The 144,179-nt window shown below is 38.8% G+C and overlaps 7 protein-coding genes, 1 non-coding gene and 1 pseudogene across 16 annotated transcripts; 3 read left to right on the forward strand and 6 right to left on the reverse strand.

Annotated features, from left to right (window-relative positions):
* Positions 1 to 14,711: 14,711 nt before the first annotated feature.
* Positions 14,712 to 30,498, reverse strand: LOC127248900 (uncharacterized). Of its 9 annotated transcripts, none has more exons than XM_051271518.1 (6): positions 22,156 to 30,498; positions 16,502 to 16,636; positions 16,170 to 16,432; positions 15,869 to 16,102; positions 15,661 to 15,795; positions 14,712 to 15,589 (listed from the first exon to the last, which is right to left on the reverse strand). In XM_051271518.1, the coding sequence occupies exon 1, from the start codon at positions 28,115 to 28,117 to the stop codon at positions 27,044 to 27,046; it is 1,074 nt and encodes a 357-aa protein (XP_051127475.1). In that variant the 5' UTR covers positions 28,118 to 30,498; the 3' UTR covers positions 14,712 to 15,589; positions 15,661 to 15,795; positions 15,869 to 16,102; positions 16,170 to 16,432; positions 16,502 to 16,636; positions 22,156 to 27,043. The 9 variants fall into 9 exon arrangements, with proteins under 9 accessions (XP_051127475.1, XP_051127468.1, XP_051127442.1 ...); XM_051271511.1 differs by having other exon boundaries at positions 16,502 to 16,644; XM_051271485.1 differs by having other exon boundaries at positions 16,502 to 22,064.
* Positions 30,499 to 43,582: 13,084 nt separating this feature from the next.
* Positions 43,583 to 43,689, forward strand: LOC127251255 (small nucleolar RNA R71). The gene has a single exon (XR_007838861.1). It is a non-coding gene; the product is annotated as a small nucleolar RNA R71 (small nucleolar RNA).
* Positions 43,690 to 45,969: 2,280 nt separating this feature from the next.
* Positions 45,970 to 47,550, forward strand: LOC127249292 (uncharacterized). The gene has a single exon (XM_051272035.1). The coding sequence runs from the start codon at positions 45,970 to 45,972 to the stop codon at positions 47,548 to 47,550; it is 1,581 nt and encodes a 526-aa protein (XP_051127992.1).
* Positions 47,551 to 61,377: 13,827 nt separating this feature from the next.
* Positions 61,378 to 64,723, reverse strand: LOC127247669 (uncharacterized). Its single transcript, XM_051269631.1, has 11 exons — positions 64,537 to 64,723; positions 64,213 to 64,450; positions 63,871 to 64,112; positions 63,554 to 63,760; positions 63,381 to 63,470; positions 63,173 to 63,271; positions 62,767 to 63,063; positions 62,610 to 62,672; positions 62,415 to 62,499; positions 61,807 to 61,946; positions 61,378 to 61,716 (listed from the first exon to the last, which is right to left on the reverse strand). Exons 1-11 carry the CDS (start codon positions 64,594 to 64,596, stop codon positions 61,699 to 61,701), a joined length of 1,539 nt encoding a protein of 512 aa, XP_051125588.1. The 5' UTR covers positions 64,597 to 64,723; the 3' UTR covers positions 61,378 to 61,698.
* A 13-nt stretch (positions 64,724 to 64,736) lies between these two features.
* On the reverse strand, positions 64,737 to 66,289 carry LOC127247677 (uncharacterized). Its single transcript, XM_051269643.1, has 3 exons — positions 66,198 to 66,289; positions 65,154 to 65,394; positions 64,737 to 64,854 (listed from the first exon to the last, which is right to left on the reverse strand). Exons 1-3 carry the CDS (start codon positions 66,211 to 66,213, stop codon positions 64,752 to 64,754), a joined length of 360 nt encoding a protein of 119 aa, XP_051125600.1. The 5' UTR covers positions 66,214 to 66,289; the 3' UTR covers positions 64,737 to 64,751.
* LOC127249300 (uncharacterized) lies at positions 66,268 to 68,117 on the reverse strand. Its single transcript, XM_051272046.1, has 2 exons — positions 66,931 to 68,117; positions 66,268 to 66,841 (listed from the first exon to the last, which is right to left on the reverse strand). The coding sequence occupies exons 1-2, from the start codon at positions 68,115 to 68,117 to the stop codon at positions 66,268 to 66,270; spliced, it is 1,761 nt and encodes a 586-aa protein (XP_051128003.1).
* A 33-nt stretch (positions 68,118 to 68,150) lies between these two features.
* Positions 68,151 to 70,430, reverse strand: LOC127249308 (uncharacterized). The gene is made up of 3 exons (XM_051272056.1): positions 70,343 to 70,430; positions 70,165 to 70,253; positions 68,151 to 68,939 (listed from the first exon to the last, which is right to left on the reverse strand). The coding sequence occupies exon 3, from the start codon at positions 68,937 to 68,939 to the stop codon at positions 68,151 to 68,153; it is 789 nt and encodes a 262-aa protein (XP_051128013.1). The 5' UTR covers positions 70,165 to 70,253; positions 70,343 to 70,430.
* A 7,429-nt stretch (positions 70,431 to 77,859) lies between these two features.
* Positions 77,860 to 81,255, reverse strand: LOC127249318 (protein NO VEIN-like). Its single transcript, XM_051272065.1, has 4 exons — positions 81,222 to 81,255; positions 79,265 to 79,641; positions 78,853 to 78,951; positions 77,860 to 78,036 (listed from the first exon to the last, which is right to left on the reverse strand). The coding sequence occupies exons 1-4, from the start codon at positions 81,253 to 81,255 to the stop codon at positions 77,860 to 77,862; spliced, it is 687 nt and encodes a 228-aa protein (XP_051128022.1).
* A 35,122-nt stretch (positions 81,256 to 116,377) lies between these two features.
* LOC127248785 (transcription factor GTE6-like) lies at positions 116,378 to 131,298 on the forward strand (annotated as a pseudogene).
* The last annotated feature ends 12,881 nt before the right edge of the window (positions 131,299 to 144,179 follow it).

A 144,179-nucleotide genomic window follows, 5' to 3' on the forward strand; every position in this document is an offset into this window, starting at 1 on the left:
AAGCCTTTTCTTTTTCTTTTTCTTTTCACTTAAATATTTGTCATATTTGTGTCTCTAATTCCCCAAAGATATTGGTAGGTTCCATTTAAATTGTTAGGAAATGATGTCCTTTAATTGATTTTGATTGAATTTCAACGTTGAATTGAAATCATATATTGTAAAATATAATATTGATAACATTTTATGGCAAGAATAATTGTGAATTATGCATGTTTGTATACCAAACTAGAGAGATTATTTATGACAAAATCATTGAGTGCTCAATTTTATATCAACTATACACTTTTCGTATGGGGAAGATAAATCTAGTGAGAATTATTTTTCTAATTTTGATAAAATTATTATGTCGTTAAAGAATGTTGATGTAAATATTGATGACGAGGATTAGGCATTGATATCATTACATTCTTTACGTTGATGTTTGAACACTTTGTTGATACAATATGATATGGTCATAATATTAAAGCTGTTGATGTATTTTTTCAACAATAAAAAGTAAAATCCGAAAATAGGAAATTATCTTCGAATTTGATATAATTAGTGCCTGAGATTAGAAATCTATAAACACTGTAGGATACATAAATAAAATAGGAAAATAAAACTACATACTGAAAAAGAAAGTGGTGATCCCCAAAAGCAATTCTTGTGAATTTGATGTCGATTGAAGATGATTTCTTAGGTCAGGAACAAACCTATTTAAAACCTTTAAAGAAAAGGTTTGAACCGCCGTCTGGTCGGTTACAACAACCGCTGTCAACCGCCCAGAAAGTTCTCTTCTGACAACACGTATGTTAACCGACTCACCAACCGCTCCCGCTAGTTACAACATTCAACTGACTCGGCCGACTGCCTCTGAAAACCTCACCGTCTTGAATGAGCGGCTGGTCCGACCGGCTACTCAGCCGTCAAAATAACCCCTGACTCCTTAGACGGACTGCAGGCCAACCGACCAATCCAGATACTAACTGGTCGCTAGACCAAACGACTCCTTGGTCGCCCCACCAAGCGACCACCATCTAGTCTCTTGTCCGACCTCGTATCGTCCGTCTTATTCTTCTTCGCCCGACCTCACTTGGTCCGACCTGCGTATCAGTCGTCCTTCGCCCGAGTTCCTCTTTTGACCGACCGCCGTATTAGCTGTCCTTCTTTGCCCGACTTCTTCTTTCGACCGACCGCCGTATTAGCCGTCCTCCGTCCGACCTCAGTTGGTCTGACTGCGGGTCAACCGACTACGGACCATCCGACAGCGAACCAACCGACCGGCTCTATTTGCCTTATCTCCTTAGATGGACAACTGGTTTAACAGACTGTCCTCTTGACAGACCTCCGCGTCTGTCCATACTTCTTCCTTGCCCGACCTTCGTCTTGACAGACTTCCGCGTCCGCTGATACTTCTTCTTAACGCCCGACCTTGTCACGCCCGAGCTCCGCACCCGACTTTATCATTCCTGAGCTCCGCACCCAACCATATCATACCTGGGCTTCGCACACGACCTTATTACACCCGATCTTTGTGCCCGACCTTGTCCTATCTGACCTCTGTATTGGCCGATCATCCTTCCTTGTCCGACTTTCTTTTGCCCGACTTCTGGGCCGTTTGGCTTATATTCAGACACATCCAGAATCCTACTGCAATTATTTATTATTATTTTTTTGTGCTCAACAACTTGCCTCATCCCGCCCAACTCCTAAACGTCACTTCTCAAGACGTTTAGGAGTTTGCAGGCCAGCATCCGAGGCCACGTCAGCCTCAGATCCGACCTGCATCATCCGAGGTCACGTCAGCCTCTGATTCGACGTCCATCTATCGCATACTGGTGGTGGCCTGCGCGTTGGCCGATCTCGCATTATAATTTCAGCCACCATTTCTTTAGCACTTCCCCCTTGTTCGTCGTCTGGTGGATGCATCTCTCTAAAAAAGGATTCTAACCTCCCCGCCTTGGATGCTAAACTGGCCAGATCTTAAACGTCGTGGGCCGTTAAAGCCTCCCGCAGTCGTGTATGCATATTCTTGACCACCAGGTTGGTCATTTCGCTCTCCTCAATGACTGTCGGGCAACGCCCCTTAATTAGACGTGTCCTTTCAATAAACTGTGAGGCTGTCTCTTCTGGATATTGTTTCATTTCCAACAAATCGGAAAGAAAGACGGCTGGTAAAGGGTTGAAGAATCTAGCATGGAACGCCATCTCTAAACCTTCCCAGGTTTGTATTTGTCCAGGTGGCATATTTACAAACCATGAAAAAGCTGTCCTGGTAAGAGACAAACCAAATAGTTGTAGTTTATAAAAAGGATTATTACTGACTTCTCCTAACTGTGCTGTGAACCGACCCACATGCTCTATGGTGGAGGATCCGTCTTCTCCAAAGAAAGCATGAAAGTCTGGCGGTCGATAATTCCTTGGGAGAGGAAAATCGTTAATGATCCTTTCTGGAAAAGGTCTTTGATATGCCGGCCTATTCACCGTTTACGGATTTATTCCGAAATGCACCCGCAGAACTTGAGCGATGTCTTCCGGATCTACTCTGGGTGGAACAGGGTCGAATACAGGAATAGGATTATGAGCCTGTCCCCCCAACCTCTCTTCTCTGGGGACGGTTGGCTCAGCTGGGATGGGATTGTGAGCCTGTCCTCCCAATCTTTCTTCTCTGGTGACGATTGGCTCGGCTGGGATGGGATTATGAGTATGTTCCCCAAACCTCTCTTCCCTAGAGAAGGCTGGTTCGACTCTGACATCCAATGGAACATTATTTGGGTATGTTAGAGGAGTTTTCCCCCTATCAACCCTGGTAGTGGCACTTGAAAATGTGCTGTCTACATATGAAGGCCCCGCCAAATTTGCTTGAAATCTGGATGGTGATTATTCCGGCGGTGTCTGGGTGGGTTGCAGAGTAACCCTTGATAACGCCTGATACAACATATTTTGCATAAGGTTTTGTTGCTCATGCAACATTTTTTGTTCACGCAACATGTTTTGCATAGCCAGATTATGCTGATTGCTTAATAGTTGAACATAAGACAACTAATCGGTAGGTGGTTGGGGAATCTCCCCTGGATTTGGCATGACATGTGGTGAAATATTTTCTCCCACCGGTGCTGATGATGATTGAGGTTGTGAGCCTGCCATATTGATCTTTCTGATGATTCGGCCAGACCTCAGTCGTATGAAATTCTCTGTTGATGTAGAATCAGCAATCTTGCCTTTCTCCCACTGTGGTCGCCAATTTGCTGATGCAATTTTTCAACAATAAAAAGTAAAATCCGAAAATAGGAAATTATCTTTGAATTTGATATAATTAGCGTCTGAGCTTAGGAATCTCTAAACACTGTAGGACACATAAATAAAATAGGAAAAATAAAAATAAAGACTGGAAAATAAAGTGGTGATCCCCAAAAGGAATTCTCTTGAATTTGATGTCGATTGAAGATGGTTTCTTAGGTCAGGAACAGACCTATTTAAAACCCTTTAAAGAAACGGTTAGAACCACCGTCTGGTCGGTTACAGCAACCGCTGTCAACCGCCCAGAAAGTTCTCTTCTGACGACACGTGTGTTAACCGACTCACCAACCACTCCCGCCAATTACAACATTCAACTGACTCGGCCGACGGCCTCTGAGAACCTCACCGCCTTGAATGAGCAGCTGGTCTGACCGGCTACTCAGCCGCCAAAATAACCCCTGACTCCTTAGACGGACTGCAGGCCAACCTACCAATCCAGATACTAACTGGTCGCTAGACCAAACGACTCCTTGGTCGCCCCACCAAACGACCACCATCTGGTCTCTTGTCCGACCTCGTATCGTCCGTCTTATTCTTCTTCACCCGACCTCACTTGGTCCGACCTACGTATCAGCCGTCCTTCTTCGCCCGACTTCCTCTTTCGACCGACCGCCGTATTAGCCGTCCTTCTTCGCCCAACTTCCTCTTTCGACCGACCACCGTATTAGCCGTCCTCCGTCCGACCTCAGTTGGTCCGACCACGGGTCAACCGACTATGGACCATCCGACAGCGAACCAACCGACCGGCTCTATTTGCCTTATCTCCTTAGATGGACAACTGGTTCAACAGACTGTCCTCTTGACAGACCTCCGCGTCTGTCCATACTTCTTCCTTGCCCGACCTTCGTCTTGACAGACTTCCGCGTCCGCCGATACTTCTTCTTAACGCCCGACCTTGTCATGCCCGAGCTCCGCACCCGACCTTATCATTCCTGAGCTCCGCACCCAACCATATCATACCTGGGCTTCGCACACGACTTTATTACACCCGATCTCTGTGCCCGACCTTGTCCTATCCGACCACCGTATCGGGAGATCATCCTTCCTTGTCCGACTTTCTTTTGCCCGACTTCTGGGCCGTTTGGCTTATATTTAGACCCATCCAGAATTCTACTGCCATTATTTATTTTTTTTTTGTGCTCAACAGATGTATTTTTTCAACAATAAAAAAGTAAAATCCGAAAATAGGAAATTATCTTCGAATTTGATATAATTAGTGCCTGAGATTAGGAATCTCTAAACACTGTAAGATACATAAATAAAATAGAAAAATAAAACTACAGAATGAAAAATAAAGTGGTGATCCCCAAAAGCAATTCTCTTGAATTTGATGTCGATTGAAGATGATTGAAGATAAAAAATCCATATCCTTAAATATTCCTTCAAGAAAACATTTCAGAACCGTCGCCTGGTTGGTTACAGCAACCGTCCACTAATTCCTTCTTTATTGACACGTGTCTTTAACCGTCTCGCCAAACGCTGCCACCAGTTCCAAAACTCAACTGGCCCGACCGACCATTCCAAAGCTAACTGGTCGCTAGACCAAACGATTTATTGGTCGCCCCATCAAGCGACCAGCATTTGATCTCTCCAGACAATTCAATGGTCGCCCCAACAAGCGCCCAACATCTGATCTCTCCAGACGATTCAGTGGTCTCCCCAACCAAGCAACTGAAATACTGTTCACTTAATTGGGCGACTGATTAACAGACATTTGCTTGGTCCAAACTCCGTATTGGCCGACTTAACCGATCGCGGACCAATCGACTGCGAACCAACCAAGTGCAAACCATCCCATCCGACTACAGACCTTCCGACCTGCCTATCTGACCGCGGACCTTCCGACCTGCCTATCCAACCACGGACCAACCGACCTGCCTATCCGACCGAGGACCAACCGACCTGCTCATCCAACCGAGGACCAACCGACCGGACCAACCGACCGTGGACCAACCGACCTGCTTATCCGACTGCGGACCAACCGACCTGAGCGCAAAATTTTTTCCACCCGACTTCGTGTCTAACTTTCTTTAAGATCCTGCTATCTTTATTTTTATTATTATTAGTATTTTTTATATATAACAACTTGCCTCCTCCGCAAGACTCCTAAGCTTCATTTCTGATGATGTTTAGGAGTTAGCAGGCCGTCATCCGAGGCCACGTCAGCCTCAGATCCGACCTCCATCTTTCGAGGCTACGTTGGACCCGACCTCTATTTATCGCGGACTGGTGCTGGCCTCCACGTTGGTCGATCTTGCACTACCATTTCTTCAGCACCTCCCCCCTGACAGAAGTCGTGATCGTGTTCTCTGAAAAAAGATTCTAACCTCTCTGCCTTGGATGCTAAACTGGCCAGATCTTGAACGTCGTGGGCCGTTAAAGCCTCCCGCAGTTGTGTATGCATATTTCGGACCACCAAATTGGTCATCTCACTTTCCTCAATGATTGTCGGGCAACGTTCCTTTATTAATCGCATCCGCTCTATGAATTGGTAGGCGGTCTCCTCCGACATTTGCCTGATCTCCAGAAGGTCTGTGAGTGAGACTGTTGGAAGAGGAATAAAGAACCTTGCATGAAAGCCCGCTTCCAAACCTTCCCAGGTTTGTATTTGTCCAGGTGGTAGATTGACAAAACACGAAAAAGTTGTTCTGGTAAGAGACAAACCAAATAGTTGCAGTTTATAAAAAGGGTTGTGACCGACCTCTCCTAACTATGCTGTGAATCGACCAACATGCTCTATGGTGGAGGATCCATCTTCTCCTGAGAAAACATGAAAGTTTGGCGGTCGATAATTCCTCGGGAGAGGATACTCATTGACGATTCTTTCTGGAAATGGCCTTTGATACGCCGGTCGGTTCACCGTTTGCGGGTTCATTCCGAAATGCACCCGCAAAACTTGAGCGATATCCGTTAGATCTATCCTGGATGGAACAGAATCTTCCTTAGAGAAGGCTGGCTCGGCTGGGATGGGATTATGAATCTGATCTCCCAATCTTTCTTCTCTGGCTCGGCTGGGATGGGACAATTTTTGGCTGAGTATTATCAACTCTTGGTCCCAAAGGAACATTATCTGGGAAAGTTATAGGAGTCTTCCCCATATCTGTTCGGTTGAAAGTTGTGACGCTTGGAAACGTACTATCAACGTACGATGGCCCTGCAAACATTGATCCTGGAAAAGTCGCCTGAAAACGAGAAGGTGACAAGGCTAGAGGCATGTTTGAATGTAGGGTGAATCTGGAGAACACCTGATCCAACATGTTCTGCATTAGATTTTGTTGTTCATGCAGAATGTTCTGCATAACCAAAATTTGCTGATTGTTCAATTGTTGAACATAAGACAACCAATCGGTAGGTGGTTGGGGAATCTCCCTTGGATTTGGCATGACAGGTGGTGAAATATTTTCTCCCACCGGTGCTGATGATGATTGAGGTTGTTAGTCTGCCATATTGATCTTTCTGATGATTCGGCTAGACCTCAATCGTATGAAATTCTCTGTTGATGTAGGATCAGCAATCTTGCCTTTCTCCCACTGTGCTCGCCAATTTGTTGATGTATTTTTTTCAACAATAAAAAAGTAAAATCCGAAAATAGTAAATTATCTTCGAATTTGATATAATTAGTGCCTGATATTAGGAATCTCTAAACACTGTAGGATACATAAATAAATTAGAAAAATAAAACTACAGACTGGAAAATAAATTGGTGATCCCCAAAAGCAATTCTCTTGAATTTGATGTCGATTGAAGATGATTGAAGATAAAAAATCACATCCTTAAATATTCCTTCAAGAAAACGTTTCAGAACCGTCGCCTGGTTGGTTACAGCAACCGCCCACTAATTCCTCCTTTATTGACACGTGTCTTTAACCGTCTCGCCAAACGCTGCCACTAGTTCCAGAACTCAACTGGCCCGACCGACCATTCCAGAGACTAACTGGTCGCTAAACCAAACGATTTATTGGTCGCCCCATCAAGCGACCAGCATTTGATCTCTCCGGACAATTCAATGGTCGCCCCAACAAGCGCCCAACATCTGATCTCTCCAGACGATTCAGTGGTCTCCCCAACCAAGCGACTGAAATATTGTTCACTTAATTGAGCGACTGATTAACAGACCTTTGCTTGGTCCAAACTCCGTATTGGCCGACTTAACCGATGGTGGACCAACCGACTGCGAACCAACCAACTGCAAACCATCCCATCCGACTGCAGACCTTCCGACCTGCTTATCCGACCGCCGACCTTCCGACCGTAGACCAACCGACCTGCCTATCCGACTGAGGACCAACCGACCTACTTATCCGACCGAGGACCAACCGACAGTGGACCAACCAACCTGCTTATCCGACTGCGGACCAACCGACCTGAGCGCAAAATTTTTTTCCTTTTCCACCCGACTTCGTGTCTAACTTCCTTTAAGATCCTGCTATCCTTATTTTTATTATTATTATTATTTTTTGTGTATAACAAAATCCAAATCCTTAAATATTGCTTCAAGAAAACGTTTCAGAACCGTCGCCAGCAACCGCCGTCAACCGCCCACAACGAAACGTTTTGAAACGTCGTCTGCACGGTTATGGCAACCGTCCACAAGGTCCTCCTATGTCGACACGTGTCTTACACCGTCTCGCCATACGCTTCTACCAATTCCAGAACTCAACTGGCCCGACCGACCATTCCAGAGACTAACTGGTCGCTAGACCAAACGACTTATTGGTCGCCCCATCAAGCGACCAACATCTGATCTCTCCAGAAGATTCAATGGTCGCCCCAACCAAGCGACTGAACTACTGTTCACTTAATTAGGCGACTAATTAACAGACCTTCGCTTGGTCCAAACTCCGTATTGCCCAACTCAACCGATGGCGGACCAACCGACTGCAAACCATCCCATCCGACTGCAGACTTTCCGACTTGCCTATCCGACCGAGGACCAACCGACCTGCCTGTCCGACCGCGGACCTTCCGACCTGCTTATCCGACTGCGGACCAGTCGACCGGATCAATCGACCGCGGACCAACCGACCTGAGTGCATATTTTCTTCTTTTCCGCCCAACTTCATGTCCTAACTTCCTTTAAGATCCTACTATCATTATTATTATTATTATTATTATTTGTGCGTAACATATATATATACTGAATTGGTTGGATGACAAAGAGGAGGAGAACCATCCAGTAAGTAGTCGGTTGCGTTAGAAAAATGAGAGGAAAAATTTTTATAAATTATATTAATATATGTTTTTTATATCTATAATAATGTATATACTGAATTGGTCAAATGAGAAGGAGAACCGTCTAGTAGATTGTCGGTTCGGATAGATAAATGAGATAAAGAAATATAATAAATTATATATTTTTTTTTATTTCTGTGCAACCAAGAAAATTTTTAAAAATTATTAAATTTTTGGTAATTGTTACGTACAAAATAATAATAATAATAATAATAATGGTAGCAGGATCTTAAAGAAGGATGATCGGCCGATACGGAGATCGGATAGGACAAGGTCGGGCACGGTAGATCGGACGTGATAAGGTCGGGCAAAGAAGAAGTAGGCCAGACGTGGAGGTCTGTCAAGACGAAAGTCGGGCAAAGAAGAAGTATCGGCAGACACGGAGGTCTGTCAAGAGGATAGTCTGTTGAACCAATTGTCCATCTAAGGCGATAAGGCAAACAGAGCCTGTCGGTTGGTTCGCTGCCGGATGATTCGTTGTCGGTTGGATTGAGGTCGGACCAAATGAGGTCGGACGGAGGAGGGCTGATACGGAGGTCGGTCGAAAGAGGAAGTCGGGCGAAGAAGGACGGTTATTACGCAGGTTGAACCAAGTGAGGTCGGACGAAGAAGAATAAGACGGACGATACGAGGTCGGACAAGAGACCAGATGGTGGTCGCTTGGTAGGGCGGCCAAGGATTCGTTTGGTCTAGCGATCAGTTAATCTCTGGATTGGTCGGTTGGGTTATGCGGTTGGCGAGACGGTTAAAGACGGTTCTGAAACGTTTTTTTGAAAGAATATTTAAGGATTTGGATTAATTCTGGAAAGACATCTTCAATCATCTTCAAACAACAGCAAAGTGATTCGGGGATCATCCTTTAATTTTCAGTCTGTAGCATTTATTTTCCAGTTTACTTATGTATCGTACAGTGTTTAGAGATTCCTAATCTCAGACACTAATTATATCAAATTCGAAGATAATTTCCTATTTTCGGATTTTACTTTTTATTGTTGAAAAATTGCATCAACGGTAATGATTTTTAAATTTTTTAATTTATATTTTGAATTTGAGGGAATTGGTCGGTTACCATTTGAGACTGCCGAAAATTGGATCTCTTCTATTTCTGTAAGATTAGCCGTCCAGTCGGACGAATTTTTTTTTTGTTTTGCATGCCCAACAAATTCAAAAACCCCTGCATTACTTTCAAATGCATTTTTTTATATATCGTAGCATTAGAATATTGTAACTAAATTATTGTATTAGAGAAAAGGTTACGATCTACAAAATGATATCCATATCAATATATTTTGTACAACTAAATTACTACAAAATAGCAAATGGAATTGAAAAAACAAACTCTCAAGAACATCCAATATCAATAATCAAAAGTATAAAATATAAGCAAAATGACACTTTAGGACTTCGAAGACTTGCATTTTTACAACCCAACACAACAAAGCTAAACAATAAATAAATGAAAAAAAGGGTAGAAAAGTCATATCATGTAGGCATTCGTACAACTGCTCATATGTATGTCTTTGATATATATTAATTTATAGTATTGTAGTTGGTTGTGGCTCTGTTCACATTGGCAAGATTTGGAGGATCCATTTTCATTTGGAATATGGCCAAGCTAATTTGCTGCCCTACCCTTGTTCTCTCTTTTTTGAATATGTTTATATATGATTTTTGGAGATTTTGAAATTTTAAACACTTATAAAATAATAAAAAAAAATTAAATATTCAATATAATATTTTATAGAAAATAATTATTTAAAAATGTCAGTAGGGACGAAATAATTTATAAGCGCAAGTAACCGGAGCTACAATTTATAGATGCAATTTTAGAGAAAAAAAAAATTATTGATATAAAATTTTGAATTAAAAATAATTATTTAATTTGATATTTTGAATATAAAAATAATTTTTGATATAATATAATAAATATTATTTCATTTGTTATTTGCTTAAAAAAATAATAATAATAAAATCATGATGAAGATATCACAAGTAGTGAACACACATAAAAACTTAGGTGTCAATTAAATAAGACACAATATTCTCGTGAATATAGTTGTATTCATTTTATTGAAAGTGACACGTAAGCTTCTTGGATTATACGCACTTCAAAGAGACGTCCGAATAACTAATTTGATACTAACTTTTACATAAATAGAAGGCTCATTTATCCAATATTTTTTTGTGGCATATATTTATATTAATATAGTATATAATACTCCCTTCCTCCGGACAGTATACATTTACTTTTGGCGCGGTGTTTAAGAAATAATAATATTTTAATTATAATAGGTAGTAAAAAATAGTGTAATGACATTTTTGTCTTTGCTTTTTAGTATAAAAGTAATGATGTGATGTAAAATTAAGGTATTTGTAGAAAAAAATGAGGTATTTAATGAAATGTTTACTTTGTAATTGGACATTCCAAAATAGAAACATGTGTACTTTTTAGCTGCACGGAGGGAGTATATATTTTATTAAAAATTATTAATTTTTATATTAACGATATAATGTTTTATATTTAATATAAAAAAAATTTAACAAATTCAAGAGTTGTCGCTATATGGTGATTGTTTATATAAGAAGTTTTTGGAGGTTTTTCGAAATTTGGAAGTTTGAAAAAAATAAAAAATTAGTATTTGATTTGATGTTTTGTGAGAAAAAATAGTCTATTTGATATGATACTTTTTTAAAAATTAATAGTATCGAATAAGTGAAAGTGTATTGTATAAACATGGCCTATTAATGTTGGCAGGATTTGTTGGAATATGTACAGTGCCAAAAGCCTACTCAGTCTACTCGCCTCACTTTATTTCATTCGGTAATACTTCTAATTTACCCTTTCTATTTTTTTAGTCTTTTACTTGTATTTTTATTTATTATGTTTTTAAAAAAATATATATTTATATAATCAAATTAAAAATACTTTGTTTGATATAATACGTTTTAAAAATTAATAGTAGCAATAATAAAAGAAAACACGTGTACAAAAAAACAATCTTTTAAAAGAAAAAATAGTCACTCCATTTTAAAATCCTTAATTATCTCTCATTCGTATTTTTATATGATCACTGGGATAATATTAAATAAAGAATATATATATTTATTTCATTGTAAATTATAGAGTTCAAAAACAAAATGAAAACCAGGCACACCCCAATATCAAAGGTAAATTAATATTGGGCTTAAATTATTTTTGGGTTTATTTATTATGGGCCTTAAATATACACATACCAACTTTATTTTATTTGTTATATATATATATATATACACACAACAAAACGTTGCTAACAAAAATGTGTTGGGTTTGGTTTGGGTTTCAAACTTAAATCAATATTACTATTCACTCACACGGTTTTATGTAATTTATTTATTTTTATAAAATATTACAGCATAATACTCCTCCCGTCATCCAATTGTGTGTTCGTTTAATCGGGCACGGATTTTAAAAAAATATATATAATAATAGAAATTTTTATTTTTTTTTTTGTAAAGAAAAGTATTTTTTTTTTACTAAAAAAAGGAAACGGGAATAAATTTGGATGACAACCAAAAAAGAAAAGTGAGAATAGATTTGAATGACGGGGGAGGGAGTACTATCTAAATTAAAACTCAAATCAAATATACAATTTCAAATCAAAAGCAAACAAACTTATACTCCTATTCATATAAGAGTATATTTACTAAATGTCCTATAAAGTAGTATATATCGTAAAATGAAATAGTATCATATTAGTAATTTTAGTGAAGCGTAGGTATATTTTATTTTTGTGGGAAGACTATATCAACTAAATTAAGAATTTGATATATTGGTTAAGGATAGAAAAAAAGTAATATAGATACAGTGAAGACGACGATGTATAATTTTTGTTTATTTCAATTTATTTGTAAGGTATATATTGGGTCAAAAAAATCGTAGATGTTTGGAAGTCATGTCGTCACAAGAAAGCCATTGGAGTCTTGGCATTGAGTGTTATTTGGAATGTATGCTCCACCATTGTTCAATTAGGACATTGTTCGTATTATTCGTTGCATTCAAATGTTATCAACGGTCTTTCTTCTCAAAATCTACATAATATAAGTGTTGGTTGTACATTGTTGGATCAATGAGAATGTACATAACAATATTTCAATTTGGTTGAAAATATTTGTGTGAATATTTATGTGAAAATTACAATTTTAAATTTTTAATTTTTTTTTCTTGGGGTTAGTTTAATCTGATTAGATGTGTTATTTTACACATATAAGAATTAGAAATTGTTAGTTATTGTTATGAAATAGGTGTGTGTTATAAATGTAATTTTTTTTAGGATTTATTGAGAATTTGTATGGTACTATTTTATAGATTTTTATGAATTTGTTTTTTTTAGAATATTCTTTTTTTATTTTTTTTAATATATAAAATATATTATTTCATTTTATAAAATATAAAATCCAACCCACTAAAATAAATAAAATTGTTGATGTAATTTTTCAACAAAAATAAAGTAAAATTCAAAGATATAGAAAATATCCTTAAACTTGATTAATTAGTGCCTGAGATTAGGAATCTCTAAACACTGTATGGTACAGAAAATAAACTGGAAAATAAAAGACTGAAATTTAAAGTGGTGATCCCCAAATCTGACTTTGCTTTGTTGAAGTTGATTGAAGATACCTTGCCAAATGATGATCCAAACCCTTAAATATTCCCTAGGAAACTGTACTGAAAACCGTCGCCCGAACGGTTACAACGTCTCCTTTCCAACCGTCTTCCAACCCTTCTCCTGCTGACACGTGTCCTCAGCGGACCAAAGTTGTCACTATATTTCACTCTTTGAGCCGACCACAGACCTTCCGCCCTTTTGGCCCGACTGCCACTCTACAACCGTATTGGTCCGACTGCCAATCCTCCCGACTTGCAAACCATCTGACTTGTTTAGTTCAGCTACAGACCTCCCGACTAACAGACCATCCGACTTGTTGGTCCTGCCGCAGAGTTCCGACCTGAGGACCTCCCGACCTGTCCGACCTGAGGACTTTCCGTCCTGAGGACTTTTCGACCTGCGGACTTTCCGACCTGAGGACCTCCCGACCTGCAGACTTCCCGTCCTGATGACTTTCCGTCTTGAGGACCTCCCGACCTGGGGACCTTCCGACCTGAGGTCTTTCCGTCCGACTAACAGACCATCCGACTTGTTGGTCCCGCCGCAGAGTTCGGACCTGAGGACCTCCCGACCTGTCCGACCTGAGGACTTTCCGTCCTGAGGACCTCCCGACCTACAGACTTCCCGTCCTGATGACTTTCCGTCTTGAGGACCTCCCGACCTGGGGACCTTCCGACCTGAGGTCTTTCCGTCCTGTATTTTCCTTAGAAATAAACCTATTTTCCTTAGAAATAAACCTATTTTCCTTGAGTTCCCCACGGTGTCCTTCAGCCAGTTCAATCAACTCTATTGCCAGGCCCATTTTTCTTTCACCTTGGGCTTTTTAACCTAATTCTAAATTTCATACGTAACAAAAATAAAATCACCAAATAAATGTACTCAAAAATTTCAATTAATTGACCATTTATATGTAATTCAATGGGTATATTCATATAAGATTTAGAGCATACTTTGAGATGATTAAAAAGATCATTTATTTTATATAAACAATGGTTCATGTGCTGATAAATCTCAATCATCAAAAGTTGTATACATATTTATATATTAGATAGATCATAGATGGAGAAAATAAGATAGAATAATTTAAATAAATTTGATTGTGAAAAATTTGACGTCTTTAATTATTATCTCATTATATAAAATTATATTTGAAAAATTGCATCAACAGTAATGATTTTTAAATTTTTTAATTTATATTTTGAATTTGAGAGACTGGTCGATTACCATTTGAGACTGCCCAAAATCGGATCTCTTCTATTTTTGTAAGATTAGCCGTCCAACAAATTCAAAAACCCATGCATTACTTTCATATGCATTTTTTTATATATCGTAGCATTAGAATATTGTAACTAAGTTATTGTATTAGAGAAAATGTTACGATCTACAAAATGATATCCATATCAATATATTTTGTACAACTAAATTACTACGTAATAGCAAATGGAATTGAAAAAACACTCTCTCAAGAACATTCAATATCAATAACCAAAAGTACAAAATATAAGCAAAATGACACTCTAGGACTTCGAAGACTTGCATTTTTACAACCCAACACAACAAAACTAAACAATAAATAAATGAAAAAAAGGTAGAAAAGTCATATCATGTAGGCATTCGTACAACTGCTCATATGTATGTCTTTGATATATATTAATTTATAATATTGCAGTTGGTTGTGGCTCTGTTCATATTGGCAAGATTTGGAGGATCCATTTCCATTTGGAATATGGCCAAGCTAGGTTTGTTGTGATTCGTTAATGTAATGTTTGCATTTGTTACATAAAAATGCGACACATGTTACATAAGGAGCGCTTTCAGGGCGGTTACTAGGTCCACCCATTTCTGTTCAGTTCGGGCCATTCTTCTTTGATGGACAGCACTTTGGTGCTCCTGCATCAGCCTTGACCGAGTACTGGCTTGGAGTTGGTCATGGAGGCTGGCGCAAGTCTGGCGCTGATCCTCCACCAGGCGACTTTCCTCCTGAATGCAGTCGTCTAATAACTCCAGCTCTTTCTGAAGGTTCTCGAATTCCTTCATTTTCTGAGAGATTTCGATGGCCAAATGATGGCGCGCTTGCTGGAGTTCACTTAACCTATTAGAACCTTTATTGAGTATCGCTGCCGCCTTTGACAGGACGCCTCAATGGTTGCAGTGTCAGGGATGGGCTGAGACGGTGCAGAGTCGGATGTTGAGGGTCGAATCAAAGGTAGGTCGGTTTGAAGTTCAATGATCCTCTCCATCATCCGACTGAGGATTGGTGCCACGACAGACTCAATAGGAGTCTGCACCAATAAATCCATGACCAACTGAACTAGAGAGTTTAGATCTGCAGAGCTCAGGTCGGCCAATGAAAGATTGGCGCAGCGCATTACTACTGGTCGGGCAGATCCCAGTAATGGCACTTTGCTGAGGAAAGTAAGCTCACGAATTGCCTGTTTAATTACGTTAGAGTGATTAAAGATTCGTAAGTAAAAATAATCTAATGCAGTAATATGGAGGTTACCTGGTGGAGGACGGCCGTAGCTTCGGAAGGACTTAGCAGAACCGGAGTTAGTGGGGGACGGCCAGATGGGATCCTCGTCCAAGCAACCGATTCGGCGGCTGCGGACTGAGGACCTATGAAGCCTGGCTCAAAACCCTGAAATGTAAGACGTCAAGTCAAAGAGAGTTGGGATTAGCATACGGGGATGAAGACAAGGAAAAATACTAACCACAGCTTCGCTGTTCTGATTAACAAATGGGTCGCCCGACTCTGAAGAAGAGACGTCGACTGGTTCAAAGTGTTGGATTGGTTCACGGTCTGCTTGGACTGGTTGAGGGTCTGCTTGGACTGATGCAAGGGCAAGCGGATCTGGTTCTGCGGTCGGTTGAACCAGATCAGGGACCACCTGCGGTTGGTGTTTAGTGATCGTTGGTTCGACCACCAGGTCGGCTGCCGCAAGCCCCTGAGATAAGGGATATAAGTTAGACTCTAGATAGGAAACATAATTTCACAACTTGCTATATACTCACCGGGAGCACGGCTGGTTGAGGAGGGGTAAAAGTCGATGAGGATATCTGCCTCACCGTCGGGTCCTCCTCCCGACGAATCACTGACGGTCCTGCCAAGGAATGGCGGACCTTTGGCCGACCGGGACGTCCAGTCGGGAAGAGGTGGAGGTTGATGAAGAAATCTACCTCAATGTCGGGTCCTTCTCCAGATGCATCACGGGCAGCTCTATCGGTGTAACGGCCGATTATTGGCCGGTCGGGGCAACATGCGGTGAAGTAGTAGTCTGCGCCCAGGTAAAGAGGTAAAGTTAGAAACCATAATTATGAAAAATGGAAGACTTTGGGGGGATTACCTCGGGGACGATTGGCGAATCGGCTGGCAAAGCAGCTGGTTGCGCTGATGGCAAGGTAATTGGTCGGGTGCTTGGTTGATCGGTAAGCTAGACGCCTGGTGGATTAACCGACTGGTCGGTTGGATGATCGGCAGGCTGGTCGACTGGTTTCTTAGCAAACGACGGTGAGGAAAAAACTTGTCAAGAATATATTGAAGGAAAAACAGAGTTAAGGTTATGGCTTATCCTTACCCAAGTGTCGGCGCCCATTAGCAGGCAACCAAATGGGGTCCACAGGTAGGGACACCAAATAATCCTCTACCGTCTGACGATCATATACCGGTCTTGTTGTAGCCTTTGGTCGGGCGGCTGTTTTCCTCTTTGGAGCGCTGGGGCCTTCGGCGGGAGCCGCCCATTTGCTCCTGAGGACCGTGGCGAGAGTTGGCGAGCCCAAAGCAAGGGCTGGAGGAGGGGTTAATTTTGCCAACAATTGGTCAGTAGAAGAGGACACCACCGCCAAAGTATCCAACCACCAAAAGAGGAAGGTTTCCACCGCCTTGGGGTCACGGCGGAAGGGAAGGTAGGAGTTGGAGGTGATGTAGGAAATCAGTTAGGAAAGATAAAGTGAAATCAAAGAAAGGTGAAATCAAAGAAGGGATCACTCGCCCATCGGGGCTCTGAGTTATTAGGTGTGGTCGGGCGAGTGGACCTGGGAAACCTTGACAGCAGCCGAACTGTTGAGACAAAAATTGCGGCTGATAGTTGAAAGTATAAAAAGACTTACGGTTTCTCTTGTCAAACTTGGGACTAGAAAAAAAAATACCGTGGTTTAAGGGCTGAGTCCCAGGAATGAGGATAGGTCGGGTGAGGCAAAAGGTCTGGATAAGAAAGGGGGTAATTGGTTTCCGAATAAGTGAACGTAAGTCTCATAGACAAAAATTTGAGTTACTGCGGTCGCCTGAGAGAATAACCGTAATTACACGGTCAGAAGGGTGAAGACCGGAAGAGTTTGGGGTTAGATGAACAAGGGCCAACCCAAGAGATCTACGGGCGTTCGGGGTTATGGGCAGCCGACTACTAGACGGATGGAAAGAGGAGATAAAGTACCAACTCGGTCGGATGGAAAGAGGAGATAACGTGGCAGATCGGATGAAAAAGAAGAGAACCGTGTTAGTTGGCTGGGATTGAATTGGTCAGATGAGCAGGAGGAGGACCGTCAAGTCGGTTGGAATAGAAAGAGGTGAAAAAGAAATATAATCAATTATATAAATAGATATTTTTATATCTGTGCAAAAAATCAATTTTAAAAAATATATATTTTTTTGGATAATTTTTTCCTAATTTATAAAAAAATTATTCTCTACAACACCATAAATATACTGAATTGATCGGATGACAAAGAGGAGAACCGTCCCGTAGGTAGTCGGTTGGGATAGAAATAGGAGAGAAAGAAATATAATTGTTGAGTAAAAAAATTAATAATAATGATAATGGTGGCAAGGTCTTCACGGAGGTCGGTTGAAAGAGGAGTTCGGGCGAAGAAGGATGAGACGGCCGAGACGGAAGTGGGGCGAAGAAAGGTCTGTGAAATGGGCGCCGATTTAAGTGAACAGTAGGTCAGTCACCTGACTGGGGCGACGTATGAGTCCTCTAAACGAATGGTTGTTCAGCCATTTGAAGGAACCGTACGGTGATCGCTTGATTGGGCGGGCGACAAATGAATCAAGTTTATTGACAGGTCAATTAACCTACCAACCGAATAACAGGCGTTTCTCTTAAATGGGCCCCCTAAAAGCCCACGTTCCTCTTGTAGGTTTCATTTGTAGGCCCCACTCGTTAGATTCCAACCAGAAGCCCAAAAAAATTCCAAAATATTTAACAATTAAATATTATGCTGTCACTTCTCGATCAATGTGAGATGTGATGTGATCAGGCAGTTTGTTCATCATTACGCTGTCTAATCAGGGATTTTTGCAGAAAAACCCTACTTAAAACCCCTTCGTCTTCATCTTCTTCCTTACGCTTTTTAATTACTTTCCTCCTTTTGCGAACCAATACTTTCTCTACTCCCTTTCGCGCTTTGCTCCTTTCAACCATGGCTAACCAGTACGTCCCAGCTCTATCTTTGGATAGTTCCAATCCAGAAATCCCTTTTGTTTCTTCTGCTGTTCTTACTCCCACTCTTCGTCCCTATTGTACCTCTTCTGAGGATGCTTTTCGAATGAAGAGTATCATCTCTTCTGTAACCCCCTTAGCTATTATCAACCCTGATTTCAAACCTGAACGCATTAATGATCATATCAGAACACATCTTACCGATCCCAAAGATGCCTTACGTTCCTGGTATTCGAGGCTATGTCCTGTTTTTTATGAACAATGACGACGACAAGGGATTGATAAGGCCATTTTCCTCGCCACTCAACCGTTGTACCTTCACGACAAAGTCCTTTTAGCTATGGCGGCCTTTTGGAATGCCCAACTTGGCCTTTTCCTTCTCCCAACTGGCCCCATTGGCCCAACCCTGATGGATGTGGCTATGATTGCCCACCTCCCCATGGTTGGTGACGACCCTATCTTTCGGTCGTTGGATGGGCAAGAACTAGCGTCCGACCATGAAGGCTGGTCACTTGCTCGCACACCTGAGAAGGAATGCGGCTGGACCAACTTTGTCCTTCGCTTCCAGGGTACAGAGGGTTCTCCAGTAACTGCCTTGGAGCACACCGTCTTTCTGCTGTTTTGGCTATGCAGGTATATTATTTCCTCCATCTAATCCATTTTGTATATTTTTTTGTATTTTGAATCATCTTTTGTACCCCTTTCTTCAGATATATAATTCTTTCCCCCTCCAAATCAATTTTGACCTCGTAAGTAGACTTAGCCATCCACTTAGCCAGTGGTCGCTTCTTTTCTTTAGGGACACTCTTTTTGGCCAACTTGTATGAGGACTTATCCAGAGTCAGCGACCGCCTTGTAGACACCAAGAGGGCGGACACAGCTGCCTCTGGCCCTTTTTGGTTTTTTGAGCTTTGGCTGATTTTACTTTCCGAACGCATTTTCTGGTCGGCTGCCCATAACCCCGAATGCCCGTAAATCTCTTGGGTTGGCCCTTGCTCAGCTAACCCCAAACTCTTCGAGTCTTCACCCTTTTGACCATGTAATTGCTGCTATTCTCTCAGGCGACCGCAATAACTCAAAATATTTTGTCCATGAGACTTACGTTCAGTATCTTACTGAACTTTTTTGGCCTTATTCGGAAACCAATTACCCCTTTTCTTATCCAGACCCTTTGCCTCACCCGACCTATCCACATTCTTGGGACTCAGCCCTTAAACCACGGTCTCTTTTTTCTAGTCCCAGGTTTGACAAGAGAAACCGTAAGTCTTTTTATACTTTCAACTACCAGCCGCAATTTTTGTCTCGACAGTTCGGCTGCTGTCAAGGTTTACCAGGTCCACTCGCCCGACCACACCTAATAACTCAGAGCCCCGACGGGCGAGTGATCCCTTCTTTGATTTCACCTTATCTTTCCCAACTGATTTCTTACATCACCTCCAACTCCTACCTTCCCTTCCGCCGTGACCCCAAGGCGGTGGAAACCTTTCCCTCTTGGTGGTCGGATACTTGGGCGGTGGTGGCCCCTCCTACTGACCAATTGCTGGCGAAATTAACCCCTCCTCCAACCCTTGCTTTGGGCTCGCCAACTCTCGCCACGGTCCTCAGGAGCAAATGGGCGGCTCCCGACGAAGGCCCCAGCGCTCCAAAGAGGAAAACAGCCGTCCGACCAAAGGCCACAACAAGACCGGTATATGATCGGCAGGCGGTAGAGGATTATTTGGTGTCCCTACCTGTGGACCCCATCTGGTTGCCTGGCAATGTGCGCCGACACTTAGGTAAGGATAAACCATAACCTTAACTCTGTTTTTCCTTCAATATATTCTTGACAAGTTTTTTCCTCAGTGTCGCTTGCTGAGAAACCAGTTGACCAGCCTGCCGATCATCCAACCGACCAGTTGGTTGATCCACCAGGCGCCAAGCTTACCGATCAACTAAGCACCCGACCAACTACCTTGCCATCAGCACAACCAGCTGCTTTGCCAGCCGATTCGCCAAACGTCCCCGAGGTAATCCCCCCAAAGTCTTTCATTTATCATAATTATGGTTTCTAACTTAACCTCTTTACCTGGGCGCAGACTTCTTCTTCACCGCATGTTGCCCCGACTGGCCAACAATCGGCCGCTACACCGATAGAGCTGTTCGTGATGCGTCTGGAGAAGGATCCGACGTTGAGGCAGATTTCTTCATCAACCTCCATCCCTTCCCGACCGGACATCCCGGTCGGCCAAAGGTCCATCATTCCATCGGCAGGACCGCCAATGATTCGTCAGGAAAAGGACCCGATGGTGAGGCAGATTTTCTCATCGACTTCTACCCCTCCTCAGCCAGCCGTGCTCCCGGTGAGTATATAGCAAGTTGTGAAATTATGTTTCCTATCTAGAGTCAAACTTATATTCCTTATCTCAAGGGCTTGTGGCAGCCGACCCGGTGGTCGAACCAACGATCACTGAACACCAACCGCCGGTTGTCCCTGATCTGGTTCAACCGACCGCAGAACCAGATCCGCTGGTCCTTGCATCAGTCCAAGCAAACCCTGAACCAGTCCAACACTTTGAACCAGTCGACGTCTCTTCTTCAGAGTCGGGCGACCCATCTGTTAATCAGAACAACGAAGTCGTGGATAGGATTTTTCCTTGTCTTCATACCCGTATGCTAATCCCAACTCTCTTTGACTTGACGTCTTACATTTTCAGGGTTCTGAGCCAAGCTTCATAGGTCCTCAGTCCGCAACCGCCAAATCGGTTGCTCGGACGAGGATCCCATCTGGCCGTTCCCCACTAACTCCGGTTATGCTAAATCCTTCCGAAGCTACGGCCGTCCTCCACCAGGTAACCTCCATATTACTGCATTAGATTATTTTTACTTACGAATCTTTAATCACTCTAACGTACTTAAACAGACAACTCGTGACCTTACTTTCCTCAGCAAAGTGCCATTACTGGGATCTGCCCTACCAATAGTAATGCGCCGCGCCGATGTTTCATTGGCCGACCTAAGCTGCAGATCTAAACTCTCTAGTTCAGGTGTCATGGATTTATTGGTGCAGACTCCTGCTGAGTCTGTCGTGGCACCAATCCTCAGTCGGATGATGGAGAGGATCATTGAACTTCAAACCGACCTACCTTTTATTCGACCCCAACATCCGACTTTGCACCGTGACAGCCCATCCCTGACACTGCAACCATTGAGGCATCCCTGTCAGCGATACTCAATGAAGGTTCTAATAGGTTGAGTGAACTCCAGCAAGCGCGCCATCATTTGGCCACCGAAATCTCTCAGAAAATGAAGGAACTCGAGAACCTTCAGAAAGAGCTGGAGTCATTAGACAGCTGCATTCAGGAGGAAAGTCGCCTGGTGGAGGATCAGCGCTAGACTTGCGCCAGCCTCCATGACCAACTCCAAGCCAGTACTCGATCAAGGCTGATGCAGGAGCACCAAAGTGTTGTCCATCAAAGAAGAATGGCCCGAACTGAACAGAAATGAGTGGACCTAGTAACCGCCCTGAAAGCGCTCCTTATGTAACATGTGTCGCATTTTTATGTAACAAATGAAAACATTACCTTAACGAATCACAGCAAACCTAGCTTGGCCATATTCCAAATGGAAATGGATTCTCCAAATCTTGCCAATATGAACGGAGCCACAACCAACTGCAATACTATAAATTAATATCGTCAAGATGGCCCATGGGCCGTGGGGCTTATGGATTAAGCCCAATTATAATAAAAAAATTCAATTTTGCATTTTATTGCAATTGAATTGCAACGTGTAATTTTAAAACTTCACAAACAATCTTTCAAAATAAATTAACTATTTTTTTTTCTTCTGATATATATATACAATTTCACTTTCTCAAAAACTTTTTTTACTCCAAAAAATTTCCTCTAAAAAATTTATACCCCTAATTCGATTAGCAAAATCCGTTATTTCGTTAATTCATTCTATTTTCGAAGGCGATCGGTGGGGGGTCGAATTCGCTTCAAGAAAATTGCATCTACGCAAAGCTCGGATATTATTTAAATATGATACTCTTTTCCGTCCGCTTCTAAGGGTCACATTTACCTTTTTTGTCATTGTATTTAACATTAAAAATATCCTTATATTTGTATAATTGTTTGTACAAATGTCCTTCTATTACTATTATAAGACATTAATAGAAGTATTTTTGTAATTTTTTCTTAATTTGTACTACGTTTTGATATAATAATTACTATTCAAAGTTCAACACCCCAAAAATAAATGAAACCCTTAGACCCGAACATAAATAGTATTTAATTTCATTAAAGTGGTGATCCCAAAAGCAATTATCTTGAATTTTTGTCGATTGAAGATACCGTTTCCGAACACCGGATCTTTAAATAACCCCTTAGAGAAATGGTTCGAACTGTTGTCTGGTCGGTTCCGGATCTTTAAATAACCCCTTAGAGAAACGGTTCGAACCGTTGTCTGGTCGGTTATAATAACTGCTGTCAACCGCCTAGAAAATTCTCTGACGTTGACACGTGTGTTAACCGACCCACCAAATCGTGCCTTCAAAATCGCTCACCAGTTGAAACTTCCTTTTACTGTCTAAAAACTGCTCTTTTCAACTGACCTGCACATCTATTACTTCCTCGCCCGACCTGGTCATGTTCAATCTTAGTACCCGACCCTTTCACGCCCGACCTTATCCTGCCTCGTCTCCGTACCAGACCTTATCGCCCGTCTTCATCGCACCCGACCTTCAATCCCGACCTCATACTGTCTTAATTTTGCGTCCGACCTTGTTACGCCCGACCTTTGGAATTGATCCAATTAAGTCCGACTTTAATGCCCGACCTTATTACACCTAACCTTTGAGATTGACCCGACTAGATCCGACTTCAGTGCCCGACCTTCTTACATCCGACCTTTGGGATTTGCCCCGACCAGGTCCGACTTCAATGCCCGACCTTATTAGATCCCGACCAGGTCCGACTTCAATGCCCGACCTTCTTACGCCCGACCTTTGGGATTAGTCCCGATCAGGTCCGACCTCAGTGCCCGACCTGACCACCTGATCATTGCAACTATATTTGGACTTACAAAAGCCCATTAAACTTTGAATAAATCTTAACCTAATTTGGTAGGCCCATTCTCAAAACCCTATCTACCATTTTTTTTTATGCTCAACAACTTGCCTCCTCCCGCCTAACGCCGAAACGTCACCCCTTGAACTTCGGGAAACGTGACATTTAGGGGTTTACAAAGTGTAATCATCACACTGAGCCGTGTCAAATCAAAGGGGTTTATGTAAAACCCTTCCATCATCTTCACATTCACGCATTCTGAAAATCCTTCCCTGTATCTTCTCCTAACTGCCTCCTCTGAAACATTTCCTCTTTGTCTTCTTCACCTCTGCTTACAATGGCTAACCAATATGTTCCCGCTTTACCTTTCAACGGGGCCAATCCCTCAGTACCCTCCGTGGTTTCGAAAATTTTTACCCCTACCATACGCCCTTATTGCACAACCACCGCAGATGCCGAACGTATGAGATCTGTTATTGCCCCCAAGTCTCCCCAATCATTGTCAACAATCCTGCGTTCAAGCCAGAACGCCTTCTGGGCAATATTAAAACTCACCTCACCGATCCAAAGAACGCCTATCGTACATGGTATGCGAGGCTTCTCCCCCACTTCGAAGATCAGTGGAAAAACCAGGGAATTGATAAAGCTATCCTCCTCTCAACGCAACCTCTCTATCTCCACTACAAGGCCCTATTGGCAATGGCGGCCTTTTGGCATTCTCAAATGGGTGCTTTCCTCCTTCCTGCGGGTCCTATCGGGCCAACTTTGATGGACGTGGCTGTTATCGCGCACTTACCTATAGTAGGCGACGATCCTATTCTAGTTTCTTTCAGGGGTCGAGAACCGTCAACCAACCACGCGGGCTGGGCCTTGGCCAAGCTACCTAAGAAAGAAAGGAGTTGGTACCAGGGTAAGGAAAGCACCCCTATTTCTGAACTAGAACACACGGCCTTCCTCCTTTTCCGGCTTTGCAGGTATGTCTTTTCCCTTGTAATTTCTTTCGTATTCTCGATGTTGAATATTCAGGTAGAATTCTTTTCTTTTATTTACAGGTACATCATTCTCTCTCCTTCTAAACTCGTTCTTTCTACTCAAGTTGATCTGGCCATTCAACTGGCCTGCGGCCATTTTTTCTCATTGGGAACCCTGTTTTTAGCTACCCTTTTTTAAGGTTTAACTCGAGTAAGTACTCGTCTAACATATACCAAAAAAGCAGACACTGTAGCTTCGGGACCATTCTGGTTCCTAGAACTGTGGCTCCGTCTGTACTTTTCCTCTGCATTCTTTGGCCGACTCCTTATTGATCCAAATCCATACAAATCTATTGGTTATGCCCTCGCCAGATTGACCCATAATTCTTCTTATCTTTATCCATCTGACCCTATCATCGCCCAAATTCTAATCTAGGATCGTAGCAATTCCCACTTCTACGTATAAGAAACTCTCATACAATATTCGACTGATCTCTTTTTAATTCATCCTGACCCATCTCATCCTCAAACTCGTCCCGATCATCTCTCTCATCCGACCTATTCTTAAATCATGAATCATTTTTGTGGCCAGAAGAATGTTTTCATATATCGATCTTCCCTTAACAAAACCACTCTGGTGGGGGGAGATAATTCTAGGAAGGATTCTGGAAATCCGAAGGTTGAGCAGCTTGGATATAATCTTGTTGGAGACGTTGCAAAGGCTGATAGGCCTGAACTCACTCCAAGACCCAGGGTTCTCGACTTTTGGAATAAGCACAATGGTGGTAGCTTTAAAACTTCTTGGCATAGGGGTGCCTTCAAAGAATTCAGTCACCGCTTTATACACATCCTCCTTAACAATATCCCAGCTGTGTTGGTAGAAAAGGGCGGAGAAACCATCGGGCCCAGCAGCACTATCACCATTCATTGAAAAAATAACATCATGGATTTCCTGCAAAGTAGGAAGCTTGTTATCAATGCTGTGTTGTTGTTTAGTGAGGAGGGAGCTGAAGTATCTTATAGCCGAAGCTGAGATTTCAGATTGGGTAGAGAGGGTTTGTTCACCATCCTTAATCTCAAGGATGTGGGATTTGGTTCGTTTTCTTTTCACCATGGCATGGAAGAATTTTGAGTTTTTCTCCCCGTCCACCAACCATATACATGCTGCTTTTTGTTTCCAAAAGGCCTCCTCCATACTTATAGCTCTAGTAAGCTCAGCCAGACATCTATTTTTCTCTTGCAGGTTAGCTTGGGAGGGGTCTCTGTTATATTCTGTTTCACTAAGCTTCACCTTACATTCAGCTTGATCAAGGATAACAAAAACATTGCCAAACACATTCTTGTTCCACCATTTAAGCTGATGCTTCAGTCTCAACAGTTTAAGGTGAAGATTAAGGGTGTGTTTGTTTGGAGGATTGGATTTTAATTTTACTATTCATCCCATTTTTTCCCCCAAAAAATATCATATCAAACACCAATTTTTCATTTTTTATATTATACTAAAAATTAATTTTACATTTAAAACATCACATCAACACCTATTTACATCACATCATACAACTATTCAAATTCAAAATTTTTACTACTCAAATCCCAACTCAAAATCCAAACCTCCAAACAAACACACCCTAAGCTGACCCTGATGACCAGTCGGAATTTCCCAGTTAGATTTGACAGTCTCCAAGAAGAGGTGATGCTTAACCCACATGTTTTGAAACCTGAAGGTAGAACGGTTGAGGAAATTATTGTGATTGATCGATATGAGAAGAATAGCGTGATCTGAGGGTCCCCTTGGGAAGTGAAGAACCTTCGTGAGGGCGGTAGCATCCAACCATGCAGAGTTATAGAAGGTTCTATCCAACCTTTCCCAAACACGATGATTTGTCCAAGTGAACAGAGCTCCTGTGAAACCAGCGTCAAGAAGGTTGGCGTCCAAAATCATATCATTAAAGTCTCTAATAGATCGTAATTCTGGCCTCCCCGGACCATCCCGTTCAAAAATATCAGCAATAGCATTAAAGTCTCCACTTAAGATCCAAGGAATGTCAGAAGCAATATTAGCAATGTCTCTGATTGTCTTCCAAAGATCTTTTCTTTGTAGACAACTGCACTTAGCATAAATACCAGAAAGGAGGAAAGGTTTAGCAGAGTGAGGGGAGGTGATTCTCAAATGGAGAGAAGCTGATCATGATCCTGCAAAACATTACTCTGGAAATCAACTGTAGAAAAGATCCAAATTTTGTTAGAGCAATTGTTCCACATATTCGAGAAACCCAGTCTACGACAAAAATAGGACGACTGGGCAACTACCATCGGCTCGGCGATGATAAGGATTTGAACTTTCTCTCTCTTGCAAATATGATGCAGATGTTTTTGGGTGAGTTTATTACCAATGCCACGGACATTCCAAAAAAAAATCTGAAAATCTATTAAGGGAAATTATGTTGGGGTGATAAATCCAACTTCAGATTGGCAGCTGCAAGCAAATTCATCTTCCTAGCAAAACTCCTTGTAAATGGCCTCAAGGAAAGAGGGGTCTCCTCATTCAGAGGATTGTCTCTGTGAAATTCGACTGCTTCTGACGAAACCTTAGTCGGTTCATCCCTTTCCTGCGAACTGCTGGGAAGGACCTTCATCTCAGTGTTGAGGACACAGTTAGGGGCCTGTATTCTGTCCTTATACTGCTGCCGACGCCCATCAGTTTGTGGACTGATGTAACCTTCCAGATTTTTATTTATGCACACCTTTGGATGCCTCGTGTGGCTGCGATTCTCCATAATATCTCCATACGAAACATATTGTCGAGGATCCTGGAATCTTTCTTGATCGAGGCCATCTGAGAGATATTTATGGTCAAGTGTGTTGTCTTGTAGGATGATATCTTCCAAACTCTTATTATTGACCAAATTAATTCCCAAGGGGTTTGGTTGTCTCTGTGTGACATTAAGGTGCAAGTATAATGGGTTTTCCAGCTCCATGCTCACCTCTTTGATAAAAGGAGTGTAGTCACCGTCATTATCATACTGGGAATCCTCATCAACTCCCTCAACATCCTCTAATCTATCATTGGTCGAGAAGTCCAGGTGAGGAGTATCCCCAAAGGAGCTATCCAAACTTTTACCAGAAACCAATCCAAATTGTTCTTCGTCTGACCCATCATCAGCACTGTTCTCGACCAGCTCCTGACATACATTGACAATTCTAGTTTGTTTCCCCTTATTCCTGACCTTACAGCCGTTAGCCATTCCAGTTCCTTCCATAGTGGAGTTATGTTCCCCAACACTAGCACATATGATATTGCCCAGAGAATAGTTCTTAGCACCCGAAGGGGATTCCTCACAGTTCATTCCAGCAACTCTAACAGAGTTTTCCTCAGTGTCAGTACCAGACGAGTTTGTTTCATTTCCAGAATCTTCTTCAGAGTTGTTGCCAGCTTCGTCCATCTCCCCCACGCCATTACCTGCACAGCCTAAATTTCCATGAAGCAAGGGAGAATCATTCATGTGATCAAGGGCAACACCTCTGGATTAGACAAGAGGACTGTCCTCGGGTTCTTGAGGTACATCAGGATGTTCTCCACCATCATCATCAGCCTTTTTTCGCTTACGCCCTTCATAATCCGGTGTATCAACTTCAGCAAGAGGAGCAAACGAGTTTGAGGTTCCTTCAGCTTTAATCCAATAAGGAAAGCTCGAAGAGGAAAGATCTCTCACATGACGGGGATTGGAGCTATGATTAAGGTCTCATTTCTCCTTTTAGTATTAAGGAAGCCTTTGAGATCAACACCATGAGCAATCTGTTTCCCTTTATTCTTAAAGGGGTCGTAGTTGATTATTAAAGGACACTCCTCCATGTTTCTGAGTCCTAGAATCCTTCATCAAGCCATTCAAATTCTCTTGACCTGAAGATTGTGTCTTGCCAAGACCTATGCAAGAGTTCTCAGTGTGGCCAATGTGATTGCAATGGTTACAATACTCCGGGAAGTTCTCATAAACAACTTTCTGAGAAAGAGCCTTGCCCTTAAATTCTAGCTTAAGAGACTCCTTAGATGGCTTGGATATATCAACTTCGATGCAAACTCTTGCATTTGACACCCTGCCAAGAGAAGCTGTGGGAGCGTCCACCTTAAGAGGAGTTCCAATGGAAAGAGCAATCGTGTAAAAAGCATCTCGATGATACAACTGCACTGGGAGCAAAGGAAGGGAAATCCAAACTGGAACAAGAAGAGGCTCAATATTTGGTGAGAAATCTGGAGACCATTTTAAGACTCTCATCGGAAAGCCCTTAAAGAACCATATGCCTTTTAACCAAATTCGAGTGAAATCTTGTTCATTAGACAGCCGAATCAAAATGCGTTTAAAGTTCAACCTCATGGATGCTGAATTTTCCGGACAACTTGAGGGAATCGAAAGCATTGCTGAGATCAATCCAGGAGGAGAACCCATGGGAGAATTTACCCACAAAAGTATATCTAAAGGCTTCTGATAGGTTGTCGATCACCTCAATCTTCAAACAAAACAGACATATCACCCTCAATTTCCTCAATAATACCGATTCTCTTTGGTTTTGGATCAACGAGAAAAGAGAATTCCTTTGGGGCATTTTTCCGAACACTTGGTGAACAGTCATTGGGAGCTACTGCTTCGGCATAGGAGGTAGGGGGAGGGGCACTTGACGGGGTCATTGAACCAGAACGCTCCCAGAGATTTGAGAGGGGGACACAACCAACCGAATCAACAAGATAATTAATTAACTCCATCACCAGGAGTCCTCCACCGCAAGAAGGAACAAAGCATACACCTAAGGGGAGAGGGGCGGGGACTCCGACCTAGGGCGCGACCAGGGAAAGGGGATAAGGATTCAAGCGCCAGCGAGGAGGACAAGAAAAATACCTGAAGGCAGCACTGAGAAGCCGACCTATACTCCAGAGAAGGAAGACACGAACAGAAGACCCGCAACAGGCCGAGAACGAACACCAACTTCAGGCGAAGCAAAGCACTGAAGCAGAGAGAGCCAGACTCGGGGAGGAGGAGACTTCCAGAGAACGCCGAGGCGTCGATGACCGGGACGCAATCACCAGGAGGAAGCGCGGGGTCGGTTGATGACGGCGGGCGGCCAGTCGGTTGAAGAAGCGCGCCCGGGAAGGGTGAGAGCGACCAGTCGGCTGAAGGCACCGCCAAGGCAGAGGGCGCCTGAGGCGGGTGGCGGCTGGGCGGCTACGGGGGAACTGGAGGACAGCCGACACAGCGGTGGGGAGCGCCTAGGCAGAGGACGCCTTGGGCGCAAAGGAGCGGGCGGGGGCTAAGGGTCGGCTACTGTTCGAACCCGTCGATTCTTCGAGCTCGAACGCGAACAGTGGCTGGGGCGGAATCCGGCGACGAGGTTTGGGGTAGGGGGGTTTTCGGGGAAGGCGAGGACGGTGGAGGGTGAGCGCCGGCCGGAAAACGCCGGGAACGGCGAGTTCGCCGGAGGCGACGCGTCTGGCTCGAACGCGACCGGCGGCTGGAGGCGGAATCCGGCGACGGGGCTTGGGGTACGGGGGGGTTTTCGGGGGTGGCGAGGGCGGTGGGGGTGGAGCGCCGGCCGGAAAACGCCGGGAACGGCGAGTTCGCTGGAGGCGGCGCTTCTGGCTCAAACGCGGACGGCGGCTGTGGATGGTTATCGGCGACGGGGCTTAGGTTAGGGGGGGTTTTCGGGGGTGGCGAGTCGCGTGGCGGTGGCAGAATAACCGTCCGGCGTCTGGTTCCGCCGGAACGGGGCTGGCGGCGGCAGGGGAGACCTTCTCTCTCTAATCGTAGAGAGAAGGGAGAGAATCCGGGGGTTTTTGGTTTTAGGGTTTTGGTTTAAAAATGTTAGAGGACCAGTAAATCACCAATATTTGTACTTCAATCTCCCAATATTTGAATATATATATATACCTTAGCTAAATTGCAAATATTTATTTCTCATTTAACCATATGTAAATTTTGTTCAATTTAATCATATATCTTTTAATTCTTTATTTTTTAAAAAAAATATTACTTTCAATAATTATTTTATTTTAAAAATAATAAAATCTAATATTAATGTTATTATAATGATTTGGCATGTACAACTCTGACCTAATTGATCTTAATTATGGATTACCTAATAGCATAACGGTTTGTTCATTTGTTTTTGGATAGATATATTTTAAATAATATTTTATATTGAATTATTAATTTTTTATTAATAAATAAAATATATATTATGTGATATATTATATTTTTTAGGGAAAAAATCAATTTTGGTTTTAATATAATCAAAATTAATCAATTTTGGTTCTAATATAAAAAATTCATCAATTTTAGTCCCAATATAATCAAAATTTATCAATTTTGGTCCCAATATAAACAATTTCAATCAATTTTGGTCCCATTATAAACAATTTTTATTAATTTTGGTCCTACTGTTAAAAAACTAACGGAAATTGCTAACGTGGACACGACGGAGGTGACGTGGCAGTTGACCTGTAAAGTACACGGCCATATACAATTATACACGGCCGTATTGTTACATGGTCATGTATATTTCAGTGTATAATTATACATGGCCATGTTGTTACACGGCCATGTACAATTATACACGGCCTTGTTGCTATAGGGCCATGTATATTTCAGTGTATAATTATACATGGTCATGTTGTTACACGGCCATATATTATACACGGCCGTGTATCTTTCTGTTTCGGTCTAAAATTTTAATTTTTTGTTATATTTTTAATTTTTTTTTTGAATTTAGAATAGTTGATATAGTTAATATGGAAAAAAAAATAATCATAATATAATTAAAATATATCAATTTTAGTTCAAATATAAGTATTTATCGAGTATGTTCTTTTGGAAGATTTTGTCTAAAATTATACTATTTAGCAAAAATTTCAATACATTAATTGGATGTTTGTAAGAGAAATTTTTTTGTAGTAGAATTTTAGACAAAATCTTCCAAAAGAACATACTCGATAAATACTTATATTTGAACTAAAATTGATATATTTTAATTATATTATGATTATTATTATTTTTTTCATTTTAATTATATCAACTATCTAAATTTTTTAAAAAAATTAAAAATATAACAAAAAATTAAAATTTTAGACCGAAACAGAAAGATACACGGCCGTGTAGAATTATACATGACCGTGTAACAATATGGTCATGTATAATTATACACTTGTTGAATTCGGTTCCTGCACCGCCAGAAATGTCATGCCCCCAAACGGACAACGCCATTCCTGAGCATATACCCAGTCAGACAGACTGGAGACAGGACCAAACAGGAGGACAGGTCCGACCAGGGACGACCGAATGGACGGAGACAAGTCGGCAGGATCACGACGCCTGGACGGACCATGGTCGGGAAGACCACACCGACTGGACGGACCATGGTCGGGAGGACCACACCGAATGGACGGACCGTAGTCGGGACCACCACACCGACTGGATGGACAAAGGTCGGGAGGACCACGCCGACTGGACGAATACAGATCGGGAAGACCACGTCGACTGGACGGACAAAAATCGGGAGGACTACGTAACCTGGACGGATACAGGTCAGGAGGACCCCGCCGAATGGACGAATACAGGTCAGGAGGACCCCGCCGAATGGACGGACACGGGTCAGGTCGCCGACCATAACTTTTCAGACGAGCAAAAGAATGACAGAACAACAGTGGCCGAAAGGAGGAATAAGTCGGACGGGAGTCTGAATACAATGGTAGTGCAAGATCGACCAACGTCCAGGCCAGCACCAGTCCGCGATAAATGGAGGTCGGGTCCAACGTAGCCTCAAAGGATGGAGGTCGGATCTGAGGCTGACGTAGCCTCGGATGCTAACCTACTAACTCCTAAAACATCATAAGAAATGATGCTTAGGAGTCTTGAGGAGGAGGCATGTTGTTACGCACAAAAAATAATAATAATAATAATAATAATAATAATAAGGTATCCAGAGTCAGTCGGTGGGTTATGCTGTTGGCGAGGCGGTTAAAGACATGTGTCAATGAAAGAGGCAGTTCTGAGTTCTGTAACGGGTGGGAACGGTTGGTGAAACAGTGCGACGGTTCTGAACGTTTTCTTCAAAGAATATTTAAGGATTTGGATCATCATTTGGCAAGGCATCTTCAATCAACTTCAACAAAGCAAAGTCAGATTTGGGGATCACCACTTTAAATTTCAGTCTTTTATTTTCCAGTTTATTTTCTGTACGTTACAGTGTTTAGAGATTCCTAATCTCAGGCATTAATTAATCAAGTTTAAGGATATTTTTAATATCTTTGAATTTTACTTTATTTTTGTTGAAAAAATACATCAACAACACTGAAATATACATAGTCATGTAACAAAATGGCCGTGTATAATTGTACATGGCCGTGTAACAACATGGTCATGTATAATTATACATTGAAATATACATGGCCATGTAACAACATGGCCGTGTAGACCAAAATTGATAAAAATTGTTTATAATTGAACCAAAATTGATTAAAATTGTTTATATTGAGACCAAAATTGATAAATTTTGGTTATGTTGTGATCAAAATTGATGAATTTTTTATATTAGAACTAAAATTAATTAATTTAGATTATATTACGACCAAAATTGATTTTTTCCCTATTTTTTAATATTGGAAACGGTTGGGAGATACCTGTTGGGAAGTTGCATTTCATTTCGTTTTATATCATTCTTTGCATGCCCACTTATTAATTTTTAAATTATTTTATATATTAATTAATTAAATAATTAAGTGTAATAAATGGGCATGCTTTACACGCATTCCATTCCATCACATTATTGTTCATTTAATTATTGTGACAAATAACTTTCGGGGCGGTTGCTCATTACCCCTAAATAATTGGAATTATTTATGACTGTTATCTTTAATATTTATTTAATTAAAATAATATTCTCTCTTTTGCACTTCTAATTTCTATGTGAAATTTAATGGATTTTTTTTATTTTTTTTAATGTGGGAATTCGCAGCCAACTACTTAAAAGTGTGCACTGGATAATATTTTGTATTTTAATTCAATGATAGTTAATAATACTTTTGTAAATACAAATTATTTTACTCATATGATATGCAAATTTAATATGGGGATATTAATGTAAATAAGTATAAATATATATATAATACTCCATGACTCCGTCTCTAAGGTCACATTTATTTTTTACGGCATTGTAATTTAAAATATCCCCGTAATTGTATAATTTTTTGTAAATAAATATATATAGATAATCACATTATTAACATTCAGTCGGCACACATTGATAAAATAACTAAAACATTTTATGTAAACAACACGTGCCCATATACTTACACTATATTATTAACATCCAACCAATACATTTTGATAAAAATAACTTGAAATAATTAGAAAACAAATATACGTATAATATATTACAAAATACATATATATTATCTCCGTCCGGCTTTAAGGGTCTTATTTACTTTTTGCATGTTATTTTTTAATATTAATTATAATATCAAAATACAATATAAATTAAAAAAAATTACAAAAGTATTCAATTAGTGTCTTATAATACTAATAGAAGGATATTTATACAAAAATTATAAAAATATAAATATATTTTTAATGTTAAGTACAATGACATAAAAGGTAAATATGACCCTTAGAGGCGGACGGATGAAGTGTTATATATTAGGATGTATTTTTTTTTTCAAAATTCTTCAAATTTTACTATTTGAATTTATAATTTTTTTTCAAAAATATTTATTTTTTTCTTTCAAAATATTTAATAAAATATTATTTTTATATCAAATTCAAATCAATTTTATTTAAATTCATCCAAAAAATGTAAGTGTTTTTAGGTGGAACAATTTTTTATAAATATGATTTAAAAAAATATAATATATTATTCATTAATAAAAAATTAAGAATTCAATAAAATAGATTTTTCAATGTTACCAAGACAATTTCTCATATTTAACATAAAAATAAAAATAATAAAAACCATTCAGGAAGAATAATGAACAATATCAATATTGAAATGTATAAATTAAAGAATGCAAAAATATTATATATAAATATAAAGTATATATTTATTTTAGACAAATATATATATGCATAAATTTGATAGACGGATAAAATATTTTAAAAAATAATAAAAGTTACTTCACTCAAATAATATAACAATTCCTAAAATACTTTTATAATTTTTAATAAATAAATCTAATTATTTTTAAAATTATAAAAGAAAGCAACCATTGACTAATTTTTGTATCATGAAATATTATATTTCCAATTAATACTTCTAACTATTATTTCAATCACTACAAAGAAAAAGGTTATGTGAAGCGAAATCTTAGTCGCTACAATTTTCTTACTACAAAAAATATTTTTTATTCCAGATATTACCGTAACAAATGATATTTTTGGTATGGTCAACACCTATTCTTTTGTTGCGGTATATTTCCGTTACAACTACAATAATTTTATTTTAAATTTCAAAATAAATCTAAAATAATATATCATATTTACATATATATGTATGTCATCTATAATACATACATAATACTTACATATTAATATATACAAATTAAATACTTATATATTAAAATATACAAAATAAAATTAAGGTAATTATTTATTTAAAAATAATAAAATTTCAAAATAAATCTAAAATAACATATATATATATGTAAATATATCATATTTACATATATATGATATATGTATGTCATATATAATACATACATAATACTTATATATTAATATATACAAATTAAATACTTATACATTAAAATATACAAATTAAAATAAAAATAATTATTTATTTTAAAATAATAAAATTTCAAAATAAATCTAAAATAATCTAGAATAATATATCATATTAATTTATAGATATATGTATGTCATATATAATACATACATAACACTTATATATTAAAATATACAAATTAAAATTAAAATAATTATTTATTTTAAAATAAAAGTATTATAAAAATAATAAAAATCTACCATAACCCTAATTAGCAGCAATCGCGCGCCGCAGCCCCCTCCGTTCGTCTTCTTTCTTCTTCGTCTTCTTTCTTCTTCTTCGTCTTCTTTCTTCTTCTTCCTTTGTCGATCTCCTGGTTCGTCTTCTTCCTCTTCGTCGTCGTCTTCTTCTTTGTGTTCTTCTTCACCGACTCGCTGTCCTCCTACCTACACCCCTGAACCTCGCACCTCCTCACTGTCTTCGGCCGTCGACCGCGCTTCACCGCTGCCCGCGGACGTCCTCAAACGCGAACCATAGTTTTTCCTGTAAGTTTGGATATGGGGTTAATTCTGTTTTTTTTTTCCTGCCTAGTTAGGCTTTTCTGATTTTTAATTTTTGTTCGTAATGTTAGATTTAGGGCTTAATTTGTTACATAGATGATGAGAGATTTTGTAATTATATGATTCGTCTTGACACTACTTGATAATTAGATTCATTCCTTTTGTGCCTTACTTTATGGATGACAAATAGCCTTTTCCAGAAAGAAATTATTCCTGCATTTTTACAAGTCAGAGGTTTAACTCATTACTGGGCAGCTAGATATAATATTTTTAGTTCTAATGGAATTTTTAAGTGGAAAGTTTGTTCATGGCATGTAAGTTGTTCCTGAAGCACGTGATTAGCATAAACTTTATTTTTACAGGTAAAATTTACTATATAGTTGGTGGAGGCAGAGCATATATATATAAGTTTATATATATGTCTGTGTATTGTTTGTATGAATGAATATTGCAATCAGAAAAAGGGAGGGTTGGGTACATCAACCAGAAGAATTACTTGGATTATAAGTTTTGGGGACCACCTCCAAATTTAATTCTAACGGGGACCACATCAATTGGTTGCTTCTCCAAACCTTCTAGAAGCTGTTGTATATATGTATATATATATATATGTGTGTGTAAGAAGATAGTGGTGCATTCTGCTGTAGTTCATGTTCCATGCTGATTTAATAGTTAGAAATTGCATGCGTTTTATATTCATATCATATGCGATATTTGGGTAATTTTGATTGGATTCTACCTAATTTATATGCGAATTGTTTATTTTCTGTGTGCATAGGGCAAATATTAAATTTGGCATATTTGACAGAAAAAGGAAATAAAATTAATTAAAGGCCCAAAAGCCCATCTACAAAATAATTAGGGCAAAAATCAAATAAGAAGGAAAAAGACACGCCTATTTGGCAAGAGAGGACGGCTAGGGCAAAAACGCACAGGAGCAGGAGACTGACAGATTCATAGATTGCGCTGGAGCAAATCGACAGAGAAGATTTCCCGCTCCCACTATGACTTCATCTTTCTCTTTTGTTCTTTATTATTTGATTATGGAGTAGATACTTTTCTGGTTTGAAGGGTGATAATGTTTTGGTTCTTTTGTTTTGGAGATTCTTGATTTTCTTTATAAAAGTTCTTTTTTATTATCAATATGTCTAATTATGAGAATAGCGTTTGTGATTGTTAGATTGATTGAATATTTTGATACCGATATTTAAATTAGTATGATAATCTAAAGTCAATTTAGGTAGGATATTCGTAATTGTATTCGCACTTGAATATGTGACAACCGGATTGAATAGTTCATTCCTGGGGGTTAGACAATCAAATCTAATTGCTCCTCCTAGGTAGTAATTGTTTTGAATTGGGTTTTTCTAGATTGGAATGTGGTTAGACAATATTCTTATGGGCGCACCTAGGTTTATTAGCTTAATTAGGGGTAGTTAATGGTCGTACCTTAATTACCTACACTGTAAGGAAAAATTGGTTGTCAGAGCTTGTTGATAACTATAACCAACTTATTGATACTTTAATAAGAATTAACTTTATTGAATTAATGACAAAACACAAGTGTCATAATTGCAACATCCCTTGAGCCAGACATTCCCTTTGATAGTCAGTTCCCTTTTAATTTAATTGTTTTGTTATTTTATTTTCATTAAATAATAAAAGAAAAATCACCCTTTATTTACTGCATTAGAATACGAAAGAATAAATCACACAATCCCTGTGGAGACGATCTCTTCCCCTGTATTACATTAAATTGTGATCACGGATTAAGTGAAATATTTGATTGATCGCGCGACAGGTCAAAAGCACAACAACTGCCAAAAGCCAGTCTAAATATACTATCATCATTGACTTGTCGCGCGGTCAATCAAATACTTCACCTACTCCGTGATCACAATTTAATGTAATATAGGGGAAGGGATCGTCTCCACAGGGATTGTGTGATTCACTCTTTCGTATTCTAATGCAATAAATAGATGGGGATTTTTCTTTTATTATCTAATGAAAATAAAATAACAAAGCAATTAAATTAAGGAGGGAACTGACTATCAAGGGGATGCCTGGCTCAAGGGATGATGCAGTTATGGCACTTGTGTTTTATCATTGATTCAATAAAATTAATTCTTATTAAAGTATCAATAAATTGCTTATAGTTATCAACAAGCTCTGACAACCAATTTTTCCTTACAGTGTAGGTAATTAAGGTACGACCGTTAACTACCCCTAATTAAGCAAATAAACCTAGGTGTGTCCATAAGAATATTGCCTAACCGCATTGTAATCTAGAAAAACCCAATTCAAAACAATTACTACCTAGGAGGAGCAATTAGATTTGATTGTCTAACCCCCGGGAAGGAACTATTCTACCCGGTTATCACCTATTCAAGTACGAATACAATTACGGATATCCTACCTGAATTGACTTTAGATTATCAGACTAATTTAAATATCGGTACCAAAATATTCAATTAATCTAACAATCACAAACACTATTATCAGAATTAGACAAATATTGATAATAAAAAAGAACTTTTATAAAGAAAATCAAGAATCTCCAAAACAAAAGAACCAAAACATTATCACCCCTCAAACCAGAAAAGTATCTACTCCATAATCAAATAACAGAGAATAAAAGAGAAAGATGAAGTCATAGTGGGAGGGAGAAATCTTCTCTGTCGATTTGCTCCTGCGCGATCTATGAATATATCAGTCTTCTGCTCTTGTGCGTTTCTGCCCTAGCCGTTCTCTCCTTGGCAATAGGCGTGTGTTTTTTTTTCGTATTTGATTTTTGCCCTAATTATTTTGTAGATGGGCTTTTGGGTCTTTAATTAATTTTATTTCTTTTTTCTGCCAATTATGCCAAATTTAATATTTGTCCACTGCACACAGGAAATAAACAATTCGTATATAGATTAGGTAGAATCCAATCAAAATACCCAAATATCGCATATGATATGAATATAAAACACATGCGATTTCTAACTATCAATTCTCCCCACACCTAGATCTTGCTTGCCCTCAAGCATAAATTCGAAATAAGCCAAAGAAATCGCAGACAACTCGATATGACAAGAGGATCCAACACAACCAATTCAATCCGAATTTTAACACATCAAGCCAAGTCAACCTCACAAGATAAAATGCATTCTCACATGCTCTCTGAAAGAATTGAGTGTATAATTGGCTCAACACTCAAGTAATGTAACAAAAGATTATCCTATAGGCTTGAGTAAAAATCAAATCTCCCTTGCTTAAAATATTCGAATCTAGCATAGAGAATCAAAGGGACTTTCAATAAGGTGTTAACGGGGCTTGCGGTCAGGGTAGGAAAAAGGATATACAAGGGCTAAAATATGTCAGAAAAGAATACAATAAGAACACGATGCTAGCATATGAAAAACAAATCGGCATAAACAATGAAATCCTTACTCTATTCACTACCCAAACTTTAATAATGAAATTAAATGAAAATACTTTATTAAGATAATTATTTATTTATTTATTTATTTATTTTTGTATTATTTTTTTGTTTTTTTTTCATTTTTTTATATATATTTTTATTTCTTGTTTTTTCTTTGATTTTTGATTTGATTTGATTTTTTTTTGCTTTTGTCTTTATATACATATAAATATACTTTTACTACCCATAATTATTCCTTCATACTGTGACTTATTCGTACCTAAAGTTCGTTTCTAACTAGTGCCGAAGAAATAAAATGCATCACAACATGGACTTAAAGTAATTCTTTCTAACATAGGGTTCAAATCGGAGAAGACTCAATCGAAAGAAGGGTATGAGGCTAAAAAATAGTTTGTTATAAAAGAAAAAATAGGCTAAGAAGGCTCAAATGGGCTAACTAGGGAAATTGTGCTGGGTAATAAAGAAAGGCTTAATGGGTTACCTAATGCCCTTATCATTTTCAAAACGCAAGACTCGATAGTTGCAAGTTCAACATGCATAATCACTCAAGTTCTAGGTCATCTAATTGAGCACTACAAATCTCACATGAAAGAAATTTCCAAAAGCTTGAGTATATGCAATTTATTTTCTAATATGACTTTTGGAACATAGGCTCAAATTCTCACAGGGTTCAAACGTCGACTTGACTCAACATATCACCAATCAAATGTCATTAGTCATGCCAAACTAACCTATCACACAAATCACCTTTGACTCACTTCAAACTAATTTAAAAAACATGCGAAAAGACAGCAAATCAGGCATAAGAATAGCACAAAATGAAAATTTTGCCCAAAAATTTGCATAACTCTCCCCACACCTAAAGTATGCAATGTCCTCAATGTAAAGAAAGCAATAGAAGAAAAGAGGGACTTCCTGGAGTCCGTAGGAGGGTGGAGTAGATAGGGCTTTGCCAACGCCTCTTTATTTGATTGTGATTTTTAGGGAGGCTTGAAGATCTCTTGAGTCCTGCAAAAACAACTAACCAACGCAAGCTACTCCAAAAAGTGGGTGATTCATAATCCAACTAAAGGTTCAACTCAAGAATGTAATTTTCAATCATGCTAACTCGCGATGCCAAACCACGCCAAATTGAAACAAAATACCCCACGCGTGAACTATAATCAAAGCAATGCCTAATGATCCAAAAATCTGAGTCTCGATACCAATTCGAGAATATCAATGTCTCCAACATACTCAATGAGTAACACATCTATGTAAGCAATCAATCAACCTTATTAACTCAAGCCAAATAATCCATGATCATCGCAGATAAACATTATAAAACACTTAACATGGGCAGTGATTTCAATCTCGACTCCAAATTAACAATCGCATAGCTTCAATAAATCCATCTCCAAAAATTGAAAGAATTAGAACAAAGGGATGAATAGATATTACCCATCCACGATTACTTACATAACGCAAACATGGCCGGCGGTGAAGGAGAGAAAGGTGGGCGTCGGCTGGGGCAGGCTTGGCTGTTCGGCGAGAATGAAAGAAGAGGAAGATCGCGGCGGAGTCGAGACGGCAACTGGTCTGGAACTCAGGCGCAGGGGCGAACTGGGCATCGGACTGGCGGAGATCGTCGGGAGGAGGCGGCGGTGTGCGGCTGATGGAATCGGCGGTGTTTTGGCGGCGTCTGGTGGAGGAAGGTGACGGCGCTTGGTTTGGACTGGTGGGCTGCTGGAGGAGAAAGAAGAAGGTCTGGGCAGAAGAGAACGACGCGCAGGGAGGGGGGGATCGGCGAAAGGGCTCGGCGTCTGGCGGAGAAAAAACCGGTGACGTCTCAGCTTCTGGTGGAGGGAGACGGCGGAGGGGGGGCTGGCAGAGAGAGAGGGTGAGGGAGTGAAAAGGTTTTTATTTATTTATTTATTTTATTTGGGGATTTAGGGTTAAAAGTGGGTAGAGGGAAGGAAGAGGCAGTGTGATAAGTGGTTTTTAGTCATGGTCATGACTAAAGACTACCTTGCATGCTGGAAATTGGAGGGATTAAGCAGTGTTATAGGTGCTATTTAGTCATGATCATGACTAAATGGCACCTTGTGATCTGATTTTTTTTTAAGCGCCGCGCCTTCGTTAAGAATCATTAAGTATTTTCCCAAAGACCTGCATCAAATCAAACAAAACAATCAACAGTATTATTAGCAATTAAACAAAAAGCAATTAAACGGTTTGGATTGTCTCCCAAAAAGCGCTTTTCTTTATAGTCTTTGAGCTAGACTTCGCCTCACATCAATTCTGAACATCGAAATCGGCAACGGGTGCCGACTTTATAGGATCAAGTGAGGGTCCCTCGTGGTATAATTTGAAGCGATGTCTATTGGGCACACACTTTTTCTTCGGCTTAGAATTTTTATTCTCCTTATGACATTTTTTCGCTGCCAGCAATGGTGATCCCTTGGGAATCCATCTCCACTTTGTGACAATCTTTTTTCCTTTTTTACTCTCTCCAATGGGTCTTTTCTCTAACTGTTTTGTCAACACAGTTCTTCGTTTATTCTCATTACCAACTTCACAAGTTTCCTGCACCACAAAATTAATAACATTAATTGCATATAACGATTTAGATTTAACAGGACATTTGACGGGATTGAAAATATTGAAATGAAATTCTTCTCCATCAAACTCCAAGCTGAGTGTGCCCTTTTTAACATCTATCTTTGTTCCTGCAGTGCACATAAAAGGTCTTCCTAACAAAAGAGGCGGTGGATTAGAGCAGTGCGCATCATGCATATCCAGAATATAAAAATCAACAGGAAAAATCAATTCATTCACTTGAACTAGTACATCTTCTATCATACCATCGGGATAAGCATTGGTTCGATCAACAAGTTGAATAATAATTCCTGTTTCTTTTAGAGGCCCTAGATTTAAAGAGTCGTATATTGATCGAGGCATGACATTAATAGCAGCTCCTAGATCTAGCATAGCCTTAGTTATCTCAGTTTTTCCAATCTTACAAGGGATAGAAAACATACCTGGATCACCTGTTTTAGGTGGTACCTTTCTTTTGATAACAGCAGAAACGTTCTCACCCGCTATAATATGCTCGTCCCCTCGTAATTTTCTTTTGTTGGTGCACAGTTCTTTTAAAAACTTTGTGTACTTGGGGATTTGGTTGATAGCTTCCAGGAGCGGGATATTAAGTTCCACCTTCTTGAATATTTCCATCATCTCTTTTCGTTTGTTGTCTTTGTGGTTTCTTCAACCTGTCAGGAAAAGGAGCTGATTTAGCTTCAGTAGGAGGAACAGAATTAGGATGTTCCTTTTCGTGAATTTCGGCCTCTTTTTCAATCTCCATCTCAATCTTATCCTTATTCTGTTCCTTTGAGATAGGAGGTGGACCTTCCAATTCCTTTCCGCTACGAAGGGTTATAGCACTCGTATTCCTTGGATTAGGCCGGGAGGAACATTCAATCATCGTATCACTGCAGATAGTGATGGCGCTGACATTTGTTGGATTTGGCTCAGGCTGAGCAGGCCACTTTCCTCTTTCACGTAGCTGTTTCACCTCCTCTGACACTTGATTGATCTGACCTTGTAATTTGTCTACAGTTGACTTCATCTCTTGCTGGAATTGTAGGGTACTGGTAGCCATAGACTTCACCAAGTCTTCCAAAGATGGACTGGAGTTGCTTGTGGGTGCTTGGGGCGGCTGTTTCTCATAAAAACGAGGTTGTTGCATCTGCTGCATAGCTCCGAATGGTTGATGAGCATTACCCTGCTGTGCATTTCCATAACGCAGGTTCGGATGATTTCTCCAGCCTGGATTGTAAGTGTTGGAGTATGGATTGTACACTGGAGGTCTATTCATACCGTAGTTTGCAATGTTCACATCCACTGTACATTCTTCTTGGAGGGTCGGACATGCATCTGTAGGGTGTCTTGCACTCGTGCATATTCCACACGCCTTGACCTGGACACTCGGGTTGGATTTTTCCACGACCATCTCGCGAACGAAGCTCGTCAACTCAGAAAGTTGTTGCTGCATCGATTGGATGGCATGGTCGTTGTTGTTTCCGCTCATATGTCCAACATCTCTTGAACCAAATTGCTGCGTGTTTTTAGCCATCCTCGCAATAAGATCCCAAGTTTGTGCCGGCGTCTTATTTACTAAAGCTTCACTACTTGCAGCATCGATAATGTTCCTGTCCATCAACGACAAACCATCATAAAAGTATTGAATCAATAATTGAGGGGGAATTTGATGTTGTGGACATTTAATGATAAGCTTATTGAATCGCTCCCAATATTCATGGAGCGTTTCACCTGATTGTTGTTTGATGCCACATATTTCCTTCCTCAGGATCGCAGCTCTGGAAGCTGGAAAGTACTTCTCCAAAAATTTCTTCATCATGTCGTTCCACGTGTCGATGCTTCCAGGTGGGATATAGTAGAGCCAATCCTTTGCAGCATCTTTGAGTGAGAATGGGAAGGCTCTGAGTTTGATCTGTTCGTCAGTAACACCTGGTGGTTTCATGTTGGAGCACACCACGTCGAACTCTTGCAAGTGTTTGTGAGGTTCTTCACTTGCAAGTCCATGAAAAGAAGGCAGTAAATGGATTAAGCCAGATTTCAGTTCAAAAGCAATAGTGTTATTCAGAGTTGGAAAGTTAATGCATAAGGGCTACTGCGCCAAGTTGGGAGCAGCCAACTCCCTTAGAGTGCGGGTATCCTCAGCCATGACAGTCTCTTGATCACTTTCAGAGTCGCTAGAGCTAGAGATTTTGAGGTGGTTTAAAGATTCTGCCAGCTTCGCAACCTGAGCAGCTTTTCGTTGCTTGGCTTCCTTTCGTAGCTTTCGCTCAACCTTCTCGATCTCAAGATTAAATATAACCTGTACGAGAAGAACGGAGCATAAACAAGAGGATGAATTAAAATAACACAAAAGAGTAAAACAAAGCGCCAATCCCCGGCAACGGCGCGAAAAATTGACCTGTCGCGCGGTCAATCAAATATTTCACCTACTCCGTGATCACAATTTAATGTAATATAGGGGAAGGGATCGTCTCCACAGGGATTGTGTGATTCACTCTTTCGTATTCTAATGTAGTAAATAGATGGGGATTTTTCTTTTATAATCTAATGAAAATAAAATAACAAAGCAATTAAATTAAGGAGGGAACTGACTATCAAGGGGATGCCTGGCTCAAGGGATGATGTAGTTATGGCACTTGTGTTTTATCATTGATTCAATAAAATTAATTCTTATTAAAGTATCAATAAATTGCTTATAGTTATCAACAAGCTCTGACAACCAATTTTTCCTTACAGTGTAGGTAATTAAGGTACGACCGTTAACTACCCCTAATTAAGCAAATAAACCTAGGTGTGCCCATAAGAATATTGCCTAACCACATTGTAATTTAGAAAAACCCAATTCAAAATAATTACTACCTAGGAGGAGCAATTAGATTTGATTGTCTAACCCCCGGGAATGAACTATTCAACCCGGTTATCACCTATTCAAGTGCGAATACAATTACGGATATCCTACCTGAATTGACTTTAGATTATCAGACTAATTTAAATATCGGTACCAAAATATTCAATCAATCTAACAATCACAAACACTATTATCAGAATTAGACAAATATTGATAATCAAAAAGAACTTTTATAAAGAAAATCAAGAATCTCCAAAACAAAAGAACCAAAACATTATCACCCCTCAAACCAGAAAAGTATCTACTTCATAATCAAATAACAGAGAATAAAAAAGAAAGATGAAGTCATAGTGGGAGGGGAAATCTTCTCTGTCGATTTGCTCCTGCGCGATCTATGAATCTGTCAGTCTCCTACTCTTGTGCGTTTCTGCCCTAGCCGTTCTCTCATTGGCAATAGGCGTGTGTTTTTTTTCTTATTTGATTTTTGCCCTAATTATTTTGTAGATGGGCTTTTGGGTCTTTAATGAATTTTATTTCTTTTTTCTGCCAATTATGCCAAATTTAATATTTGTCCATTGCACACAGCAAATAAAAAATTCGCATATAAATTAGGTAGAATCCAATCAAAATCACCCAAATATCGCATATGATATGAATATAAAACGCATGCGATTTCTAACTATCAATCACTCATTTGTATAATATTGTTTGTGTTTTCTCTGTTACCCGTTATTGCTTTTATAAAGTGTTCTGCTGATTCTTCGATCTACTCATGTGCATTATGGATGACACGAGGCGTCTTTGAAATTGAATAGGTGTGTCATACCCACCATTGAGGGACAACGTACTTTCGGGCAGAAGTCTAAGCGTCGATCCAAGCTTGCTGCATTGTAGTAAGTTATTCATGCATCAATAGTATATCACATTACTTGTATAGTTTTTATGATATGAACATTCGAATTATAATGTTGATATTCATATTTTTAGTTCAATACTATTATTTTCGGTGGTTATATAAGCCGAGGCAGGTTAGTATTAAGAACCAACCTGAAATAAGTTATCTTAGGGTCTGAAAATTATTTACATGACATGCTATTAAAGTGGTACTTATATCTTGATCCACATTACAACATGTGTTTAATTAAGTGCATACAATATATGTTAATGGGATTATGAAAAATCTTCAAAGTTTTTCTTTCTTAGATGGACAAGAGTTGGATTGACGAATCGAACCATACTTCGTCTACTTATTTGGATGGTGTGATACAACTCTTAAACTATGCTTTTCGTGGGAGAGACATAGACTCGGTTGTATATTGCTCATGTTGGACTTGTTTAAACCGTGCCATTAATACTCGTAGGGAGATATTGCTTCATTGCATTAGGTATGGGTTTGACCCGTCTTATAGGGTGTGGACTAGCCATGGTGAAGTTATGGGTGAAACATCAACTAGCACGGAAGACAGGCAAAGGTCAGCACTGTGGGAAGATGACCTAGATATGCTAATGCGCGATTGTGCTATGCCTGACCACTTGGGTGAAGGGATCAATGAAGGCAACACTGCGAATGATGTAGGTGACGACCATAGAGATGACAACAATCGTGGGTGGAGGCAAATGCTTGAAGACATGCAAAATTATCTTATCTCAGGGTGTAAGAAGATTAGCAGGCTTTCATTCATTGCACGTCTCTTGCATTTGAAGGTTCTATGTCAGTGGTCAAACCACTTGGTCGACCTACTATTAGAGCTATTGCGGGATGCCCTACCAGATGCTGTGATCTTGCCGAAGAATTACTACAAAGCAAAAAAAATAACAAAGAAGTTGGGTTTCAATTATAAGAGTATAGATGCATGCATTAATAACTGTATGTTGTTCACAGGAGATGATGTAAAACTTAAATCTTGTGCGATTTGTAGGGCTAGTAGGTTCGTTGACGGCAGCCCCACTAAGGCAGCAAAAAAGATGAGGTACTTTCCCTTAGTGCACCGTTTACAGAGATGGTTTTTATCTTCGAAAAATGCAGCTTCCATGTGCTGGCATGCTGAAGGCCGTGTCAACGATGGACTGTTACACCATCCTGCTGATAGTGCAGCATGGAAGAACTTTAATCGTCGTCACCCGTCATTTGCCAGTGACATACGCAATGTACGTCTAGGGTTGGCCACTGATGGGTTTAATCCTTTCGGAAACATGAGTGTGAGCTACAACATTTGGCCAGTAGTTCTTGTCATTTACAATCTACCACCATGGTTATGTATGAAACAACCATCATTCATCTTATCTACAATTATTGATGGTCCAAAGGGACCCGGGGAACGCATTGATGCTTTTCTTCAGCCTCTGGTTGCTGAGTTGAAAGAATTATGGAGTACGGGGGTTCGAACATATGATGCAGTAAGTAAGGAAAATTTTCAAATGCGGGCCGCTTTAATGTGGACCATTAGTGACTTCCTAGAGTATGCCATGTTATCTGGCTGGCCAACAAGGGGGGCAAACGCATGCCCTAATTGCGGTATGAGAACACATTCGGCATACTTGAAAAAGGGTCATAAATTATGCTATTGTGGACACCGGCGATACCTGCCCGACGGTCTGCGTCTGGATCGACAGTCCTTCGATGGAACGATGGACTTCGCAGCACCTACGACACGCATAACTTGTACAGAACTGGTAGAACAAATACGCGATGTGCCAACTACATATGTGAATGATGATTTGATTACACAACACTTGGCACATCAATCTAGAAAACGGCGTCGCCACGAGCATGAAGAAGTTTAGGGTAGAAAAAGAAGAGCATATTCTTTGAATTACCATACCGGGCTGAGAATGATATACGACACAACCTTGATGTGATGCACATTGAAAAAAATATTTGTGAGAATGTCCTTCACACTTTGCTAGGCACGAAGGGCAAAACAAAGGACAACCTTAATACAAGAAAGGATTTACAGTTGTTGAATATAAGAACTTCTTTGCATCCTATTCCGAGACCGAATGGTGGTTTTTATTTACCTGCAGCCCCTTACACCATGAGTTCCTCTGAAAAGAAAATATTTCTATCGGTCTTGAAAAATCTAAGACCCCCCGATGGTTTCAGTAGCAATTTATCCCGTAGGGTGAGAGTGGAGTAACTAAGCATTTGGGGATTGAAGAGCCACGATTGTCATGTTCTAATGCAGAAGATTCTTGCTATTTCCGTCCGCCAGTACACATTGTATTTTTGTTATCATTTCTCGAATATGATCATTGTGTGCTTGTACAACTTCAGATCTGTTACGTACGAAAGAAGTGATAGACTTCGTTTTGAACCAAATTATTTACAGATATGGTATTCCTCAGTCTATAACAACCGACCAAGGCCTGGTTTTCACAGGGGAAAAGTTCTCTAGTTTCTTGGCAGAATTCGGGGTTCGATTACATCATTCTTCACCTTATTATCCCCAAGCCAATGGACAAGCGGAAGCAGCAAATAAGATTATTATTGGGATTATAAAGAAGATGGTTGAAGGGAACCCAAGAAAGTGGCATTTGTTATTGTCTCAGGCTTTGTGGGCACATAGGAATACTAGAAATACGGCAACAGGGTTCTCACCTTACCAACTCACGTTTGGCCAAGATGCTGTTTTACCAGCCGAAATCCGAGTGTCATCTGGCCGAACAGAATTTACTGATGGTGGTCTTACAGAAGAATACCAACAACTTATGTTGCAACAGTTGGAGGATTTGGATGTCAACCGTCTCCATGCAATAGATCGAAGTGTGAAACAGAGTGAAATCAGAGCAAGGAGTTACGGAAAGAAAGTTCTTCATAGGACATTCCAAAAAGGAGACCTAGTCTGGAAGACCATTCTTCCTACATATAAGAAAACGGACCAATTGGGAAAATGGTCACCGAATTGGGAAGGACCATACATTGTTCAAAAAAATATTGGAAATGGCGCGTTCATTATTGTAAATCATGAAGGTAGAAGAGTGCATGATTGTATTAATGCTAAATATCTGAAGAGGTATTATCCTGCCTTTTCAGATAACAAAACTGCCTGAAATAAAATATTATTCAGAACCCATTTGTAGGGTTCGAACCTATTTAAAGGTTCATTTCAGTTAGTCATCATGTATTGGTGAGAAATTTTCTGCCTCTGAATCAGACTTTTCATCCCAATGAGTGGATATTAGTTCTGGTTCTTCTTCAATAAGATCTTCCAAATCTGGTCGGTATCTTTCCCATTGGCTTTGCATTTCATCTAAATCTTGATGGGTACGTGCTTGCATGTCTGTTATGGCTTGATGTTCACGATCAACAATGGTCCGTAATCTTGAGAAGACTTTTCGTTGATTGGAAAAGATGTTATCCCAACCAAGATCTGGAAGTATAGTTGCTGCGTGATTTTCTATCATTTCCATGTGGTGATGGAGATCAGGAATGCGGCTAAGGATGTCACGAAGAGGTTCATACCCCTCAATGACTTTTTCCATCAGGCGGATGACGCGATGAATGGTTCTTCTTCCTCGTTGGGAGAATCGGAATTTGAAGTCTAGTTGCTTGAGTATATGTAACAAGTCTTCTGCATGGCCTCCAATAGGGTGATTACCCACAAAGAAGGGTTGAAGAACACCCTGCCAGTTGTTTGATGGAACATAAGGTCGGTCATTCGCCATATTTGTTAACACTTTAAGTGTTTTGATTTTCAAATTATGCCTCGGAATGTGTTTCTTAAAATGTGAGAAACAGTGTTCTTTTAAAGAAGGAGTTTGTTTCGATTCCTACAAAATTGGGAATTGAAAGGTGATCCTTGTTTTGAGAAGAAAGAAAAAATGGATTACTAAGTCAAGTATTGTTACAAAGGGGAAAGTATTACAACAATGCCCCTAGGGCAGTTTTTATATGGGTCCATTTGATTTCATCCCTGGATAGCCTTCTGGTATTGGCAGCCGTCTGATATCTTATGATGAATTGGGATCGGGCTTGGGCTTTCAGCTCTTGATCCAACTCAGCCTCATTCTTTGTATATTTCTCAAGCAGACGTTGTTCATTGATAATTTGCTTATCCAGGGTAGACTGTTCTTTCCTCAGCTCCCGCAATTCTGCCTCCTTTTTCTGAATAGCTTCATCGACTTGAGCTTTCGTGCTAAGGAGACCACCCAGCCTTCCAGTAGTCTGCTGAAGGGATTCTCGGGTTTTAGCCAAAGAATTCTCCAGCGTTGTTTGATCGAAGTCAGGCTGGGGGGTTTCGGCTGACAGGAGTCCAATGACTAGCACTTCAGTCTTGAGCTCTGTAAGTCTTTCCATCAGCCGATGCAGAATGGGGACGGCTGGCGATTCCGTTGGAGTGTAAAAAAGAAGGCCACCAACCGTCTGAATGAGTTTATCCAGTAAGTCGGATCTCAATTCTGACAGGGGATGGTTAATGGCCTCAGTGAATATAGTTTGGGCCTCCGCCGGAACCGGAACAGTCGATAGGACAGCTAAGTCCGAAGGCCCCTGCAAGTCCTACAATGTCAATCAGTATTCCAAGGGAGGTGCAAATTTATTCAGATAAGATATGTGTTACCTCTGGGCGGACTGCTGTCAGTGAGGGGGGCAGCAGTGAGGTCGGTCGAGTAGGGCAGACAGCTGGTATAATAGCAGCCGACTCGTCGGCTGCTGCAAATGGTCGCTGAGGTGCCGACCTGGGTCCCTATTGAAAGTAGTATGTAAAACAGTTAGTGTTTTCTGAAAGAGACATTGTGGCATGGATTGGTGTAATCTTACCAAATTTACAGAAGTCTCCGAATCGGATGAAGACACTTCTTCCATTTCTGGAGGTTGGGCTGCCGCAGGTGGTTCTTCTGCCTGCCACTCGATTGCTAGAGGAAGTGCCGCTGCTGGCTGGGCGGCTGCAGGTTGGGCGGCTGCTTCTAGAGCCGCTGCAGCCGGGATCTCTGGGGCACCTTCGATTTCGGGATCAGCAACATCAAGGATGTCGTTTTGAGGGTCAGCTTCGGCGAGGGCGGCTGGTTCTTCTTTTGACATGGATGAGTCTGATGCTATGTATGGCGGTCGACCCATCTGAGAAGTAGTTCCCTCGCTGTCAGAAGAGACCCCTGCTGCTGATCCGATGGGTGAAGGTGTCTGTGAAAAAATCATGGAAATGTTGGTTGTTAAATATATCAGGGTTGATCATTAGAATCCTAAGTATTGCTGATGAGAGAACTTACTGGTTCTCTAGGCACTACTGGTAAAGATTGCCTCCTGGTCGGGTGCCTGGCCCGACCGCTCCTCGGTGCGGGAGGAAGAGTTTGCCTCCTCGTCGGGTCCTCCGCCCGACTGCTCATTGGCAGATTGGTCTGGACCAAAGGCCCGGTTGAATGGTCGGCTGGGGCTGGCGTCGGTTGTGTGGTCGGTGCTGCTAAGGTCGGTTCTGGTGAATGATATGTGAAATCAAAGTTAAGATGTAGTGAATTGGCTCACGGTTTTAAGAAAAATTACCTATTCGGGGTCGGATCCTTGCTGATGTTTTAGTAGTTCCAAGGTCCGCTGGAGCTTGCTGGTCGGTCCTAGAGGTCGGGGGTGTTGGCAGCTGGGACGCTTTCCTTTTTCGCGTTGGAGCACTAGACCCGATCCCCGGGGCGGCTGTTTGTTGTTGAGTGCTAGTATGTCTAGCCGCCCCTAGAACCAATCCTTGGGGGGGAAGGAGTATGTTCAGCAACCGACCCTCATCAGGGGAAATCAGGGGCCATACAACCGACCACCATTCATTGAATGTTTCTACAGTCTCAGGGTTGGAGCGGAAAGGAATATAAGAATTGGAAGTTATATACGTGGTGAGCTGGGAGATATAAGAAGGGATTGAATTCGGTAGGACTCGTCGGTCAGGGCTTTGAAAAATTATATGTGGACACGCGACGGGTCCAGGGATACCTTGGCAGCAGCCGAACTGGCGCGCCAGGAATTGAGGTTCATAATTAAAGGTGTGAAAAGTTTTCTGCCCTTTTTTATCAAGTTTTTTGCTGCTAAAAAGAGACCTGGGTTTGAGGGCAACGTCCCAGGCAAAAGAATAGGTGGGATGAGGACAAGGCTCAGGAGTCGGAAGAGGATTTGGTGCCGGAAAGGGCCAAAAATGGTCGGGAGCATAACCCGCGTACTTTTTATACATAGAAAATCGAGAGTTACTGCGGGTATCTGTTAAAATTGCGGTTATTATTGGATCGGAAGATTGGAGTTTATTGCGTCCTGAGCAGAGTCGGTTGAGGGCTAATCCCAAATGTTTTTCAGCTATTGGCATAGTGGGCGGAGATCCTAAGTTAAACGCGTTGGGGAAGTAAAGACGGAACCAAAGTTCTAAAAACCAAAAAGGACCCGACGCGGCAGTGTCTAATTTTCTACTATCATTATCTGTTAGACGAAGGCTAACTCTAGTAAGTCCTTCAAACAGATTGGCTAAAAACAGGGTGCCAAGGGAGAAGAACCGACCTGACGCGATATGAATTGCCAGATCGAGATGAGAAGGAAGAACACATTTGGAAGGGGAAACAATGACGTACCTACAAAGCCAAAAAAGGATAAAGGCAGTATGCTCCCGGTCGGTCACAGGGGTCCCTGGAGCCCCTTGCTGGTCGGTTGCGAACTTTGTCCAACCCCATTCCTTCACACCTTGTAAAGACCACCCTGGATGGTCTTCTGATGGCTCCTGCCCATCTAGGGCTCCCATTACAGGGTCTTCACCCACGACTGGGAGATGCGCGATCATTGCCACGTCCATAAGAGTTGGACCAAAGGGGCCAGATGGTAGGAGGAAAGTCCCATTTTCCGCATTCCAGAAGGCAGACATGGCCAACAGCACCTTCTCATGCAGGTTGATAGGCATGGTGGACAGTAGTATGGCTTGGTCGATTTTTTGAGATCGCCATTGGGCCTGGAAGTGTTCTGCTACCCGTCGATACCAAGCGCGGTAAGGATCTTTTGGGTCTGTGAGATGGGTTTTGATGCTGTCTCGAATGCGAACTGCTTGGTAGTTAGGATTGTTGATCGCCAAGGAATTTCGGGATTCCAAAACTTCCCTCATCCGATTTGAGTCTTCAGGAGTAGTGCAGTATGGACGGATCGTCGGAGTTAGTACTTTCGAGGCTGAAAATGGGCCCTCCGGGAGGGTTCCGTCGAAAGGAAGGGCAGGAATGTATTGATTCGCCATAGTTAGAGTGTTTTGGGGTTGTGACTCACAAAGGCTTGTATTGCGGAGAAGGAAGTTAACCAGGAGTATTGCAGTAACTGGTGCAGTTGATGAGGGAATTTTTCAAGAAGGTAGTGATTTACGAACTTCCAAACATTGATTGTTAAATGGCGTTTGAAAGTCCCTTGGCGGCGGGCAAGTTGTTACGTACGAAATTTAGAATTAGGTTAAAAGCCCAAGGTAAAAAGAGGAATGGGCCTGGCAATAGGGTTGATTGAACTGGCTAAAGGATACCGTGAGGAAATCAAAGAAAATAGATTTATTTCTAAGGAAAATACAAGACGGAAGGTCCTCAGGACGGAAAGTCCTCAGGTCGGTAGGTCCTCAGGTCGGAAGGTCCTCAGGTCGGTAGGTCCTCAAGACGGAAGGTCCTCAAAACGGAAGGTCCTCAAGACGGAAGGTCCTCAGAGCGGAAAGACCTCAGGTCGGAAGGTCTTCAAGTCGGTAGGTCCTCAAGACGGAAAGACCTCAGGTCGGAAGGTCTTCAGGTCGGGAGGTCCTCAAGATGGAAAGACCTCAGGTCGGAAGGATCTCAGGTCGGTAGGTCCTCAAGACGGAAAGACCTCAGGTCGGAAGGTCTTCAGGTCGGGAGGTCCTCAAGATGGAAAGACCTCAGGTCGGAAGGATCTCAGGTCGGTAGGTCCTTAAGACGGAAAGTCGTCAGGACGGGAAGTCCGCAGGTCGGGAGGCTTTAAGGTCGGGAAAAGGAAGAAAGTTAAGATCTCAAGAATTGATCCAAATCCAGACCGAAGTCGGGCAGACGCAGAGGTCTGTTTTAAGGAAGGTCGGGCAAGGAAGAGGTACGGACAGACGCGGAGGTCTTCGGTCGAAGACGGAGGGCGGCTGATGCGGAGGTCGGCCCAAGTGAGGTCGGGCGAAGAAGCAGGTCGGGCGAAGGACGAAGTCGGGCCAAAAGAGCGGAAGGTCTGTGGTTGGCTCAAAGAGCGAAATATAAGGATAATTTTGGTCTGTTGAGGACACGTGTCAGCATGAAAAGGGTTGGAAGACGGTTGGGGAAGGAGACGTTGTAACCGTTCGGGTGACGGTTTTCAGTACGGTTTCCCAGAGAATATTTAAGGATTTGGATCATCATTTGGCAAGGCATCTTCAATCAACTTCAACAAAGCAAAGTCAGATTTGGGGATCACCACTTTAAATTTCAGTCTTTTATTTTCCAGTTTAGTTTCTGTACCGTACAGTGTTTAGAGATTCCTAATCTCAGGCACTAATTAATCAAGTTTAAGGATATTTTCTATATCTTTGAATTTTACTTTATTTTTGTTGAAAAAATACATCAACAAGATCAAATGTTGTATTCGTTCTCCTTCTTTAGGGCACTACCGAGAGAAGTAGTTCTTGTATTGATAGAATTGTGTGGCTTCTTCAATTCGATGTGCTCACCCAACAACTCAGTTCGTCAGTTGGAGAAGTTACAGAAAAGGTTAGCTTTGACTCTCTGTCATCTAGAGAAGTTATTTCCTCCGTCATTTTTTGACGTGATGGAGCATCTCCCAATTCACTTGGCGGAAGAGGCAATGATTGCAGGATCTGTGCATTATAGGTGGATGTATCCTATTGAACGGTATTTAGCTACTCTTAAGAGGTATGTACGCAACCGTGCACAACCAGAGGGGTCCATTGCATGCGGATACCTCTCGGAGGAGTGTATGTCAGTTTGTTCAAGGTATCTTGGTAATGTCGAGACAAAAGAGAACCGAGGCTCGCGACATGATGACCAGGGGTGCACAACTGGCTGTGGTGTTGGTGGGATGTGTTGTAACCTCGATTTTATCTCCTTGCAACAAATTCACGGGTACATATTAGACAATTCGGAAGCTATTGAGCCAGCAAGAATGTACTTTTATTTACTCTACGAAAATATTCCTACTGTCCCCATAGTGAGTACTTAGATTAACTTCAACCATCTACTACTAGGACTCACCTTGAAAGCATAAGAAGAACACGGCCACGTGCAAGTCCCCGGGAAGTGCAACGAATTCATACAGAAAAATTTCCAGGCTGGTTTCAAAATTATGTCCGTGTACATTTTCACTCCAATCTCACTTTAAGAAATAAAACCTATCAATGATGCATAAACATAACTTTTTTGTGCGCTTAGGTAGAAGAACCAACACACATTATCGAGGGGACGGTTACTGATTATATGAAGACATTGGCATGCGGACCCAACCATCATGCAACAAGGTACACTTCGTGCATAGTTGGAGGTTTGCGCTTTAGAGTCAAGTCAATAGACGATGGGAAAAAGACTCGGTGTGCCGGAGTGATGCTCGATGCGGATACTATGAGTTTTGCTAGTGCAAGAGACGTTAACCCATGTTCAGGCACCATTGCATATTACGGTATGGTGACCGACATTGTAGAGGTGCAGTACAACAACGAGAATAAACACCTTATATTCAAATGCGATTGGGTGGACCTAGAGAGGGGCGTGAAAGAAGACGAATTTAGGTACAAGTTAGTAAACTTCTGGCATTTGATGTACACAAAAAATCTTCCCACGGATGGACCATTCTGTCTAGCTACACAAGCAAGACAAGTTTGGTACATCGATGATCCAATTGATGGAGCATGGAGAGTCGTTGTGCCAATGGTAAAGAGAGATAACTACAATGTTTATACGATGATTGATGACAGATTCAGTAATAGGTTCCCCTTAGATGATGGGTATTGTTCTCGGGAATCTCGTGACTATTGGGTGAGAGAGGGCGTAGAAGGTACGATAATAGAAGGAGAGCAGCTAGGGAATGTATCCGTTGGTATACAAAGCCACCTTGGCGAGTCCTCGGACAAGGACACCGATGGGGCTCCAATTTAGCGGAGATGAGTCAGTGTAGTAACTGGCTTCACTTTTGGGTTCTTATATACTTTTTGACTTTTGGAAAAGATGAACGGACTTGGCAAGTGGAAACATTCCTATAGTAGTCTTTACTTACGGCAGACGATTTTGAATTAAATAAGATAAATAGAATCATTCACACTTAATATATTCTCGGCCTAGTAACTGTAGTTCCTACGAAATAGTTATCTTATCATCCTACATTTGTCATTGAAAGAATGATGTTCCTAATTTATTTATACATTCTTGCATATATGTTGCTAACAGAAAATTTGAATTCTTTCCTTTTAGGTAATGGCAAGAACCAACCGTGAGAGGCAATCTGTATTGCAAGAGGTTGGTGGTTCACCACTCCGACGGGTCACAAGAGCCTTTGCACGCAGCAGCCCCAAGACAACCAATCATCCGGAGGTTAGTGCACCCTCTCCGTCAAAGCAAGTTGGTCCTAAACGGATCACCACTAGACGCAAGGGTGCCCATGTCTCACCTCTTTTGGAACGTTTAAAATCAATTACCGAAGTGTGGGAGAGAGAACGGGATGCTCGGACGGCAGCAAGGGCAGATGCATCCTTTGTTCGACGCCCTTTACTGCAGGATTCATAGGAGCCAGAGCAGGTAATATTGATTGTTAGATACGCCTAATAAATTCCTTGCCTTGGTACAATGATACATCGAAACTACTGACACCTCATGAGTAAAATATTGCAGACGGTGATCGGCGATGTGATTGATGATGATACGATAGGCCCTACGCAGGGGATGGAGACAATTGGGCCCATTACGTTGGGAATAAACTATGCACCGGTGGCTGAAACCGAAGAACCTCCGGAAATGGATGAAGATGATCTCACCCAGAGGGATGAACCAACTGAGACGGAAGGTAGCATATTACAACATATATGATTTCTAGTACTCGCTAACAAGGTAAGTGTTGAAGCATAGGAATACTAACACAATATTCAAATATATTCATAGGTCCAATGACAGAAACTAAGAGGGGGCGGGGAGCGGCTAAGATGCCTCGTGGATGGGGTGGGGACACCCCAATGACTGTGTTTATGGCTAGGGATGCCAGAAGCATCATCGGGCCAGATGTGAAGGATTACAAAAGTGGAGTTGGAGTCATCGCCAGAAATGGGATGCGTCTTCCGTTACGGTATTCGAGTTTCCAAGCAATTCCCGAACAGTTGTGGCAAGGTGCATGGATTGAGATACGGGTAAGTTTTATATAATAAAGATGAGAAACCCTTATATTAAACCTCTGTTTACTGTACGTGCTTCCTTGAGTAGAGCAAGCTTACATATTAACACTTTATATTATCTTAGGACAATTGTGGGCTTGCGGATTCGGCAGAGAAGGTTGTTATGGGTGACCTGAAGGATGTCTGGCGCCATTGGAAATGCATCATCAAGTCTACATACTTCGCACCACACTAGAACGACGACGAAGCATTGAAGAATGACCGTTGTTTGTCCAGTATTGGAAGGATGAGAAGGTTAAGGCAAGTTACATCTCTTCCTTCATCTTTATATGCTCATGCCATCCTACCTATACTACTCCAATTCATATGGGTCGATGTTCGCAGGATATTGCGTGGAGAAAACCAATAATTCTATCAAAAGAAAGTTTCAGCACAGGACTGGCCGAAAACCATTCACAGCGTTGGCGGATGAGGTCCTTCATTCTCTTATTTGTGCAATAATTTAATCAACAACTGTGACTCCCCATTTCTTATGTGGCATTGAAGTTAACTACCGGTTTCTTATTTGGCTAACTCTTAGATAAAGGCAACCGGGAAAGAGGCTGATAATTTGGAAATTTGGATGTCGTCTCGCACGAATGGACGTGGTGGTGATGATGAGATGACTGATGATATTTTGGTATGCAAACCTATCTCACCTTTTGTCGAATGGAATTGTAGTACTTCTCTTCCTCATAGTTTTAATTTGTTTGATATTGTGTAGGCTTATTTGAATGATGAACTTAATAAAATTCCTGTTGATAAAAGAACCCCGACGGCTCGTGAGGCTTTGTACTGCCGTGCACTCGGGGGGAAAAGGAATAGAAAAACAGCTGTTGATAGTGCTATCAGCTCTGCCTACCCCCAAAGTCATTTGACTGGAGGGCCCAATGGTCTTGATCTCCGAAAGCTTGCTGAGGACTATCATAAAGGCCTTGTTGAGATTAGGGAATTTATGTCTAAATTTATGAGTGCCCGCACTAAGATGGCTGAAATTAGAACCATCCGTGCTGAGATGTCTGCTTTGTTGAATTTTTCCCCGCGTGCCTCGATACGGGGCCCTGTAAGAATGCATATCTCGTGTATTAGTTAGTTTTACATTGTATCATTTGGGGCGAGTCATGTCGTTTTCATACTCACCTATCTTACAGTGTTCTAGCCGCACAGATGGAAGGTCAGAGACGCCTGGGACTGATGTTCTTAACCCGTTGACGGTTAGTAATTTTTCGTTGCTAATTTTATTTGTATTTGTTAACTGAATCACCCTTTAGATAATAACATCCACTACTAACGCATCACCACCACCTTCGAGAACATGCATGTAGATTACATGATTGACATATGATAACGTTTTTCATGTAGATCGGGTCTCGTATTCTTCTCATATCTCGTGGTTTGGAAAAACGCATTGTTGGTGAGGGGGTGTTGCTATCCGACCCTACCCCAGATTTGTTGTCAACCTACTTATATTTTCTATATGAAATCGGTTTTGGTTACAGCCATTTTGAGTAAAACATATTCTATGGTTATTAGTAAGTCAAAATAGTAATACATGATATGGTGACAATGCTACTTATGTGGAACTGTAATCGGGTGGTTGTTTGCTCTGTATGACCTTGTTGGGTAGCATATAAATCTATAATTAAATATAGATTTGTAGGATGGTGGGTAAATTGATTTTTTTCCCCAAACCACTTTGATTTTTGATCTAATTTATTTGTTAGGTATTTGGAAACATCAACACTCAATTAATTGTTGTTTTTAAATTGGTACATGGTTAAGTTGGTTGTTTAAACAAACAGCTTTCACATGTATAAAATAAATTGATTATGTTGCTGGTTGTTTTATACTATGAGGGTGTACAGATGTTGGTCCGGATGTCATCAAGATAGGATCCATGCTATAATTATACTTATACTAATCTATGTTTTACAATTTTGATTACGTTGTTGTATGGATGGCTAAATTAGGCGATCATCTCCGACCTTTTCTCTTACGTATGCTATAATGTTTTAGTTAATATCTTTAATCTTTTATATTGATTAAATATTTCATGAGTTTTATTTTCTTACCGATGATTTGCACATATTTTCTTCATATGTCCGTAGGTGACACTGTTGACATAGTAAGAGTTTTTGTTACAACAACTACTGTTCCAGAGGCTGCGGTTATTCTACGGACAACATCTGGAGCACAAACACTCGGTGAGGTTGTCCGCAACGAGCCAATCGACTGGACATTCGAAGATGTACGCAACCACATTTACAAGATTTTCTATTCGATTACAACTTAACCATCTCACAAATGAATTCTTATATAATTTTACACAATGTTGGCAGCTTGTTCGTCGTCCGTAACTACGGTGTACGGCCACTTTGACGCTATATGGGGCGTTGCAGGATGGCACGTAGTTCTATGCTGATTGACTTTTGTTTGTGGATTGATGCTAACTAAGTCCTTTATGTTGGTTGAACTTGCTGTCTCTGCTACATTTTGTGTGTTTGTTGCTACGCTTTGCCATATATGTTAGGCTATATTGCAAAATATTTATGTTTCTACACAGTGCGTACTTGCTACAATTCATGGTGATACTGAATTTCCGTAATATTTCCATATTTTGTAATGTCATTTGGCCGTATTTTCTCACAGCGTACAGGTTTTCGGTTCCGAAACTATTTTCTTAGGTTATTATTGAAAAAATAAGGGGACTTTTTTCGTTACAAAAAATTGGCCGTTTCAAATACTGATACAAAAAATATTAAGGGTGTGTTCGTTTGTAGAATTCTAACAAAATTCTACTATTCATCCAATTTTTTCCCACGAAAAACATCAAATCAAACACCTATTTTTCATTTTTTATATTATACTAAAAATCAATTTTACATTCAAAACATCACATCATCACCTATTTATATCACATCATACAACTATTCAAATTCAAAATTTTTACCATTCAAATTCCAACTGAAAATCCAAACCCCCAAACAAACACATCCTAAATAAGTTACTGAAAACCAACTATTGTAACGAAATTATTACTGCAACAAAAGCCGTTACAAGTGGATGGACACTTATTGTAACGATTCTTTTATAACAGTAAATGTTCGTTACAAATAAATCGACAGTACAGTGATAGCGTTACAAACACTGTTACAATAAATGCGTTGACCGCCCTTTTTTTGTTGCAGAAAAAGTCGGTCCATAGAATTTTTGTAACTCGAGTATATGCACCGGTCAAAATCCGGTACAAAATCGTTACAAATAGCTATTTGTACAAAAAAATGGCCATTTGTAGCGGTTATTGAACCGCTACAAATGACCAATTTTTTTTTTGTAGTGAATACATATTAGTATTCAATATTCATATGCTTAATTAAAATTAGAGCTGTTGCCTATGATGTATTAGGGTTTGGTTTTAATTTTAATGTTTTGCAATTTTTATAAAAATATTTTATTTTATTTAATAAAAAATATCACATTTAAATTACTATCCACGTTTAAATATAAAATGAAATTCCAAGATAATACATGTCACATTGTGACAAAAATATATGAAATTATTTAAAATTTAAAGTATTTATAGAAAAAATTATTTTGAAATAATTTTATTTACAAAAAATCCTAAAAGGTACTCATTTTTTTTTTCTTTTGATTTCTAAGGATGTATTTGCACTACCAAAAAAACTGTTTTCTATTACGGCCGGAAAATCGTAACAAGAAGCCATATTTCGTGCAATTTGCGTATTTGCTACGCCTTTGTTACGACTTTTTTCCGTAATGTGTACTCGCGTAACGAATGTTTTTTGCCACGCCACTTTTCGTAACTATTACGATCGGTCAACGCTCCCTGAAGTATGGTATTTGTTACGATGTTTGTTACGAATTTTCTCTCGTAACGAAAGGTAGATCCTTCGGCGCGTGTGGCAGGACTTTTAGTTACGGTATTTGTTACGGAAGTTCCTCGCGTTACAAGTGTTTTCCATTGACCGGTTGTCAGAACTTGGTTTTTGTTACGACTATTTGTAACGGCATTGAACCCCGTAAAAAAAATATTACCTACTTATAGTCACGAAACCGTCTGTAACAACAAATATCCAAAGACCACTTTTTGTAACGATTTTCTGGCCTTTTGTTACGGAAAAATAGCGTATTGTGAAAAACAGGGGGTACGCTGCAATTGAAATTGTTCGTAAAAAATGGACCTGCTGTGATGCGTATGATACGAAAATAAATTACGAATACAAAGATTGCTATAAACATCATCATCATTACGCCCCGCGCAAACATTAATTCATATTAAAATCTGAATTCCATACCTACCAACAAAGTAAAGCAACCCATAGAACAAGCCTACTAGTATCTACACATCAACAACCTGTTCCGCAAAACGTGCTTAACAGTTCAAACACAAGTAAACAACGCAATAAGCAAATACGGTTATCCATCAATCCCATTAGGCACATTTTTCACCATACGAATTCAAACCACAAAGGTCTACGCATCAATTCCAGACATAGTTCAACAAAAACTCAACACAATCCATCCAAAGACAGGTTCGACATTCAATCCATATGACAAACGGGGCAATTAACATGGGTGTATCGGTACCAACATTTCAAGCCCGGCGCATGAGCTGCAATTGCCAACACAGAGATTACTTTAAGTCATACTTCTTATAAATTTCGGAAGGCAATACAAGAAAGGTATTAAAGTAGATCCTTACGTCCTTGTAGCTCCACTCAATAGGATCTTCGCCGACAACATCGCGAAGGGTAGTCGCCCCAGAAATGGTCGGCAAAATAAGGGGTGTGTCCGGGACTGACGCGGATGTCACGAAGACCTTGACCAAGGAAAGTGTGTCACCTACAGCATTCACAAGAGCAATTTTTGATTACATTCAAGCATATATATCAACAGACGTTCGAACTGTATATATAACATGTCATAACACAGACATTATAAGTGTAATACTTTGGAACTAGAACAAGAGGAGTACGTACATTCAGACATGTCGTACAGTACATGGTATTACATTCATGAGTTAGGTAGCGAAGCACATTATACCCTAATTTCCTATGTAATTGCAGCTTGATCTTTAAACCAAACATCCTTCAATAAACATGGGTCGTCATAATAGCAGTTATTTTACCACCCCTACATTAACAGTCTACATCGCTTTGGAAATCCACGGATCGTATCATTGTATACTTCTACACTTAGTGAATCCATGCTAATACGAAATATGAGGCCTGAACAGTCACGAAAACCTACGATATCTCGCTGAGGCATATTAAAAGTTTAATTAAACATCCTCAAAGATACCGGACCAACCTGGCCCAGGGGGGCAGAGCAGAAGTCCCTCTGCAACAACTTTTTTCTCACCGGTGCGGGATAATAGAAGCACATGTGTGCCGACCTACAACAGACAGGGCATATGAGTTGGATAAGGTAGTACGCAGTCAAGAGTAGCCTAAATTAGACACTGCACTGATTTCTAAGAAACTCCAGGGCGTCACGGAATCATACCGTCATGCTTGGCTCGGACACAGGCCTGGGAATCTCAGGGACTGAATCAATACGAGATGTGCCCTATCATATAACATGCCGAGGATGGTAAATTCCTTCGCCATCCAAATCTCATGGGATACTCATACCAAACAGGTCAGGGATTATGAATACTTACTGCCTGGCCAGTAACCGCTCCGGAGTTTCTGTGCATGAATGCATACACATCAGCCTTGATGGTTTTGAACTCATCCATCATTGCCTTCAGCTCCTCCATTCCATTCTGTAGTTGTTCCCACCCATGCTGGAATGCTACACTGTCTGTTAAACCAGTTGACTCGCTGCGGGGATGAGCTGAACTTGCCGCACTGTCGACCTTTGACCGCTTCTTAATCTTTCCCCCAAGGGCCCGTCGGTACAGAGTCTCCCGAACAGAGGGAGTCCGCCCTTCAGGGGGAACCTTGTTTAGCTCATTCTGTAAATAAGTCTACAGGAAAGATTTAAGTGAGGCCGAACTTGCTCTTGTTGTTAGAGATGTAAATACTGACTGAATTGTAACTAAGTTGGGAACGAATTTATTCTACCAATATCTCCTCGGTTTCTTGGTCATCCTTTCCCTTGCCTTGTGTGCGACTGGAAATCCAAATCTCCAGATTGTCGGGGTCCTTCCCCTTTGCCTTGATCTGCAGCAATACAAGGCCTTCTGTCATCGAAAACATAATGAAATACAGGAGAGGAAAATATGGGGATGGAGCATGACATGACTAATTACTTAATTGTAATAAAAGGTACCTCCTCTGCCAGAGTCGTGAATGACTTCCGCCCAGTACGATGTGGAAAGCTTCTTTTCGCTACGTTCGACGCATTTTTCTTGGATTGAAGCTACGTCAATCAAAGTTATTTAGTTCTCAGTCCATGCCCGTGCAGATTTAACGTATATTAATTTGGCATGTCCCTATGCGTACCTTCACCTTCTCGTCGCGCCAATACTCAACCAACTTCGGCCACTGATCGGGCACAATCCTGCTTGAGGGAACCTTCTTCAGTGCTTCTTCATCGTCCTCGATCGGATTGAAGTAAGTTGATTTGATACTGTATTTCCAGTGCCTCCAAACTTCCCTTAGGTCAGCCAAGACCACTTTCTCCGCTGAGTCTGGTAATCCGCTGTTACTCTGGAATGCCGTTTCACACGGTTTCCACCAGGTCCGGAGAAGATGGTAGGGCCATATATAAGAATCTATATGAAATAAAAGAACTTTCAATTTAATGAAGTTTGCATCACCTGAACCTCCATCCATGCACCCTGTCTCTTCGTCTCCGGTATCTCAGCGAACGTGGGGTAATGTAGAGGAAGTCGAGCTCCGTTGCGTGCGATGACCCCAATGGCTGTCTTGTACTCGTTTACGTCGGGTCCGACGATGCTTTTACCATCCGGCGATGTGAATACAAGCATCCTGTGATCTTTTCCCCATCCACGCGGCATTCGTGCCGCCCCTCTCCCCTGCTTTTTCTTTGACGAACCAGCTGACACAAACAGGAGATTACATGTTCTAATAAGGATATTACATGCAAAATATGAAGTCACTAAATGTAATCGGTAATCTTTGAAGGCTAATTTCCAAACCGTCGTGCGATGTCATCTCGTCCAATGGTGCCATATTGCCCGCCTCTGTTCCTGTCATCAGAGTGGGGTCGGAGCCTGGCCCTTCATCCAAGAGTGGCATATCACTCTCTGCAGTCTCCATGTCCTGCGTCGGCGGAAGTGTCTCGTCATCTGCTTGTGTGGGGGGGATTGTATCATCGTCATCCTGTGTCAGTGCCGTCGGATCAAAAAGTGATGGAACATCCCTATCATCATGTTCCTGTTGGGGTTAACAGTGTCAGCCTATTGTAGTGTTATACTGAGAGTTCAAATAAGGACATGCTTTCGGCAAAGGAACCACATTACCTCCAAAGGGCCCTCTGAATCCTGAAGCACTGCCCTTCGAGTGGAAGATGTTGGCTTCATGCTTTGACCACGAGCATCGCGCTCTTTCTCCCACTCTGATGTGATGGACCGGAGTCGCTGGAGCAGTGGCGAGACCCGAGATCCCTTCCGTTTTGTCACTTTCTTTGTGGGATTGCGGATGGGCGATGGATTCTTGCTTGCGGGATGAGTTGCCTCTAGGGGGCTGTTACGTGCGGATGCCCGGGTAAAACGTCTTGCGGGAGAGACTGCCGGATCCTGTGACCCTCCAACGGCAGCACGTTGAGATTTGCCCATAACCTGCAAGACACCAGTGTTAGTTGGCAGTATGAAAACGTATATTAGGAGAAAATCAAAACACACTTATCACAACAAAGCTTATGAAGTGACATATTACGAGAAATTCACATAATAGTTTCTGCAATTAATCAGGGTAAATTGCTTCAGCATACGCAAACGGGGGTAAAGAGCTTATCCGCGTTGACATATTCGGAAAAAATCATAACATCCTGCGCGCGCATAATGGATGCAAAGTGCTTCAGCAAATCAAGCGAAAACAGGGCCTATGAACGATGGCATGCATGTCCGAAAGTGGTTACCTATTACGTACTTCAATCACCGACCCCCCCTCCCCACATAGATGACCATCTGTTGAGATGTGTAATTTATTCTGAACTGCGAACTCAAAAAGGTTGCGTGGTTGCCAAACCATCAAAAATGGGCCAATTAGGCTATATTCGCATACTACCAAAAATGCCCGCTTATTTGATTCTGCGCTAAGCACCATCATCTTCGGAGGATTCCTCCGAATCCGAAGGCGAAGTATCGGCATGGTCCATCTGCCCTGCATCTTCTACTACTTGCTCCTCAATACCTTCCCTTAGCCAGTAATCGGCTGCTCCTCTAACATTGCCTCCGTCATCTAAAGGTAACCCTGTGCTGAATCTATGATCGATCGTACTATACACGTCATACGTGTCTCGCCGTGACACCGGAACGACAACGCTCCAACCTTCATCAACCGGGTCTGCAATGTACTACACCTGAGAGGCTTGGGTCGCTAAGATGAAAGGCTCATCCGTGGGCAAGTTCTTGGGGTACATCAAATACTTAAAGTTCACACATTTATATTTGAACTCATCCTCTTTAACGCCCCTCTCCAGATCCACCCAGTCACATTTTAAAAGGAGATACTTCTGTTGATTGCTATAGTACACTTCCACAATGTCCGTAAGAATCCCGTAATATGCCACGGAACCTTCTCGTGGGTTATGGTCCCTAGCTGAGGCATAACTCACTGTATCTGCCGTAACCATAACACCTGCACACTGTGTCCTCTTCCTTGCATCCCGGTCTTGAACACGATAGCGTATTCCTGACACAATGCACGAAGAGTACCGTGTTGCATTGCATAATGGTCCACCCGCCAATGCACGGATCTCCGCTGAGATTGGGCACTCATCATTATTCGTCGGATCATCTACCTACATTTGATGTAAAGTAGTTCATGAACACTCGTGATTTCAATGTTTTTTGGGAGTGTAGTCAAGATACCACGTACGGACGATGTAGGCGGTACTCACATATGATTGAAACCAAGACGCAAATTGTTCGTTGTGCTGCTGGTGCACCTCACGTGGGGGTGCGCGAGTTCGACATGACCTAATAGTATCAAGGTGAATCCTACAGTGCAAAAATAAAAGTCGAAGATATTCAACACAGGTCGGATACGCATACAAGTATTGTTAAATTGATGTGAAAAAACCTTCGCAACGGACTGATTTCATCTATATTTCCTAGGATGTAGCAATGAATTTGGTGCATCGTATTGTAATCAAGATTGAACCTAGAACCAAACAATCCTTTCCCGTGTTGTGTCCCGTCCTCCTCCCCTCGAGCAGCCCGGTTCTCTTTGGTCTCTATGTCTCCGAGATATCTTGAGCAGAAAGTCACGCATTCTTCCATGAGGTATCCACGTGCAATCGAACCCTCAGGTTGTGCCCTGTTCCGTACGTACCTCTTCAGAGTACCCAAGTACCGCTCAATGGGATACATCCACCGGTACTGCACCGGACCGGCCACCATAGCCTCCTCAGCCAAATGGATAGGCAGATGCTCCATTACATCAAAGAATGAAGGTGGGAATAGCTTTTCAAGATGGCATAGCGTCAAAGAAATTCTTTCTTGGATTCGCTCCAGTTCACGAACTGTGTTATGAGCTGAGCACATCGAATTGAAGAAGTTACAAAGTTCAATCAACACGAGCACAACATTTTTGGGAAGACACCTACAGGAAGTGTTGAATCAGCACCTTCAGTTATATTTAGAGGAGGCATATATCATGTTAATTAAAATAATTGCGTTTCAAGGGTATACCGTCGGGCAGCAATAGGTAGAATTCGTTGCATAAGAACATGGCAATCGTGGCTCTTAAGTCCCCATATTAGTTGTTGTTCTACCTTCACACGATGCGATAAGTTTGAACTGAACCCATGAGGTGGTCGGAGGTCCTTCAACACAGATAGGAATATCCGTTTTTCGGGGTTACTCATGGTGTACGTAGCTGCCGGCAAATATATAGCGCCCCTAGGACCCGATACCGGGTGTAAAGAACTACGTATTTGCATCAACTGTAAGTCTTTCCTCGTGTTCAGATTGTCCTTTGTTTTCCCCTTAGTTCCCAACAATGTATACAGTACATTCTCACACACATTCTTTTCAATGTGCATCAAGTCGAGGTTGTGACGTACCTCATTCTCAGACCAATAAGGGAGCTGAAAGAATATGCTCTTTTTTTTCCACACCTGTTGCTGCCCGTCCACCCCCCGGCGACGCTTGCGAGACCCCTGTGCAATGCGTTTCTCAATCAAGTCAACCGTACGATACTCAGTAGGCATATCTTGAAGCTGCTGCAGAAGTTCAGCGCCGGTCAAGCGAGAAGGCTTTCCGTCAAAGCTCATCGAACCGTCAAATGCATGTTTATCAAAGCGCATTCTATGCCCAGCCGGCAGGAACCGTCGATGCCCGCAATAGCTATACTTATGTCCATTTTTCAGGTATCTGGAATGAGTTTTTAAACCACAAACAGGGCATGCATTCGCCCCACGAGTCGGCCACCCTGACAACATACCGTAACCGGGAAAATCACTAATAGTCCACAGCAATGCAGCTCGCATCTGGAAATCCTCCTTAGTACTCGCATCGTACGTCCGAACACCATCATACCAAAGCTCCTTAAGCTCATCGATCAAAGGTTGAAGGAAGACATCAATCCGATCCCCCGGGCCATGCGGGCCGTCTATAATCGTAGAGAGGATGAACGATGGTTGCTTCATGCACAGCCACGGAGGTAGGTTATATATCACAAGTACGACGGGCCAAATACTATAACTCACACTCATATTCCCAAAAGGGTTGAAACCGTCAGTGGCCAGACCGAGGCGTACGTTGCGAATCTCCTCAGAGAACGTCGGGTACCGATGATCGAAACTCTTCCACGCAGGACTATCTGCTGGATGACGCATCTTGCCATCGTCTACACGCCCTTCGGCATGCCATCTCATAGAAGATGCAGTTTTGGAAGATACGTACCATCGCTACAATCGCGGAATTAATGGAAAGTACCTTAACTTCTTCACTGGAGATCTATCTTTACCCTGTGTAAATCGCTTTTCCCCACACACAACACAAACCTCACGGTCAACATCTTCCCCGGTAAACAACATGCAATTGTTGATGCACGCATGGATAGTCTTGCATGTGAACCCCAAGTCCTTGGTCAGCTTATTAGCCTCATAGAAGTTCTTCGGAAGGACAACATCGTCTGGAAGTGCATCCCGTAACAGCTCTAACAGCAAATCAATAGAATTATTAGACCAGTGGCACAAAACCTTCAAGTGCAAAAGCCGTGCGATAAACGAGAGTCTACTCATCTTCTTGCACCCTGGTATGAGCTCTTTCTCTACATCTTCTAACATCTTTCTATACCCCTTACTGCCATGATGTATATGTTCATTTTCGTCATCCCTATGAGGTTCATTTCCACTGGGCCCCGGATCGGTGTGCTCTGTATATGCACACTCTCGCAATAGAAGTTCTAGTTCCTCCTCCCAACGCATTGGCATATTGTCGTTTGCAACAGCAGGGTTCACCTCTCCTTCTCCGTGGCAAGTCCAAACCTTGTAGGTTTGGTCGAATCCATAACGAATACAATGGAGCAAGACATCTCTACGAGATTTTGTTAAGCGATTTCCGCAAGATGTACAGGGGCAATAGATGCAAGATTCAGAGCTACGATCTTTAAATGCGAAATCTAAGAAAGCCCTGACCCCGTCCAAATATTGAGCGGAGATATGGTTCGCATCGTCTATCCAACTCCTATCCATCTAGCAATATAATATACATGCGATTCCATCAACAAAACATGCAACCAAAAACATATAAGTACAACATAACCTTCACCGATATAATAGGAAACATGGATGCTCTTCATGACGCTAGCATTATAATTTATCACAACATTAAGGCACATGGACCAAAATCAGCAGCCCTCACCACTTAAAAATCTTCCATAGATGCAATGTAAATAGTATTATATGGATATATTTCCCGTCACAAATGCTGGGCCGTCACAAATAGACACATCAGCAGCAAGAGAGAGTGAGAAAGAAGTGAAAAAGTTTCTGAAATTGACAAGACATGGGGAGCATGGGGGGGACATCCGTGTGTATGCTGCAACCACTATATCTATCTATCTATCTATCTATATGGGACTGGAAGATGGAGATTGAGATGGAAGACGTGTACTATAAGAATTTTGAGATAGATATACATATATATATATATATAGAGGTACAGAAATGGCTCTCTACCCCAATTAGAGGGATACAAATAGGAATAGTACACAGCACCAAAGCCACAAGATTCACTGTATCTGTTTCCACCAAAACTGCATTTGCATCATCTTCTTCTCACATTACTACTCTCGCCCTCATCCTTTACTCTCTACTCTCTACTCCCTACTCTCAATGCAAAGTGTAAATAAGCCCTGGATTTTATCCTTAATTTATAGAAATGCTATAATGAATATATGTATGGGTGACTGTATGTGTATACGCATACTACAAATGCAGGATAACGAAATCTGATAGTAAATTACCTACGATCAGAAAACTGAACTGCAATTCAAGAAGCATGCAACTTGAGGTATTTCGCAATTCATAAATCTTGTTAAATGCTTCCCAACAGCCGAATTAAGTTTCCTGACGTAATGTATTACTTTGTATTCTGAACAAATTAGCAAGAGGATTGAGCTAATATGTTTTAATCTAACATTTAAGCTACCAGAACAAAGAAATACCTCATAAATTTAACATACAGTAAAGCATTGCACTTGGTGTTTAACTATAAATTAAAGATAAATATCAAAAAAATAAATTCAACCAAAAAAACTCTCCTTCTGGACAAAGGAATACAAATTCACCTCAAATGTAACACACGATAAAGCCCAAACAAATGGAGTTAAAATGTAAGACTATATCCATACCGAGAAAGAGGCGAAGAACTTTGGAGTAATACCAAATCTTTCGGGAGAAAACTTAAAAATCTTACCTAGATGCCGGAGTAGATCCCTCGTTTCCGTTGATTTCACAATGCTCGTCGTCCTGCAGGTTCAGAGGAAGGAAACTCGATCGAGTTTTCTACAAGGGAGAAATGAGATTATGCCCTAATTTGTCGAAGATACCTCGCGTAATACAAAATCTTTTTCGAGCTACCTTCAAAACCTTACCTGGGTGAGGTGCGCCGGAGTAGATCCCAGGGACGGATCGATTTCACCTCGCGCGTCGTCGTCGGCAGCTACAGGAAATCGGATCGCGGACGACTGTGAGAAGCGAACGAGGGAAATGAACCAGATGCCCTAATTTGTCTAAGTGTGGGATGATATAGCGTTTTTGTCCATTTTGATCGTTTCTGGAATGAAAGCGTCAATCCAGTATTTTACTTTTTTTTTTTTTTTTTTTAATTTAACTTTTCCAAAAATAAAAAATTAAATACCAGTAGTTACGAACACTTTACGTAACTAATGTTATTTTGACCAAATTCTACCATCTCATTATTTGTTACGATATTTTTTGCGTAACGACAGAACCTAAAACGTTGACCGGGTTTTTTTTTTTTCGTCACGGATTTTGTCGTAACTAATATATCTATTTGTTACGATTTTATTGTTACGGACTCTCAACCCGTGGTGAATAGCCCTTTTTTTGGTAGTGTTGTCTTGTTATTGTGTTTGTATTTGTGTTTTATATTTATATTTGTGTTTAAATAGTATTTTTTTTTATTTATTTAAGTTTATGTTTAGTTTTATTTTTGAAATGTTTTTAAATAAATCTAAGTATTTTTTTTCTGTATGGAAAATAAAAATTAACATTATTATTCACTTATATATTAAAATTTGTGTCAAAAGTATAATTTTTTATAATAAAAAGGTAATTGGTTATAATATTTTATGAAATAATATATTTTTATAAAAATTATAAAATTATAAAATTGATTGATAAAAAATAAAATGATAAAAATCACTTTACGAGAGAGCCTATATATGTATTTGATCAATGGTGGAGTTAGAAAATAACTTTGGTGGGCCGAAAATTTATTTATGTAAACAATATCTAATAAATTTCAAATTATATAACATAATTAATTTTTTTTAAAAAAAATTACAAACAACCTTTTAGTATATTTTCTCTCAATTTATCTTTTTCAGATACTTTTAAATATTTGGGATGTTTGAGTTAAAAATATGTAATAATAATATTTTTATTAAATATATAAGAATGATAAATTATTTAAATTTAAAACTTATACAAATATTACTGTTGAGCACAAAAAATAATAATTGTTTAGCGCAAAAAAAAAAATAATAATAAGAATGGCAGTAGGGTTTTGGATGGGTCTGAATATAAGCCAAACGGCCCGGAGGTCGGACAGAATAAAAGTCGGGTGTAGAGATCGAGCACGGAGCTCAGGAGTGACAAGATTGGGTGCAAAGTCGAGCACAGAAGTCGGACAGGATAAAGTCGGGCACTGAGATGGCAGACACGGAAGTCAGACGTGATAAAGTCGGGTGCGGAAGTCGGACAGGATAAAGGTCGGGCAAAGAAGAAGTATCGGCAGTCGCGGAGGTCTGTCAAGAGGAAGGTCGGGCGAAGAAGGAGATCATATGGTACGCAGTCGGATAAGCAGGTCAGTTGGTTTGCAGTCAGACCAAAGTAAGTTGGTTGGTTGGCCTGCGGACGGGCCAAGGTAAGACGGTATGGTAGCAGAGTCAAAAGGAAGTCGGTTGGACCAGCCGTCTATCTAAGGAGATAAGGCGACCAGAGGATGCTGTTTCGCGGTCGGTTGATCCACGGTTGGTTGGTTCTCTGTTGGCTGATCCGCGTTTGGTTGGTTCTCAGTCAGTTAAATAGGTCAGATGGTCCAAAGTCAGTTGAGCAGTTCGGGCGGTCCGCAGTCGGTTGAGTCGGACGACACGGAGGTCGGCTGATATGGAGGTCGGATGATGCGGAGTTCGAACCAAGCGAGGTCGGGCAAAGAAGAATGAGACAAACGATACGTGGTCGGACAAGAGACGAGATGGTGGTCGCTTGATGGGACGGCCAAGGAATCGTTTGGTCTAGCGACCAGTTAGTCTCTGGATTGGTCGAGTGGCACAAAGGTCGGGCGAAACAAAGTCGGGCAAGAAGGGACATGGCAGTGGATATACTGGTCGGACGAAAGGCATTTCTGGGACGGTTCAAGTCGTGAGAGGTAGTTCTGGGGCGGTTGGAGGAAGTTGCAACCGGCGAACGGTTGAAGGAAGTTGCAACACGTGTCGACAGAAGAGGATTTTCTGGGCGGTTGACAGCGGTTGCTGTAACTGACCAGACGGGCGGTTCAAACCGTTTCTTTAAAGGATTTTAAATAGGTCTGTTCCTGACCTAAGAAACCATCTCCAATCAACATCAAATTTAAGAGAATTGCTTTTGGGGATCACCAATTTATTTTCCAGTCTTTGTTTTTATTTTCCTATTTTATTTATATATTCTACAGTGTTTAGAGATTCCTAATCCCAGACACTAATTATATCAAATTCGAAGATATTTTCCTATTTTCGGATTTTACTTTTTATTGTTGAAAAAATTGCATCAACAATTTGGCGACCACAGTGGGAGAAAGGCAAGATTGCTGATCCTACGTCAAGAGATTTCATACGATTGAGATCCGGCCGAATCATCAGAAGGAATCATATGGCAGGCTCACAACCTCAATCATCTTCAGCACCGGTGGGAGAAACCATTTCACCACCTGCAACGCCAAATGCAGGGGAAGTTCCCCAAGCACCCGCCGACTGGGTGTCTTATGTTCAACAATTGAACAATCAGTATACTTTGGCTATGCAAAAAATGTTGCGTGAATAAAAAAACATGTTGCGTGAGCAACAAAATTTAATGCAGAACATGTTGGATTAGGCGCTTTCCAAAGTCACACTACATTCGATTACGCCTCCAGCACTGTCTCCTTCTCGCTTTCAGGCAACTTTGCCAGGACCAACGTTTGCAGGGCCATTATATGCTGACAGTATATTTCCAAGTGCCACAACTTTCAACCGAATAGATATAGGAAAGATTCCTCTAACTTTCCCAGATATTGTTCCTTTGGGACCAAAAGTTGATAATACTCAGCCGAATATCGTAAGGGAAGAGGTTAGGGGGACATGATCATAATCCCATCCCAGCCGAGCCAACCGTCCTCAGAGAAGAAAGATTGGGAGATCAGATTCATAATCCCACCCTAGCCGAGCCAGCCTTCGTTAGGGAACAGGTCCATAATCCCATTCCGGTGTTCAACCCTGTTCCACCCAGAATAGATCCGGAGGACATCGCTCAAGTTTTGCGGGTACATTTCGGAATGAATCCGCAAACGGTGAACCGACCGGCGTATCAGAGGCCATTTCCAGAGAGAATAGTCAATGAGCATCCTCTCCCGATGAATTATAGGCCACCGGATTTTCATTCTTTTTCAGGAGAAGATGGAGCCTCGACCATTGAACATGTGGGACGGTTCACGGCTCAATTGGGGGAAGTGGGCAATAATCCGTTTTACAAATTACAGTTGTTCAGATTATCGCTTACAAGAACCGTTTTTTCCTGGTTTGTTAATCTTCCGCCAGGACGGTTGCGAACCTGGGAAGGCTTCGAGGCAGCGTTTCATACGACATTTTTTAACCCTCTCCCGACTGTATCACTCACAGATCTCTTGGAGATCCGACAGATGCCAGACGAGTCTGCTTATCAATTTATAGAGCGGATACGTCTAATGAGGGGACGTTGCCCAACGATCATTGAAGAAAGCGAAATGACCACTTTGGTGGCCAGGAACATGCTCACCAGCCTTCGAGAGGCTTTAACAGCCCACGATGTTCGAGATCTGGCAAGTTTGGCATCCAAGACAGGGAGGTTAGAATCCCTTTTTAAAGAAAATGATCACGACTTCCGTCAAGAGGGAGGTGCTGAAGCAATGCTAGTGCAAGATCGATCAACGTGCAGGCCACCACCAGTCCGCGATAAATGGAGGTCGGGTCCAACGTAGCTTCGGAAGATGGAGGTCGGATCTGAGGCTGATGTAGCCTCGGATGCTGACCTGCGAACTCCTAAACATCACTGGAAGTGACATTTAGGAGTCTTGAGGAGGAGGCTTATTGTTGAGCACAAAAAATAATAATTGTATAGCACATAATAATAATAATAAGAATGGCAGTAGGGTTTTGGATGGGTCTGAATATAAGCCAAATGGCCCGGAGGTCGGACAGAATAAAGGTCGGGCGTAGAGATCGGGCGCGGAGCTCAGGAGTGATAAGATCGGGTGCAAAGTCGAGCACGGAAGTCGGACAGGATAAAGTCGGGCATTGAGACGGCAGACACGGAGGTCAGACGTGATAAAGTCGGGCGCGGAAGTCGGACAGGATAAAGGTCGGGCAAAGAAGAAGTATCGGCAGTCGCGGAGGTCTGTCAAGAGGAAGGTCGGGCGAAGAAAGAGATCATATGGTACGCAGTCGGATAAGCAGGTCAGTTGGTTTGCAGTCTGACCAAAGGAAGTTGGTCGGTTGGTCTGCAGTCCGACCAAAGTAAGTTGGTTGGTTGGCCCACGGACGGGCCAAGGTAAGACGGTATGGTAGCAGAGTCAAAAGGAAGTCAGTTGGTCCAGCCATCCATCTAAGGAGATAAGGCGACCAAAGGATGCTATTTCGCCGTCGGTTGATCCACGGTTGGTTGGTTCTCAGTCGGCTGATCCGCGGTCGGTTGGTTCTCAGTCGGTTAAATAGGTCGGATGGTCCAAAGTCGGTTGAGCAGGTCGGGCGGTCCGCAGTCGGTTGAGTCGGACGACACGGAGGTCGGCTGATATGGAGGTCAGTTGATGCGGAGTTCGGACCAAGTGAGGTCGGACGAAGAAGAATGAGACGGACGATACGTGGTCGGACAAGAGACCAGATGGTGGTCGCTTGATAGGACAGCCAAAGAATCGTTTGGTCTAGCGACCAGTTAGTCTCTGGATTGGTCGGGTGGCACATAGGTCGGGCAAAACGAAGTCGGGCAAGAAGGGACATGGCAGTGGATATGCAGGTTCAAGTCGTGAGAGGTAGTTCTGGGGCGGTTTGAGGAAGTTGCAACCGGCGAACGGTTGAAGGAAGTTGCAACACGTGTCGACAGAAGAGGACTTTCTGGGCGGTTGACAACGGTTGCTGTAACCGACCAGACGGCGGTTCAAACCGTTTCTTTAAAGGGTTTTAAATAGGTCTGTTCCTAACCTAAGAAACCATCTTCAATCGACATCAAATTCAAGAGAATTGCTTTTGGGGATCACCACTTTATTTTCCAGTCTTTGTTTTTATTTTCCTATTTTATTTATGTATTCTACAGTGTTTAAAGATTCCTAGTCTCAGACACTAATTATATCAAATTTGAAGATATTTCCTATTTTCGAATTTTACTTTTTATTGTTGAAAAAATTGCATCAACAATTACATAATAAAAATATAAAATTAAAATAATTAAGGAGGGCCCAACACACTTGGACCCCACTAACTACGCCATTGTACTAATTATCAGCAACTATAGAAAAGACAAACAGATGTTTGCATGATACAAACTTCATGTGATCAAGCATACCATGCAAGTGCAATTTCTTTGCAAAACTAAGGGCAAGAACAAATTAAATAACCCCAATCAGGTTATAACTTTCAGTCGAAGACTTTTGAAATCTACATAACATAAGCCACTTGTTCTCTTTATTAGAGGAGTTGAGCAAAGATAATTTGTGAGTTACATCATTACTCTTTCAATTTGCGCTGGGCAGTAGTGTTGAGGAAAAACGGCACAAAACAATTTCCATGGAGATGATTAGTGTGGGCATCATATAAATATGATGGACAGAAGTATAGCAAAATCACAAGGATAATGTCAAGGAAACTAGCACCACTGTATCGGGTTTGTTTGGTTGCGTGTTGTCGTGTTTTGAAAATAGTAGAATTTTGAATTGAAATGATTGTTTGATGTGATATTTTGAACGAGAAGAAAATAAATGCAATATGTTGAATAAGAATGAAGATTATGACGTGACATTTTTTGAAGAGAGAAATAAGTTAAATTAGATGAATAATGAAAATGTGTGTTTGAAAAGCAACCAAACAAACCTGTTTTGGATAAGAAGGATTGGGACTTAATGGTCCATGGCAACAACAGTAGATTCAGTGTTTGATGGGCTTGAGCTCTAACATTATCTTATTTTTTTAAAACAAAAAATAGAGTAGCAACTCTGACTTTAGAAATTGATATTGAATTATAGATATGAAGCAAGACATGTGAAAAGATAGCAATGATGTGGCAATAAACACAAGCCCAATATTACAATAGTGCATTAAGAAATGAGATTGGCCAACATGACAACACCACAAAAATGTAAAACTTATAAGCAACCAAAAGGGAAGATAAATAAATAAAACAACTCCACTTACGTTAAAAGCGAACTAAATAAATTATAAATAGATCAATCAGACACAACTCCCTGCACCATTCCTCATGGAACTCATCAAGTCATATTTCTATAGGGGAAATAATATTTGCTATGTACAAAAAAGATTTCAACCATGATTCTTTAATTTCCACATGATGGAAAAAGATTTAGCATCTGCCTATCTCAATGTTTCAGTACACATATTTTGTTTTATTCCAATTGTGTAAAAACATAGAAATAAATAAATTAATAACACGAAAAAGCCTCTTTGGTAACAGAAACTTGTCACCTAAACTTCATGATTATATATATGATTTCATTATATCCATTTTTAATGATAATAAGATCATAATAATAGATTGATTAAGTGGAGCTAAATGTGCCAAGTAAAACAAAGAAAGTCATAGGTCATTAAGCTATAAGCATGCGATTGGACCCTAAACGAAAATAGTGTGCTACCATTAGTATTTACATGATACACCCACAAGCTCATTAAATACATACCAAATTCATTGTTCAACTTTACTGAATGCTCCCTAAATTCACTTGAACATAACATGAATGCAATGTGTGAAAACCAAATCATAAAAACACTAAGGGTAAGTTTCTTTAAGGTCTGATTCATCAATTTTCACCTTAAAAACCATAAAATCAAGCACCCATTTTTTCATTTAATACATACACAATAACAATTTCATTGAAAGCAACACGTCAAACACCTATTTATATCACATCAAACACTATTTCAATGATATTTTTACTATTCCCAAGAACCAAACCCAAATCAAACCTTAAAGGAATACACACCCTAAGGATCTATTCTCTGAGTTATTTTTTTAAGTTTTTTTTACTATTCAACTCTCACGATTTTCTATAAAAAATACACTATTTCCTCTTTGGAAAATATCACATTTAAACTGCTATTTAAACCAAAACACAAAACCAAACACACCTAAGAGTGTTTAGATATGTTTTGGAAATGTTTTGGGATTTTGATTTGGTTTGGGAATCTTAAAAAATTGAATAGAGAATGGGTGTTTAGTGTGATATAAATAGATGCTTGATGTGATGTTTAGGAGACACGAGAGAAATTTTATGAAATATTTTAGATAGAAAGATAGATTTTGGATGAGATGTTTTTTAGAGAGATAAATTTTGATGAATAGTACGAAAGCAGTTTTGAAAACATACATAAACAAAGGATAAGTGTACGGCAGAGATTTACTAAATTGCACTCCAGATTCCATACTATAATCAAGGCCACAAACTTTTTGATGTTGATCCAAGAAGATCCTTCTTAGTACATTTAACATCAATGCTCTTATAAGCAGTTGAACTGTCACATGGGGTGTCATCCATTCCATGCTCGCTAGAAGTTTGGTAAAAAGTGTTGTATATATTATCCGGCATTTCAAGCTTTATAAACATAAGCTGTCATGAAAATAAGCTAGTTAGGCCAATATATGCAAGGATAAAATGATGCATTATTACCATTTGCATGACACCTATGACAAGTAGAAGTAAATCAAGCAAAGCATCTTTGAAAAACAAACATGTGCAAGCAAGAAAAAAGTGATTTGCAGAGAGCAACAATAATAAGATTTGATACACCGGAAGTGTCTGAGTATATTTCCTATAAATTCCAGTTCTAGGATTTGGATAGTGATAAATTCGGCAAAGTTGGTCAAGCACAGCAAGATTCAGAGCATCTTGCATGGGTCCACTCCTTATTATTTACTCAAATCCTATGATTTCCTAAGTGCCCTGCCTTCAGAATAAATTCTATAGATGTAAATAACTTCTCTTTATTTCTCCTATGTGGCAAAATATTTGTCACCCTATTAAAATTTTTATTCTACTCTTCTAAAAATAAGTAAAAAAATTAACTTCTTGTTCCATTTTTCGAGGACATTTTATTGTTCAATCTTATGAAAGCAATCCACTTTCTGTATGTATGATTCCAATATGACTATCATCAGAACTTAATCCACCATTAAAATCATGTTAAGAAGCAACTCAATGCTCAGCACTTGGCACTAAAATAACTTCTCATATCAACAGACACTTAACATATTTACAATACATGAATTAAAAATCAAGAAAAAAATGTCATATATATCAGCAAGAACAGTATACTAATTTATGCACAAAAACCTGCTGAAGATAAAAATTTTATCAAAATGTTCGATGTTATGAATCTAATGCCCAAAAAATGAAAAAAATAAAGACTCAAAATCATATACTTACAGCAGCATAGAGCAATCCCACAAACGGATATGTTGTGAACATTTCTTTCACTTTTCTCTTTTTCCTTGTTTCATAAAACTGAAGCATCTTTTCAAGTACCTATTCTGCAAGATTAAGTAATATTTAAAGAGTGAAATAGCACCTTAACATAATCATTTCTCTGGGGAAAAGTGGGGGTGGGGATTTACCAAAATGGAAAAGTAACAAGGATAAAAGAATACAGAGTACAGATATCCATAAAGGTAAAAATGCAAACATGATTGCTAGAGGATGAGCTAACCAATAATGCTCTTGAGTGTCTAATAAGTTCACATGTAACTTGTTGCAATATCCAACTTAACAAAATATCAGCATTTCAAACAAAATGCATGTCAGATAAAAGTTAAAAGACTCTAAAAGTTGCTTCTATTACCTCATCAGCATTGTTCACTTGGCAGGCCTCTTTCCAAGGTGTAACAAACATTCTTAATGACTCTGCAGATATAGAAGGACCACCTAAAACTTCATTGTTAGGGTTCTTATGCGTGGTACTTGCATTGGTGTTATCCCATTTAGACTCCTTCGCCGGAGAAGATCTGCTTGATCTGATCTGCTCATATTTCCTCTTTTTCCCAGGCACATGATCTGAAGTGCGACTTACAGCACCACTATGCCTACGAAGCCTTGAGTCACTATCATTTATCAACCCCAGCCTTTTCTTTTCTTCATTTGTGGATGGATAGGGGCAATTACTTGCACGATCTAATCTATTTGACAGGGGAACACGGCCGATGTCAGTATTGTTCCCAACTTGAGTAGTGTCATATTCAACATCTTAAAAGTTATCATCTTCTTCGGAGGGATCATCATCTGAACTTGAAGCAAATCTTATATGTTTACCAAAAAACTGAGGAGAGGTGAAAGATTTTACTCACTCTGATATTTTAGCAAAATTTTCGTCCATTTCTTTTTTCTGTACATGGATAAGAGGTTTCATGCTGCATTTTACAGATTTTGTTCTCAGTTTCTTAATGCATTTTTCTAACTCTATGCCTTCTGATTTCTTTGCCTTTTTTATATGATTAATATACAGCCTGCACAGAGGTGGTTTCATCGATTCAGTCAAATACAATATAATGACAGAAAACCGTATTCATCATTTGATCTATCACTCAAAAACATTGAAAAAAAAATAAAAAATGCATTGTCATGATAATGTACAAATACTCATCCAGAAAAGGGATAATAATAAAATAAATAGAAGTGTAATAGAATTTAAACAAGAAGAGAAATTTCTAGATGCAACTTGTAATTAAATATTGTTTGTAGGAAGCTGAGGTTCTATGGCATTGGTTTTCCCTGTTACTTGGGCTATCTATAACAAATAGCACATTCAACTTTATCGTTTTTATTTAAATCCCGCAAAAATTCATAAGATCAGATGATTTAGCCTTTTTACTGCAAACTTTGTCAAGTGATATTGATACATATCTATCTATAGAAGATACAAGTCTATTAGGTAAATCAATTTGTCACTTACACCCTACTTGATTTTGTTAAAATTCATTAGCAAAGCAATATATATATAGCTTTAACTTATGTAGGTAGTAAAATAAACCAATTTATGCAGTTTATTTCCCTTCTGATGGAAGAAGCTAGCTTCTCGACTTATTCCATCACTTTCTTGGAGGCTCTGATCCACGTTCTGTAGATCATTTAAACCAACAGCTCAAATAAAAATATTTCATTTCTAAACAATAAAATAAAATAAAATAAAATTATATGATCATAGGAGTAATACACTTAAAAAAACAGCCACTGCATACAAATATCCAAAAAAAGATCGGTTCTATTATTGATTTTCTGTGAATGATTAGTTCAGTTTGCGGTCAACTAATTATGCATACAAAGGCATACAGGATTCTTTAAGTTTATAAGGAAAACTTAAGCACAACTTCATAATCATTATCATATGTGCTGATACTAAATTGCACATCTACAAACCAAAATAAATAAATAGAAGATAGAATTGATTTGCAGAAGTTCAAACACAATATTGACGAACAATCATCATTCAAATGTATTTATGGGGAAATAAGTCACTATTACATTCTTCTAGACAATTATATTGTAGGTAGCACTCAGTAAACAATTTATATCAAAAGCAAGTTATATAGGAGAACAAGCAACAATTTAGCATCATTCAGTGGGCAGTAGCTAGGTTCGAGCCATTATATGTTAGGGCAATTTTGTGTTGCAAATGAAACCCTTTACCATTTTCATGTAAAAAATGTTTGAAATTATTTGTATTAGTAAAAAGTTTCATGTGTTTTATTTTCATAGAAAGACATTTATAAGATACACTTCTTGCTCACAAATATTTTCTGTACCGGGCTTGAATACACTACGGAAACCAGGTGGCATTGCCAACTATGTCAGTAAAATTCCATTGTAAACAATGCATATCATATGACAGGAAAAAAAAAAAACCTTAGTTTATGCTTAAACAGTAATCTGCTTTCAAAACATTGCTCCTACCCTCTAATATTCACATTCAAACGATTCTTTATGAGAAAGGCATTATAGCAACAGATATATGCCAGGATAATACTATTGTCATAGAAAAAACAATAAGCCCAAATATTGATGCAATCATCAGTACTAAGAAAAGAAGAATGGATTTTAACCACTTACCCTTTCTTAGCTCTTCCGACCGCATGCTTTTCTGAAACCCAGTAACCGTTCTATCCTGCAACGTTATTATTTTATCATTTCATAAAGGAATTTCCTAAATTTTGTGAATTGAAAATATAAATAAATAAATAAATAAAAACAGTCTACTCATGATAAGTATATACACCTAAAGGCCTAAACCCACTAGATCTCTTTTGCACAAACAAAAATCAAATTTTTTAAGAGTAAAGTAGTTTATCGATAGAAGTTAATGATCTAATAGTACAGCGAGATAGAAGCATAGGTTATAGAAAAACAACAAAGGTGTGTTCTTTAGAAGTACATTTCCAGACTTTTACTATTCATAAAAGTTTTCTTTCAAAAAGCATTAAATCAAACACTTATTTTTTATTTTTTATATTATAAAAAAAATCAATTTTAAATTCAAAACAAACATCAATACTTATTTATATCACATCATGCAATTATTCCAATTCAAAATTTTTACTATTCAAATCTCAAACCCAAAATGCAAACCCCCAAACAAACGCACCCCAAATATCAATTTCGTCCCCAAGAATACAAACCACATAGAAACTAGAAATATAAAAGATTTAGGCTGCAAGAATATCTCTGCAAGTTGAGCATTCAAGACATTGCCATTTTTAATACTACTGATCTGAAAGAAGTTAGGACACTTGGTTGGATAAAGCAGGTTAAGAAGCAAATATCCATTAATATAAGCGGATGTACATTATTGAATTCTCAAAAAGCATAATTCCAAAAATTGGTTTTACAGATGAATAATATGTTCGAAGTTAGGACCACAGTTTTACCAAAATAGAGAAAACATAAGCTGTTTCTAGCACTTAAGGGTGCACATGGTTGAGATATGTTTTATGAAAAAAAAAAATAGTGCTTGGCAAGTTATGGGCTTGTGCAAACGTTAATAACAAATGGCACACTCACACTCAATGATAAGAGATAAGAAAAACAAAAAACATTACCACACTGTATATCGCTCTTTCATTGCGCCAAAATTCCAATGTCGGCATCAGCAATCTCCCTGAATTTTTGGTGAAGAAGAGAGGGAAGAAACAAATTTCATCAATGTTATCCTTTTTTATATATATATTCTCTCTGGCTGTTAAAGAGCATCAAAATATTAATTGATGGAAGTAAGATAATATTAAAGAGCTTAAAAGGAATTTACATACCTGATCTGGATCTGGTACAACTCATTAGCCTACTTGAAGAAGCAGGCCCAGTTTGTTCATGTCCTATGTCAGGAGTTTTCTTAACCAGATGAGGAGAGAGAGAGGTAAAATACATTAGTCATATAATCCATCATTCTAAGTGCTTTATAAATCTTTCAATTGAAAAAATCATGCCTTTTTCAAGGTATTTGTAGGTAAATCCTGAATGGTAAGATAATATTACTGGAGTTTATTCATGTACTGTAATATTTAAAATTCTCAAGACAGGTGATATAGGTAACAGATCTTGATGGGGTGCAGTGCCCACTGCTCAAACACATTAATTCTGAAGGATGATTACTTAATATATGCTTTCCACTGGCAAATCCATACTGACACAACCGGCAACATGGAACTTACAAGGTGACATGATCTTCTTATCCAAATCTTTCCACTAGGTTTCGTTGCATAGCCAACAGCTCGCAACTTAAAGCACTTCGTTCCATGGATATCAATAAACAGTCCTATATGTTGCCTATATAATGGTTATATATCATCGTACAACCACTAAATTAGTTAAAATGTCAATTTGAGGAAAAAACTTTATTAGTGGGAACTCGAAGTCATTACAAGTATGAATAAGGGAAAAACTCCACGAAAGAAAGATTTATGAACTCCAGTTCGATTCCGGCATGCTACACTTTTTAGTTATTGGGAGAACCTGAGTGCGAATTGGGTTAACTACTTAACCGAGGGCAATAGTTTGCACGCTAGGCCATCTAGGCTCGATCAAGAACGCGTCGGCAGAAGATCTTGAACCCCATACCCTTGCGATTATAAGTTCACCCACCACACTATATCGGTCACCCCCGGAGCAAGTTCAATGTATTCTTTTTTTTTTTTTGTAACTCAGAAGTCACTATATTCTCGATTGTATATATTGATGCCTTGTATCACAAACTTTTCTTTCTTCCAAGTAAGTGGCTTAAGGCTAACTTCTAGCATGATGCATGTTAAAGAGTAAAGGGTATTGTCATGATTTTAAAATTGCAAGGGAATAGTGCAATAAAGATACCACTGAAAAGTGTACTCACATATTCTCTTCTTTTAGTCTTAGCCCCCGATGCTCCAGCACTCTCCGACAAAATACTTGCATCAGCATCTACTGTCTGCTTGTAAGTATCCGTGAGAATATTTAATGCAGATCGGTAGAAAATGAGCAGATTTAGTCAATCTATCAACAATTACCCAAACTGAATCATAACTCTTGACTATCTTGGGAAACCCTGTAACAAAATCCATTGTAATATTCTCTCATTTCCACTCTGGAATAAACAAGGGCTGTAAAGTTCCCGCTGGTCTCTGATGTTCTGCTTTGATTTGCTGACAAGTCAAACATTGTTCTACATATCGAGCAATGTCCCTTTTCATACTTGGCCACCAATAATGCAATTTCAAGTCCCTATACATTTTAGTGGCTCCTGGATGTACAGAATAAGGTGTCAAATGTGCTTCAACCATCACATCTTCACAAATTTTATCAGTATCTGGGACATATAACCGTTTCCTGTATCAGAGTACGTCATTCTCTGTCAATTGGAAATCAGAGGGTTCACCTAAAGTGATATCTTTCTTCAGCAGAGTACTCGTCATGTTGTTGTCCTGTGTGAATTCGATCTAGAAATGTCGGTATGAGTGTTAAAGCTGCAAGTTTTGCTGTTACAAGTCCAGGTTCAATAAGTTCGAGGTTCATCCTCTGTAGGTCAAGGAGTTCAGATTTCTGAATTAAAGTCATAGCTGCCACTCTTTCATACTGATTTTTGACTCAATGCGTCTGCCACAACATTAGCTTTACTAGGATGATAGTTGATCACAAAGTCATAATCTTTCACAAGTTCTAACCATCTTCGTTGTCTCATATTCAATTCTTTCTAAGTGAAGAAATATTTTAGACTCTTGTGATCGGTATAGATCTCGAAACATTCACCGTACAAGTAATGTCTCTAGATTTTGAGCGCAAACACCACGGCTGCTTGTACTTTTTCAACTTTCAAGCGGCATAAGCGATCACTTTATCGTTCTACATCAATAAACACCCGAGACCATTCTTTGAAGCATCACTGTAAACTTTAAAACCTCCAGTCCCGATTGGGATTGCTAAGATAGGAGCTGATGTCAATCGTCTATTCAATTCTTGAAAGCTTTGTTCACATGATTTTGTCCATTTATATGTCACATTCTTCCTAGTCAATTGTGTCAAAGGAGAAGCAATTTTAGAGAAGCCTTCCATAAATCTACGGTAATATTCTGCTAGTTCGAGAAAACTACGCACTTCTGATGGATTTGTAGGTTGTGGCCAATTATTAATGGCTTCAACTTTGCTTGGGTCAACTGAAATTCTTGCTCCCGATATCACATGTCCCAAGAATACAACTCGATCTAGCCAGAGTTCACATTTTTGAACTTTGCATACAACTATTTCTCTTTCAAAACTTCTAACCCATTCCTCAGATGCATCACTTGCTCATCTTCAGTCTTGGAATAAATCAAAATATCATCAATAAATACAATGACGAACTTGTCTAGAAAGCCTTTGAACACCCGATTCATCAGATCCATGAACGCTGCTGGGGCATTTGTCAGTATAAATGGCATTACTAGAAATTCATAGTGCCCGTATCTCGTACTGAATGTTGTTTGGGGAATGTCTTTTGCCTTTATCTTCAATTGATGATACCCATACCGCAAATCAATCTTCGAAAAGATAGTCGCACCTTGTAGCTGATCGAACAAATCATCGATTCGGGGTAAAGGATATTTATTCCTGATCGTGATTTTGTTCAATTCTTGGTAATCGATACACATCCTCAACGTGCCGTCTTTCTTCCGAACAAACAAGACTGGTGCTCCCCAAAGTGAGAAACTTGGACGAATGAAATCTTTATCTAGTAGTTCTTGCAGTTGTACTTTCAGTTCTTTCAATTCATTCGGCGCCATTTGATATGGTGATTTAGAAATAGGTGACACTCCAGGTTGTAGCTCAATCACAATTCAATTTCGCGATCTGGTGGTAGCCTTGGAAGATCATCCGGAAATACCTCAGGATATTCTCACACTACTGACACATCACCAACAGTAGGACACTGTTTCCCCTGGACACCCATCACACTTATCAGATAGCCTTCACAAACCCTTTCCAGTAATCTTTGTGCCTTAACAGCTGATATTATAGGAAATTTGAAACGCTTCTTTATCCCGATAAAAGAAAATGGTTCTTCACCCTCGTACTAAAATACAATACTCTTTTTCTGATAGTCGGTTGTAGCACCATATTTTGATAACCAATATACCCAATATCACATCATAATCATTCATGTCCAGAACGATCAAATCAGCATATAATTCTCTACATTCTCTAGGAATAACACATCCTCGCAGGATTTGATTCATTTGTTTTGTATCACCGGAAGGAATCATCACATTGAATTTAGCCTCAGTTACGTTAGGTGTTCTACCTAGTTTTCTCACATACTTAGTGGATGCAAAATAATGTGTAGCTCTAGAATCAAATAACACATAAGTCGAAGTACCGAAGATAGAAAGCTTACTGGTGACAACTGGATTTTCTTCTACATCTTTCTTTGTCATCGTAAAAACTTGCGCTGGTACTCTCCCTTGGTCCTTTTGTGCTCTCGGACACATACTTGTCATATGTCCCCTTTGTCCGCAAGAAGAACAAGTTTTCAGTTCGTCACGACAAATCCCAAAATGTGATTTACCACAATTTCGATACAGAGGTCGTGGTGGTGGTGGCGGTGGTAGTGGTACTTCTCTTTGCTCCACCCTGGGACGTTTATCTGGTCTTCCTTGTTCAGGTCTCTGTCCTTGTCGGGGTTGGAATGGTCGTGATGATTGAGGTTGCCATGCCTTTTTTCTATTATTTCCACCCCACTGTGGTGCTTTCCGCTGCTGAAAATGACGTCTCATCTCTTGTGCATGTTTTATTCGTATCTCAGTTTGTTCAGCAGTTTGTGCTCTCTCTGCAACTTGTGCATAAGTCATTCCTTGAGTTCCCGCCATACTCACATCTCTATAAAGCTCAGGCCTCAAGCCTTCAAGGAATCTCTCCACTTTTAATGCTTCAGTACTGACCATGTGTTCCGAAAACCTAGATAACTACTCAATTTTACAGAGGTAGTCTGTAATAGTCATGGTTCCCTATTTCAACTGTATGAATTCATTCATCTTCATGATTCTGACAGGAGCAGTGAAGTATTTATTTCTGAAAATCTCTTTGAACCTGTCCCAAGTCATTACAGCAACATCTTCAATACTTTTGACTGTGTCCCACCAGTGTCCCGCACTACTACGTAACATGAAGGAAGCACACAAAACCTTCTCTGTATCTGGAATTCTGCTATATTGGAACATATTTTTAAAGTTCTCAACCAGTCTTTAGCAACCAAAGGATCAGTAGCATCTTCAAAGATTGGTGGATTCAGTTTACGGAATCGCTTGGACACCAACTCAACAGTCTCTGTTCGAGGTTTTGGTTGATTCACATCAGTACATTGGTTATCCACATTTTTTTGTTCAATAAGCTGTTGAATCTTTTGTGCCTAGCGTTCAACTAAGTCTGTCAGCCGAGCTATAACAGCATCCCGATCAACACCAGCAATCGGTGTTGTCTGCTCAGGCGTTCTTTCCATACCACTACTTTCACCCTGTTCTCTCACCATATCTATTAAAAAATACCACCTGTCCTGCACCACATGGCCAATATAATTCATAGTACATATAATGTAGGAACAAGAAATAACTTGACTCTAGCCTACTAAACATGTACCCCATTCATTTCACATTCGTATTATTCACAGTATACTATATATAAGATAATTAAAACTGCTTCTATCCAAATTTTAAACACAAACCTAAACTCACAAGTACCATGACTACCACACATGTACTGTACCTCAATACACATGCACGATCACACATGCTCACGAGCACACACTGCTGCAGTCAGCGGCTCAATGGCGGCGATCAAACAATAGCATTTTAGTAACAGTAGCATTATGTAGAAGTACGGTAATAGGAATCATTTTACCATATATCATCTTCATTAATTTTGAAACACAGAAGAGCGCGTAGCATGGAAACCAATCGCCATTCATTATAAAATTATTTAATAACCAGCAATTCATTATCAAGTAAAGTCTAAAGTCAATATAATTCATGATACAAAAATATAAACAAAATTTAAAGAAACACCTACTGGGTGTAGCCGGGCTCGCTCAAGTTCTGAGCTCGTGTACATGGACAGTCTACAGGAAGCTAATCGTGCTCTGATACCACTCTGACACGACCACACTTACACTATACTACTAACACCAATTCACATATAAGAAAATGATAAACATGCTATAATCTCTTTTAATTACTTACATATATAACAATCTGTTCACCTGCTATAATTTTTTTTTTCTCAGCAAAACATAAAATAACTCAACAGTAGCCTGTTAACATTCACCAAAAGGATCTCAAACCATATAAAAAATTACACAATCGACATACTATTTATAACAACACCATACAACTTCTAAAACAGACGTAATATAGAACAACGGAAGCAAAACAAGCCACGGTCCTGCCCGCAGGTCGTCATCTATGTAAACGGTAACTTAAAATGCCTGTAAGAGCGCCACGGCTACTCCAGTCTGACCATCAAGTCATATATCATCAGGATTACCTACAATGCATAAACTGAGTGAGATTTATAAATCTCCGTAAGTAGAAATTATGCATGATGTGAAGTTTATCTCAAAATTCTCAATATGCAGAATGTTCTCTCGTTTGAAATCACCAATTTATTTATGAAATACTCTCCAGGGCCGCTAGAGACACTACTATACACCGGAAGGAGCTCAATATCCACTTATTCAAATCAAACGGTGGCCTACACCAGGTAGCCTATACCGGGTTTCCACGTAAGGTTTCCTCGGGTCGCTTCTTCCTAGGTCGCCTATTCCGAAAGCATTGTTTATGCATTGTATGTAAAGTCACAATAGACGGTGGCCTACACCAGGTTTCCCCAGGTCGCTTCTTCCCAGGTCGCCTCTCCCGCCCTCGGTGTATAATCCGCGGTCTAACATAGTAAAACCATCTTATTCCACTTCAATGCATGATATGCATGATTAATGAAAATACAATGCAATATATTTCACAATATACAGATATTATTGAACTCACTGGTTCAAACCACATCAATTTTGGAGCTCACAGACTCCTTCAATATCAAATATAGAGTTTACAGGCTCAACCATATAACATACAGAGCTCACAGGTTGAAACCAATTTATATACGGAGCTCGCAGGCTCAAACCACATGATCAAAGAATATTAATCACATATTACAGTTTTCTGATATTCACATATTACCAATCAAACATAAATAACTCACAAAATAATATATTTATGCATTGTAGTTGCAAATGAATTTCTACTTACATGAAATTCGCCAAAAACGTCAATAACCCTGACTGTTAAAGCTCTTTTCACGATTCCAGTATTACAGTAACAACAATTAATTACAAATATTATCCTAATTTACTAAATAATTATTTCCACTCAAAACTTCCTCTACTTAGTAAAATAGCAATAATTCATGAACACGGAAAAATACATGAACTAGGCTTTTAACGAATTCGGCGTAAAAGTTCTTTTTTTTTTCTTTTTCTTCGCGTATCCCTCTGCCTTTCTCCCTCTCTTCTGCAATTGATAAAAAAATTTAATTTACTATTATTATTTATTTATATATTTAATTATTCTATTTATTTTACTTTTTATTTAATTACTACAATTAATTTTCAAGTGATCTATATTTAACTTATACCACCAATATCCAAATAATTTACCTAACTATTTGTATCCTACTAGAATCTCAGATAAATTATGACAATATTTTCTTATTGATAAACAAGTAAAGCATATACCAAATTATAAACAATTTAACATTCAATAGAAAATAAATAACCTAACATCACCATTGATATATAAATAATATAAAGTGCACTCAAAATATGAATTATACTAAACTAATTATAAATTAACACAAATAATATAAACAGAACATATAATTAAACAATTAATACTTAATTAAACTAATGTATGCAACTCATGAAGTATATTTAAACTAACACAAATTAACATATACGTAATTTACCAGCACCTAAAATATGAAATATATATTGGCCAATGAGTAGTGAGAACCTCGAGTATCACATTTACGGATTCACTCAAAGCCTCTAATTTTTATCTATCTTCAATAAAAAAAAATATATTTATTTATATTTAAAGCTCCCTATTTTTTTTATAAAATTAGTTCAAGTTAATTATAAATAAATAAATAATTTTTTTTATTTTAATTATTTTAATTATATAAAATTTATTATTAATAATATCCATTAATATCCATATTATAGTATATTTTATTGAAATATAATTTTGAAAATGTTTAAATACCTTCTAAATTTTTTAATCATATATATAAGGGTAAATTGATTTTTGTGTCTCATAATTGGACTCTTTTATCAGGCAACCGGAGGATTTCTTAAAATAGTCATGTAAGTGAATTTTTTTTTTGCAATTTAGTTGTCGATGCCTACGTGGCACCTGCATGGCATGCCAGTGAACATATGTCGGCCAGGTCAGTGCCATGTAGTGCACACGTGTCCGCCACATGGATATTTTCTTATTTTTCTTTTTATTTTAAAATATTAAATATATAAAATATAATATATAAATCAAAAATATAAAAAAAATAAAAAATAAAAAATAAAAGTTATTCACATATCCACCAGGTCACAACCCCATGCCCAATACGTGGATAATTTTAATTTTTTATAATAAATTTAAAAAATTTAAAATAAAAATAAAAAATACTACTCCCTCCGTCCCATATATATATTCATTTGCTTTTTACACGAAGTTTTAGAAATATTAGTATTATATTGAGATGTAGTAGAAAGAAAGATAAAAAGACTAAATTACCTTTATTAATATTGTATAATATAAATGTAATGATATTTGTGTAATATATTGTAAATTGGAAGGGTATATGTACCGTTAGATAGATAGTACAGTTACTAAAAAAGAAAATAGATACTTTGTTATGGGACGGACCAAAATGAAAAAAATAGATAGATTGTTAAGAGAAGGAGTATAATATATAAACTATTAAAGGCTACGTAGGTGTTGACCTAAAGGGACATGTAGATAATTTTTATTATTTATTTACTTACTTTTAATTTTATTTTTTATTTATATATTTTTTATTTTTAAATTTTTATACTTAAAATAAAATAAAATAAAAATTATCCACGTTGCGGACACGTGTCTGTCATATAGTGTTGACCTGGCCAACATGTCTCTGGCATGCCATGCAGATGCTACATAAGCATCAATGACTAAATATGCAAAAAATTTTCACTGCACGTTTTAAGACACCCTGCAATTACAGAATATAAGTAAATCAGAATATGAGACATCAACGACTAAATCAAAATATAAATAAATATTTACATTACCAAATTTAAATATTTACTTATATTTTGATTTTTTTAATAGTGTTTTGATTTGAGATATTTTTCTATGTGAGGCATGTAAAATCATGTGATTATATATAAATAATATTTCATATTAAATACTATTAATTTTTTGTAAAAAAATATATATATATATCATACAGTGAAAATTGTTTAAAAAATTATTGGCGAACAAAAAGTTATTTTTTTATGATATATTTCCCTTCATCTGACTCTAAAGGTTCCATTTACTTTTTACGTCATTGTACTTAATATTAAAAATATTTTTATATTTGTATAATTTTTTGCATAAATTTCGTTATAATAGTATTATAACACACTAATAAAAGTATTTTTGTCTTTTTTCCTTAATTTGTATTACATTTTCATATAATAATTAATTTTTAAAGATCAATACGCAAATAAGACTTTTAGAACCGGACAGAGATAGTATAATTTATTTATTTATTCAAATTATTTGTATTATATTATTGTGAGTTTTTTTTTCTAATTTTATCACTAAAATTATATATCTTTATATAATTTAATGATTAACTATTAATATGAGTTATTTATTATTATTTTTAATTTGGTTTTTTAATATGTAAATAATTTTACCTTATTATTTAAATATATAAAGATTCATATCATATATAATTTTACCTTATTATTAAGTAATTTGGAATTAATGTTAGGAAAAATAGTATACAACTCTTTTCTGGTTTTTGTTATTTGCTGAAAACTCCCGCTGATCTTAAAATTTCATCTAATGTAATCATGGTTTTTAAAATATTGTACATTCACCCCTCATTCTAATTTTTTTTGACAGCGTTAAATTTAACCATAAGTAGACTGTTATGCCTATGTTTTTAGTTTTTTACTTCGAAAATTTTCAGACAGTGGTAGAAAAGGAATTATCCCCAATTTACTTACACCATTTACCTTAAATTTCTCCCACAACAGTCCGACGCGACACTTCCCTAGATCCGATGCCGCCCTCGTACGCTCGTCCGCTCCGACGCTACACTCCCTCCGACCCCGCTAATCCTCTGATGCCACTTCTCGCACTGTCACAACTGCTCTCGCTTAGATTTCCCTTCGTGGAGGAAGACGCGGCCAGTTGACCGGTGACGGGCGGTTCTAGGACTCCAAACATCAAGTCCTTTCCATTTTGATAAAATTTCTTAAATCTCTTTTAATCGTAAGTAGGAACATATTTTAGTGCCAAACATTTTAGTTTGATTTTGGTATTTAGGGTGAAACCCTCCGTCGGTCATATGTAATTGCAGGGACGGGTACTCTATGTCGAAAAGGTTGTAAATTTTTGTCTTTTTTGGGTCAAGGTTACTTTATTCCTTCATTTATTGTGTGTATTTTTTCGTATATTTCGAATGAACTTAGTGATTTTATTGATAATTAGATTTGGTTGATTCTAAAAATCAGTCGGTTCATGTGCATATTTCACGCACTTTCGGTGGTTGTGGTCCCCAACATAATGAACAAGTTAGTCACAATATATTGTGTGGGTTGATGGCTACATTGAGTGGGAGGGCCCTGCTAGGTGATATAGGGGTGGTAGCTTTGTTTGGTTCCGGGAGAATAGTTCTACTTTGGTGCTATCTATGACATGTATTGCCCGCCGGAGGAAGGACAGGTGTTATGGAGTTCACACATTGGAGCCTCGATAGTCCCCATAGTGCAAATCTTTGGAGTCCAATATATACCATTAGATACGAAGTGCTAAAGAAGGTTTGTTTCTTGAATGGCATCGGAAAGTAGCATTTTGGGAAACACCGTTATTAAGGACGGTGAGGATGATGACGATGATAAGGACCATGACGATGATGAGGACAGTGAGGATCATGATGCAATATTTATGGACTATGTGTAGGATTAGGATTGAGGAGTTTCAAACTGACAGAGCTAAGGACTTAACTGGTGGATCTGATCTGCATAATGAAGAAAAGGTTCAAAAAGGGAAATGCATTGCGAGTCTAGACTCGTGTGAGGAGAAAGGGGGGCATGATGAGGAGAGTGAGAGGAACGATGATACAAATGGGGATTTCAAGTACATAGGCATTGAGAAACCCGTGTCGAAATCGATTACAATGAAGAAATTGGCACTCATGGATGGCACGAGGACGAGTGTGCTAGTCCCGTCAGGGTTTCAGTTGGGATGCAGTGCGAATAAGGCACAAGTAAACCTCGTAGTTTTTTTTATGTTCATACCTTAGATTTGACATAACTACATTGCTAATATTATCCTTTATTATGTAGATGAGGATAATGACAATGAAAATGACAACATAGATGCTGACGAGTATTAGGAGGATGTGTGGATCTATGAAGAGGGCAACTGGGAGAATACACGTAAAATAGAAAGTGACGATTCGGAGCAAATCTCGGATAGCGGAGAGTGAGGAAGTGAAGATGTAAAGGGAAATATTAGCTCGGATGATTCACTCTTGGAGAAGGACGCAACATATGCTGATGAGGGAGATATTCCGATGGATGAGACCTTACATATGGCCGAAAATGAGGGGGCTGGAGAGTGGGAGCGCGAAATGGGGGCAATATGGAAAGAAAGTGGTGGATTAGTGATGGCCCGAGCGAGAAGGATGGGGTACTTTGCAGTCCGGCCAGATTAGATGATGCACAGGGACCAACCCACGATGAATGGAATAACAAGATGGATGTAGCCGATCATGATCTGAAAGTCAGAATAAAATTTTTAACTGAGAGAAATATAGGCAAGCCCTCCGTGATTGGGTTTTCTGGCGTGGATAAGATTTAAATCTCATAAAGAATGAAAAAAACAAGTGACAACCGTATGCAGAAAAAATTATGAATGGAGGATACATGCATCTTCCGTCATGAGAGGGGACACCTTTCAAATCAAAATTTCGAAGGATGCCCATCAGTGTGCACATCAGTCAAAAAATGCGTAGACAAACTACAAGTACATTGGGGGAGGATAAAAGACATGGTAGCTATACCTACTTTGAAGAAAAAATTCAACGGGATGTGCGTGTTAAGGTGAGTCTTTACAAAGTTTATCAAGTTAAGCAACATGCTTTAGAGTTTATCAAGGGTTGCACATCTGATTAGTACAAAAGGCTTTACGATGAATGCGCAAATGTGTCCAAGTACAACACGGAGAGCAGTTGTATTTTGCACTTTAATCAGAGAGTTAGTCCGTCGGTGGTCAAACGGATGTATTATTGTTTGGCGGCCTCAAGGAACAGATTCAAGGCAGGCTGTTGGATAATAATTTGACTAGACGGTTGTTTTCTTAAGCGAATTTATAAAGGGTAGCTGCTAACGGCCATAGGGATAGATCCGAATGACAATATAATATATACCATATAGTCTTTGCGTTTGTCGAGATTGAGAAGAACGAGATGTGGGACTGTTTCTTAGAGTGATTTTTGAGAGATATGAGGGATTCTAGGACTAGGGAATGGACGCTAATATCCGATCGGCAGAAAGGTTTGGTAGAGACGATTATTAAGCGAGCTCTGGGGGTAGAGCATTGTTTCTATTTGCGGTATATCGGAAACAACTTCAAGTTTTGGTTTGAGGGATTGCAATTGAAGCGTCTGTTTTAGAATGCGGCATCGACAGTTAACCTAAAGGAACATGAGAAGGTGCTATGAAAAATACTTCGGTAAGATGCAACCTTTGAAATAGGAGAAGCCGTATATGCATGGTTGAGCAAGATTCTGCAGCATCACTGAGCAAGGAATTCTTTTCACTCCACAGAGTGGTATCCTCATGAACAACATATGTGAATTTTTTAATCATTATATTTTGAAGGCAAAGGACCTAACGATCATTGATATGTTTTAGTGAATTCGTCAAAAATTGATGGTGCGCATTCAAATGAAAAATAACATGGGAATTGAGAGATTTGAGGGGATCGTTATTAACAACTATTGTTGTTATTAAAAACTATTAATAAGAAAATTCTTTTGTAATGTATTGTTGTTATTAACAACTATTACTCCTGATGATATATTATATAATTATAATAACCTGTAACGTACATTTTTTTATAAATTCAAATACCCCTGTTTTCTACTTTGGAAGAATTAGTTTGGGCTGATATGTACCTCGACATAATAGTTGTGTACACCCAGTAATATATAGGGGAATATCATCGAATATAGACATCACATGTTGCCTAATGGAATCAAACATCCCGAAAAAAGTAAACGACTCGGCTATATTGTTATTTATTATCCCTCAACGAGTATCTTGGAATAGTTAATTCGTCCAATACTAGCGTTGTAATCATGCAATAAATTTTCATATAAGTGTCATGACCTCCACAATATACGTTATATGTTGCTCGAAATCCTTCTGTATGAGGGCATAGCCGGTTTTGTTGAAAATGGACGTCAATCGTTTATTGTTGTCCATCGGATATCTCCGTATTGTGTATATAAAATATAATTATCTTGTTATATATATCATAATAAATGACACATTTTACACATACCTGAGTGCGGAAGTTGCCCATTAGGTACCAGAGACAATATGCGTGACGGACTTTAGGAAATACGGCAGAATGAAATTTAGAAGTTCCGAGTGTCTATTCAAAAAATGTGTTCTTCCCAATTATCAACCATTAATGTGAACAACATACCATAACCTCCGGAAAAACTATTTTCAATTTTCATCATTTTCAGCAGACAAGCTTCATAGCTACAAGATTGTAACATTATCTAATACAAGCACATAAAATAAATACCAAGATTCATAGATGAGTAATCATAGTATATACCAACAAAACCAGGGTATTTTCTGACAAATGCATCATACGATATCAGACAACATGGGTGTAAGATTAATAGATATAGATATACTACACAGAGAAAATGTACTTGTGAAAATGCTTACACATACTAGCTGAAAATCGCAACAACGCCCACAAATGTTTTTCCTATATATTTTGTTCTAACGTAATGTCATAATAAAATCCAATTAACAACTACTGCAACCATAATCTCAACAATCACCGAAGCAATAGAGAAATATTTATCGGGATCGGTCGCAAGCCCTAACAACACCATCGTAATCAATCAACAAAATTATCACACCAAAAGAACATTGCCCGTTGAGAAATCGAACCTTCGTCTTACCCGTTTCTCTTTTGTGCGAAAAAAAAACCTAAATTTTGGGATTTGGATTCGGAATCCATCACAGATTCATCATCGATAATAGACTCCTCCGCGTGGACGAAATCAAACGATGTAGACAATATTTTTCCTTCGCGGGAAAGAAACCAAAGGAGGGGCACAATCTTACGCGAAAAAAAACCTAACAAATAGAGAGGACACATTGAAATTGATAAAATAGATTTTGGGTTAAGATGATGGCAAAATTAGAAATGAGAAAAATGTGGAGAACTAATGTAAATAGTTTTTAAAATGGGGAGTGCAAACTGCATTAAAATTGGATAGAGATTGATGTAAATATCGAAATATAGATATATATTTTATTCCAATTGTCCACTTAAAATTTTTCTTTTTCATTTTCACTTTGATAAATTTTTTATAAAAATAAATTTTGTTACTTCACAGAAAAAATTTTAATTTTTTTTTTACTATTTAACTTATATAATAAAAATTATTTATTAGTTTTATTTTAATATTGTATTTAAACCACTATTCAAATGGAAAAAAAATTAAATTAAACTTTAATAAAATAAAACTTATAAATAAGAAATGTACTAACTAAATATATAAATATTTATTTGTTAAAATATTTTTTATTCAATTCACCATTTTGTTATAAATTATTTTGTTCCTTTTGATACTTCTCTTATATTTTTCAAGTGAATTAAAATTTTGTTCTTTTACTAAAAAAATTTAAATATATTTTATATTATCTACACAATTTCCTATTTATCACATAAAAAAAATATGTAATTTCAAATCAAAACACAAAACAAACACACACTTATACTTTAACAGACCGAATAATCAATTTCAATTCTTTGTTAAATTCTCTTTTTTACAATTTCATTTTCCACTACTAATTCTCTGCAATTTCATTCTTGCACCAAATCGTACTCTTAGTGTTTGGATGTATGCGTTCTTTTTATGTTAAATATACAAATTTGTGTTTATGAAAAAATAATATTTTATTTTGAATTATTGGCTTTTTACAAATGGATAGAGTATACATTATGTATATTTTATCTACATTTAAAATTCTAAATCTTTTATAAAATTAGCTTACATTAATTATACATAAATTAAAATATTTTATTTATTTATTTGTGTTGATGTAATTTTTCAACAATAAAAAGTAAAATTCGAAAATAGGAAAATATTTTTTGAATTTGATATAATTAGTGCCTAAGATTAGAAATCTCTAAACACTGTAGGATATATAAATAAAATAGGAAAATAAAACTACAGACTGGAAAATAAAAGAAAGGATCAAGTTAAGTTGAGAGTATGAGATTATACCTGGACGAGGTCGGGTCTTTATAGGGGGCCGACCTGATGGGCGGTTTGTTAAGGTCAGTTGATTGTCTCCAGAGGGAGGAATAGTTTGACTATGAGAGGCCCCTCTTTTCCTCTGAAGAGCGCCCGACCCAGTGCCCTGAGTAATTAATTTACTTCAGACATTAGTTAGGGGGGGTCATCCCTAATGTCAACGCAGGTCGAGGAAGGAGAATACCCAGTAAGCGATCCCTATCAGGGGCAATCAAGGCCCAAGTAACCGACCACCACTCGAAAAAGGATTCAACTGAAGTTGGAGAAGATTTGTAAGGAATGTAAGAGTTGGAAGTTATGTAATTTATGAGTTGGGATATGTATGGGGCGATTGCATTAGGAATAGCTCTCCCATCTGGACTTTGAATTATTAAATGGGGAAACTACAATATACTTACAGAGCCAAAAGAGTAGGAAGGTTGTGTGTTCTCGATCAGTTACAGGGGTCCCGTCTGCTCCTTGCTGGTCGATTAGAAATTTAGTCCAGCCCCACTCTTTCACGTCTGTCAGAGACCAGCCCAAATGGTCTGCATTGGGCTCTTGCCCATCTAGGGCGCCCATTACAGGATCTTCCCCTACGATTGGCGGATGGGCGATCATGGCCACATCCATGAGGGTAGGGCCGATAGGGGCTGTTGGAAGAAGGAATGTGCAAATCTCGGGGTGCCAAAACGCTGCCATTGCTAGAAGGACTTTCTCATGCAAGTGGCATGGGAGTGTAGATAGGCGTATGGCTTGGTCAATCTGTTGCGTTTCCATTGACCTTGGAAGTGTTCTGCTACTCTTTGGTACCAGGTGCAATATGGATCCTTGGGGTCTGTCAAATGAGTTTTGATGTTGTCATGAAGACGGATTGCGTTGTAGTTGGGGTTGTTGATAGCTAGCAGATTTCTTGCCTTCAAGGCTTCTCTCATTTGGTTAGAGTCTTCAGAGGTAGTGCAGTAGGGGCGAATGTTTGGAGTAAGCATTTTCGTCGCCACCAAAGCTATTTCGGGGTTTGATCCGTCGAAGGGAAGAGCAGGTATGTACTGGTTCGCCATGGTTTGGGGTTGCAGAAATTGCAATTAACAAGAGTAGTTTTGAAGAAGAGGGAGAGTGTTTCCAAAAACATATTGCAGTTGCAGAAGCAATTCCTCAGTAGGGTTGTGGTTTATGAACTTCCAAACGGTGATTGACGAATGGAGTTTGAAAGTCCCTTGGCGGTGGGCATGTTGTTACGCACGAAATTTAGAATTAGGTTAAAAGCCCAAGGAAAAAAAGAAAAAAAATGGGCCCAAGAATCGAGATGATCGAGCTGGTGGATATGGATCGCGGGGAACTCAGATAAAATAGATTAATTTATAAGGAAATAGTTGGCCGGAAGGTCCGCAGGTCGGGAGGTGCGGGTCGGAAGGTCCGCGGGTCAGAAGGTCCGCAGGTCGGAAGGTTCGCAGGTCGGAAGGTCCGCAGGTCGGAAGGTCCGTAGTTCGGAAGGTCTGCGGGTCAGAAAGTCCACAGGTCGGAAGGTCTGCAGGTCGGAAAGTCTGTAGGTCGGAAAGTCTGCAGGTCGGAAGGTCCGTAGGTCGGAAGGTCCACAGGTCGGAAGATCCGCAAGTCGGATGGTCTTTAAGTCGGGAGTTTTGCGGCTGGACCAAACAAGTCGGATGGTCTTCAAGTTGAGAGGTTTGCGGCTGGACCAAACAAGTCGGATGGTCTTTAAGTCGGGAGGTTTGCGGCTGGACCAAACAAGTTGGATGGTCTACAAGGTTGAAGATTGGCAGTCGGACCAACAAAGCGGAAGATTCGCGGTCGGACCAATTGTGTAGAAGAGTTGCGTTCGGGCCAAAAGGACGGACGGTCTACAGTCGGCTCAAAGAGTCGGATATTAGTGAGAATAAATAAGAGTGATAATTTCGGTCGGCTGAGGGCACGTGTCAGCAGGAGAGGGGTTAGCAGACGGTTGAAGAGAAACATTATAACCGTTCAGGCGACGGTTTCCAGCACCGCTTCTGAAGAGTATTTAAGGATTAAAATTTGCAACTAGCAATTTTATCTTCAATCAACTTCAACAAAAACAAAGTCAGATCTGGGGATCACCACTTCAAAATTTCCAGCATTTTTATTTTTCAGTTAATTTTCTTATGTACCGTACAGTGTTTAGAGATTCCTAATCTCAAGCACTAATTAATCAAATTTAAGGATATTTCCATATCTTTGAATTTTACTTTTTGTTTGTTGAAAAAGTGCATCAACACAGATGAAATACCAAATCTCGGTATTGACGCAGATGAGGATAATTATAAGCGTACCGTTTTAACACTTGGTTGATGACAAGTTGAGAATCTCCACAAATTAGGACCGATTGTACTCCTTTAGCGATAAGCGCTTCCAAACCCAAAATCAGTGCTTCGTATTCTGCAGAGTTATGAGTCATCTCTTCCATTTGAAGCTGCAAACTAATTTTACTGGCTCCTGGTCCTTCTAGTATCACCCCCGCTCCTGACTTTCCTTTTGAACGAGAACCATCAAAAAATATTTTCCAAGGACTGGTGCCTATATACGGCACTTCTTTGTTTTCCAATGATTCACGCCTGCAAATTCAGCCAACAAGTCGGCTACAACCTGCCCCTTCACCGATTTGATAGGTCGGTGTCGCAACGCGAAAGGAGCCAACTTCATAGCCCATTTCATTAATCTTCCCTGTATGGTTGGTCTGTGCAGAATTAATCTGATCAAATCCATTTTAGAAACCACCTCGGTTTCTCTTGGCAGAATGTAATGCTCCAGCCGAGTACACACAAAAACTAAAGAATAGCATATTTTTTCGGGCATAGTATAATTCAACTCTGGTCCTGCCAAAGTTTTGCTTAAATAATAAATAGCCCTTTCCTTACCATCCTCCCATTCTTGCACCAACAGACTACTCACAACATCAAAGCTGTTCGCAACATACAACCGAAGGGGTCGATCTCCTCTTGGGGGAACCAACACAGGTGGTTTAATTAATGCCTGCTTGATTTCTTCTAATGCCTTCTGCTGCTCCTGACCCCAAGAGAAATCGGCCGCCTTATTCCATAGCAACTTTGTGATAGGTTTTAATTTCCCTGCAGCATTTGATATAAAACGCCTTAGGTAATTTACCTTTCCCAACAAACTTTCCACTTCTTTTACCGACCGAGGTGGCCGTATTGTCAGAACAGCCTTGGCTTTGTTCGCATCAATTTCTATCCCTTTTTCATGCACTAAAAACCCCAAGAAATTCCCTGCCGAAACTCCAAAGGCACATTTCGTTGGGTTCATTTTCAGGTTGTACTCCTTCATTCGTATAAAAGCATTTTTTAAATCAACCAGATGTGTGTCAAAGTCAGTAGACTTAATGATCACATCATCAATGTATACCTCCATTGAATGCCCGATCAGATCATGAAAGATGGTATTCATTGCCCGTTGGTAGGTTGCTCTAGCATTCTTTAAACCGAATGGCATAACCGTCCTCTCGTAGATTCCCAAAGCTCCTGGGCATCTGAACGCAGTTTTGGGTATATCTTCTTCTGCTAATGAAATTTGATTATACCCTGCATATCCATCCATCAAACTTAAAATTCAATGCCCTGCTTCCGAGTCGATCAACATGTCTGCAATAGGCATGACATACTCATCTTTTGGAGTAGCGAGATTGAGATCTCTGAAATCAATGCAGATTCGAATCTTTTCATTCTTCTTGGTTACCGGAACAATATTGGCTAACCACTCCGTATACTGACATGGTCGAATGAATCCCACCTTCAACAATTTCTCAATTTCTTTCTGGGGCATCAATTCTGGACTCACTCTCCTTGGTGGTTGCTTATACGGCTTAAACCCTTTCTTAATAGGCAACCTATGTTTATCAAATCGCGTGCCAACCGGGCATCTCAGAGTAATCCCATGCCAGACACTCCATATGGTCCCGAATTAGTGATACAATTTTCTCATTTTTTTGACAACAAACCACTTACCCTGACCATCTTGGGTATCTGTTCGGTTCCTACATTATACTCAGTGAGAGGATCCTGAGTTCACAAGGAAGGTTATGTCTTTTCCAAGAGATCAGGCCAGCGAAAACCTTCTCCCTCGCCAACATTATTGTTGGAACCTTCACTATTATGTAATCTAACCATTAATTTGTTTAAATAAAACTGCCTAATCTGCTTTTCACATTTACTTATTTCTTCCATAATTAAACTTAAAATAAAATAAAAAGTGTTTTGGCTAACGACAGAGCCATAAAGCAGAAGAATGTTTCTAATGACCCTGCAGTAGTGAGCCTACAGCCCTTCCAGGGATATTTGTCTACCACAGTTGTCCGCGAAATTGGCGGTACGTACTCTGAATAAAGCACCGACTCTTCCACACCTTCTGTGGAGCCGAATGGATTGGTCCTAGCTTCCATAGTAAATACTTGATCTCCTTCACAAAACATGATCTGTTGATGGAGAGAAGAAGACACGCATTTGGAAGCGTGAATCCAATCTCGCCCCGACAAGACCGAATAAGTAGTGTTGGCATCTACCACGAAGAAAACTGTTGAAATCACCTTTGGTCCGACTTCAATAGGTGCCACCATCATCCCTTCTGGTTTGGTTGGTTGTCCTGTGAAGCTTGTCATCTCGATAACCGCTGGAGATAGGTCGCCAATCCTTTTGCCTAATTTCCTCAAAGTTTTAAGAGGCATAATGTTGAAGACAGCCCCATTATCAATAAAAACCTTGTTAATCGGCTTACCACAAATGTGAGCGTTAATATACAATGGTTTCAAGTGTGGGATTGCTCATTCTGGTATAGGAGAAAAACCATAGGTGGGGGATTGCCAGTCATCGCCGCCCATTCCGGTTTTTCTTTTTCCTCGAACTTTGCCCAGATGGGCTCTTCTTCTTCCTCGAACCATCGCATATCCGTCATCCTGACTTCAAATCCGGCTTTATCAATCTTCATTATCTTGCTGCGCAGAACTTTCATTTTTTCTGGAGCAAATGACCCGAAGATTATTTCAGGAATCTCTTCCTCGACATCTTCTATCTCAAGATCAATGTTGATCCGTTTGCAGAACTGACACCGAAAGCACTTGGCCTTCTTGATAGGCTTTTCGATCTACCAGTACTCCTGTTGGTCGTTCGAGCTTTTCCTTTTGGGTGACAACTCCTTCTTTTCCTTCCCTTTATCTACCCATTTTCCATGCCGAGCCGCATACCTGCGCTTAGCATTACGGATTTGCGTATGATTCATATCTGGAAATCGGGGATCTATGTCTATTGGCAGAGGCTTTCTGTTTCGGCACCATTTGTCATGGAGTGGCTGTGGTTTGCGCGTTGGTCAATCTCGTACCACAGCTTTATCTTTCAATTCCACTTCGAAGGACCCATCTTCTTTATCAAATTTCTCCACCACTCAGGTTTCGCGAACTTTGAACTTATCTTCCTGATTGTGTTCCCGCTCTTTCGGCTTGCGCTCCTTTTGCTTGGTATTTTCCTCATCATCACTTTGCGTATCCTGTGAAGAACGCATGGAGATCACAGCAGTAGTCACTTATGGGAACGGCTGGTGCACCACTCCCATTGTTACATACTTGAATCTCCCTGCTTCGATAGCCTTCTGTATTTCCTTTCGGAAATGCGTACATTGATTAGTGTAATACGTAAAAGAATTATGCCACTTACAATATGACCTCCCTTTTATCTCTTCCTTCGTTGCTAAACGCTGCCCTTTGGGAATGCGAATTTGCTCGTCTGCTAGCAGAATATCAAAAATTTTGTTTGCTTTAGACGCATCAAATGTCGGTTGTTCCTTCTTTTCTGTCCCCGGAAGGGGCTTTAGTTTGGAACACACATAAGACTTGCCGCTTACAATTTCAGCCGCCATTTCTTCAATGATATTTCCATGCTCATCATCTGACGCATACATCTCTGTATCGATACTGGTCATCTGTTGGACCCTGTTCCGTCGGAAATTATGATATTTTTCTCTAAAAATAGATTCTAATCTTCCTGCTTTAGAAGCCAGACTGGCCAGATCCTGAACATCGTGGGCTGTCAACGCCTCCCGAAATCTGGTATGCATATTCCTGACCACTAAATTGGTAATCTCGCTTTCTTCAATGATTGTCGGGCACCGTCCCTTCATGAGACATATCCGCTCTATAAATTGATAAGCAGTCTCTTCTGGCATCTGCCGGATCTCCAAGAGATCTGTAAGCGAGACTGTCGGGAGCGGATTAAAAGAATCTTGCATGGAATGCGGCCTCCAGACTTTCCCATGTTTGCAATTGTCCTGGCGGCAGATTAGCGAACCAAGAAAAAGCGGTTCTGGTGAGCGATAATCCAAACAACTGTAATCTTTAAAACGTATTATTGCCCATTTCCCCCAATTGAGCCATGAAGCGTCCCACATGCTCAATGGTTGATGCCCCATCTTCTCCTGAAAACGAGTGAAAGTCGGGTGGTCTGTAATTCCTCGGAAGGGGGTGCTCATTGATGATTCTCTCTGGGAATGGCCTCTGATATGCCAGTCTATTGACCGTCTGAGGATTCATTCCAAAATGCACTCTCAAGACTTGAGCAATGTCTTTTGGATCTACCCTGGGCGGAACATGATCAAATACAGGAATGGGATTGTGAGCCTGTCCTCCCAATCTTTCTTCTCTGGGGTCGGTTGGTTCGGTCCTAACACCCAGTGGAACATTATTTGGGTATGTGAGAGTAGTCTTTCCCCTATCAACCCTAGTAGCGGTAGCACTTGGAAAAGTGCTATCCACGTACGAAGGCCCTGCAAAATTTGCCTGTAATCTGGATGGTGACAACTCTGACGGTGTCTGGGTGGGTTGCAGAGTAACCCTTGATAACGCCTGATTTAGCATATTTTGCATAAGGTTTTGTTGCTCTCGCAACATTTGTTGCTTGCACAACATGTTCTGCATAGCCAGATTATGTTGATTGTTCAATTGTTGAACATAGGAAACCCAGTCACCAGGTGCTTGTGGTGTTTTCCCTGCATTTGGCATGACATGTGGTGAGACGGTTTCTCCCACCAGTGCTGAAGATGCTTGAGGCTGTGAGCCTGCCATGTGGATCCTTCCGATGATTTGGCCGGACCTCAGTCGTATGAAATTCTCTGTTGACATAGGATCAGCAATCTTGCCTTTCTCCCACTATGGTCGCCAATTTTTTGATGTAATTTTTCAACAATAAAAAGTAAAATTCGAAAATAGGAAAATATTTTTTGAATTTGATATAATTAGTGCCTAAGATTAGAAATCTCTAAACAATGTAGGATACATAAATAAAATAGGAAAATAAAACTACAGACTGGAAAATAAAGTGGTGATCGCCAAAGACAATTCTTTCGAATTTGATGTCGATTGAAGATGCTCTGCCGGTTGCTAACCCCAATCCTTAAATATTCCTCTAAAGAAACGGTTTGAACCGCCGTCTGGTCAGTTACAGTAACCGCTGTCAACCGCCCAGAAAGTCCTCTTCTGTTGACATGTATGTTAACCGACTCACCAAGTCATGCCTTCAAATCTGCTCATCAGTTGAAACTTCCTTAAACTGTCCAGGAACTGCTCTTTTGCCCGACCTGCACATCTGCTGCTTCGTCTCCTCTTGCCCGTCCTTCCCTTGTTTAACCTCCTGCCTTGAGTCCGCTTCGCCCGACCCATATATAACACCTGACCTTATCACGTCTGACCTCCGAACCTGACCTGATCACATCCGACCTCAGTTCCCGACCTTATCACATCTGATCTTTCGTGCCAAACCTTGCCACATCCGACCTTAACGCCCGACCTTAATCCCGTCTTATCTCTATGCCCGACCTCATCATGTCCGACCTTCGAGCCCGACCTGATCACGTCCGACCTCAGTGCCTGACCTTATCACGCCCGACCTTCGAGCCCGAGCTTATCCCATCTTATCTCTGTGCCCGACCTTCGAGCCCGACCTGATCACGTCCGACCTCAGTGCCCGACCTTATCACGCCCGGCCTTCAAGCTCGACCTTATCACGCCCGACCTTCGAGCTCGACCCGATCACGTCCGACCTCAGTGCCTGACCTTATCACGCCCGACCTTCGAGCTCGACCCGATCACGTCCGACCTCAGTGCCCGACCTTATCACGCCCGACCTTCGAGCTTGACCCAATCACGTCTGACTTCAGTGCCCGACATGAACAAATCCGACCTCAACACCCGACCTGATCATACCTGAGCTCCGTGCCCGACCTTCTCACGCCCGATCTTTGCACCCGACCTTATCATATTTGACCTTCGCCCCCGACCTTATCACACCTGAGCTCCGTGTCCGACCTTCTCACGCCTGATCTTTGCACCCGACTTTATCACACCTAAGCTCCGTGTCCGACCTTATCACACCCGATCTCTGCCTTCTCCCGAGAACGCCTTTTCCTTAACAGTGTTTGGATTTATATTCGGACTCTCTTTTTGAAATCCTAATACCATTAACAAGCCCATTAAACTCTACATCAGTCCTTAACCTAATTTGATAGGCCCATTCTCGGAAACCCTACTCATTATTTTTTTTGTGCTCAACAATTTGTATTATAAAAAATCTTATTCTCTATAAAATGATATTCATATTGCATATATTTTTTATTGCGATATAATTTCTAAAATATTTAAATACATATTCTAATTTTATAATCATATATATTAAATTTATTTTAAAATATTAATATTATTAATTATATAAAAATAATAAAATAATATCATAACTCACTATTATTAATTAATTAAATATCATTATCTCGCATACTTATCTCTTAATGAAAATGGTCAATTATCTTCGAAAAAAGGAATATATATTACTCCATAATTAGTAGCTCTTTTCATTTGGATCCCTATAATTATTTATATTATAATACTCTTTCTATCCCTTAATTATTTATCTATTTTTTATTTTGATATATGTCAAAAAAAAAATATCTATATTTTTTTTATAACTCTAATAATACATACCTATTATTAAAATTACCCTTAAATTTACACTATATTAGAAATATACCATTACAATAAATTTTTATTTTGAGGATATTTTAAATTTTTTTTACCTTTATTCCTACTACACTAGATAGATATGAGACCTGATAGAGTATATTTTTAATTATTTAATGTTTATACCCAGACAGAATTCTTCTCGTACAAAAGGACACTCTTTCGTTAGAGAGTGATTTTTCTCTTTTATTTTATTTTTAATTAAAAATTATTTAAAATTTTATGTTTTTATTTATTTATTTTATTTTTTTATGAATTTTATTTTAGTATTTATAAAATAAATTGTTTTCATATATTTATTACTTTATAATTAATATTAATTTTTATATTGAATTTATTATATTTAATCAAATTATATTATTGTTATGCATGAAATTTAGAATTAGGTTCAAAGCCCAAGAGAAAAAAGAAAAAATGGGCCAAAGAATCGAGGTGGTTGTCATGCATCGCGGGGAACTCAGGTAAAACAGACATATTTCTAAGGAAATGGGGGGTCGGAAGGTCCGCGGGTTTGAAGGTCCGCAGGTCGGAAGGTACGTGGGTCGGAAGGTCTGCAAGTCGGAAGGTCCGCGGGTCGGAAGGTCCGCCAGTGGGAAGGTCCGTAGTTCGGAAGGTCCGCAGGTCGGAAGGTCCGCAGGTCGGAAGGTCCGCCGGTCGGGAGGTCCGTAGTTCGGAAAGTCTGCAGGTCGGAGAGTCTACAAGTCGGATGGTCTTTAAGTCGGGAGGTTTGCGGCTGGACCAAACAAGTCGGATGGTCTTTAAGTCGGGAGGTTTGCGGATGGACCAAACAAGTCGGGTGGTCTGCACGTCGGGCGGTTGGCAGTCGGACCAACAAGGTTGAAGATTGGCAGTCAAACCAACAAGGCGGAAGATTTGCGGTCGGACCAATGGGGTAGAGGAGTTGCGTTTGGGCCAAAGGGGAGGAAGGTCTGCGGTCGGCTCAAAGAGGCGGATATTAGTGAAAGTGAATAAGAGTGATAATTTCGGTCGGTTGAGGGCACGTGTCAGCAGGAGAGGGGTCAGCAGACGGTTGAAGAGACGCGTTATAACCATTCAAGCAATGGTTTTCAGCACCATTTCTGAAGAGTATTTAAGGATTGAAATTTGCAACTGGCAATTTTCATCTTCAATCAACTTCAACAAAGCAAAGTCAGATTCGGGGATCACCACTTTAAATTTTCAGCATTTTTATTTCCAGTATATTTTCTGTATCCGTACAGTTTTTAGAGATTCCTAATCTAGAGCACTAATTAATCAAATTTAAGGATATTTCCATATCTTTGAATTTTACTTTTTGTTTGTTGAAAAAATACATCAACAAATTGGCGACTACAGTGGGAGAAAGGCAAGATTGCTGATCCTACATTACCAGAGGATTTCATACGACTGAGGTCTGGCCGAATTATCAGAAAGATCAATACGGCAGGCACGCAACCTCAATCATCATCAGCACCGGTGGGAGAAAATATTTCACCACCAGTCATGCCAAATCCAAGGGAGATTCCCCAACCACCTACAGATTGGTTGTCTTATGTTCAACAAATGAACAATCAGCAAACTTGTGTTTATGCAGAACATGTTGCACGAGCAACAAAATCTTATGCGGAATATGTTAGATCAAGCATTATCAAGGGTTACTCTTCAACCCACCCAGACGCCGCCAGGGGTGTCACCATCAAGGATGCAAGCAAATTTTGCAGGGCCATCATATGTGGACAGCACACTTCCAAGCGCCACAACGTTCAACCGAACAGATATGGGGAAGTCTCCTCTAACTTTCCCAGATAATGTTTCTTTGGGACCAAGGGTGGATCATACCCAGCCAAATGAGAGATTGGGGGGACAGGCTCATAATCCCATCCCAGACGAGCCAATCATCCCCAGAGAAGAAAGATTGAGAGATCAGATTCATAATCCCATCCCAGCCGAGCCAGTCTTCGCTAGGGAAGATTCTGTTCCACCCAGGATAGATCTGGAGGATATCGCTCAAGTTTTGCGGGTGCATTTCGGAATGAACCCGCAAACGGTGAACCGACCGGCGTATCAAATGCCATTTCCAGAGAGAATCATCAATGAGTATCCTCTCCTGAGGAATTATCGACCGCCAGACTTTCATGTTTTCTCAGGAGAAGACGGATCCTCCACCATAGAGCATGTGGGTCGGTTCACAGCATAGTTAGGAGAGGTCGGCAATAACCACTACCAAAAAAATGGGCAATTATTACAGGACGAACGATCGTAACAATATCTTCGTAACAAATAACCATTTTTGTTACTTATTTTTTTCGTGACAAAAGAATTTTATGTTGGTCAAAATATCAGTTTTAGTCGTTACGCAAAAGTTTTCGTAATAATTATTAATACGACAACACTTTGTCCAATAAAAATTAGTTAAGGTTATATATTGTTACAAATAATATTTTTAATAATATTTTCTATTTTTCTAAAATAAAATATACAAAAGTTTCAGAAATAAAAGACCAAAAAAAAAAAAAAGAAAGGTGTAAAAGCGCTCATGCTTTCAATGGATAAATGAGCAATTTTAAAACCCCTATACAATGGAAAAGGAGTTCAATTCCTACACTTAGAAAATTTAGGGCATGGAGACCGAATTGCCTTTCCTTTGCTCGTCGTCACCAACATTGTCTCATCCTTGCAACGGTACTCCGGCACCGGCAATGAGGTAACGATTTTGAACAACTCCCAAATGTGAATTGGTATGGGTGTTCTTGAAGCCCGATTCGTTCTTTACGGGTTTGTGTGTAAAGAATGATTCGTGAATCGATTCACTACGGTTTCAGTGATTTTGTAATTTTGTGTTGAAAAAACTAACTCTACACTTTTTTATTGCTAGGAAATCGTGTTTCAAACAAGATTTACTTGTTGGTTTATTTCATCGATCTCCTCTGTGAGTGGGTTTTTAGTTTTCAGTTTTTCAGTTTTTCGCTTTGAGTTTGTTGTTTAAGAAGCAATAGGTTGGGAGAATACCTATTCAGTCTCATGGTTTCACATCAACATCTCCAAGCCAATGGTGTTACCTTATTTTTAGGAGTTTTTGAATTTTTGTTGTTGTTTTATTTCTAGTAGTGTTTTCACTTGTTGGTACTTGTGGGGCTTTAATTTTTTTGGAGTGTTTTGGTAGTTGCTGGGTACTTTGCCAGTGGTGGTTCTTTTAGAATATTCCACGGTTACGGGGGAGATGTTAATTCAGTGAAGTTTTTTTCTGGATGGACATAGATTTGGGACAGGTTCGGATGATGGAAGTTTCCGACTGTTTGATATCAAAACCTGGAACTAGCTTCAAGTATATGAGCTACCAAATGGTAGTGATGAGGTGTCTCATGTAACTACAATTGCATTTTCCATCTTCGACCGGCTTCTTTTTGTTGGATATAAAGATGGGGATTGTTATGTATGGGACACTTTGTTAGCACAGGTACACACAAATAGGCATTGTTGACATACTGTTTTATTATCTTTGAGTGTGTTTGTTTGTTTTTTTTTTATGTAAATATATTATTAGGAGATGAGATGGGTTTGGTTTACTTTTAATAACAACCAGTTTTCAACTTGGGATCTCTTCAAAGTTCACATGATGGTCAGATGAGTTGTGTGGGATTAACTTCTGACTTGATTGGGTTGTGCACAAGAAGTTGGGACACCAATCTTAAGGATGGTTGTTTGGTTAGTCTTGAATTTTACAATTAAAGATAAGAGAATAGAAGAGATGAGTAGGGATTTCATAGATAGATAGATGGTTATAATATGTTTATGTTACTTGTTATTATTGGAAGATTTTGGCGTTTGGAGGGTACCGAGAGTTAACTGAAAGAGAAGAGAAGAGGGAGGAGGTGAGGTGAGGAAATGCTATCTGCCTACCTGCTTGGTGGTTGATTGTTGTAATTGTTGTGATACTTCTTGTTCTTCTTGTTGTAATATATGTTCTATGTCTTTAACATATAGACAAAGCAAAGTAACTAGTAAGCAAGCAAGTTCAGTAGATAAACTTAAAAGTCATAGTGGAAAATAAGTATTCCTAATATAAATACATTTACATGTACTATACTTGTTTATTTGTGGGGAAGGACGATAAGATTAAGATGCAGATGTAAATGAAAATGGAGAGAAACTCAGAGAAAATGAAGGATTGGAAGAAGAAAAAGGGAAGAAAATAAAATTGTTTTATGATGTATTTAGAAGTTTCCATATTAAGTTGTCAAGATAGAAGCATGCTTGCTTAATTTTGGAATGATGCATATCAAGCATGAAGTTTTTTTTTTTTTTTTTCAAATTACATTATACCAATTTATATCATATTTTACTGTCTCGTGTTTTCATTTATTTTTTTCCTTTTAGGTCACTCCTAATGGATATGCATAGATGGCTCCATGTGCAGTGCTCTTTCCGATAGTTTAGCATGCATGCTGCATTCATTAGTTTCAATATTTTAGTTTAGTTTGTTTCTAGTTTTGCAACATGTTTGTTTTCCTAATGTGGATTCTAACAGTTAGGTGTTATGTATTTGTTTTGTTTTATATTAAATTCTTCATCAATGTTTATGTTCCATAATTAATTTTTCTCTTAGGTTGGACGTGAGAGGCATTCAGCCTTATGTCTTATGCAAAAATTTGTAAACTTGAAGGAAATAGGAACTAAATTGCAGATTATATCTGAATGTGTTGTTAATCACTTAAAGGGCTTTATTTTTTTTGTTGAAACTGATAGACAACATGATATCTATGAAGTGATTTTCTTGCCATTGTTCGAGTATCTGATTATTATATCTAGTTAAAGTAATTGTGTTTGAACAATCTATCTACATTTGAGGCTTTTTGTTAGATGCATGCATAAACAATTTCGTGTGGGTGTATTATATGTATCATATATCTACTTGAATTCTTAGTAATGTTAGCAACTATCTAAAATATTGAAGTTGCAGGCATATAAAGGGATTGGGACTTTTTATTCCAATAAAGTGATGAAGGTTCTAACTCATGAAATTTCTCGTTTTTAATCGGTAAGAAACAAAACTGCATGTTGGCCCGATCTTTAGTGGAAGGTATAAACGTGATCTTGCATAGGTAGAAAACTATCTGCTAACATTGAGAAATTTCATTGGTATTTCTAGAAAACAATTTGCTAACTTTGTGGATTTAACCAATATATGCCAGGTTGTATATGTCAATGAAGTTCGGAAGAAAGTAACTATGAAATTGATTCGAAGGATTGATTCAAAAGCAATGGATGAAAAAATTGTAAGAATATTCACTTCTTATTGTTTTCAGGTGTTGTGAGATGTCTGCCATTCCATTTTGATGCAAATGCCTATAGATGTATAAGTGTAAACACCTGTATAGGCCTGCACAAACACACATGTTAATATTCATTTGTAGAGTTGTTTAGTAGTTTATTATTGTTGTATGATTTATTGTTATTATGTTTTAGTGGTCACCCCGAAGTTATGTTTTGGTTTTAGTTGTTGGTATATGCTTATTTAAGATAGGATCCAGACAATAATTTGACGAAAATTTTTTGGTTGTAGTACAAATTTATGTATCTCACTTTTCAGAACCATGTTATGGGTTAGAATTGGTTTAATGTAATTTGTAGTTTCAAATTGGTTGAAATAGGTTTAATTAATTTGTTTATTTCAGATTGGTTGAAATAAGTTTAATTTAATTTATTTTTAATTTCGAATTAGTTGAAATAGGTTTTTTGTAATTTATATAGAACCTGTTTGATTGAATTGGTTTAATGTATTCCATGTTGATCCAAATGAAGAGACATACAAGGATTTATAAATTTCTAGTTCGATTTGTATTTTTTGTTATTATCTAATTGATTTGCAACTTAGTATAATGTATTTTTGTTATTATCTTAGCATTTCAATGCAACTTGGTTTTAGCCTTTGATACTTTTTTTTGTTTTTTTGTATATTTCAAACATCGATTTAATAATTTAAAATTGAGACTGATATACTATTATGATTTCAGTGCAGCTTCTTCATTGGCCTCGTTCTTGGATACTTTTTCCGGGGATTCATTTCCACTTTACTCTCCTGGTGGTTAATTTTCTTTGTTGCTTTTTTTAGGTGTCTCTCCTTGAAATGAGATATTGTATGAATTGCTCTTGAGGACTAATGAATATTTTTTTAATGTGTATTGTGGTTGAGTAGGAATTGTATATTTTATTATTTGTAGTGTGATGTACGGTGTTGATTGTAATGGAATGGCTTAGTCCTTGATATTACCGCTATAGTTTTGTAATAAATGTTTTTGGATTTTTATTGACGAATGAAATGGCGTAATAAAAATCGTAACAAAAGCCAATCCCATGTGCAAAAAGTCCGATTTTTTGTTACGAACTATGTGACGTAACAAAAAATATAACAAAAGCCAAGCCCATGCACGGGCCGGGCTGATTTATTGTGATGAAGAAAGAGCGTAATAAAAATCGTAACAAAAGCTCCGTCCCATGCGCGGGCAGGCAGCGTTGACCATCCACAATTGTGACGAAAAATTGCGTGGTAAAAAACATTCGTTATGCGAGTATACATTACGGTAATAAGTCGTAACTACGGCGTCACAAAAACTGTATTTTGCACGAATAACAAGTTTTAGTTATGATTTTTTGGCGTAGCATAAAACTATTTTTTTGGTAGTGAACCCTTTTTATAAACTGCAACTATTTGGTTTGTCTCTTACCAGAACAGCTTTTTCGTGGTTTGTCGATCTACCACCTAGACAAATACAAACCTGGGACGGTTTGGAAGCGGCCTTTCATGCAAGGTTCTTTATTCCTCTTCCTACAGTTTCACTCACAGACCTTTTTGAGATCGAGCAGATGCCGGAGGAGACCGCCTCCCAGTTCATAGAACGGATGCGATTAATGAAAGGACGTTGCCCGACAATCATTGAAGAAAGCGAAATGACCACTTTGGTGGTCAGGAAAATGCACACCAACCTTCGGGAGGCTTTGACAGCCCATGATGTTCGAGATCTGGCTAGTTTAGCATCAAAGGCAGGAAGGTTAGAATCTCTTTTTAGAGAAAACGATCACGACTTCTGTCAGGAAGGAGGTGCTGAAGAAATGGTAGTGCAAGATCGACCAACGTATAGACCAGCACCAGTCTACGATAAGTGGAGGTCGGGTCCAACGTAGCCTCGAGAGAAGGAGTTCGGATCTGAGGCTGATGTGGCCTCGGATGACGGCCTGTAAACTCCTAAAACATCACTGAAAGTGATGCTTAGGAGTCTTGAGGAGGAGACTTATTGTTACGCACAAAAAATAATAAGTAATATTGTTACGCACATAATAATAAAAATAAGGATAGTATGATCTTTAAAGGAAGTTAGACACGAAGTCGGGTGGAAAAGGAGAAAAATTTGCGCTCAGGTCGGTTGGTTGGGTCGGTTGGTCCTCGGTCGGTTGGTCCTCAGTCGGATCGGCAGGTCGGATGGTCCTCGGTCGGCTGGTCCTCGGTCGGTTGGTCTGGTCGGTTGGTCCTCGGTCGGATCGGCAGGTCGGGTGGTCCTTGGTCGGATGGTCCTCGGTCGGAAGGTCCGCAGGTCGGACAGACAGGTCGGATGGTCAGCAGGTCGGACAGACAGGTATGATGGTCAGCAGGTTGGACAGACAGGTCTGATGGTCTGCAGTCGGATAGGCAAGTCGGCTGGTCCGCAGACGGATAGACAGGTCACTTGGTGGGTGCGGCCAAGGAGTCTTTTGGTCTAGCGATTGGTCTCTGGATTGGTCGGTTGGGCTCTGGACTTGGGGAGGCGTTTGGCGAGGCGGTTGATGTAACCGCCCAGACGATGTTTCAAAATGTTTCGTCTTGGGCGGTTCACGGCGGTTGCTGGCGACGGTTCCAAAACATCTTTTCAGGGAATATTTAATGATTTAGATTTTTTATTTTTAATCATCTTCAATCAACTTCAACAAAAACAAAGTCAAATTCGGGGATCACCACTTTAAATTTCCAGCATTTTTATTTTCCAGTTAATTTTCTTATATACCGTATAGTGTTTAGAGATTCCTAATATCAGGCACTAATTAATCAAATTTAAGGATATTTCCATATCTTTGAATTTTACTTTTTGTTTGTTGAAAAAATACATCAACAATTATATAATATTTTTATTTTGCATGAATATTATTTAATAATATTAAAAATTTAATATATCTAATACTTCCTCCGTACCATAACAAGGTATCCATTTACCTTTTGCGTCATTGTACTTAACGTTAAAAATATCCTTATATTTGTATAATGTTTTATACAAATGTCATTATATTAATATTATAACACACTAATAGAAATATTTTTGCAAATTTTCATTGATTTGTAATACGTTTTGATATAATGATTAATATCCAAATATCAACATGCAAAAAATAGATGAATATTTAGTTATGAGACGGAAGAAGTATAAAATTTTATTACTTTGTACAATCAAATAGAATAATTATAAATTTTATTTATTGATATAATATTTAAAATATTTTTATAAGTTCAATATATAAAAATTATTGGTATTATTTATATATTATAAAAGATAATTATATAAAATAGTTTAATATTAATAAAATATCTTTTTAACTTGTAAAAGTAATTAAAAGGTATAATTGGAAATGAGTTACTCTAAAGGTGTGTTTATTTTGAAAGGATTTTGAAAATTTTATAATATTCATACAAATTATTTTTTAAAAAAACATTAAAATAAATCTTACAACAAGTTATCAGAATTTAAACCAACTGTTTCATGTAGCCTGGACGGAATTTAAATCCGTAGAGTTCACCCTACACCACAGACCATTTTTCAACGAACTATCCCTTTACGTTATTTGGATTTTTTTTTTGTTTTTTTTTAATAATGTGATAAAGTCGATCGAACCTAATACTCTGTAAACTAAGTTCGACAAAACAAATCACAAATCATGTGTGACAGGTGATATGAAGGCGTCGCGATTTGAACACCCCACACCACCAGCCTCCGTTACAGGACAACGATCCTTGCGTTATTTATTTATTTATTTAATTTTTGATCAGAACTATCCTTGCCTTATTCTTTATTTCTTTTTATAGCGTGGGAACTGCAGCCGCTACTCGTGCATTTTGGTAAACTTCGACCGAGGTTAATACCCTGCAAATTAGGCCACGATAAGGTAAGTCAGCGAATTATGTGTGGTAAGTGGATCTGGAGGCGTCGGAGTTTGTGCCGTAAGGGTGACCTGATGGTGGTGTCGGTGAACTTGGGACCGTGAGTTCATGTTGACATCGTATACTATGTATATACTACCTCCATTAGGTAAGGATCAGATTAATTTTTTAATATTAATTATTATATCAAAATCTAATACAAATTTAAAAAAAATTTAAAAAATATTTTAATCAGTATTTTATAATATTAAAGATATTTTATAAAAAGAAAAAATAAAAAAATGTAAAAAAATATTTTTAATATAATCTTATATACGGACGGAGGAGTAAATTATTCTATCATTCGTTAAACTTTTATAAATCAAGCACTGAGATATCTTAGTGAGATATCTCTGGAGGTTGGATTTTGGGTTTGACCCTGTGTTGGCGCTGTTTGGTGAAATTCCCGCTGAGTTGTGGGTGCGGGTGTGTTTGCGTGTATTTAAAAAGAAAAAAGTTATTTTATCATTCGCAAATTGGATCAGGACTTCGAAACCAGATCTGTCTCTCGTCTGCTTGTTCGTTTCTCGTCTCCTTTCCCGCAGTCATTCTTCCCTCCGATCTTCGACGCCAGACAGGGCTGCTTCGTTGTCGTGGTTGTCATCCTCTTACCGTTTTGTTTTTCTTGTGTTTCGTGGGAAGCCTTTGTAAGTTCACTTCTTACATTATTTTTGAATGAACTGCTGTTATCAAATTTCCAATGCCTATTGCTATGGTAATTAGGGTTTGAGTTTGAAAATGTTTGATGTTAACAAGGTGATTCGAAGGGTTGAAGTCAATTGGTTCAATATTTGTTGAATACGCTCATTCTTTTACGGATTGGTGGTTTTATTTTGTGTTTCTTTTGTTGAAATTGGTTTAGGTGCTTACTGCATTAGTTCTAACGTTATACTTTTGTGTTATTAAAAAATGTTATGGCATCTATTGATTTGTGAGGTGAGTTATTGGAACTTTTCATATCAGTAAATGTGGTGCTTTAATATGATTAAGCGAAAAAATTATATTCTATATGTTCGCCAGAACCTGCGGGTAGCTAATGGATGCCAAGATCCGGCTGGATGTACTGGGTAGGAGCCCAAAAGAAAATAAACCAAATATGTCTGAAGTGGGGAGCCTGAATGAACTTGTGGGTGAAATTTTTGTAAAAGTTGATCAGGTAGAATGCTCTATTTTCTGAGATCTTTTCCAAATTGTTTTTATTGGAATCATGTGTATTGGTTGTAAACTTCCTTTTGTTTTCTTTTTGTTAGAATCAGGCCTTGTGGATTTATGTAGCTTATCTTGTCTACTTAGAGTAGCAGATGAATTTAATTTAGAAAGTAAACTTTTAGCTTGTTTAACCTCCAATCTACTTAAAAGTTTTAAGCAAAGATAAAAGAAAATGTAATTTTCTAAACATCTTTGGGATTGATTGCCAAATGGTAATATTTGGAATGCATTCGAATTTAGAATTCTGTTAATGAATTAGATACCTATATGGCTGTGCAAGTTCCACTTTTATAAAGCAATTTTACATCGCATTGTTTTGGGGCATATTTTGACGAACAGACTATATTCTCACAAAACATGTAAATTGTGTTTGTTTGTGGGTTTTAGTTTTTAAGTTTGGATTTTTGAATAGTAAAAAGTTGAATTTGAATAGTTGTTTGATGTGATATAAATCGAGGTTGATCTGATATTTTTGAATGTAAAATAAATTTGTAGTATAATATAAAAAGGGAAAAGTAATTGTTTGATGTGATATTTTTAGAGGGAAAAAAAATTTGAATAGTTAAAATCTGTTGTAAAACCCACAAAAGAACACAACCGTGAATTCTTTTTGGTCTTTACCTACTGAGATTTGATCTTAATATGTATATACATATATCAAACAATCAACACTACTTAATTTGCATTCTTATTCACATTCCAATCCAATTATACTAAATGTACACCAAATATTTTGTATAATGCAACAATAATCTAATCAACATTATGCAATAGATATAAATTCGCAAGATAAAAATATCAACTTTTATGAGTGAAATGCGAAGATATATGCTTGTGATCTTATTGATGATTTTATATGTGCTAATTGGGAAATGTGATTTTTATTTATGATCAATAATTATTAAATAATCATGTATGTCATGAGTGTGTGCAGCTCGAGCAAAAACTCAATGAGGTTGAACAGTTTTACTCCAATTCAAATACGAAGCATCTAAATCCAAAAGTTGCTTCCTCTACGAAAGATAAAGATAAAGAAACCTCCACTGTAAATTTTAAGAAGAGGCAGCAAGAGGCCGCTCGTAGGGAGGCTGCTGCTGCCAAGAGAATGCAAGAGCTTAAGCGCCAGTTTGGAACAATCTTACGTCAGGTAACCATTGTCTTGCTTGCTGACATAGTTTAAGTGAGTTTTGAGTTGGATAATTATGGATTTTATTTTTCTGCTTTATTGGTTATGCTATCTTTCTTTTCCTATTCTTGCACTTTGTATATTTTTTATAGACCAAGGTTGTCTATTTGGTCAGCTTCTCATTTTATATATTTTGGCCTTAGAAACCCAGTTAATACTGTTAGTTGCTATTAGTTAGGTAATGTTTTGGAAAATTGAGTGAGCACTGGAAGGACATAACAAGAAACAATGTCTACATTGGACATTGGTGGCAAAAAGAAGTCATAAACCTCCAAAGTAAAAAAGTTGTAACATAAGCCAGTGTGACAAAGAATAATATTCTCTAAAATTACTACGTGAAAGGGAAAAAAACCTTGCAGGAATCAGGACATAGTATCAGTGGCCTAAAATTCTAATAGGGAAAAATTTGAACAGTCGGAAATAATGGATGCCTGTGTAACTGCCAGCTTTCTCACATGGGCAGAATAAGTTCAAGCCATAGTAGCTCACAGGTGGCTCTTTTATTGTGTAGGAAATGCAAAGCTCATTTTCCCCTTTAAAAGGCATAATATACTAATAATTTTATTTTAAAAACTTTTAACCTACGTTAATTCTGACTTCAAATATTAGTAGCATATTAGTATTATATTTCTAAAGGAATTAACACTGTCGAGCGGGATCCTTGTGAGGCAAGAAATTGTTCAGCTTCTAGTAGAGAACAAATCAAGTTTTCTGACATGGTTATCATGTTCTAAACAAGATTGCTTGATGAAGAGCATTCCATAAACTATGCGCGAGAAACACCGCCACACTCAATAGTGGCAATGCACAAAAGTCAACAAAATCAAAGAAGACATATCACCTAGCAGTTGTGGCACAAAAGTCCTAACCACTAGAAAGGTTGTGTGAAGGAGAGAAACTGCACCTTGAATAGTATTTTAGAGCAAAAGTATGAATAATATCAGGGACTGATATTCCCAGGGTGGTTAGATTATATGATTTTAGGATAGGGAGGAAAGCATTCCACTTTAGAAGGAATCAAGGAAACTATTTAGTTGGTGGTATTGGTCTTTGGTTTTTGCTCTTTAGGGCTTTAAGATCTAAGTGGCCTTCATTTTCTGCCCATGAAGGCATAAAAGTCATTTCCCAGTAGACACAACACAAGCAATGGTTCATCTGAAAATTTCACGCTAAGGAACACCAAATTTTCATCAAATTTGCTCATTGTTGCATCTTTTTTGCTCTAATTGAGATGGCTTAGATTCCTTGGATCAAGTACATAGATTGCAGAAGCAAATGAAACTTGATGGACGCAATTCAAAAATAAAAAATTTAGAAAAATTGGAGAAAATCAATGAAATTAAAATGGAAGGAAACAGAAAACGATAGGGGATGGTGTGGGTTCAGGCCTTCATACTGTTTGAAGGTTTCCGATGGATACTGCAGTCCATAGAAACCATGCAACAAATCAGAGCTGTGAGTTGCTAATCTGTCTCACCTTAGGCCTAGAACCATTGGGGGGATGATCCGTATTCCAAACAATGACCCGATGGATATTGCCAGTCCTTAGAAACCATGCAATGAATCAGAGCTGTGAGTCGCCAATCTAACTCACCTTAAGCCTAGAACCGTTGGGTGGATGATCCAAACAATGACCTGATTTTGAGTTGTCACAAGAATAGTCGTCATACCTGCTTAAAGAAGAAGATGGGAGAACTTTCAGTTTGTTAGATTCATTGAAGTCTTGCTTAGACGTGCTTGAAATCCCTGTTTACGGGCATGGGACTATTTATAAACTGCGAATTGCACATAACTCGTTAGCTAGAAATGAATGTGATGGAAATTACAATTGAGTCCACTAATTTGCCACATATTCCATACTATCAATCTCCAAAGGTGTTTGTGACCAAAAATCACTCATAGACCCATTAGAATTAAATAACCAACTCCCGAAATACTCCTGAAAACTCGTCCCCAATACTTGGTGAACTTCTTTCTCAAACAATGCACTATAGCTTGATGAAAGTTCAGCAATGCCCCATTCTTGCATCTCCAAAATTATGGAAGTGTTTGGGAACTCTCTAGCCTGCTGGAAATAAGCTTGAGTTTGGCTGACATGCATTTTTGCTACACATCTTCATTGCTGATTTTGTTCTTTGTATCACGTGGCCTGCATTTGAGCATTGGATGGGTTGGTAGATGAGTGAGAGGTCCTTGGACTTATGGCACTTATGGCGCATGTCTCTACCTTGTTAGAAATAAAAAGTTTGTGTCTTTCCCATAAAATTTAAACCTACCTTCTGATTCACATATAAATGACAAAATATTGTACCAAATCTAAATATTTTAATAAATAATATGAAGTATACAATTCTAAAAGTAACTTGTAAACACTTATCTTTATTTCACTCTTGTCAGATGACTCAACACAAATGGGCAGGACCCTTTATGCAGCCTGTGGATGTTGTGGGACTTGGTCTACATTATTATTATGAGGTAAGCTGCAGACTTTGTATATTTGTGATCAACCAGTGTATTTATATACACTGTGGTCCCTCCAGATCAGTTTGATGGCCCAAATAAACGAAGAAGCTTCTGATAGATTATTAGTATTCTTGCCCAATCAAATTGGTCATTTGAAACTGTAAACAACTAAACATAATGGCTACAACACTTGAAGTTTTCTAGGCAGACCCTACACTTTCATTTCCATTAGTTGTTTCATATGAATGTATAATTAATCATTAACATTAGGTTATTGAGAAGCCCATGGACTTCAGTACTATCAAAAGCAAAATGGAGGCCAAGGATGCGCTGATGTAAGGCTGGTATTTAAGAATGCAATGAAGTATAACAAAGAAAAAGATGATGTCCATGTTATGGCCAAGAGTTTGTTGGATAAGTTTGAGACAAAATGGCTTCAGCTTTTACCAAAAGTTGATGAAGAGGTATTAGTTAGTTTCCGTACTTTGTAGATAAGCTCGGAATCAATATTTTTACGTTCATGAAAATTCCAATGTTCTTGATGCTCTTTAAAGCTATCATTGATACTTTAAATTTGTATTGCCAGTTGATACTCTATTGGGATTTCTTGTGTAATATATATAATATTATCAATATTGTTGTTTTATTGGGAATAAACATCTTATAAACTATTTTCTTTCCTTGAAGGAAAAAAGGCGGAAAGAAGAAGAAGCTGAGATGCAACTAGATATGCAGCTTGCTCAGGAGGTTGCTCATGCCAAAATGGCCAAAGATTTGAGTATTGAGGTATTTTTTTAGGCTCTCTTCCCCAACCCACTTTCCCTTCCCTCATAGCTAAGGAAATTATTCTTGTGAGTTGTTGATGGGTCATATATTTGTCTTGCCTCTAGTCCTATGCTAAGATAGCCTTGGAAATGATCTAATATCCTATCAATCCTTTCTTAGCTTGAGAAAGTCGAGAGAAATCTGGAAGAACCCAAGGATAGTGTACTTCAGAAGTGCAGGTGTGTTATCCCTCTATCCATGATCTACATATTCTATTCTTTTTTAAATGAGTTCACGACCCTGTACTGTTTTGGTCTTTGTTTGGCATTAATTGGCTCAATTATTTCAGTAGCAAAGCTGGGTATGTTCAGTACAGCCTGTGTATGTTTTATCAATTGTGTTTTATATTCACAATTTTAGGTAGATGAATCAAAATCCTAGTAGGTTCTCTCACTGGTATCTATCTTCAAATTTGGGAATTAGTCAATTAAGACCTCGCTGTCAATGTGTTTGGGTTTTAATGTCTAAGATGCATATCGGTAGTGGTTATTTTGATTTTTATGTGCAATTTTCACCTCGGTGTAGGAAAATCTCAACAGAAGAGAAGAAACAACTCGGGAGTGCCATCACCAAGCTCTCACCTGAAGACATTAACAAGGCTCTCGACATCATCGCCCAGGCCAATTGACATGGATACGAAAAGATCGGGACTTGCAATTCCACATATTCCAATCGGACCAGTCTCAAGAGCTCGAGCGAAAGCGTGTATTGAAAAATTGCAAGGCCTAATAAAGAAATTAGAGAATTGGAGCCCAACCAACGGACTATGTTACAACATGCGAGGACTTGATGGAAAGCCTAGGGCGAGTGCCGTGGTTCTGAAGGTTACATTGGAGCTTGCAACGCCTCAACCGGAAAACTAACGGAAAAGTTGTGCAAACCTAGGAGTTTGCTAAAATAGAGGGTTTAATAGGTAATTATATAAACCTAGGTTGCACATGCTTAAGTGGGGGGACCATCTATTGGGACCACTTATACATATACATATATAATAAGCTCTCTCACATGCCTCTCACATGCAAGAGGGGACCATTAGCTAGGTGTCAATCAATGAGAGGTTACTTAGTTATACTAAACCTATCCCACATTGGAAAATCACTTCACTTGCCCCTTCTCCCACTCTTATAAATAGGACTCTTAAGGTGCTTTGTAAAACACACCAAACAAGAATATTTTATGAATATTTGATCATTATTGATCATTTCCTTTTTATGGAAAGTTATGCTTGATAGCAATACTTTCTCTTTTAGTCTAATATTTCATGGAATGCAATTCCATTGCATGCTCCATGGGGTTTAGTTTCAAAATTCGGGTTTGAGTATAAAGCCTCAAGTTCGTGGCATTTGGGGAAGGTGGAAGAGCTCTCCAAAGTGTCGACCGAGGTGGTGCCTTCGTGGAGGATGGTTCGATGCTAGAAGGGTATCGGGTCGTGCTTACGTTAGTACTTACTTAGGTTTGCTTCTCTTTCAATTATCCTTTTTCTCGCTTTATTCGTTTCCGCTTAGTTAATTTGTTCTTTCTTGCTTAGTTAGTTATGTTTAGTTGTTCGTTCTTTGTCGTTGTTTATTAGTTAGTTCCGTTTTAGTTAGTTTATTCTGTGTCTTGTGTAGTTGATCAATTTCGGTCCATGACATATATTTAATTTTGGTATCAGAGCAGTTTGATCAATTTATACTATCTTTATTCCGAAAATTCCGAAAAAAAAAATAATAATTCCTTTGTTATCTTTCAGTTTCATTCTTTCTTCTTGTTGCTTAGTTGAAGTTTATTATTGTATATCATTGACGTAAATTTGATCTCGAGTTTTGTCATTGCTTGGCCTTTTAGTTTAGACGATTTGATCCTCTATGCTTCCTAGTGTTCAACATGCACCTTACATCCATATGCATTATATGAACTCAAGCTTGTGACTTGTTGACGATTGATTTTAATTGTACACTTCATGCTCTTGTTTGAGTTTTACGAGTTTGTTCTTCTTTGAGTGTTGCAAGTTTGTTCTTGTTTGAGTTTTGCGATTTTGCTCTTGTTTGAGATTTGCAAGTTTGCGGGTTGTTGAATTCGTTGTTGTTTGAAGTGAGGTTGAATTAATTTTGAGTTGGATGTTGTTGGGGAAGTGTAAGGAGTTATTCTTGATATATTGTTTTGCTTAGGCCTCGTAATATTGCCGTGAAAAAAAAAAAAAGGAGTTGCGAAAAAAAAAAAATTGTTGCAAAGAAAAGAAAAAGAAAACCAAAATATTTAAAAAAAAAAAATAATAAAATACAAAAACAAAATCGAGCGGGAGGACTAGAGCAATTTTTTGTTGATAATCTTGTTTGAGTTGTAGTTTTCTCATACGAGCTCCATTTTTCGCGTATGATATGTCATTGGAAAGCTTGTGAAGTGGGGAGAAAGTTATATTAATTAGTTTTTGTGAATTTGTAATTGACGTTGATTATTCAGTTTTGGATTTTTCAGTTGGATCGATTTTGTGCTTGTCATATTCGTTTGACACGTTTTAGAAGGGGTTGAGTATTGTGGTGATTTTGTGGTTGTTGAGATCTATTCAGCTTGTGTTTCTTGTTGACTTGCTTAGTTCCGGCATTTGTGTGTTGTGTACGTTTGGTCATTCGTTCGTGAATGAATGAGCTTGGTTCTTTGCATTGTATGATTGACACTATCTTGAGCTTTCTTTGATTGAGTCGTGTTTAAAGTTTCTTGTCCACTTTAAACGCATACGTCACTCAGGTTCCACCTTTACGACTCCATCAAGGTACACTTTAAGAGCTTGGAAACTCTATCCATTTGTCGAGAGGTATACACGAGCGTGCGAGTGGGGGGGGAATTGTGAGAACTAACTTTCAATATACATATATTAGTTTGTTTTGGTGCAGGTATGGCTTCGTTGGATGATATCTTGGCTGCGATAAATAAGCAAAGCAAAGATATGCGAGATATTAAAGACGAGCTAGGTGGAAAGATGGATAGCATGACATCTCGTGTGGATCAGCAAGGTCGAGAGATACATGACCTACGGAGTCAAGTTGATCATGTTCGAGATGACATAGATGATGTTGTGGATGCTCGGATGAAGGCTTATGCGGAGGCCTTGTTAAGGAAGGTTGATCAAAACATGGAAAAGAAACTCGATGAGGTTTTCGGTAAGGTTGCTACTCTTGAAGAAAGGGGAAGTCATAGTGATGCTAGACGTGAAGAAATCCACCTTGGCAAGCAACCTATGGGCTCAACAAGTGTTTTCCCAAATCGATCTATCCAAGTTGATGATTTTGGCGAAAGACGTCATACTAGTCCAAGGCCTACATCTATCCAAGGCCGACGAGGAAGACGGGATGCTACCAAAGAGTTACTTGATGAATTTGACTTGGAAGAAGATATCCATAACCGAAGGAGCCGAGTTCGAGTTAATGAGGTTGATGATAACATGCAGTCCATCAAGTTCTTCATACCACCTTTCGTAGGATCGGCTGAACCTAATGAGTTTCTTGAGTGGAAAAGCAAAGTAGAGATGATGTTTGCATGTCATAATTACTCGGAGCGCAAGAAAATTCAGCTTGCTGTTGTGGAGTTTAAGGAGTATGCTCTTGTTTGGTGGGAGAAGATACAAGCTGATATTGCAAGGTCCGGAATGCCTCCGATTGAGACATGGGCAGCCCTTACTCGAGCTATGCATGCACGTTTTGTGCCCCCGCATTATCGGATGGATCTTCTTCAGAAAATTCAGTTTTTAGTCCAAGGTAGCAAGACGGTTGAGCAGTACTACAAGGAAATGGAGATGCTTATGATGCGGGCTCAGCTTGTAGAAGATGATGGAGTCACCATGTATCGGTTTCTCAAAGGGCTGAGGCGTGATATTATGATTCAAGTGGATATGTATCCTTACAATTCTACTTTGGAACTTGTCCAACTTGCTACCAAGATTGAATCGCATGGAAAGGTAGGAGTAAGTGTGAGCTTTGGAAAGACGTCACCAAATTTCAACAAGTTTGGGGGTAATACGGGACCAACAAAATCTTGGCCCAAAGGAGATGATAAGCACACGACCAAGAATGAGCCGCTTAAGGTGGTTAAGCGTGATGAACCAAGGAAAGTCAGAAAGGATGGTTCACCAAACAAAGCAAAGGAAGTCACATGCTTTAAGTGTCAAAGGAAAGGTCATTATGCCAATACATGCCCTAATGTGCGAACTGTTGTGCTTTGTGACAATGGGGACTATGTACTTTTGTCGGATGATGAGGGTGAAGATTGGGAACATGAAGTTGAGGCGAGTGAGGATGAAGCAATCCAAGAGACGGAAGAGCACGTTGAAGAGGATTCATCCGGGAAGTCTCTAGTGGTTTTGCGAATGCTTGGAGCAGTTCCCAAGGAGTCGGAAAATTTTGTTGATCGGGTTAAGGAGCAAAGGGAGAATTTGTTCCATTGTCGGTGCAAGATTGGTGGGAAGCGAGCGTCGATAATCATTGATAACGGCAGTTGCACCAATGACGTAAGTTGGTATGTGGTAGACAAGCTTGGACTCCAAACTATCAAGCATCCAACTCCATACCATCTTCAATGGATGAACTCTAGTGGAGATATGAAGATCACTAGGCAAGCCAAAGTTCCAATTTCAATCGGCCCCTACAAAGAGGATGTCCTTTGTGATGTTACTCCGATGACCGCATGCCATGTGCTTCTTGGCCGACCATGGCAATCCGATAAAGGAATTATCTATGATGGCAAGACTAACAAAGTTAGATTTTATGACAAGGGCTACAAGGTAATGATTCCTTCTTTGCCATTGAAGGAGGTTCGAAAAGATCAAGAAAGTTTGCGAAAGAAGATGCAAGAGGCTGAAAGCCTTAAAAGAGCTAAAGGAAAAGAAGTATCCACAGAGGAAAAGAGAGAGTCTACTGCTAAGGGTTCCAACATCCTTCTTTCACTTACCGATTTTCAGAGAGAAGTTGGTGACCTAGATCATCAAAAGGGGGGTTGTTTTATGTTGTTATGCAAAGATTTATTTCATTCTGATAAAGATAATCTACTCACTAATTTTTCCATTCCCTTTGCTAGGATGCTTGAAGAGATGAAGGATGTATACCCGGAGGAACTACCGCAAGGACTACCACCCATTCGTGGGATAGAGCATCAAATTGACTTCGTACCCGGTGCTTCGATCCCAAATCGTCCTGCGTATCGGTGCAACCCATATGAGAATAAGGAGATTAAAAAACAAGTCCAAGAACTTCTTGAGAAGGGATGGGTTCGGGAGAGCTTATCACCATATGCTGTTCCTGTTATCATTGTCCCCAAGAAGGATGGAACTTAGAGGATGTGTGTGGATTGTAGAGCGGTGAATGCAATTACAATTAAGTATCGACACCCAATCCCGCGCCTTGATGACTTGCTTGATGAGATCAATGGAGCGAGAATCTTCTCCAAGATTGACCTTCGGAGTGGATACCACCAGATTCGTATGCAACCCGGCGATGAGTGGAAGACGGCATTTAAAACAAAGCTAGGTTTGTACGAATGGTTGGTAATGCCATTCGGTCTAACTAATGCTCCTAGTACCTTCATGCGTTTAATGAATCATGTTCTACGTGCTTTCATTGGTAAATTTGTTGTAGTATACTTTGACAATATTCTTGTCTATAGTAGAAGTGAAAAGGAACATGTGGAGCATGTGCGACTCGTCTTTCAACGGTTAAGGGAAGAACAACTCTATGCTAATTTTAAAAAGTGCATATTCCACACTAATGAAGTTGTTTTCCTTGGGTTTGTAGTTAGCGAGGATGGCTTGAAGGTTGATGAAACAAAAGTAAAGGCAATTAAAGAATGGACACCTCCAATGAATGTGGGAGAAATTAGGAGGTTTTTGGGAATGTGTGGACTTTTTCGGAGGTTCGTGCCTGGTTTTAGCTTGATCGCTGCTCCTCTCACGTCCTTGCTCAAGAAGGGAGTCCCATTTAAATGGGAGCAAGCACACCAAGAAGCGTTTGAGACATTGAAGGCAAAGCTTACTCAAGCACCAGTACTTGCGCTACCAAATTTTGAGAAGACCTTTGAGCTTGAGTGTGACGCTTCGGGCAAAGGCATGGGTGCAGTTTTGCTTCAAGAAGGTCGACCCATAGCCTATCATAGTGAGAAATTTGGAGGGGCTGCCTTGAATTACTCTACATATGACAAGGAGTTGTATGCGATGGTACGGGCTTTAAAGACATGGCAACATTATTTGATGCCACGAGAGTTTGTGATACACACCGATCATGAGACCTTGAAGCACTTGAGGGGGCAACAACAGCTGAATCGAAGGCACGCACGATGGGTATCTTTTATTGAGTCATTTCCATACACCATCAAGTACAAAAAGGGTAAGGATAATATTGTCGCGGATGCACTCTCACGCAGGTATGCTTTAATTTCATACGCGTCCACGCATTTATTAGGATTTGAGCATGTTAAGGAATTATACCACACTGATGAGGATTTCAAAGATGTGTATGCTTTGTGTGAATTTCATGGGCATGATAAGTATTGCAGACATGAGGGATTTTTGTATGATAATCGACTTTGTATCCCAAAATGCTCCATTCGGGAGTTACTAATACAAGAAGTTCACGGTGGTGACATGATGGGCCACTTTGGGAAGAATGCTACAATGGAAGCTCTTGGAGAGAAATTTTATTGGCCTGGAATGCGCAAGCAAGTTGCAGATTATATTTCACGATGCGTGACGTGCCTTAAGGCCAAGTCAACACTTAAGCCACATGGACTCTACATGCCTCTTCCACCCCCTGAGGGACCTTGGATTGATATTAGTATGGATTTTGTGTTGGGTTTACCTAGAACTGCACGTGCTAAAGATTCTATTTTCGTTGTGGTTGACAGGTTTTCCAAGATGGCGCATTTCATTCCTTGTGCAAAGACAAATGATGCCCATCACGTCGCCAAACTATTTTTCAAGGCGATAGTACGCCTTCATGGAGTGCCAAGGTCTATTGTCTCAGATCGTGATGCAAAGTTCGTGAGTTACTTTTGGAAATCGTTGTGGCACGAAATTGGTACTAAGCTTCTTTTCTCCACATCCTATCACCCCCAAATTGACGGACAAACGGAGGCGGTAAACCGGGTGTTGGGTAATCTCCTTAGAGTTATTGTGAATTCACATAGTAAAAGTTGGGATGAATGTCTTCCTTACATTGAATTTGCATACAATAGACATATCCACACAGCCACACACATGTCACTGTTTGAAGTAGTTTATGGAATGAACCCACTAACGCCTACTGATCTTTTACCATTGCCTAGCAATGAGTTCTTAAATGTTAATGGTAGGGAACGAGCAAGACGCATAAAGGAACTTCATAAGGATGTCAAAGCAAGTCTAGAAAAATCTGCGGAGGTATGTGCTAAGTACGCTAACCGCGGACGTAAAGCTGTAATATTGCATCCCGGCGATTGGGTTTGGGTTCACATGAGGAAGGAAAGGTTTCCAGCAAGACGACGTACAAAGCTATCACCCCGAGGAGATGGGCCATTTCGAGTGCTTGAAAGGATTAATGATAATGCATACCGTTTGGAACTTCCGGATGAATATGGTATTAATCCTACTTTTAATATTGAAGATTTATCACTCTATGATCGAGCCGATGAGGAAGCACAACGGTTGATGGATCAACCTTCTGAAGGGGGAGACGATGACATGGATACGAAAAGATCGGGACTTGCAATTCCACATATTCCAATCGGACCAGTCTCAAGAGCTCGAGCGAAAGCGTGCATTGAAAAATTGCAAAGCCTAATAAAGAAATTAGAGAATTGGAGCCCAACCAACGGACTATGTTACAACATGCGAGGACTTGATGGAAAGCCTAGGGCGAGTGCCGTGGTTCTGAAGGTTACATTGGAGCTTGCAACGCCTCAACCGGAAAACTAACGGAAAAGTTGTGCAAACCTAGGAGTTTGCTAAAATAAAGGGTTTAATAGGTAATTATATAAACCTAGGTTGCACATGTTTAAGTGGGGGGGGGGACCATCTATTGGGACCACTTATACATATACATATATAATAAGCTCTCTCACATGCCTCTCACATGCAAGAGGGGACTATTAGCTAGGTGTCAATCAATGAGAGGTTACTTAGTTATACTAAACCTATCCCACATTGGAAAATCACTCCACTTGCCCCTTCCCCCACTCCTATAAATAGGACTCTTAAGGTGCTTTGTAAAACACACCAAGCAAGAATATTTTATGAATATTTGATCATTATTGATCATTTCCTTTTTATGGAAAGTTATGCTTGATAGTAATACTTTCTCTTTTAGTCTAATATTTCATGGAATGCAATTCCATTGCATGCTCCATGGGGTTTAGTTTCAAAATTCGGGTTTGAGTATAAAGCCTCAAGTTCGTGGCATTTGGGGAAGGTGGAAGAGCTCTCCAAAGTGTCGACCAAGGTGGTGCCTTCGTGGAGGATGGTTCGATGCTAGAAGGGTATCGGGTCGTGCTTACATTAGTACTTACTTAGGTTTGCTTCTCTTTCGATTATCCTTTTTCTCGCTTTATTCGTTTCCGCTTAGTTAATTTGTTCTTTCTTGCTTAGTTAGTTATGTTTAGTTGTTCGTTCTTTGTCGTTGTTTATTAGTTAGTTCTGTTTTAGTTAGTTTATTCTGTATCTTGTGTAGTTGATCAATTTCGGTCCATGACACCAATCCCACATTTCAAGCAGCAGATGATACTGTAGAAGTTGACATTGACGCTCAGGTTTTCAAACACTTTTGTGTTTGTTTGGGGGATTAGATATTTATCAAATATCTATTTTTTATTTTTTATATTATACTAAAAATCAATTTTACATTCAAAACATCACATCAACACCTATTTATATTACATTATACAACTATTCAAATTCAAAATTTTTGCTATTCAAATCCCAACTCAAAATCCAAACCCCCAAACAAACACACCCATTATTTTTATCTGATGCATAACTAATTCATTAAATATATTTTTATCTGATGCATAACTAGTTCATTAAGTCGTGTACTGATAAATAAACCTAGTACTGATGCACATGACCCTTGCAGAGTGAATCAACGTTGTGGAAGTTGAAGTTCTTTGTGAAAGACACATTGCATGCACAGATGAAAAGTTGTCAAAAAGCACCGGAGGGAATGATAATAACCAAAACAAGAGAAAACGAGAGACAACATCTGATGTTGCAGCAAAGTCAAGTTCACAGAAGAAGAGCAAGAAGCCTCTGGGTGGACAGTAGCTGCTTGTAGCAAAATGTGTTGTAAATGAGATAGTTGTGTTGTGTACACTTCTTTGTATAGGTTGGGTGATGTTGGGTTGATTGTCTCAAGGAGGCAATGCTGCTGCTGCTACTTTTCTACTTGACGTAACAATGCTGCTTGGTCCCTGGTCTCGTTCCATTTTTTATTTGGAGGAAAAGATTTTGAATAATTTTCTCAGATTCGTTTATTCATTTGTCTCACATATCTATAGTGAAGGTTATCATGCACTGGATTACTTAGCTAATCAGGTGTGCATCATCGGGTTAACTAGAACGTAGACTCTTTCAGATTTTTTGAGACTCCTTCGAGGTATTATTTTTGTTGATGCTGATTGTTTTTCTTAATTTTGATTTTTTTGCTTTGGTTTAGATTTGTATCTTGGTACTTAGGTTTTTGTTTATACTTTTGTACAACTGGTATGACTTAGGTATTATTGTTAGTAGAGTCCTTTTGTCGCTGCAGCCGATTCAGTTAACTCGGTCTTTTTGTATATGAACTTTACTTTCTCAGTGATGATATGTATAGGTTGGAGGTCCCACTTAAGACCGATTTCTTTTAAATATATATATATATATTTCATAATACACCATATGTAGATTATTATCCAAATTATAACTAAAAATAAAAAAACAAAGAAACAAAACTCTAAAATATACACCATATATCTTCTAACACCTTGGGTCTACTAGCAACGTAATTTCCTTTTGGGTTCATTTAACTAGATTCTGTTAAGTGACTTATAAGTACTATAAGATAATGAGAACTTAACTGAATCTAGTTAGATGAATCCAAAAGATTCTCGTGCAAGCAGTCATTCACATGTAATTTGACTTAGAAAATATAATAAAAAGGTATGTGACAATTTAATTAATTGATTCATCAGTTGCGGATGTCGAAGAGAATGGCTCATAGGGTAGTGCAATATGTATCTAGCAATAGATCATCAGCTCAATAATAAATGATTAGTGTAACTCTCCAGAATATGTATAGATCAAATAATCTCAAAAATTGCGAGGTAATATTTTTCGTGTTCACTCTCACGCAATATTCTAACGTACAAAGTGTTTATATATTGCATTCAACCTTATCCACTTGGCGGGCATTTCCTTTCTAATGTCATATTCCTTGTACAAACAATTAGGGTTAACTCTAGAGTTCTTTTAATAGGGCTTCCGAAAAAAAAGTGTACATTGTTGATATGAATAGTCTATTCGATCAACTTAATCGCTATTCAATATCGGATGGCCTAGCACTGGCTCATCCATACACGGAAGTTGGTCTAGTACTGGCCTAACTCCGGAGGTATTACATCATCCCCACTTTAGAATGCAACGTCTCCATTGCACCCTAAAGATCTATCAACTACTAGGCCATTCAAAAGTCTGGTCAATGACTGCGGGCTATTGCAGGTTAGGCATGGTACCAACTGTGACACCCCAATCCCCAAGCCACGTGAAGTGAGGCGTGTCGGAATTAGATTGGCCCCATAGGTCGATACGAGTCATTCCGGTGCGCTTCTGTCCTCACTCATGCGAACACTGGGAGACTTTCCAAAGGGTTACCCATCCTCAAATTACTCTAGAGTAAGAACTCTAGCGTTCTTTCAGTAGGGCTCCCAAAAATGAATGTGCTTATTGTTGATATGAGTACTCTATTCAATCAAGGGCAACACTTGCATACACCAGGAGGATCTTATCCGCCACAACCCCATTATCAATCGCACCCACCACAACATCAACAGTTCCCATAACCCCATCCTCAACATCTACAACATCAACATAATCCCTAGCTGCCCTAGAGGAGATGATGAAGAAGTAAATGCAGGATAGCATACAACTCCAACAAAACACAACCGCTGTAATAAAGTTACTGGAAAAACAATTGGACCAGATTGTAGAGCAACTGCACGTGAAAACACTAAGCCAGTTGCCTAGCACTATGGACAAAAATCCAAAATAGGCAAAGGCGATTGAAACGCAAAGTAGAAAAAAAAAATTCTTTGATCCATACCAAGGTAAAATTTATTCCTCTACCTCTAATATCATAATGCATTCTTTTGTTGCAGGGACAAATTGCACGCATACGGAGGAAAGACAAAAAAGAGAAAGAAAAGACGAGATAAAAAATCTACAAATACTTTCGGAAACAAACTCACAAATTCCGTACCCCTAACCACTAAAGAAAAAGGAAACATATAAGCAATTTATTAACTTTTCTAAAATATTTCAACAGTTACAAATCACTATTCCTTTTGTAGATGCGCTATTGCAGATGCCAACGTATTCTAATTTTTTAAAAGATATTTTGGAAAAGAGGTGCACACTCCCCTGAGGATGAGACATAAATTTCACACACTGAAACATGTAGTGCAATATTTAGATGAGAATTGCCTGCAAAAATGGGAAACCATGAGAGCTTCATATTCGCATGTACATTAAGAAATTTGGAACCGAAAAAAGGGGTGATTTAGGAGCAAGAAACAATCTAATGCCATATTCCTTGTACAAACAATTGAAGTTATACAAACTAATGCCTTGTAGAACTGTTATTCAATTAGTGGATAAAATTTTCAGAATTCCGAAAAAAATTAAATTTGATGTTTTGGTATAAGTGCAAAAGTTTATTTTTGCAGCTAATTTCATTATCATAGAAATATCAGAGGATAAGGATACTTCGTTTATACTAAGGGAGATCTTTCCTTACCGCTGCCCAAGCAAATATCAATGTCACCTAATTTCATTATCATGGAAATATCAGAGGATAAAAATACTCCGTTTATACTAGGGAGAGTTCTCTTACCGCTGTCTAAGCAAATATCAATGTCGCCAAAGACGAACTGACATTGCAGCTTGGTAAGGACAAAATCACATTTGTAATGCAAGATGCTATGCTACAGCCATAGGATTGCAACAATGACTTTGATCCAATAGTTATAAATTGCATATCTGCAATTGATTATAATTTAATAGATAATTCATTTCAGGAACTTAAATGTGATCAACCTCAATCAATAGAAATATCCGAGGCCTCTGAAAATGATCTTGATGCAAATACTCGCGAGCAAATCCTAGAAAAACTTAAAGATAGAGACACTAAACCAAAACTTGTATTTAAGAAAAATTTGGATAATCTAAAATATGCATTTATGGAAGAAAACAATGAATATCCAGTAGTTATTTCTAGCAGTCTATGCGATGATTATGAGGAACAATTGCTCGCGGCTCTAATAAAATACAAGGAAGCCATTGCAAGGTCAATATTTGACATCAAGGGAGTAAGCCCTGCTGTTTGCATGCATAATATCTACCTATAAGAAAAATGCAAAACCATGTTGCCAACCAGAGCACCGCCTCAACGAAAATATGCAAGAGGCTGGAAAGAAAGAGGTAATTAAACCTTTTTCATGCAGGGATAATCATGGCAATTTCGGAAAGTGAATGGGTGACTCCCACTCAAGTGGTTCCGAAGAAAAGAGGATTTGTGAAAAAAAAATGAGAAAGGTGAAATATTCATGACACGGCCAGTTACTGGATGGTGCTTATGTATTGATTATAGAAAGTTGAATGCGATTATGTGCAAAAATCATTTCCTACTACCATTCTTGGATTAACGTTTAGAAAAATTGAGTTATCATGAGTTCTATTGCTTCTTAGATGGTTATTTTGGATACTATCAAATCCCAACCACTTCTGCTGATGTTGAAAAAACTACTACATGCCCCTATGGAACCTTTGCATATCGGAGAATGCCATTTGGGTTATGTAACACATCTACAACTTTTCAAAAGTGCATATATCACATCTTCATTGATTTACTAGAATCATGCATTGAAGTATTTATGAATGACTTTTTTGTATGTGACAAAACATTCTTTGCATACCTTGTGAATTTGGAATAGATGCTAATTCGCTGCGTAAAATCTAATTTTGTCTTGAATTGGGAGAAATATCGTTCTTGGTCACAGAGGGAATATTTTTGGGTCATAAAGTCTCCATCGTAGGAATGGAAGTACACAAATCAAAAGTAAGTGTAATTACAAAGATGCCAGCCCCGAATTGTGAAAAAGCTGCATGGAGTTTTCTAGGACACGTTAGATTTTATCGAAGATTTATCAAGGATTTCAGTAAGATTTTGCAACCTATCACTGCTTTATTGTGCAAGGATGATCCTTTCATATGGGATGATAAGTTTGAGGAGGTGTTTTAATGCCTTAAGGAGAGATTAATCTCCTTACGCATTGTCCAAGCACCTGACTGAAGTTAGACATTTGAGCTTATATGTGATGCGAGTGATAGTGCAGTAGGAGCTGTGCCAGGCCAAAAATTGTAGCAGACGCATCACGCCATTCATTACATAAGCAAGCCTTTGAATGGTGTTCACCTTAATTTCTCCTAGTTCAGCACGAGGTCTGTCTCAATATAGTGGAGAAGCACTTTGGCAAAGTTATTAAGGCATTGAGAAAAGGTCTTAGTACCATATAATGAAAAGTCATCACAAAAAACTTTTATGAATGAGTCCAGGAGGTCACTAAAGATATGATACATGCCCTGGTGAAAGGTTGTTAGGGTGTTGCACAACCCAAAAAACATCATTATGTAGGAAAAAATACAATAAGGACAAGTAAATGTTGTTTTTTCACAGTACTTTGGTTTGATGGGGATCTTATGGTTGATAACACTAATTTTGGGCATTTTTTCCTAGAAGTTTATATAAGCATTCTTTGCAATTCTTCACTGAAATTGTTATAATTTATCCCAAAATTACATGGTAAATGCGTGTGTGCCTCTGTGATACCCCCGAAGTTGAGTCATTGCTTGGCCAACTCCTGTCTGTGGATGAGCCGGTATTAGGCCATCTAAAGTTGATTAGCGGTTAAAAGGATTGAATAGACTACTCATGTCAACAATGTGCACATTCTTTTTCGAAAGTACTACTGAAAGAACTCTAAAATTAAGCTACCCAGTGCGCACTTTCGGATAGCGGTTGAGGGTTCCCATGTCATCAAAAAAAAAAAAAAAACCGTTGGACATGGTGGAGACGTAAGAGAAGGAAATGGTGAAGGAAATACGGTGAAGATGCTCAAAAAACCAAAGAAAAATACATATAGAATTTTGGAAACAATATAAATGTTCCTTGATTTAAGAGAAGACGAAGTGACAAAAGAAGACATCACTAGATCTTTTCTCTTGTTAGTAGTATATAGAGAACTGTTTTTTTATATAGTCACATGATGCACCAGATAAGTAACGCGATGCAAAAAAGATGGAAGTCTTACTTGAGAAGAAAATTGAAGAATTTGGCAAAGAATATGTTGTACAATTGTTACAGATAATGAGACAAATTATAAATTTGGAGCGAGACTACTAAAAAATGCATTCCTCGTCTCTTTAACATAATTTACAAAAAAAATACCACTATTTTTATTAAATGGAAATCAGTAGATACATATGTTAACAAATTTTATTTTCTATGAAAGTCAATGAGGCTATGAAAAAAATATATATCTCCACTACTTTTAATATTTTACCTATACAACCTCAAATTATTCTTACAAAGTGCACCAATACACCACTGTAGTTTCTGACAATACTGCATTTTACCCTTAAATCCACCTAGCACCAATACAATAATTATACAAAAATACAATAGAAAAAAAGAGTAATAATTCTGCATTAATTAACATTGCGTGTAATTATCATCAACAGTCCAGCCACCTTACAGTGCCTATGAGTGTTTTTGACCCATTCAACACATATAAAACATAGAACTGAAACATGTTTTTATTTATGGTACAAGAAAGTTAGCAGTCTTACTTGTGAAGAAAATTGAAGAATTTGACAACAAATATGTTGTTGAATTGTGACACATAATGAGGCAAATTATAAACTTGCAACGAGACTAGTAGACAAATGCATTATTTGATTCTTTAACATAATTTACAACAAAAATACTAGCATTTCTATTAAATGGAATTCAGTAGAATACATATGTTAAAAAAATTTATTTTCTATGAAAGTTAATGATGTTAAAGGAAAAATATATATCTCCACTACTTTTAATATTTGCCTATACAACCTCAAATTACTTTTATAAAGTGCACCAAAATACCATTGTAATATTAGACAATATTGCATTTTAACCTTAAACTCCACCTAGTACCAATACAATAATTATATGAAATCCTAATAAAAAAGGAATAATTATTATGTATTAATTAACATTGCCTGTAATTTTCGTGAGGCATCTGGACACCTGCCAGCGCTTATGCTGATTTTTTTACCCATTTAACATATATAAAACTTAGAAAAAACGCAAGGTTTTAGTTAACATGTTACATGTTTTGTTAAATAAAAGCGCGTAGATGTGTTGTACAAATGGAATTCTTGCCTTGAAATCAACTATACATTGTGCTATCTCTGACAATGACTTAGGTTGTCCATTCATATGTTGCATTTCTATTTTGTTAAAATAGAATGGACAACACATGCCATTATCAAAGACATCACAATCTACTGTTGATTTTAGTATGTGAAGTGTATTTTTACAAAACAACTATATCCTTTTATTTTACATTTTAGTTGTTGTTTATATTCTTATTGTGTGTTTTCTGTGTATTTACGATGCTAATAAAAAACAATATAATACATATGTTAACAAATTTTAGTTTCAACGAAAGTTAATGAAGTTATGGAAAAAATATATATCTCCACTAGTTTTTATATTTATCTATACAACCTCGAATTACTTTTACAAAGTGCACCAAAACACCACTGTAATTTCTGACAATACTGCATTTTAACCTTGAATCCACCTACCACCATTACCATAGTTATACAAAAATCTATAGATAAAAAAGAATAATATTTATGCATTAATTAACATTGCTTGTAATTTTTGTGAGGAGTCCGGACACTTGCCAGTGCCTATGCTGATTTTTGACCCATTTAACACATAAAAAAGCATAGAAAAAAGACAATTTTTTACCTAACATGGTACATGCTTTGTTAAATAAAAGCCCGTAGGTGTGTTGCACGAATGAAATTCTTGCACTAAAATATTCTATAGGTTGTGCTATCTCTGACAATGAATTATGTTGTCCATTTTAAAATAGAATGGACAACAAATGCCATTATCAAAGACATCACAATCTACAGTTGATTTTAGTATGTGAAGTGCATTTTTACAAAATAACTATATCATTTTATTTTACATTTTAGTTGTTTTTTATAATTATATTGTTGTTTCCTGTGTATTTATGATGTTAAAAAAAATGAGGAGAGTGAAGGAATGCTATCACTTGTTGTCCAAAAAACTGTTCGATATGATGGACACAACAGAGCATAAAATGGTGGAGGATGACGATGAAGATGTTTATGAAAGTAAAGAAAAAGGTAAATAGGATCTTGGAAACAATATGAATGTTCTATGATTTTAGATAGACTGACTGAAAAAAGAAGACATCACTTGATATTTTTTTTTGTCAATAGTACATAGGGAACTTTTTTTAGAGTCAGTTTATGCATCAGAAAAGTAACATGATGAAAGAATGCTGGAAAGTCTTACTTGAGAAGAAAATCGAACAATTTGGCTAAGAATATGTCGTACAAATTGTGATAGATAATGAGACAAATTATAAACTAGCACCGCGACTGCTAGAGAAATTCCTCGTATCTTTTACATACTTTACAAAAAAATACCACTTTTTTCTATTAAATGGAAATGACTAGATTACATATCTTAATCAATTTAATTTTTTTGTGAAATTAAATCAAGCTATGGAAAAAGGATAAATGTAGTATAGATCATATTACTCCTTTGAAAATTTAGAAATAACTCCACTACTTTTAATATTTAAATATACAACCTCAAATTACTTTGACAAAGTGCACCAAAACACCACCATAGTTTTTGACAATTGCATTTTAATCTTCAAGCCACCTACCACCAATACAATAATTATACAAAAATCCCCGACGCCACAAGTCACCTGCCACACGTGGTTCGCCTAGTGTGACTTGCCTGTCGGGCCTAGTTTGCAGGGTATTAGGTTCGACCGGGGGTTTACTCAGTGTGCACTTTCGGGTAGCGGCTGCGGGTTCCCACGTCATAAAAAAAAATAATTATGCAAAAATCAAATTTCTGAATAATATTTTCTGATAAAATAAATATAAAGGAAAAAAAAGATTAATAACTATGCGTTAATTAACATTTCATGTAATTATTGTTAGCAGTCTGGACACCTTACAGTGCCTCTGGGTATTTTTGACCCATTTAACACATATAAAACATAAAAAGAACACAAGTTTTTATTTGATATGGTACATGTTTTGAAAAGAAAAAAAAAAAACCGTGTCGGTGTGTTCTATGAATGGATTTCAATGCTGAAATCAACTATAGATTGTGCTATCTTTGACAATGAATATATGTTGTCGATTCATGTGTTGGATTTCTATTTTGTTAAAATAGAACGGACAAAACATGCTATTAAACAAACAAAAAAACAACAACATCACAATCTACAAATGATTCAATATGTGAAGTGCATTCCTAAAACACAACTACATCTTTTTATTTAACTTTTTAGTTTTTGTTTATATTTATATTGTGTGTTTTGTATCTATTTACTATGTTAAAGAAGGAGACTGAGTGAAGGGGGCTATCACTTATTAGACAATCGTTGGACATGATGGAGACGTTAGAGCAAAAATGATGGCGGAGATGGCGGTGAAGATGCTCATGAAACCAAAGAAAAATGCATATAGAATTTTGGAAACAATATAAATATTCCTTGATTTCAGATAAGACGAACTGAAAAAAGAAGACGTCACTAGATCTTTTCTCTTATTAGTAGAGTACATAGGGAATTTTTTTTTTATAGTCAGATGATGCATCGGAAAAGTAACATGATGCAAGTATGTTTACAGTCTTACTTGAGAAGAAAATTGAAGAATTTGGCAAAAATTATGTTGTACAATTGTGATAGATATAATTATAAACTTGCAGCGAGACTACTAGAGAAATGAATATAGAATCTTCGAAACAATATGAATGTTCTATGTTTTCAGATAGACTGACTGAAAAAAGAAGACATCACTTGATATTTTTTCTTGTCAATAGTACATAGGGAACTTTTTTTAGAGTCAGTTTATGCATCAAGAAAGTAACATGATGAAAAAATGCTGGAAGTCTTACTTGAGAAGAAAATCTAACAATTTGGCTAAGAATATGTTGTACTAATTGTGTTAGATAATGGGACAAATTATGAACTAGCACCGCGGCTAGAGAAATTCCTCGCATCTTTTACATACTTTACAAAAAAATACCACTTTTTCTATGAATGGAATTTACTAGATTACATATGTTAACCAATTTTATTTTTTGTGAAAGTAAATCTAGCTATGGAAAAAATATATATCTAGTATTGATTAGATTACTCCTTTAAAAATTTACAAATAACTCCGCTACTTTTAATATTGAAATATACAACCTCAAATTGCTTTGAAAAAGTGCACCGAAACAACACCGTAAATTTTGATAATATTGCATTTTAATCTTCAATTCACCTACCACCAATACAAAAATTATACAAAAATCTAACTTTCTGAACAATTTTTTATGATAACAAAAAATATAAAAGAAAAAAAAAGTACAATAATTATGCCTTAATTAATATTGCCTGTAATTATTGTTAGGAGTCCCGACACCTTACAGTGCCTATGCGCATTTTTTACCCATTCAACACATATAAGGCATAGAAAGAAAACAAGTTCTTATTTAATAGGGTACATGTTTTGATAAATAAAACCTCGTAGGTGTGTTCTTCGAATAGATTTCATGGTCTGAAATCAACTATAGATTCCGAAATATTTGGCAATGACATATGTTGTTGATTCATATGTTGCATTTCTATTTTGTTAAAGTAGAGCGGACAATGCATACTATTATAAAAAAAACATCACAATCTACATTTGATTTCAATATAAAAAAACCGCGTAGGTATGTTTTGATAAATAAAACCGCGTAGGTGTGTTCTTCGAATAGATTTCATGGGCTGAAATCAACTATAGATTCCACAATATTTGGCAATGACATATGTTGTTGATTCATATGTTGCATTTCTATTTTGTTAATGTAGAACAGAAAACGCATACTATTATAAAAAGACATCATAATTTACATTTGATTTCAGTATATGAAGTGCATTCCTACTACATTCTTTTATTTAAATTTTTAGTTTTTGTTTATATTTACATTTTTTATTTTGCATCTATTTACTATGTTAAAGAAGGCCACTGAATGAATGGGGGCTATCACTTGCTAGAAAAAAAAAAAGCCGTTGAAGATGACGAGGACATCCAATCTTCAAGCATTCAAATGCCCGTGGGACCCATCACTCGAAGCCGAGCTCATCAGTTTAAAAAATCCATCACTGCATTGATCAGACGATTTTTCATGTAGAATCAATTTAAGGATGATGCTTGGAGACCACTTAGCCCTCACCTAACGCTCCTTCAATGGGACCCGCAAGAATCCCAATTGAAAGATCAAGAGAATCGCTAATCATGGAAGATTATCAAGGGAATCATCACTTATGGAGAGAATCACTAATCATGGAAGTATATTAAGGGAATCATCACTTATGGAGAGAATCACTAATCATGGAAGTATATCAAGGGAATCATCACTTATTATAGAGGCTTCTAGAATTACCTTAATATATATTTCCTTTTATTATAAGTTTCTATATAGTATAATTCCATATCTAAAACTTCCCTAATTATTTATTTCCTTATAGTTAGACTTACCTTTTGGTTTGTTTCCTTTATTATTTGTTGCCTTTTATTTTCCTCAAGGACCTCTATATAAGGTCCTTGCCTATCATTGTAATGGGACCTTTTTTTACATATTGAATCGAATTTCACTTTTATAATTTTCTAGTGTTAGGGAGTGATTTCCTCGCATTTAGAATCTCAAATCGGGTCTTTGGAGTGATTCTATCGGTTCGTGGCTTCCAATCCTTTTCTGTGGGATTTAGCCTATTGTTTGTGTTTTACCTATGGATTGATTTAAGGTCCGAGACTTATTCTCGTGGTTGGTTATCATCTATGCTAATTCACATACTCTGCACTAACTTTTCTTCTTCCGTCTCTTTTCTTTTATTCTAATTCTTAATCCATTTGTTCAATTGAACTTTGTGGGTAAGAAAATTATATATGGTCATAATTATACACGGCCGGGCCGTGTCATCTGGTATCAGAGCTAGTTGATACAATTTCTTGATTGATATCACGGTTCTTATTTGAAAAAAAAAGCAAAAAGAAAAAGTGGAAAAAAAAGAGCAAAAAAAAAAAAAAAACGAAAAAAAGAGGCATAAAAAAACGAAAAAAAAAAAGTTATTATCAAATATCGAGATATTTGTTATTTACTTCTAGTTCTCGAATCATCTTTTCTTTTATAAAAAAAAAACTAAAAAAAAATCTATTTAGATTATTTGTCTTCTATCTTCATTCTGAACTTATATTTCTTTTGTTTTCCCTACTGTTTTGGAATTTTGGCTATCGTCTTTGGGAGAAATCCATTGATTTGATTTGAATCCTTTTTGCGAGATGGAGAGGTACATAAGGTGTAGAGTGATACACGAGAGTTCTAGTAAGGTTATTTTCTTTTTTTTCTTTCTTCTAATTCTAATGGCAGGGGGTGTAGGATCCAATTCTCAACAAGTTGATGTACAAGGTCTTCTCAATACCATTCTACAAGAGTTCAAAACTCCTCACTATTCTAATTGGAATTGATGAATAATAGGATGGATCAACTGGAAGAGAATCAACAAAAGTTACTGGAGATTATCCGACCGTTACCGGAAGCTTAGATGCGAAATGATGTTCAACCGCATTTGAGGCCAAGACACAACATCCGGCCCCCACCCCCACACAACTTTGACAAACCCGATGATGAGGAGTTTGAAGGAAATTGGGAACGACCTAGGCATCATAATAACTATCACCGACGGGATGGAGATGAGGCTATCAACTCGATCAAGTTTCAAGTGCCACCGTTCCAAGGAAATCCGACCCTGGAGTATTTTTGCAATGGGAACGAAGGTTAGAACTAATCTTTGATGTTCAACAATTAACCGACCAACAAAAACTCCGTGTGGCTGTAATGGAGTTTTCAGATTATGCCCTTGCATGGTGGGACCAATTGAGCATCAACCGCCGTAGAAATAGGGAGGCTCCAGTGCGTACTTGGACAGAACTTCGTACACTCATGCGAAAGAGGTTTGTTCCTCCTCATTACCATCGTGAAGTATTGCGGAGTTTGCAGAGCATACAACAAGGGTCTCGGTCAGTGGAGGAATACTATGAGGAGCTTGAAACACTTCTTCTACAAGCCGATATCCATGAAGATCAGGAGCAAACGATGTCTAGATTTTCGAATGGGCTTCAAAGGGATATTACTGATGCGGTAGAGATGTACCAATACGTGGACCTCAAGGAGATGGTGCACTTGGCCATAAAGGTGGAGAAGCAACTAGAATCAAAGAGGATGCAAGTTAATCCGTTTAAACTTGCTCCAATTGTAGGGTTACCTAAAGCACCGGTTTCACAACATATCAACAAAGGAAAAGAGGAGTCCAATTTGAAGTCCTCCTTAAAAATCACCCGCAACAAGAGGTACTCCGGATACAATTGCATCAACTCTTTCATATAGCCTAACTACCCCACAACCTCTCAAATCTTCATCCTCACCAATAAATACATCTGCCCCGAGCCACTCTCAAATACTCTACCCTTCTACTCAAAAATCAAACACGAGTGTAGTGATTCAGGGTGAAGCCTGCTGGAATCTTAAACATGAGAGTGAGAGGTCTAATCTTTTTATGTGTAGGAAGGAAGCTTTACACTTGGAACATGGAGTTCATTGTTTGCTATTACTTTCTAAACCTACTTATTTTTCCATAAATGACTCTAACAAACTTCCATCTAGTTTTTCTAACTTATTGCAGGCGTACGATGATGTTTTTCCTGATGAAGTACCCCATGGTTTACCACCCACTCGTGGGATTGAGCACCAAATTGATTTTGTCCCGGGAGCATCAATTCCTAATCGGCCAGCCTATCGAGCCAACCCGGATGAGGTAAAAGAAATACAAAGGCAAGTCGAGGATCTACTGAGCAAAGGTTGGATTCGTGAAAGCCTAAGTCC

Source organism: Andrographis paniculata, unplaced genomic scaffold (genome assembly GCF_009805555.1).
Source record: "Andrographis paniculata isolate CXL003 unplaced genomic scaffold, ASM980555v1 Contig11END, whole genome shotgun sequence".
NCBI lineage: Eukaryota > Viridiplantae > Streptophyta > Magnoliopsida > Lamiales > Acanthaceae > Andrographis > Andrographis paniculata.

Bases quoted from the DNA above. Each gene is read 5' to 3' on its own strand.
- LOC127248900 (XM_051271527.1), bottom strand. From the start codon at position 28,117: ATGAATGATTCTCCCTTGCTTCATGGAAATTTAGGCTGTGCAGGTAAT.
- LOC127249318 (XM_051272065.1), bottom strand. From the start codon at position 81,255: ATGCCACCTGGTTTCCGTAGTGTATTCAAGCCCG. The intron at 78,952-79,264 runs GTAATAGAAGCA...CTTGCAGAATAG, and splicing joins AAGTGAACAATGCTGATGAG to GTACTTGAAAAGATGCTTCA. The intron at 78,037-78,852 runs GTAAGTATATGA...TTTTCATGACAG, and splicing joins TGGGATTGCTCTATGCTGCT to CTTATGTTTATAAAGCTTGA.
- LOC127249308 (XM_051272056.1), bottom strand. From the start codon at position 68,939: ATGGATAGGAGTTGGATAGACGATGCGAACCATATCTCCGCTCAATAT.
- LOC127249300 (XM_051272046.1), bottom strand. From the start codon at position 68,117: ATGAGATGGCATGCCGAAGGGCGTGTAGACGATGGCAAGATGCGTCAT. The intron at 66,842-66,930 runs GTATACCCTTGA...CACTTCCTGTAG, and splicing joins CTACCTATTGCTGCCCGACG to GTGTCTTCCCAAAAATGTTG.
- LOC127249292 (XM_051272035.1), top strand. From the start codon at position 45,970: ATGGACAAGAGTTGGATTGACGAATCGAACCATACTTCGTCTACTTAT.
- LOC127247677 (XM_051269643.1), bottom strand. The intron at 64,855-65,153 runs GTAACCACTTTC...GGTGTCTTGCAG, and splicing joins GTGATTGAAGTACGTAATAG to GTTATGGGCAAATCTCAACG.
- LOC127247669 (XM_051269631.1), bottom strand. From the start codon at position 64,596: ATGAAGCCAACATCTTCCACTCGAAGGGCAGTGCTTCAGGATTCAGAG. The intron at 64,113-64,212 runs GTTTGGAAATTA...TGTTTGTGTCAG, and splicing joins CGAGATGACATCGCACGACG to CTGGTTCGTCAAAGAAAAAG. The intron at 63,272-63,380 runs GTACCTTTTATT...GTATTGCTGCAG, and splicing joins TCACGACTCTGGCAGAGGAG to ATCAAGGCAAAGGGGAAGGA.